At 37.3% G+C, this 144,179-nt stretch overlaps 9 protein-coding genes across 18 annotated transcripts in view; 6 read left to right on the forward strand and 3 right to left on the reverse strand.

The window, feature by feature from the left end:
- Nucleotides 1-4,062, reverse strand: part of LOC109109094 (2-oxoisovalerate dehydrogenase subunit beta, mitochondrial-like) — a 70,227-nt gene extending 66,165 nt beyond the window's left edge. The window contains exons 1-3 of the mRNA XM_042771968.1: nt 3,823-4,062; nt 2,522-2,599; nt 2,375-2,443 (exon numbers count right to left, since the gene is read on the reverse strand). Of these exons, the coding sequence (XP_042627902.1) occupies nt 2,375-2,443; nt 2,522-2,599; nt 3,823-4,015 (340 nt within the window). The 5' untranslated portion in view covers nt 4,016-4,062. The remainder of the gene's footprint in view (nt 1-2,374; nt 2,444-2,521; nt 2,600-3,822) is intronic.
- Nucleotides 4,063-4,985: 923 nt separating this feature from the next.
- LOC109109547 (dual specificity protein kinase Ttk-like) lies at nt 4,986-19,233 on the reverse strand. Of its 5 annotated transcripts, none has more exons than XM_042771972.1 (25): nt 19,084-19,233; nt 18,559-18,655; nt 18,210-18,432; nt 17,785-17,891; nt 17,550-17,693; nt 16,597-16,693; nt 15,779-15,854; nt 15,578-15,687; nt 15,364-15,460; nt 15,158-15,263; nt 14,822-15,041; nt 14,638-14,744; nt 14,243-14,386; nt 12,985-13,124; nt 12,754-12,883; nt 12,541-12,674; nt 11,215-11,307; nt 10,963-11,120; nt 10,725-10,876; nt 9,367-9,491; nt 9,209-9,280; nt 8,951-9,127; nt 8,766-8,862; nt 6,798-6,883; nt 4,986-5,629 (listed from the first exon to the last, which is right to left on the reverse strand). In XM_042771972.1, exons 2-25 carry the CDS (start codon nt 18,644-18,646, stop codon nt 5,546-5,548), a joined length of 2,967 nt encoding a protein of 988 aa, XP_042627906.1. In that variant the 5' UTR covers nt 18,647-18,655; nt 19,084-19,233; the 3' UTR covers nt 4,986-5,545. The 5 variants fall into 5 exon arrangements, with proteins under 5 accessions (XP_042627906.1, XP_042627905.1, XP_042627903.1 ...); XM_042771971.1 differs by having other exon boundaries at nt 6,798-6,880; nt 15,779-15,857; XM_042771969.1 differs by having other exon boundaries at nt 15,779-15,857.
- Nucleotides 19,234-21,144: 1,911 nt separating this feature from the next.
- Nucleotides 21,145-23,633, reverse strand: LOC109109546 (dynactin subunit 3-like; the record flags this gene model as incomplete). Its single annotated transcript, XM_019122647.2, has 5 exons — nt 21,145-21,605; nt 21,747-21,806; nt 21,896-21,954; nt 22,060-22,143; nt 23,582-23,633. Coding segments are annotated over 5 exons (342 nt in total), but the record flags the coding sequence as incomplete, so codon positions are not given.
- Nucleotides 23,634-30,919: 7,286 nt separating this feature from the next.
- On the forward strand, nt 30,920-39,726 carry LOC109098404 (elongation of very long chain fatty acids protein 4-like). The gene is made up of 7 exons (XM_042771974.1): nt 30,920-31,156; nt 31,762-31,852; nt 33,486-33,673; nt 35,266-35,346; nt 36,700-36,871; nt 37,103-37,230; nt 37,976-39,726. Exons 2-7 carry the CDS (start codon nt 31,786-31,788, stop codon nt 38,270-38,272), a joined length of 933 nt encoding a protein of 310 aa, XP_042627908.1. The 5' UTR covers nt 30,920-31,156; nt 31,762-31,785; the 3' UTR covers nt 38,273-39,726.
- A 5,929-nt stretch (nt 39,727-45,655) lies between these two features.
- On the forward strand, nt 45,656-48,884 carry LOC109062537. The gene is made up of 2 exons (XM_042771975.1): nt 45,656-48,498; nt 48,714-48,884. The coding sequence occupies exon 1, from the start codon at nt 45,723-45,725 to the stop codon at nt 47,751-47,753; it is 2,031 nt and encodes a 676-aa protein (XP_042627909.1). The 5' UTR covers nt 45,656-45,722; the 3' UTR covers nt 47,754-48,498; nt 48,714-48,884.
- A 1,579-nt stretch (nt 48,885-50,463) lies between these two features.
- LOC109098403 (protein SOGA3-like) lies at nt 50,464-58,475 on the forward strand. 3 transcript variants are annotated; one of them, XM_042771979.1, is made up of 7 exons: nt 50,464-50,597; nt 51,569-52,260; nt 53,873-54,097; nt 54,288-54,446; nt 54,811-54,879; nt 56,345-57,532; nt 58,337-58,475. In XM_042771979.1, the coding sequence occupies exons 2-7, from the start codon at nt 51,622-51,624 to the stop codon at nt 58,445-58,447; spliced, it is 2,391 nt and encodes a 796-aa protein (XP_042627913.1). In that variant the 5' UTR covers nt 50,464-50,597; nt 51,569-51,621; the 3' UTR covers nt 58,448-58,475. The 3 variants fall into 3 exon arrangements, with proteins under 3 accessions (XP_042627913.1, XP_042627914.1, XP_042627915.1); XM_042771980.1 differs by having other exon boundaries at nt 50,505-50,597; nt 51,210-52,260; XM_042771981.1 differs by lacking the exon at nt 50,464-50,597 and having other exon boundaries at nt 51,150-52,260.
- Nucleotides 58,476-58,531: 56 nt separating this feature from the next.
- LOC109098402 (SOGA family member 3a) lies at nt 58,532-73,641 on the forward strand. 2 transcript variants are annotated; one of them, XM_042771977.1, is made up of 8 exons: nt 58,532-58,671; nt 63,880-64,219; nt 64,322-64,489; nt 67,227-67,481; nt 68,994-69,455; nt 69,750-69,829; nt 69,921-71,412; nt 72,929-73,641. In XM_042771977.1, exons 2-8 carry the CDS (start codon nt 63,893-63,895, stop codon nt 73,118-73,120), a joined length of 2,976 nt encoding a protein of 991 aa, XP_042627911.1. In that variant the 5' UTR covers nt 58,532-58,671; nt 63,880-63,892; the 3' UTR covers nt 73,121-73,641. The 2 variants fall into 2 exon arrangements, with proteins under 2 accessions (XP_042627911.1, XP_042627912.1); XM_042771978.1 differs by lacking the exon at nt 63,880-64,219 and having other exon boundaries at nt 58,533-58,671.
- Nucleotides 73,642-75,389: 1,748 nt separating this feature from the next.
- echdc1 (enoyl CoA hydratase domain containing 1) lies at nt 75,390-80,469 on the forward strand. Of its 3 annotated transcripts, none has more exons than XM_042771983.1 (6): nt 75,390-75,615; nt 75,744-75,970; nt 76,604-76,746; nt 76,992-77,044; nt 78,790-78,870; nt 79,158-80,469. In XM_042771983.1, the coding sequence occupies exons 2-6, from the start codon at nt 75,754-75,756 to the stop codon at nt 79,564-79,566; spliced, it is 903 nt and encodes a 300-aa protein (XP_042627917.1). In that variant the 5' UTR covers nt 75,390-75,615; nt 75,744-75,753; the 3' UTR covers nt 79,567-80,469. The 3 variants fall into 3 exon arrangements, with proteins under 3 accessions (XP_042627917.1, XP_042627918.1, XP_042627916.1); XM_042771984.1 differs by having other exon boundaries at nt 75,747-75,970; XM_042771982.1 differs by having other exon boundaries at nt 75,390-75,614; nt 75,738-75,970.
- A 60,843-nt stretch (nt 80,470-141,312) lies between these two features.
- Nucleotides 141,313-144,179, forward strand: part of LOC109087686 (plectin-like) — a 68,335-nt gene continuing 65,468 nt past the window's right edge. Inside the window, exon 1 of the mRNA XM_042771986.1 lies at nt 141,313-144,179. This exon is cut by the window's right edge and continues 864 nt beyond it. Within this exon, the coding sequence (XP_042627920.1) occupies nt 141,689-144,179 (2,491 nt within the window). The 5' untranslated portion in view covers nt 141,313-141,688.

Raw genomic sequence — 144,179 nt, forward strand, 5'->3', positions numbered from 1 at the left:
GTCAATAACAAACAAAAGGCACCCACGCGGCGGGAGTCATATTGGAGTCGTGGATCTGTGTTTATTTCAAAACATCACCGAGTGTCTCTATACATAGCGCTTCTGTCCCAAACGAGTGGCAAACAGCAGATGTTTTGTTTTTAATCATTACCATAATGTCTGTTTTCCTCCTCCTTCCTGCCGCATGATTTAACTATTTATGGCTTGTGAAAACTGTAGAGGGTGTTCTGTTCAATCCGAATCTACTTCATTTACTCCTGCATAATTGATGAAGTGCAACCAAATGAATGACAAAGAGTTCAGATGCACAAACATTATGATGTTCTACTGAAGGCACATATTAAATCTGGTTTAGTGGAGCTTTAACAGAGCAATTCACGCATGAATATTCAGAGGAAAATGCAAATGATCAAAATGTCAAGTGCATATCACACCAGATTAGAAAACAAGCTGGTTACAACAAAGAAAATAACCTGTTTTTAATGTTGTTTCTATATTAAACAAGCCAGATGTCTTTTTAGATAAAACATTAGAAGATGCAGGACAGCAACCTAATATTTAAACAGTATATATACACAGTAAACACTTTGTATTTACAGATGTGTTATCAGAATCATCTCATTAACCCTTTGGTGAATATAGTGATAAAGGGAATCGAGAATTTAAACATTTACAATTTTATTTTTAACATTTCTGAATGTTTTCCAAAGCTCACCAAAAATACAGAAAAAAATTGTAATATTGTGTTTTTTTACAGTTTTAATAACTTTTCTGATATTTAAAATATTTTTTAAAATAGAAGTTATATCGTAAACTGTAATTTATTTCTGTGTGCAGCTGTATTTTCAGCATCATTACTCCAGTCTTCAGTGTCACATGATCTTCAGAAATCATTCTAATATGATGATTTGCTGCTCAAGAAACATTTCTGATTATTATCAGGATTCTTTGATGACTAGAAAGTTCAAAAGAACCGCATTTATTAGAAATAGAAATCTTTTCTTACAGTATAAATGTCTTTTCTATCACTTTTGATCAATTTAATGCATACATGCTGAATAAAACTATTCATTTGTATAAAAAAAATAAAAAATAAAAAAATGGCCAAAAGCTTTAAGTGGGTCCTGCATCAAGACAAAGACTCTGAACACATGAGCAGGTTCACCAGTGAACGGTTAAAGCAGAAGAAATGTAATGATTAGTAAGAGCTGAGTCACAGTTCCAACCTTAACTAAAGAGAAATGTTGTAGAAACACCTGAAAGCAGGTCCTGCCATCATCACGGAGCTGAATCAGAGTCTAACCAAGACTGGCTCAAACAAAGCCAATGTTCGGGACTGAGCTACAGTTATTTGTGCTTAATAACTCAAGTTTTTACCACATAATGAAGCCAAAGAGTCACATGGCTTTTCCAGCAAATCATTCATTCTTGGATGTTTGCTTAACAAATTAATAATATACAAATTACACAAGAAAATATACAAGCAGCTTAGTGTTATTTGTTTAATGTAGTTCCTTTATTTAGATACAGGACAAGATCTGACCTCAAAGTAGGTTAAGTTCATGCTGATTTATACAGCGTTCAAATTTTAGCAGCAAATGCAAACACACTTAACACCTCTTTATATAACCGATTAACATACCGAATAACTAATTAAGACAGACACTAAATGGTTAAATGTGCAGAACACAACAGACACACTGCATGAATTAATGCATCCCACAATGCAATGCACTCAACCTGACTTCACATTTCCAGTGTGATGAACAGTCATTTTAATATCACTGATGTACTATTATAGCTTTTGATAATATTAGATTTTATTTTTATATTTTCTGTTGTCATTTAAACTCTAATTAAAGGTTTAGTAATTTTATTTGTCATTTTTATTAGTTTAATTAAATGTTGTCTATATAGTTTATAATAAGATTTAGTTTTTTTTTTAGTTTTAGTTATCTTAGCACCTCAAATATAAACTAAATAATGAGAAATGTTGCCTTGGCAACTAGTTTTTTTTTTTAAATTAATGTTTATTTTATTTCAGATAATGCTACATTGTGTATGGTTTGAGTTGTAGTTTTATTTATTAAATAACCCTATTATTTAATCTCTTTTATGACTCGTTATTTGATCAATCTCACAAATATAGAACATTGCTACACAAAACCAGTATTAAATTTCAAAATATTTGACATTTATATTTCCCAGCTGATAACGGACACCACTCACACTTAGCTTGCTTACAATTTGCGTGTACTGCTCATGTTTGAAGTATGCAGCGCACAGTGAACAGTAAGCAGGTATTTCATTCTAAACTGTGCTGCCATCTAGTGTGAGCACTCAAAACACACAGATGTGACCTATGAATAATAACAGTATTTATGTATTTGTCTGTGTGTGCGTCTGAACACCCCACCAAACGCCACATCTTCACCGAAAATCACTGCAGGGGACAGACGTGTTAATATCACACCAGCAGACACACTCAAGTCCTTCAGTTTCAGTCAGATGAGTCTCGTACCTGCGGTGGGGTCACCGGCGAGCGTGTTGTCCAACGCACTGGTCACAGACTGGAATAAATTCATCTTCTGTGTGGGGCCTGCGGAGACCTTCATACAGTGAGTGTCAGCTATAAACACCTGTTCTTCTATTTCAGTGCCAGTGAATGTCAGAGGAGGGTTTGTTGCTCTGCTCTCTGTTTTCAGATGCAGTGGTAATACAGGTATCTTCGGTTTACATGCACATAGTTACTGCACTGAAATATATATAACTAACATTACAAGTGAACCTCAGGAAACATAAACATTAGGCAACACAGGTCAGGACCCGTTTAAACAAATAATCATTCAGCAAAAAGGTCTGAAAATTACCACCACAGAGATGTTGATTGTGCCATTTTGGTCACTATCTGTTTTTAAACAGCATAATATGCAAATGTGTGCATGTATTATTGGCTTAATTTGGACAATTTAGCCTGTTCCACTGTTGCACCTTCCTTTATGAAACTATAATTTAAAAATAAAAAGTAAAACAGCAGCATTAAAATGAATTAATGCTCTACTCATTGTCATTCTGTGTGGAAAATGTGTAATAAAATACAATAATTTATATTATATTGATATGCAGCGATTATGCATGTATGTGTGCAGTTATACATTTACATTTAGTCATTTAGCAGACGCTTTTATCCAAAGCGACTTACAAATGAGGACAATGGAAGCAATCAAAATCAACAAAAGAGCAACTATATATAAGTGCTATAACAAGCTTAACACAGTACACACAGCAAGGGCTTTTAAATAATATAATAAATAAAAAGAAAACAGATAGAATAGAAAAAGAATAGAGCAAGCTAGTGTTAGAGGTCTTTTTTGCTTGTTAATTGCATAATAAATTAAAAGAAAACGGATAGAATACAAAAAGATTATAAAGCTAGTTAGTTTTTTTGTAAGAAAACAAGCAGCAAATGAATAGAGTGCAAGTCTAAAAGTCAGTTATGATACTGTACTCATATAATATGAATATGACATACAGGTATGACTTAAGATATTGTTTTAACTGTGTTAATAAAGGTCAAAAAAGTCAAAACAAATGTCAGTTTTAATCTTTTAACACAACTATTCAGTCTTTTCATAAAATAGTATTTTTCCCATAGAGCCTCTATAAAAATAATGATGTGCTCAGTCCACATACATGTCAAGTATTATTGTGGTTTGTGGCAAAACACCAGAGCAAAGACAGGCTTACGCATTATGACTATTATTTAATAACGAGACCTTCCTGTGCTGCAGCTCTAGTGTGGATGTAAACAAGGGCACTCACCGTACTGAGAGGGCGCAGGCTCGGGGTGAAAGGTGAAGTGCGCTGCGTGTCTCCTCTGCGCCTGCGGCTTGGCTGTGCAGGCAGGGGACAGTTTGAGCAGAGTTGAGCCCAAACTGCTGTGCACGCCACCGGTTAACCCGGTTAACGAACACTTAACGGGGGAAGCTCTCAAGAACAGCCGCGTCGCCGCCATTGCGCTGGAAACCAAGCAGGAAGAGCGCTCTGACGTCTGCGCTCACGTGGACGAGCGCCGCTCTGATTGGCTGGACGAGTGGGAGGAGTTTTGATTGACAGCGTACGTCACAAACGGGCCGTGTTTCAACCGGTTAATGGTTAATAATAACACTAGAAAATATTAATACCAAAAATTTGGGAAACTGTTTAAAGATCTGCTGAACGTTAGGTAATCTTGATTTAACGTTACTACCTCTGTATCTCTTTGTTTTATCTATTTATTCTTATTTATTTTTTCTTTGTCTTCCTATATTATTTCTGTATCCATAATGTCATTCAGTGTTGTATGTAATTGAAGTTAATTGTTTATACTTGCAATAAAACAAATAAAAAATGATAATTTAAAGAAACGAGCGAAGTTTTGGCCACGAGAAGTTATGGAAGAAATGCTGTCTAGGTAGGGCGCTCACTAGGTTTTGAGACAAGGCCATAATGTTCTAATCGTTTGTTCTGGTTTATCGTAAGTTTATTAAACATAATTTGAGCTTGAAATATCACAATTCACGAAATCACTTGACAAGTGAATCCAGAATTTATTTAGGCTTTATTTTAAAAAGTACGTTTATTTGTTGCCTGAGACATTATTTATAACCCCTTAAAGGGATAGTTCGCCTAAAAATGAAAATATGTCATTATTTACCCACCCACCCTCCACTTGTTCCAAACCCATATGAGTTTCTTTCTTCTGTTGAACACAAAAGAATATATTCTGAAGATTGTTGGTAACCAGACAGCTGACGGCAGCCATTGACTTCCATTGTATTTTTTTCCTGCTATGGAAGTCAATCAACATTCTTCGAAGTATCTTCTTTTGTGTTCAACAGAAGAAAGAAACTCTACAGGTTTGGAATAATTGGCAGGTGAGTAAATAAATAGTAAACTAATGTGTATGTGCTAATATATTATAAAATATTACACATGCAAACATATTCGTTAGTTTTCTTTAATCATTATATCACAAACTAAAAGGTTTCAAACAGCACATTTTTGGGAGATCATACTGTTTCAGTCATTATGGTTTTGGTGCCCACAATTTTTTTTTGTTTGTTTTGGTGGAATATTCCAGACGGAGCCTTCAAGAATATTCTATAAAAGCAAAATGTAGCAAGTATTTTAATCCACTGATGAACAGAAAAGTGATCATGAGTTCTGATGAAATGGTATCAAGACAATAAACACTGAATAATGAGGTGGCCGTGAAAACATTAGTCATTTTGCAAAATTAGAGTAGAGTTACAGAAGAGTACCACATTAGGAATATACCTGACAAGGTGTGTTTATTTGTCACGTACACTTTCTTAGATCACATCTTGTAGTCAAATAAAATCAGAGCAACAAACATCTGGAGGGAAGTGTTGAGCAGGTGGCAGCTCGTGAGAGCCGTTCTGACTGACAGCTTGTTTAAGGTGCGAGACATCGGTCTCTGTGGCTCCTGAGAGTTTAGGAAGAGTGGTTCTGAGTCCCGCAGGCGTCATCATCTCCGTCCTCGTCACTTCCACAGCGTCTGACTGGACGTTTTCACACATTCAGACACATCTAACTTCCTCCCGCTGTTGCACATCCTGGCCAGGTTCTGCAGCGGTAATAGAGAAAGACGGTTAAAAAGAACATTTCTTTCTTTCTTTTCTTTTAAACACCATACCAGCTTCTAAGGCTATATTCATGGCGAGAATAAAGTGCAATCAATCAAAGGAAGACTAGAAAAGATGTTTAAAATGTATTTCCTCCAGAAATCTTAACCATGTTCGGATTCACTTGATTAAAAACTTTTTCAAAAGTATCAACGGAATAAAAAAGGTTCCTCACAGGGGCAGATGTAATACAATCTAGAAGGATATGTTTAATGGAGGATGGATTATGATTTTGGAGGATTTTCTCCTGAGAGTAAAAATTGTTGTGTAATTTTTGAATGTCCTATTCTGCATCTGGTATAGATGACTTGATTCCAACGATTCTCAAAACAGAGATTATGTTTTATCCTCACATCAGGATTTATTTCATGCAACTTATTATTCAGACGTTGATCCCATTCTGATTGCCATTTATTTCTGATGTATTCATTTATCATTTGTGTTAAGTCTGTAAAAGGTAGAGAACACTTTACTAATTCTGTGCATAGTGCTTCAAAAAGAACATTTTAATACTGTTTTTGCTTCAACCTTAAAAAGCCTACTGCATTATATGTGTTATGCAAACTCCTAAAGAATCGAAATGATCAAAAATTTGCTGTTAAACCGGTTTCACACACACTATCTACTCCATGCTTTCTGTCGTCTTTTTTATCAAGTCAAAGCTCTTTCAGTGTAATTGTACAGAAGTCCTCCTTTAGCTGGTGTTTCTGGTGTCAGATCTTGAGTGATTTTGATCAAGTAAAGGTCAGAATAACTGCAGTAATATCTCCAGATGTACTCTTACTGGACTGAAGCAGCTTAGCTTTACTTGATTCTCCATCAATCATGTTTTAGAGTCTCAAATCTGATCATCAGGATCTTTTGAGCAGTGTTTATTTCTTCATATCTCAATCATCATTGGATTGCATTGCATTATATGTTTGGATCATTTAAATCTCATCTTACTGAGACACATTATTGGAGATAAAGAATGACGACTGATATTTGTAAGTTTTTTTTGCAAGTAATCCGCTATACTTCCTAAGTGTTTTATTTTGATTGTTTTTATTTGATGATAACTTTGTTTATGAATGGTCCACTGTGGTGTACGATGGACTGATCGTCACTCACACTAGCAGCTCTGGCGATGCTGTTGGGAGACTGAAGAGCCGCCAGCTCATTGAGGATCCTCTTCAGATCACCGGCACACGCTTCTGCTGGAAGTGACGGTGATATAACAATCATCACCATATTAAAACAGACAGAATGTGCTTGATGCATGTTGAGTAATGAGATACAAGAAATTTTGCAAAAGGTTAAATGTATAACATTGCAGGTGCACCAAGTTATATTTAACACTGTCACATATAAAGAAATTAATAGCATTCTTAAGAAATGCATTTAAAATGATTGAAATATTCTCAAAAAAAAAAAAAGAAAAGTCCTGTATGCAACACTTTAAAACAAATTAATTAGGGATGCACCGGTTGACCGGCCATAAACCGGAAACTGGCCGGTTTTTGCTTAAAATACGCGATCGGCAATCGGCCAGTTTTTGGTCTTTTTTCGGCCGATTTTTCCGGAAGTGCGCCTGCGTGCACAGACTACATTGTAATCATTCGCTATCATGTCATTTGTGTGGAAGTATTTGGAAATCTGTGCGCAGGGCACGGGCAGTCGTTCAGCACTGGAAGTGCAGAGCTACATGTCTGAGGCACAGATAGCAGGAAGCGAACAGCCTACTGCACAAAAATAAGAGCCCCTTTCCTGCGCTCACTGAAGCTGCGCGAGCGTACTGGACCTGTCCCGCCCTGCACAAGCGCAGACAGTGAAGGGATGTTCAGCTCAACTTCTCGCGTGTTGGATGAGAAACGAAACTGTCTAAACGGATTTTTTTTTCCTTTTTTTTTGTGAAGTAGAACTTGCATACACGTTTGAAAAGCCAGAAGTAAACGTCATTCAGTATAGATGATTATTTTTAATTTTACCTTAAAATTACATCGACTTAATTTGATTCACCTGCTGTAGCACACTGAAAAAAGTGTTCATTCTCAAACATTTTAGGGTAATGAATCAATATATTTTTTTAACTTGAGACAATAGTTTTATTTTTTCATTGGCTCAATAAAAAAAATATGTGAATCATTACCCTATTTTTTTTTTTTTTAATTGGATAAATGAAACACTTTGCATCTTTGTTTTATTCGCACCAACATTATTTTATTTTAACATTTTGGAATAATTTATTTATATCGCATACTTTTATTTAGTCTCCGGTAAAGACCTTTTTTTTTATTTAAAACCAAATTAAAAACTAAAACAAATACTGAATGCTGATTAAACATCTTCTTGAATGTGTGTTGATTGTGTTGTTTTGGATTGAAGAACTATGCAGTTTTTTAATTTCACATGGCCATGTTTTAAAGGCCAGTTCTATGTAGTTTTAACACATTTCAAAAACAAAAGCTAAATGCTGATGTCTGTAACATCTATGGGTAATGTAGGCTACTTACTGTGCAGTTACTGCCGTTAATTTCAGATGGTTCTTACGGTTATGTTTACAATAAAAAGCCAGTTTGGCCCAAACTTTAAACATCTTGTTTATGCATACTTTCCTTCTTTCTTGTTTGTTGCTTAAAGATTAAAAAAAAGAAAAAAAAATATTCGGAAGCTTCGGATCGGCCAGAAAAATCATGATCTCCTAAAATTAATATTTACTTTTTAATGCAGGTTTTTTTCTGCAGGTTTTTTGGAGGAAAATTTAAGACTTTAAGGCCATGTAAAGATTTGGGGTAATGTGAAGGAGTGGTATATAATTATGGAGTTTTTTTTGAACGGAATATTTAAGACTCTTTAAAACATACAGCTTACAGAAAACTACTTTCCTTGTTTAATATTTTACAGAAAAACAAACACTGCATGTTTCAATTTCACTTTAAAAATACAGCTTCTAACAGTTCTCCATTGTTTTTTGATTTTTTGAAGTAAAGATATTCGTTTAGTTTTGTTAATTTTGTAGGTATTCGTTTAATGTCATGACTCAGATTTTCTGCTCTGCTTTAAGGGCTGGTTTCAGTGAAAGCAGACTGTAGTCTGTACCTGGCTCAGGTGCAGGTTGCGGTTGCAGCTGCAGGTACGGATGATCCAGGAGCTCTGGTATGGAAATCCTCTCTCTAGGATTGCGAACTAAACACCTCTGAAACAGACAACAGAGAGACAGACGGTGAGCACTAACTAGGGGTTTAATTAAAGCACTGGTGAGCACAGCCGAGCATCCGGCGCACCTTCAGCACATCCAGCAGGTCCTTCTCTGGGATATGGGGGAAGTCGATCTCGTGGGACGGGTCTATGATGGCGTGGATCTTGCTGATCTGATTGGTGATGTTCTGGAACGGAGTCTTTCCGTAAGTCATGCAGTACAGGATACATCCCAGAGACCACACGTCTCCTTTAGCACTGATCTGAAGAGCAGAGAATGATGGGATCACATTACTGGAATATATTAAGAATAGATCCATTACTAAAATATGAAGTCTTCTCACCTTTGACCCTGGCTTCCCATTGGAGGACGTGTCTTTGATGGCCTCTGGTGGCATGTAGTTCAGAGTCCCCACCTGACGGACGTCATAAGAACGAGTAAATCAACACAGGACAGGCTAGAAATATAACTTGTGTGACACTAGATCAGTTCTGGTCTAACCTGCGAGTCCTTCATGATGCTGGTCACGTCAGGCTGGATACGGTTAGCGATCCCAAAGTCGATCAGTTTCAGCGACGCATCCACTATCACAAAATTAGCTGGCTTTAAATCACTGTGGACGATACCTTCAAAGGAAAATCGCAAAGAAATACTTCAGTTAAACAGAGATGTGCATGAAGAAACTGGATTACATTTTCAACAGTGTTACTTCACATTTTTGTTATTTTCCAGAAAAAATTCTTAGTTGAGTTGAGAAGCAAAAAAACAAAAAAAAAAGTCTTATTTTCTGAAAAATATCCAAATTAAGTTGAAAAGTAAAAGAAAAAAAATAGCTTGCTTTACATTTTAATTGAAATATTTCAGTTAAATTTGCTGGGTGCCATCTAAAATAGAGACACACATATACAAATATCTAAACATTCTTAAATCAAGAAACATTAATTGGAGAAGGACAATGGCTTAAGATATTAAGTGTTGTTACTATAAACAAAAAATAATCTAAATTAAGTGAGTTGATGCATGGAACAAACATCTGCCAGTGGAGTAAGAAAAATAAATTTAATTCAAAGGAAAAACAAGAAATATATTTTCTTTCCCCACTAGCAGATATTTTCTTCTTGTTTAAAGCATAAACTCACTTAATTTTGATACGTTTCAGAAAACAAGACTAAATACCTTGTTATTTTGCTTCTAAAGTGAATGTGTCTTGATTTAAGAATGTTTAGACATTGTTACTGGTAAACAAGACAAAAATATGCATGTAAGATTTTTTTTTTATTTTTTTATTTTATTTTTTCATTTTTCACACTGCAATAAAATGATTATCTTACTCAGTATTTTTGTCTTGTTTTCCAGTACAATTATTCTTAAAAAATCAAGATTGAGACGCTAAATGACTTAAGATATTAAGTCTTGTTTTCTTAATAGAAACAAAATATCAAAATTAAGTTACTCTTAAAACAAGAAAAAAAAAATCTGTCAGTGTGGTAAGAAAAAAAAACATTTCCCTTTTGAATAAAGCTTTTTTACCCCACTGACAGATTTTATTCATTTTTTTTTTTCTTGTTTTAAGAATTAACTCAAGTTTGATACATAATTTTAAACGGGAAGAATGTTTGGATATTTAAAAACACTGAATGAGAAAATCCTTTTTTTGCAGAGTGAACTTGGCAGACGTCTTTGACCATTCGTGTTTAGATCGTTAAAGAAGCTCATCTTCTCGAGATCCTGTGCTCTTTCCTGTTCCTTAGTGCTGAGTGCTTTTTTGAACGCAAGAACGCATTCTGTGTGAACAACCCCGATTACTTTGTTGAAACGTGTGATCAGGAGCAACAGTGATGGTTCAGAGAGTCCCTCACCGTGTTTGTGGATGGTGTGCACAGCCTCCAGCATGTTCCTCCAGTAGCACTTCCTGTCCAGAGGGTTGACGGACTTGCGGTTGCGCAGCCAGGTGTTGAGATCCAGGTGACCGCACTCCATCAGCATGTAGATGTAGCTGCTGGTGATCTCACTGCGGGCCAACAGGAAGTCATGTGATCAGGAGCACACCAGAACTCAGGTCAAGCACAGCACTGTTTCCGAGCACAACACACTTACTAGTCATAGAGTTTAATGATCTGGTCACTGTACTGCTGAAGATGATTCAAGTGCTCGATCTCATTCTTGTAGCTTTCCACGGCCTGAGCGTCGGCCTCCTCTAGATTCACATACTTCAAAGCATACGCGTGCTTCTTATGGTCAAACACCTGATAGACCTGAAAACAAACAATGATTTCTGTTACACATAACGGATCAGATATAAATGAAAAATCACACGGAAAATACAGTCGTGCAATATTTCATCCGTACCTTACTGGACCCGCCGCGGCCGATCATCTTGAAAATGAAGAACTGTTTGCCCTTGATTGTGATGGATTCGTTTGAGAAAGCGGAGGCGGGGGTCTGAGGGTCAGAGATCGCAGACTGTTAAATCTATTCAATATTTCACACAAAAGGAGGCAGAAATTAAGCCAAGAGCAACATAGTATCCACACAAGCCCTTTATCTAGTAAGCAGCCACATTTCATGACCCAAATCAGTTCTGGAGAGATAAATTCAGGTCTCTAAAGCTCGATAAGCTCACACATCTGTGCCGCCCCGCGTTTAATCCACTCAGCGTGCTTTGCTTATCAGCTCGAGCACATCAGCTATACAGGCGTGACTATTGAATGTACATTGAATGAACATTATATTACATGCACTTCACAGACATCCTTAATCTCTAATACCTCTATTCTGCTCTCTGTTGCTGGTGTTTATTGTCTGGACACAGCACAGTTCACACACTGTGTGGTTTCAGCTTCTTAATGCATGTTAATGAGTACAAGAGTGCAGTTACTAGCCAAAAAAAAAGCCATTTTATCCATCCAAGTAAAAATTGAGTTGATTTAACTAGTGAAAACTGAATTGTTGACAAAAAATATTAAGACAAATAGGTTTGAAAAGTCAAATGGGCTTATAAAGATGAGATCTAGATATCAAGCATAAAAGTGTTTACCAGTTGAAATAGTCTTTTATTGTGAATTGGATTTCTGTGAATGCTAATGACATAAAATGTTTTTACTTGTGAAACCGTAATTGTTTCACTAGTAAACTGTAACTGTAAGGATTTTCATTTTAACTAATAAAAAAAAACTGACTTGTGGATATCTACATCTTCGTATTCTGCAAATTAATAAATGTTTAAATGGCTTGCCATAGGCATCACCCTACATTGTTTTTAACTGAATTATCTGTCTCCTTCCTAATTAAAATCTTGAAAGCCCAGGTTTGGATGCAAAAAAATCCCCAGCAAAAAAGAAAAGAAAAAAAAAAGCCGACTTTATGGAGGTCTCTTAAAGGAACAGCTCATCAAGAAATGTTAGTAGTTTTTTTGTACTTCAAGTTAAATTAACAAATGATGCTTTGTCAACTAGCTGAAATAAATGTTTGTTTTTAATGTTCACATATATTTTTAATGAAAATGTTTTACTAAAAATTATTTTTTTCATGGTTTTAGTTTAATTAACAATAATAACTCTGCTCTGTGGGGGGAAAAATCATCTGAATGGTCACAATTAGGTTCCTCTCTTCTAGTTCTCTCTATTACACATTTCTCTGTCCGTCTCATGTTCATGTTGTACGTGATGTCTTCACCTGTGACAGCTGCGGGACGCAGGACACCTGGCTCTGAGGGGTGCAGGGCAGCGGAGCGTGACCCATCTTCTGAGCCGTCGATGGAACGGACACAACCACTGGCCGCTGCTTCACCACAGGAGTGACAAAACTACGGAAGAACAGAGGGAGAGCATGGCTGAGCTGAAGGCATGATGGTCACGTCTGATCCATGAGCTCTGCTGTGTTTTCACCTGTTTGCATTGGGGTCTTTGTAGTTGGGCGTCTGACAGCTGAGAGAGGGGTGTGTTCTGGGAGGAGCAGGTGTTCTCAAAGCATGAAGTGAGGATGAAGAGGAAACAGGGTCTGCAGGAGGTTTACGATCCTGAACAGAGCCACAAAACATCATGAAGCAATCCCAGCTGAGTCCACTCTAATCATTCTGAGCTCAAATATCAAACACAAAAGTGTGAGCTGTAACCAGACCTCCGGAGACGCGTGTCTGTTGATGAGAGCCGGGATCTTCCATTCGGATGAAGTCTCCTTGGCAAGAGGCTTTTGCTGCTCCTCTGGAGCCTTCGCTGGAGTTTCTTCTTCCTTTCTGTTACTTAGTGCTTCCACATTTTCTGCAAAACCAAAAACATTAGTACCATTCTTTTTTGAACAAGCATTTTTCATGTTAACCTTAGAACTTACTCAAGAAGAAATCAATGTTTTTGTATTGTAAAAATATGAAATGTCTCATAGGTGTAGGGTTAGGGTTGCATTAGTCTGTAATAATTAGCATTAACTTTACATAAAAACAAAAGTCTACTGTATGTAACCCAGGGCTACTGCAGTCAAGTACCTCTAATCACGTTAGTGTAATAAGCACACTGTTAATCACTTAAAGCATCTGAAAAATCACAGCTTGCTGTTTCCTTAATAACTAACTATACACAATATTAAATATGCTCATGTTTAGGTTTACATGTAATAATAAATAGGGCTGCCAATTTAATGTTTTGATTTGGAGTGCTTAACATTAAAATGTAAAAAAAAAAAAAAAAACTTTTGGAGACAAAAGTGTGAAAACAAAGATGCTTCAATGAAAAAATGTTAGTCTGCATGTGTACATACACAGACTATCTATATATATATATATATATATATATATATATATATATATATATATATATATATATATATATATATATATTATTTTTTTTTTTTTTTTTTTTTTTTTTATTATTATTATTTAAATAATCATACTAATGAATTATTAAATGTAGCTGTAAACGGTGATTACCAGGGTACAAGCACCAATGGCTCATGCAGACGATATGGTAACACAATGGCAGTATTATAACACTATAATATGATTTCAGTGAATTATCAAAGTTGTGGAAGTATTATTCTTTGCATTATATTGAAATACACAAATGAGTTAATTTTAACTTGACAGCAATACATTCAGTCTTGCACCTTGACAAAAATGTTTTCAGTGTAAAAATTATCTTTAAGTATTTTGGAGCTTATAGATTTCTATGTAAATCTCTGATGCTTGGACCCCTAATGACAGAACAAATAACAGAGTCTCGTGTGAACAACACTGAAGTCCACCTCAAACAAACTATTATGTTTGGTGGACTGTTGATAGGAGAAGTAAAGGTGTCTGTTGTAAAACATAAATACAGACAAAGCTCTAAAGTGCACCTCAGAGGGGAAAGAAAGGTGTCCTTTAACAGAAAAGCATGAGACTAACCTGCAGCGTTGTCTTCATGCTCCGCAGGAAGCAGATGAGTTTTACCAGAGTTGAGGTTTCTGACGGCGGTCTGCAGAAGTTCAACCGGCCGTGGATTTGAGCTCAGCGCTTTCTGAAGAATCAGATTACTCTTCCTAGAGTTACCTGAGAGATGTCAAGAATACTGGCTTTAAACTTACTGCAACACCATGCAGCTTTACATTTAAAGACCCAAAGAAAGGATCCAGTTTTAGTCCACGCATGTCAAAAGAGCCTACTTCCCAATGTTAAAACACCCATAAATGCAACAGAATAGAAGTAATCAATATATTACTGCAACATACAAAGCTAATGAAAATTAGGCATAGAAGTGTATTTTTAATTGCATGGGTTCTTGACAGTACCATATGTTTTACCTTGTGAGAGCTCAAACTGAGCGTGTGCGATATGCACAAAAGCAAAAGCTTTACAGTGCGATCTGGCAATGCTGAAATGATCTGGAGCGTCTTCTGGATCTTCGATTCTGTAGAGGTGGTGAAGAATAAATTACTCCAGGTATCAGCTGCTGACATGAGACTTAGTGCACTCCACCCGACTCACCCTTTCAGCTCCGCATATCGCACCAGCATCCGGGCATAGCTTTCTGTTTTGCAGTGCTTTGCCAAAGGAAACCTGGCGAACACTTTAGAGTAGCAGTCCAGGAGTTTGGAGAGAAAGGCCGCGTCTGAACCAGGGTCTCCTCTCTTCTCCAGGTTTTTCAGGAAGATCTGACAGCTTTCAGGAGAGTCTGTGCTGATGAGCTGCTGGAGGTCAGTGGTTTCTGTGAAAGAGACGCAAGTAAAGCAACCATCATGTAATAGTCCTGTACGAGAAGCAGACTGAAACTAAAGTATTCTGGGTCCACATATAATTGATATAATGTTAGTTAAGAATGACCTTCCGTTCTAGCGGTTTCTTTTCTCTCTGCTCTTCGCAGGAGCGCTGTGATGGTGTCGCCCTCTTCAGTGTTTCTCCTCAGATGATCCGGACTGATCACAGGAGGCTGCACAGAACAGAACACTATTCAGGATGGTAGAGACGTCTGCTTCCTCTCTAACTACCTCTCAGCACTGGTGAGTCTATTTTAAGGAAGACTCTCATACCTTCAGGTTTAATAGACTGTAGGAGTCCCCATCTGGAGTGCCTTTCTTTGAGGAACACACTGGGAATGTGGAGCGGACATTTGAACCGCTTGTTTGCCTGGAAGAAATCCAACATTAAAGCTTGATAAAGATCATAGAAATGTAAAACAGTGTGAGACCGTTTCACACTTGCACAGTGTTACAGTACACCCCTGCACAGATTCACATCTCTCACCTGGAGAAAGCACCGCCGTGTGCAGCTGGGGCTTCTGGTTTCTGAGCACTGTCAGAGTCACTGCTCTCGTTTTCAGGGATAGAGAGGGGCACCATGGGAACTCTTTCTGCCTGCAGGAAGGAACATATAGACAAAGAAGGAAGGTGGGTGTATGCATGTCCATTTTCAAGTGCTGTTTCCTGACATCTTGTCACACCTTACCATTGCTGTTCTTCTTTGTTGTGACCCTGCTCTCCACACAGGCATGTTCTCATCTTGTGGACTGAACTTCTGATCACTGCTGGAATGCAGAATGTTTGTTAACATCAGTTATTTCATGGTAAAAAATACAGATACCTTCCTTACCAAAAACAGGCCGTAAATTGTGAGTATTGTGGATTACTAGGTACATAAATAAATGAAATGTTTCAAATGTTTGGGGTCAGAAGGTTTTTTTAATGTCTCTTCTGTTCACCAAGCCTGGGTTTATTTAATAAACAGTAATATTGTGAAATATTATTAAAGTTTAAAATAACTGCTTTCTGCGTGAATATATTGTAAAGTGTAATTTATTTCTGTGATGTGCAGCTGTATTTTCAGCATCATTACTCCAGTCTTCAGTGTCACATGATCTTCAGAAATCATTCTAATATGATGATTTGCTGCTCAAAAAACATTTCTGATTATTATCAATGTTGAAAACATTTTTTCTGCACAATTCATTTGGAAACAGAAATACATTTTATTTTTCAGGATTCTTTGATGTACAGAAAGTTTAAAATAGCAGCATTTATTTGAAATAGAAATTGCTAAAACAAAACAAAAAAATTTAATAAATAAATAGACAACTTACTGACCCTAAACTTTTTAACTTTTTTTTTTTTTTTTTTTTACAATATGCTGTATCATTATGTGAAAAGGTTTCTTTTTTTGTTTTGTTTTTTAAGTACATGTGGTTATTCTAAGCCTTTTAATAATATTCAGTGTTGCTTGATTCACCATGGCCTGCAAAATTCTCATGAGAACAGAAGTTTTCCTACCCCTGGTGAAAAGTGCTGCTGGTCTGCAGGTCACGTGTTCCGTCTGATCTTCTGGAGCTGCTTCTCATAGACTCGTGTGCATCCTCATGTGCAGACACTAGAGACGTTTCACAAGGCATTTAAAATGCACGCTTGATTCATAGAAAGCGAAAGTATTCATTACAGGATTTTAATCAAATATAACAAAAAATCGTTTTCGGCGTGGGATTGCACATAATTCTACTGATTCCTACAGTTCAATTCCTGCAAATATTTCAGAGTTTGAAAGACTCTCTTAAAGAGACAGCTGCTGTCAGTCATTAATGTTTATTTATACGCTGAAGACTAACCAGTCTTATTTTAAAGATCAGTTTCTGTGGTATTTCTGTAACTGAATATTACTGTTACACCGACCTGAAAAACTTAAAGCTCAGTACATTTTATTAGTATCTTGTTATTGTATTTGTTTGTGCCATTGCTTGCCATTTATCTATTCTTATTTTATTCCTCACTGTTTACTTGTCTTCTTTAGCTAACATAAATTCAATTCAGAGTTTGAAATCAAAGTACTTTTTAAGTATCTCCCTCACAACATTAATATGAATCAACAACATTAGAAACTGTAAAACACGAACACACTGGGTGACGAAACATTTAGGTTGCATGATTGTGAAAATATGTCTAAAAAAATACCTAAACTCCATCATCAAGTAAAAAAAATCCCCCTAATAACAGTCACCTAAAGGGAAATTTCCCCATAAATTTAACAACTTTTTATCTCAAATTTGCATTTTTTAATCACAGGTGCGAGTTTATATCATGCAATTCTTGTTTTTTTTTCTCAGTATTGCTAATTCTGAGATAAAGTCATAATTTACTTTTTTTATTTAATTATTTATGTTTATTTATTTTTTTATTCTATAGTGGAAATAGGCTTCTGTAAAGAAAAGCCTATTTACATGATGTGAAGTAACCTGTTAAGTTCTCCTTCTCTTCATGCGAGAGCAGCTGGCGTTTGCCTGCGTTTAGATTCCTCACCGCAGCCTCCAGCACGCGCCTGGGTTTAGCATTCATTTCAAAAGCCTTCTGGAGAATCAAAGTGCACTTCTTAAAGTTGCCTGGAGAGAATGAAAGCAACTTAATGGCCATGTTCTCAATTAGCAGTTCATTTCTGACAGAGGCACTGCATGCCTGTTTAAGTCCCCTTACCTTGCGAAAGCTCAAACTGAGCATAAGCAACGTGAACAAAGGCAAAATCCTTACAGTGCGATCTCGCGATGTCAAAACTAGCCTGCGCATCATTTACATCTTGGATGCTGTTGACGAAGAGAGACTAAATTTAAAAAACAATGTACTAAAATTGTTGGCAGTTCAAAGCAGATCTGTTGATTTAAAACAAAATAATAGTTCACACCCGTCTGTATTTTCTCAAGTATATTTCATAATGTGAAAAGTTGCATTAAATATATTTTTTTAAGTGTTCCACATAAAGAAATTCTCACAGAACTGTAACAAAATAAGAGAGTAAGTAATGACAAGTTACATATCTGTGTGAACTATTCCTGAATCATAATGTACAGAACATACATAATAATGAGATTATAATTTCAAGACGAAGACTGGAGATGACTTACGCTTTTAACTCTGCAAATCTGACCAGCATCTTGGCGTAGCTCTCACTCTGACCGTACTTGCCCAGCGGCATGCTGGAGAAGACACGCGTGTAGCCGTCGATGAGTTTAGAGAGCAGGCCGGGGTCCGTCTGAGGATTGCCCTTCCTCTCCAGACTGGTCAGGAGCGTCCGGCAGGTGTCCGGTGAGTTCGAGCTGATGGCCTTGTTGATGTAGTCTGTATCATCTGTGCGGAAGAAAAGCAGACACCGTTCTTGCTTTAGGCCAATGCATTTCCTGGACCTTTGCATTCTTTTATGATCATTGGATCAGAACCATTACTAATGTATGACCCCAATCTGGAGGTTCTCACCATCGGTGTATAACTTCTTCATCTTGGCCAGGCGCTGACACAGCATGGCGATCTGCATCTGTCGCTCTGTGCTCTCTTCTTCATCCATCTCTGCACACTACACAACACAACAACACACTTCAGGCTCATGTCATTCCAAACACGTCTCATCCCATCCCTGATGTTTAACAGATCTTAAAGTATTCAGACTGCACAAACTTATCAATGCTGGGTCTCTTTATGAGCAAAACACCATTCAGAGATGATATAAAGTGCGTCATCCTTGTCTGAGGCTCTTTCAGTATCTGAACTAGCTCTTTATTCTACTAACTAGATCTTAACTCTCATCAAATGCATTATTTGACGGAATTGTGTTTATCTTGTTGTGATTGTTATCCTAGCAGCTCACTAGCTATGCGGCTAATCTCGCTCTATTTCTCGATGACAATCGTGTATTATTGACAATCAACATCTTGACGCATTAAATCGCGCTGTTCGCATTCTGAAGCGATATTAGAGTATTTTAAGGTAGTATACGTTACTTACGTCGAGACGGAGAAAGAAGATAAGTTTGACGGTAGGATCGACCAAATGTTTTGTTCAGCAACCGTTTCAAAATTCGCGACGTCCCCATAAACGCGCGCTCCTATTGGTCCGTTTGTATTCCACGTGACCAGTTCGCACCAGAGGGGCGGGGCTGCTGCGTCACACTTTCACTCTGCGTCGCGCGGATTACATGCTGTAATATACTGTAAAATATGAACAATTTTTAACCCTTTAACTGTCACTCCCCATTTTTTAAAATAGGCACTAAAGTGCACTATCCAAACTTAAATTGTTGTAATTTATGAACACTTTGGAATATATACCTAAGGTCTCTTTTTAAAGAAGAAAATTAGCATATTTTGAAATATCAAAATATTAAAGTATCAAAAAGTTATAGAAGTTTAAATGTACTGTAAATAAAATGCGCTATATTAATTATATTTTATTATAAATATTTTACATAACAGGTTTTACTCTAAAATATGTATAAAATCAAAGCCTTGTGTCTAAATAAGTTATGTTCCAAATTTGAAGTTGATATGAAAAAAATTGAGGTTCTCGTGAGAGTTTATTTAGGGTGTCATACCACAAACAGTCACTGGGTGCCATCAAAATTCCTTTGAATTTTGCTTAATTAATTTCTCTCTACATTTCTCTGTCAATTTGACTTCTATCTCAAAATATAACCATCAAATATGGAATCCTGAGACTCAGAACTTTCCAATGATATGTCTGTTGCCAAGATTATAAAAGGTTTTGATTGTAAAAGACCGTAATGCATTTTATAATATGACACTTGACACCGCCCACTAAGGGGGAGGAGACCGCCATAAGATTTTAAAGTACCATTTCCATGGTAACGCAATGTCCGATTTCAAAATGGTTTTCAAGGATGAATCTTGGGCTTCTAAGCTTATGACATATAATTTATGATGATTACTAAAAGATTTTATAGAGAAAAAGGACAACAACAAAAAAAAAGGGCACCAAGTGTCCATTAAATTTGAATGCATATTCAGCAGTAAAATCAACTAATATTACCAACAACATCATTAAAAAACATTAGTGCTGTCTGTCAGGCGATTAAAAGAAATTAACTAATTTATCACATATTTCTATAATTAGTCATAATTAATTGCATATTAATATATTGTCATAATATCACGTTGAAACTTCAAATTAATGTGGAAACAACCCATATATAAATAAGTTTAATGGCATCTTTTTTTTTATACCAATATTGCTACTTTAAGTGAACTTAAAATACTCTTCACTTTAACTATAAATTGTATTTTATAGTTTGGGCATAATTGTGTGTTAAAAATGATTAAAGTTGAATAGCCCTGATATAAAGCATGTCTTATATTATTAGTATCATCATCATCCACATGCATAAAATGAAATGAGCTTCAGCTTTTTGTATAAATGTACTTTTTAAACACTGACAAAAAACTTTGTTTACCATAAAAACTGGTTTAAAAAAATAAAAGTTGTTCATGATAAAAACATCATTTTTGTAGACTTTAAAAGAAAAACATTTCTGCAACATGATCACAGAAAAGATCGGTTTAGTTCAATGCAAATGATAAATGATGTTGTGAATAAACGCAAGCTGTTTAAAGCATCACCCAGACTTTCTCTAATAAGCAGCACTTAATGCATTGTCATATTTTTGTGCACAAAGTTTGTAATGACGTGGGTTTTCATAGATGTCTTTAATTTGTACTGATTCTTTTACACTTTATATGCAATAACAAGACTCCTCAAAAAAAGCGTAGTGAAAACCTTGCTAAAATCACAAGTGATTATTAGCCGTATTTCATGAATAAATCAGCTGTTGATAGAACGACTAAAGTGTTAAAGTTCAGTACATTACACCATTGTTCACTTACTTGTGTCATTCAGTTAGCAAGAATGAATTAACGTCTCCTGTAAGACTGTCTCGGTTTAAGTTATTAAAGAAAATAAGGTTGTGTTGTTCGTTGTGTTGTTTAAGTGTCAAATAAGAGGTTTATTTTTGGATGTATTTTTGGATTTACAAAAGGACAAATACAACATAAATACTACAGTGGCACTTCCTTTTATTTATGGTGACTGCAGGGAGTGAAACTTTTCTAAAGGAGGTAAAGAAACCACCCTCGGACACATCTTACTTACAACTGCTGGAATAAAGGAATAAATAAATTAAAGAGCAAAACCAGTTTAATTAGAGGATGATGGTATTTTCCAAGTAAAGAAATGTTTCTGTAAACACAAATGTAATGAACATATAATCATTTATAACACTGTAAGATGATCATATTTGTACATAATGACACTTACTTATAACAAGGTATGTGTTTAGGAATGACAGAGCTGTTTTATTAATCATATCGGAGATGAACTGTGAAAAATGCCAGATTTTACAACAAGCCATCAATCTAAGCATTAGCATCCTAGTCTATCTGCTGGCCTTGCTTGGGTCCTTCCAGCTCCCGGAGAGCTTCATCCCACTGAGAAAACTGCTTTGATAAGAGCAACATCTGTGGAGGGAGTTAAGGACAGTAAGGCATTCACGCCAAAGAATTCAGATGTTCAAGAATGAGCTTACTGTGTGCTGCTTTTAGCTGCAGGGAGTTCTGTACGGTAATTAAATACGAGTCTTTCACCGCAAGCAAGGATACCATTTTGTTGTACTCTTCAAACAGCTTCTTCACTTCAGCAGATAACTCTTCATTCTGGTCCTGCAGAAGTCAGTCGAGGAAAGCGAATCAGCATGTTTCATTTAGTGATGGACGCTAACATATACTCTAGTCCACCTGCATGGTGTTACCTGTTGTTTAATGTGGACTTGTGACAACCGCTGCACTTTCGTGGTCAGCTCTGGAACCGCTGTGATACCCACAGAACACACAATGTGGTTAAAAATTATCTGTCATACTGAAAGAAAACAAGTCCTTTCATATTTGAGCAGTATAGCAATAGTCCGTGTGTGACCTTTAATGTGACTGCTGTCCAGAAGAGGCTGCAGATTGTGCACCTGCTCCAGTAACGTGGCCTGAGATCGCAGAAACTCTTCCTCTGTGGATAAAGAGTGAGGAGCTTATGCACTGTTCAGATGCTCCGATCGGTCCATTCAGAAACATGATATGGATTGAGGGTGTTGTGCTTTTTCAATATTCTTTTATCTTTATATTTGTGTAATTGTTCTTTAAACTGTTGTAGTTTTTCCCCCAAAAATGCAAAAAGTTTTCTGTTTTATTTAATTGCAATCTTGTTTTAGTTTTTCTGAGCAAAAAATAAACATCATACATTTTCCCCTGATTTACAGAAGACACCCAGTAAAAAGTCATTCGGTGTAACAATCTCGTTTACAACAAAAATCAATTTATGACACATTAAAAGACTAATTACTTTCACCCCAAATACTAATGAGTTGTAATTTTACATTTTTAACATTTGCCACTATCCTAGGTTTTGCCCATTTGTCAGTAAGAATTTTTTACTCATTTAAAACACAATAAAATTTAGTATGCTCCATTATTCTTTTAGATATTTTAATATGTACACGTCAGAATAAGCATGTTGTTTGAATTTTTGCATAAATATTGTGTTACACTGAATGACAATCTAACATTATTTCAACCAAATTTTGTCATTTTATTCTCCAAAAACTTATTTGAAACCTTAAAAGTAGACATTTTACTTACATTTAATGTGCTTTCTACGGACACAAAATCACTTTTGTACATTTCTTTTGATGCGGACATCTTAACGTCTTTGACCCATATATATATATACACACACATATACATATATAAAGTGAATTGTGTGACGTACTTGTAATTCTGAAAGAAAAATCACAAGTGAGAGATAAAAGGCTGCGTTTGTTGTATTTTTGGTTTAATTTTTTTTTATTGGCTGAACAAGAAAAGATGAAAACTTTTTTAAGCGTTTATTTTCTTTTCTACATTTATGTCTCTCAGTTCTAACTTTTCTTCTCAGAATTGTGTGTACACTTGACAAAACACGTCTCGTATCTTCTGACATGGGCTGTGCACCTACAGCTTTCGGTGCACATTCCTCCGTTATTTGGTAGAAGCGAGTCACATGATCTGTGTGACATGCATTCATCCTTACAAAACAATGAACAGAACCACAGGAGGTAGAGAACACAGATTTCAGACTACATTTAATACAGATTCACCTGCAATCAGGAGAAACACGGTTGGTGACGAAGGCCTCTTGACTCGACATCTGATGTGAAATCAGGTTCCTGAATCATTTACATTTACATTTATGCATTTAGCAGACGCTTTTATCTAAAGCGACTTACAGTGCATTCAGGCTATATATTTTTTACCTAACATGTTTTACATGTGTTTCGTGCCCACAACCTTTTGTGCTGCTAACACAATGCTCTACCACTGAGTCACAGGAGTGTTTTAATTGGTACTATAACCGAAAATAAGGGAGGTAGAGTGCAGTTGTATTCTATAACTTAAATGAGTGTGGTCCCCTGCCAGAATAAACTCTAACTTCACTGCATCTGGCACAGCGATGATGTACTTGTGGAGAAGACACGGAGACAGAAAGTGATGCGACATATTAAAACAGCGCTTTGATTACAGATGTGAACTGAGAGGCTCTCACTCTTCTTGTGAAGGATCTTGACTCGCTCTCTCTTGTTTGCTGTGTTTGTCAGAGCAGTGCTGGTTCTTGTGAGGGATTCAGCACACTGAGGGAACAAACACAGATCAGACATCCAGAGAAACTGCACACTGCTAGCAGAACAAAAACTGCATTACATTTATACATAAAAGGACAATCTATTCATCACTTCTGAGTTCAGCACTTTTGCTGTACCGCTCTTCAGACAGACACTACTAAAGCGAGCTATAACAACAGTTACAGTCCTCAACGAGAATGACTGATGTTACGGTCTAAATATCATCTGTCAGATCAACATCAACAAACACTGTGGCGCTGCTGCAGCTCTCTCTCTCACACACACACACACACACACACACACACACACACACACACACACACACACACACACACACACACACACCTTCACTGGTTTGTTGGTTTTTCCTCCTCGCTCGCCATAAACGCGTTTTTCAAGAACCTGAAGCCGAGAGTCCAGGTCGTCGAGATTGTTTTTCCCTTCCATGTTGTTGTCCGGTATCTTTTCTCTAAACCGGAAATGACGCTTCGGAGAGCGTCTACTTCTGCGCGTCACCGGTTGGCAAACAAAACAAAAAGCGCATTCCCGCCACCTACTGAACTGGAGTGTGATTCTTCTTCTTCTTCTTCGATGAATTTTATTGGTAGTTTGCAATCGTTGTGCATTACCACCATCTACTGGGCTGAGGTGTGATCACATTGGGATGTCATCATTCAAAAAAAAAAAAAACCTTTAATATCCTATAGGACCAAAGCTCAAGGTTAGGGTTTATACAGGGGCGCCCCTCCTCCAGCTTCCATCCTGAGCTCCTCAACCTACAAGAAAAAAAAAAAAAAACTAAATTCTACTTGCTAGTTGGGTTGAGAAGTTCGTAAAAACGATCGTACGACTGATCTTAATATACGGTCTGTTTCCCAATAGCATCGTAACTTAAAGGGATACTCCACCCCAAAAGGAAAATGTTGTTATTAATCACTTACCCCCAGGGGCGATTCCAAGTTTTTTTTTTTCTAGATATATATATATATATATATATATATATATATATATATATATATATATATATATATATACCAATGAAAATGGCAACATCGTTTTATACAGTATGTGTTTATTTGTGCCGCTGAGGTCTGGATTGAAGAACGCACTGAAAGACGGAGAGGAGCCGATCGAAGTCTGCCGCCGTTTTCATATTAAATTTAAAGGGGACCCGGGCGATCACAAATTCGTGTACAGTTTATGTAATCTCAAAATTTTAGGGGGGCTGAGTGGTCAATTTAGGGGTGCTATAGCTCCCCTAAAAATGGCCTACTGACGCCCATGCTTACCCCCATGTCGTTCCAAACCCATAAAAGCATCATTCGTCTTCAGAACACAATTTAAGATATTTTGGATGAAAACAGGGAGGCTTGAGACTGTCCCATAGACTGCCAAATAAATTACTGTGTCAAGGTCCAGGAAAGGTGTGAAAGTCATCGTCAGAATACTCCACTCTCCCATCAGACGTGCAATCTGGGTTATATGAAGCGACGGGAACACTTTGTAAGCGAAGAAAACAGTTTATTCAATAATTCCTTTGTCAACAGTCTCCTCTGTGTCCCTCCATATCACTGTATGCTGCGTATGTTTTATTTCAAATCAAAGCCAAATACACATAGGAACAGCACATCCTTGTGACGCGGATGATACAGAAGAGCATACGCAGCATACAGTGATATGAAGAGAGACAGAGGAGAGGAATTGTTGAATAAAGTAGTTATTTTTGTTTTCTTCTTGTACAAAAAGTATTCTCGTCGCTTCATATGTTCACATGTTACGGTTGAATCTCTAATGGCAGATGGAATATTCTGATGATGCTTTTCATACTTTCCTGGACCTTGACACTGTTATTTATTTGGCAGTCTATGGGACAGTCACAAGCCTCTAGGTTTTCATCCCAAATATCTTAAATTGTGTTCCGAAGATGAACTGAGCTTTTATGGGTTTGGAACGACATGGGGGTAAGTGATTAATGACAAAATAAATTTAGAAATTAAAAAGATACACCAACAATTTATTATTGCTACATAAAAGTTATCAAGCTAATTGTGCTTTTCATTAATTTCTATATGTGATGTCATCATCAATGATACATTTTTGTTGTGGGATTAATCTAATTTTATTTTTGGTTTTGAGTTTGTCTTCCATGGATTATGAAAACAAGATGTCTGAGGTAAAGCGATTTATTTTATAGAAAATTTGATGTGTCAGTATATTGGATCCATGAATTAGTTCTTAAAGTGACAGCAGCCTAATAAAACTGTAGCCACCCATACCATTACTGATAATCAAGCATCAAAAGAAAAAGATAAACTTCAGTCTTTGCTCTTGACTGAATGACTTTAGTGGCTTTAATAAGCATCAATTCATCAGTTTATACAGTGAAGACTACGCAGTGCTGTTTACATTTGATTAATTTATTCAATTTCTTTTGTAGGCTATTATTTACCTGAATACTACTGTTAGACCTTAGTGTTTTCTTTAGTATCAAAATTATATATAAACTTTTTATATATAAATCTTAAACTCTAAAAATGCTTTAATTTGCGTGCATTTATAAATAGATGTTTTATATTAATTTTTATTTATTTTTTTATATTCAATTCAGTTCAAATAATTTTATTAATCCCAGGGATAAGCAGACAAAACCCACTATCCAGCGAGATATCCAGCCACTTTGTTAGCGGCAGCCCTTTAAAGCGGCCTCCGATGCACACAAAGAGCTGCTCTGAGTGTCTAAACCGGCCAGAGCTCTCAACATACACTCTAAGAACCTGAAACGTTCTCACCATCTGAATTTGGGAGCACCAGAAGAGTGATGACTTGTGCTCCAAACGGGGTGGAGAGCACTTTCAGCACATAGCCTTGTCTCGGTTTGAGAATGACTCTAACAGTCGTTAGGCCCAAATTCAAGACATGAAGACATTTGATAATGGGTATTATGTAGTTGGGCCAAGTTTGAAGAGTTTGAGGAAAATGTGGGTTGGTTTTAAGAGATAGGGTCAGAAAGTTGGTTGACTAGTCAATTCTGCCAACTGATTGGACAGCCACGAGAGAATGATTTGCCGCAATGGTTGCCACATACACTTTAATCATGGAAGGTGTGCGTCCTTTATCCAGCAGCTCTTGTAGATAGGTAAGTATGTCGGACACATCACAAGAGGATGGGTCCCTGTTCCGTGCTGCACACCAGTCAGAGAAGACTGACCATTTAAGGGCATAAAGCCATCTTGTAGATGGAGCTCTAGTCTCCAAAATAGTATTAGTTACACTCAGCTCCCGTCAAGGGGCCAAACAGGAAGGTTCCACAGCTCTGGCTGGGGATGCCAAATCATGCCCTTCGCTTGTGAGAGAAGGTCCTCCCTCAGTGGTATCGACCAAGGGGCTGCCGATAACAGCTGAATCAACTTCTGGAATTACATCTGATTCCTCCAGAGTGGGGCCACCAGGAGGACTGAGCTTCTGACTTCCCCGACCCGTCTGATGACCTGAGGAAGCAAGGCAACCTGAGGGGAGGTGTACAGGTGAGTGCTGGGCCAATCGTGGGCCAGGGCATCTCGCTGTCTCGAAAAGTAGATTGGGGAGTGAAAGTTGTCTTCTGAGGCGAAGAGGTCCAGCTCTGCCCGTCCGAAGATGGACCAAATCATCTGAACCATTTGGGGATGTAGTCTCCATTCTCCTGGAGCTACCTTGTCCCTGGACAGCATGTTTCCCCTGGTTCAGTCTGCCCAGCACATGAACTGCTCTCAGTGAGAAGAGTTTGCCTTGTATCCATCAAAGGAGGCACTGAACTGACCTGTGAAGGGAGCGTGACCTGTGTCCGCCCAGGCTAGCACTGTCATGTTATCTGAACAGACCAGGACGTGGTGCCCCTTTAAGCCTGACAGGAAGGTTGTTAGGGCCAGAAAAACCACCATCATCTCGAGGCAGTTGATGTGTAAGTGCTGCTCCAGGTTTGACCAGGAGCCGGACGCCAGTCTGACCTCATACAGAGCTCCCCAACCTGAGTTGGAGTTATAGGGTGGGCAATATGACCAAAATATTATTTCGATATATATATATCTCAACATAGGTTTTTGATATATAATGATATATATGCAGTGAGTGGTTAACATTAATAATGACAGACAGCAGCAGGTAAATTAGACTGCTGTCCCTTTAAGACCAACTGCACGGATCCAATTTACTGATACACATTCGGTTTTCACCCGACTATTTATGTTTATTTAACACATAACTGACTGTGTTCACGCAAATACTCCACACAACAGGCATTTTGACATAATTGTGTGCATATTTGACCATTCAAGCACGAAAGAGATCTGTTTTTGCGATCAAATTCTGTCTGAGAGAGGGGCTTTCAGTGCGCGAGCAGCAGATTGAGTTCTTTTTCACTGCTCATTGTGCTTAATAATGTAACAATTAGTCCACTGAAGGCGAGTGTAGATGAACCCAAGTGCAGTTTATTTACAAAGGTGTAATCCAAAATCCAAACAATATAATCCCAACAAGAAACAAAGACTTGACTTGAACAAACTTGACGTGGCATGAACAGACTAGACTCACCGACAGCAGGTTACAACATTACGTTACGTTAATACACGACAAAGGATAATGGCAAAAACATGACTACTTATACAAACAATGAGGGTCACATGACAAGAACAAACCAATCGGAACAAGACACATGACTAAAGCAACCAATGAGAACAAACAGAACTGATAATCACATGACCAGACAATAACCAACATGACACATACACAAAGTGGACTAATGGTTAGAGAGTTGGACTTGTAACCTGAAGGTCGCAGGTTTGAGTCTCGGTGCTGGCAGGAGTTGTAGGTGGGAGGGGAGTGAATGAACAGAGCTCTCTTCCACTCTCAATACCCATGGCTGAAGTGCCCTTGAGCAAGGCACTGAACCCCCAGTTGCTCCCCGGGCGCTGGATATATAGCTGCCCACTGCTCCGGGTGTGTGTTCACAGTGTTCACTTCTCACTGCTGTGTGTGTGCACATGGATGGGTTAAATGCAGAGCACCAATTCTGAGTATGGGTTACCTTACTTGGCAAATGTCACGACTTTCACTTTCACTTTCACTTTCAAGCAGATATACATGAGGGCAAGGGAAGCATGACACAAACAGCAAAATCAAACAATAACAAAATAAAAGACATGAAAACATGAATCAAAACCCAAAACAGACATTACAAATAACTTTATTAAACATTGTGCAAGTCCCAAATTGGCGATCGCATCCAGTCAGCGTGAGCACCGCATGAATCACCACCATAATGTGAAGCGCTGAGCCAGCCTGGCTAGCTGCTGAATAAGCCCTGTTTGCTAGGGCTGAGGTAGCCCTGCAGGGCTTAGATGGATGCGCTGCATGGGCTTTCAACCCCAGTGTCAATAAAGAACACAGATGCTCTTCCAGAGTGGGGGGCTTGCTATAACCTGTTTCTTCAGCACCATCAACAGTGGTGAGAGCGGTTGAAGAAGAGGATTTAACATGGGCCAAATAGGGGGGACGCTACGTCCTCATGAGTTCCTCATGAACTGCTGGCAGGAATGGAGCGGGCGGTTTGAGAGGAATGTTGGCGGCATCCCTTCAGGTACCACTCATCTAGGAGGCCGCAGACGGGCTCTTCTGGAGCTGACCAAGCCAGGCCAAGGTTCTCCATGTGGATCAGCTAGCTTTTCACACTGGGCCATGTTGTATTAACTGTTTCTTCAGCACCATCAACAGTGGTGAGAGACACACACTCTTCATCATCCGAAGCTGTTAATGACATGGAGTCATCCAGGGCGGCTTCCTTCTCAGATGTGCTGAAGGAAATCAAGCCGCTCGCAGCCGATGACGGGCATTGAACCTCACATGTGAAGCACTCCAGTGAATCAAGGCGTAGGGAGTAGAGTAAAGCACATGGGAGCTGTGCCGGCGTGAGTTCACTCGAGCCCGGTGTTAGAACCCCACTGCTCCGCTGTTTCTTCCTCCTAGAGGAGAGAGGAAGCGGGGAGGACCGCCTTCATTAAAGAAGAAAATCCGGGAGTGTAGAAGGGCGAGACTCATGCACTCACTGTGCCCGTCTGCACCCCTGCATGAGCCACACTAATGGCACGACATTTGCAACAACGTCACAGGAAATTTGCTTATAGTGCTGGATGGCCGCAGGGGAAGGCTTCAGACTTATTCTGCTGTCGGGGGTTCCTTCTGCAGTGATGATTATCAGGCTGAGCTGACCTTCTTTCTTCTTTGGCTTCTTGCTTACAGAGTCAGAGAGGAGATGATCTTTATCACTGAAGGAGAAAAATTCTGCCGAAATGGTGCTCAGAAACGACTTATTTGGTCGGCTCCTCCCCTTTTGGTGGGTTGAATCGCCATTGGTTTGTACAGCTACACGAACATGAACAAATCGGGCTTCAGTATCAGAGTAAACAGCAGTTTAAGTGTGTCAACGCAACGGCAGAGAACGTTCAAATGGGATCGATCTAATACTTATAGTATAAAATTGCCTCTGACTCAACATTACAGAAACCACAAAATCTTTCCTTGAACTTATTAATGATGTCATTGCACATATAATATCTATTTATCCCCATCTTAAATATGTGGTTACAGCCTTGCTACCAATTAATGTTCAACGTAATTAGCAAATGGATGGATAAAGTTGCAAATTAATGAATGAAACAAATGAAAAGCTATTCTATGAACAAGGTTCCTGTTACATTTTGAAAAAAGTGACTTTTTAAAGTACATTTACATATTATTATTATTATTATTATTATTATTATTATTATTATTATTATTGTTATTAAATCCATAACTGAAAGGGTGAAACATTTCAGTCAGATTGGCTTCTGCTCTCTCTGTTATGAAGGTTCATTAGCATTTAAGAATTAATAACTATACTATAAACAGTAAAAATAAATAGTTATTTAAAATGTTATATAAATATTTTAAGATAAATAACTACCAAATAATTTCAGTTTTGTCAGTTTTATGTGGATATGTTATGCTTGACGAATTTTGTTATAAATAAATAATCAAGAAATGATACAATACATTTTTAAAGCTTCACATCCCAAACATTTCAAGGTTTGGGAATGAAGTGAACTGCACCTGTTTTGGCGCATGCGCAGTCCAGCAGCCCTCGTTCATCGCGACCCGAGAGCCGCAGTGATGCCAGTAACCCTCTAGGATGCTCGATACACGGATGGGTTTATCACCGTCTGTTTCAGCCACATGTCTTTAAGCGGATCCGGTTAAATCTGGTGTTTGTAAAAAGGTGTTTTCCGCGGCACGGAATAACGGGATCGCGCGACCTTGCGCTGAATGTCATTAGAAAGGGGCTTTAATCTCGCTACGGTAAGAACGGAAATCATCATTACCGCACGGGCTTACGAGACTAAATGTCAGTTCAAGGCTAAATCTATGATATTGGCTGGATGAGATGTGTTTTAGGGATGTAAGAGGAGAAAGAATGTAACCGCAGGAATATTTGGCGTCTTTTGCCGCATCGGCGCGTTTGCGCGATTGATCCCTGATTGTTGCATCGCATCTCTCATAACCTGGCGTCGTTCAGTTGAACTAATAAAATCCGTCTTGGCTCTTCTAATGGTGGGTTTGGGAGAGGCTGTGATGGGGGTCTGCCAAATAGAGATGGCGTTTGATATTCAACCACATATTTACCCGCATCTTTCATACAGTTACACTTCAGTGATGCGCGCGCGTCTCTCTTTATCAATAATAAGGCGTTTGTCTTTATAATAATTCAGATGGTGTTGGGCAGATATGTGCTGACACGTGCTGTTCTGGTCTTTGTGCTGAAATACACCCCACCTCCTCACCCTCCCCATCATAATGAAATCCTTTCCCAGCCCCACCTCCTCATCTCACCATCATGGTATTAAAGCTTCAGCACATGGCTGTCCACTGTGTTCTTACCACTTATCTTTCTTATGTGTTCTCAGACCATTAGGATTTGAGTCTCAGCGATGGAGATTATAAAGCATATAATCAACGACACAGTCGAATTCTACAGATGGAGTCTCACCATCGCAGGTAACTGGTCTTCACTTCTGTGACCTGAATGTGATTCATGATATCCACGGCAGCGCTCCGATTAAATAAACCCGGGGGCAGAAAAGTCTCCAGCTCTGGCCTGTTATTAGGTTTTCCCATGAGGCAGATACTGCAGGCTTCACTTTTGGTGAACAAAAGCAGATTTTAAGATTCAAATAAATGTAAATCATGGAAACTGTGTAATGCTTGCCATTATTGATCAGACTTAACGATAAAGGTCCTTTATTGGCATCGATGGTTCCATGAAGAACCTTTAATATCCATGGAACCTTTCCATTCCACAAAAGGTTCTCTTCACACTTAGAAAAAAAATGGTTCTTGTAAGAAATGTTCATTGAAGGGTTCTTGAGGGAACCCAAAACGGTTCTTCTATGGCATCAATGCAAAAAAAGAAATCTTGATAACACTTTAGTTTAGGGACCAATTCTCACTATTAACTAGTTACTTATTAGCATGCATATTAGTAGCATATTGGCTGTATATTAGTACTTATAAAGTATATGTTAATGTCTTATTCTGCATGAGCATATTTTAAATCCCTTACTCCTTAAGACCTAAATTTAACAACTACCTTAATAAGTATTAATTATCAGCAAATTAGGGGTTTATTGGGGCAAAAGTCATAGTTAATAGTTAATTAATAGTGAGAATTGGTCCCAAAATTGAAGTGTGACAGATGCCTTGATCCTAGGCACAATTTCCAAGCAATGACCACCACCAAAATTGTGCTTCCTGAATGTATATATATATATATATATATATATATATATATATATATATATATATATATATATATATATATATATATATATATAAAACACATTCTTGGGAAACAATTCACACTAATGAATACTTAGACTACTGAACACTTAAGTTTGTCTTTATTTTATTTTTTATTTTTTTATTATTGTGCACAGCTATCAAGAAAACAATTTTGAGTTTTGGAATTGTACTTTAGTTTATTAGCAGTGTTTTTAAAATGCAAATCTTAAGGCCTGTTCACACTAAGGATGGTAACAGTGACTATATTTAATGTTGGTTTTAGTATAAGAGTGAAGAGACTTAGATGGGTTGTCATAATGGAATTGATTCAATGTTTTGTTTGAGTATGTGCATGATTGTGAAGTTATTTTGTGTGAATTGTTTGTATGTGTACTAGTGTGATGATACATGCCTACAAAACCATCCCTATCAGAATTAATTTCTAAAATTAAGGACCACAATGGATATGAGTTAATGCAACTTTATTATGTTATCCTTGACAAAGAAGTTGTAAAGCAGCTGTATTGCTACTTTAATGTCAAATAAACTCATAACGATAACTATTATAGCATCCACATCAACAGATGATATTGTTCTGTTTATTGTAAGTGTATGCGGCAGTTTTGTTGTCTGCTGCTTTAAATGCACAAGCTGTTTAAAGCACATTTAGTGCTGATTGGCTGTCAGTGTTTTTAGCATTCATCAGGTGCGAATAAAACACTTTCGGAAAGTCACTCCTCTGTGTCATTATCATTAAAGCTCTGATGTGAACTTTGCTGTTCTCATATAGAATGATCATTTAAACTTTATAGTTGAGGTTATCATTATAGTTACTGATGTGTGTTTGTAGACAAGCGTGTGGAGAAATGGCCATTGATGGACTCTCCGCTCCCCACGCTGGCCATCAGCTCCTCGTACCTGCTGTTCCTCTGGCTGGGGCCCAAGTACATGCAGGGCCGAGAGCCCCTCCAGCTGAGGAAGACCCTCATCCTCTACAACTTCAGCATGGTTGTCCTTAACTTCTTCATATTCAAAGAGGTGAGCGCACCCAAACTCCCAGCCTCCCAGAAAATGGCACTATTTACCCGTTTTACTATTTACAACTAAATGTCACTTGTTTGCTTAGTTTTAATATTTCATTTGTTTTATTGTTTTTTATTATTCATAAATTTTATTTAGATTTTTTATTACATTGCAGTACAATGTAAAAAGCGGTGACCTGCAATTAGAACTTTCAAGAGATATTTCTACCTGATTTAACATATTTAAAATAGTTTTGGTGGTATAAATGAGCGTATTTAGGTTGATTCGACAATATTAAATGTAAAGAAAACCAGCTAATCTAGATGTTTCCATTTTGATTTCAGTGTAGCCTTTAAGTTTTAGTTTTCATCTCTTATATTTGCCTATAATGAGAACACCTGAGTTTATAAGAAACTACATATTGATCAACACCAGAACACTGCAGACCAGTGCTGTCCATTAAATGTGCTATAAATGTACCATCACTCCGGGTATTTATGATTCAGCCATATTGACTTCATTTGGACAGAAACACAGAATGTCTCAGACTTGAGAAATGAATGAAATCAGACCAGAAAATCAGAAAAATAATGTTGTTTTCTGGTTTAATCTTATTTTAATATTATTGTAATGCACATTCATAGTTTTGGTTTCTTGCTCATTCTTTTCATAACTCCCATTTCTATTTCTATTTTGAGCCAAAAATGAGTTGCTGAAAATGTGCATGATGTAGATGGATTTGTTTCTTCATGGGAACAGATTTGTAGAGATGTAGCATTGCATCAATGTCTCAGCAATGGATGCTCTGCAAGTGAATGGGTGCCGTCAGAATGAGAGTCCAAACAGCTGATAAAAACATCACAATAATCCACAAGTAATCCACAGCACTCCTGTCCATCAGTTAACATCTGGAGAAGACAAAAGCTGAAACAAATCCAGCATTAAAACGTTTTTAACTTCAAACCATTGCTTTCAGCTAAAATATGAGTCCATAATCCTTAAAATTGCTCTTTCCAGTGAAAAAGTCTGGTTTGAATCAGGAGAGAAATCTGCACAAATCAAGCACCGTCTAAAAGCAAAAAACAGATTAATACAAATCCATGGCTGGATTTTAAAGAGACAGCAGGAGATTTTCACTGGAGGAAGCATTATTATGGATTATGAATAACGGTTTGAAGTTAAAACTGTCTTAATCATAAATTTGTTTCTCGCAGTGATTGGGTGTTTTAATTCTCAAGACATTAACTGCTGGACTGGAGTGCTGTGGATAAATTGTGATGTTTTTATCAGCTGTTTGGACTCTCATTCTGACGGCACCCATTCACTGCAGAGCATCCATTGCTGAGACACTGATGCAGTGCTACATTTCTACAAACCTGATGAAGAAACAAACTCATCTTGATCTCAGATGGCTTGAGGGGGAGCACATTTTCAGCAATTTTTTTTTTTTTGGGTGAACTAGTCCATTAACATACACCTTTTATTTTATTTATTTATTTATTTTTTTTGCCAGTTTTTATTTCTTAAGCATAAAGAGGAGAAACTAACGATGAGGAATTGTCCTTTACATCAATCACATGAAAGAGTCCAAACGTCTTGTATTTCAGCTCTTCCTTGCAGCGCGAGCGGCCAACTACAGCTACATCTGCCAGCCTGTCGACTACTCAGACGATCCCAATGAAGTGAGGGTGAGTCTCTGTCCCAGACTGTGCTCTGAAACCAGACACGCAGTTCTGCTCTCCAGTTACTGGCCCAAACGTGTTACTGGAGCAGGAAAGCCGGGGAGTTGGGTTCCACTCACACACACCATCTGACTTTCACACTCAAATACTAGCGGATTCATTTCAGCATCATTTACAGTTCCTGAGTTAGGATGCAGAATTGTCATTTGAATTTGAAACAGTAGTTTTAAGAATTAAGCATTTTCAGCATAATTTACCCATCATGATGTTAACACACAACATATTAAGTATTTCCAGAAAGATGAGATGATAATATTAATTAATTTGTTATGCTGTATTGCACAGGGAATGATTGATGACTGTTGATACTTTTAACCGTAAAAAACATAGTTTAGAGAAATATGTGTAATCAGCTGAGAAAATATATATCACAGGATAAATAGGCATAATTAGTTGAAAATAATTATGGAATTATTTTTTGTTTAGTTTGATTCCCCAATTGTATAATTTCTTTGAATTCTTGCTGTCATTCCAATTCAACATCATGATTTTTGATGTGATTAAATTTAATCATAATTTTGTGAGTTATATTAGGATTAATGATATCTGATTTTTTTTGTATATGTTTTTAAAAATAGTAAAAAAAGTGCGTTTATTAATTGCTCTAATCAAAAATCGTGTTTTTCAGTTTAAACCTGTTTTGTTCAGTTTGTCTAATAGCAAATAACACTCCCCATAGAAAAATAAAATACTGTGGCTTTTATGAATTAATTATAATTTTTTTGTTTGTATTTAACAGAAAATATGATGCATTTTAAAAAGACATCCCAATAAACTGTTAGGGTGTTTCATATTTGTCTTTGTAAACTAAATCAGAGAATTTGTAATAAAATGTTTTTAGTTTTATCATAAGTGAAAATTCTGCTTCAATATTATAGTTAATTTAGCTTTTGTTTATGGGGAAATTAAATTGCAAAAGGCCAAAAAACATATTATATTGACCTACATTTAGTAACATTATGGCTTTTGTCTAAATAAATGAATGAATGAATAAATTAATTAATACAAAAATAAATTAATTGAATGGTATGAATGGTATATGGCAAATGTGCAATCTACTAAAAATATATATGTATTTTTAATTAATATTAAAAGTTTGAACCAAAGCATAAATATAATTTTAAAAAAAAAAAAAAAACTAATACATTTGGTTGTAGCATTTTTTAAAAAGTTGGTCTAATGTATAATTTCTTTCAGTGTGCTTCACAAAGAATGTAAGAGTTCCTCTATAATGCACTTGAATGAACGCTGCAGCTCCGGAAGTCTTTCTGACGCGCGTCTCTGGTCTTGTGATGGCAGGTGGCAGCAGCTCTGTGGTGGTACTTTATTTCTAAAGGTGTAGAGTACCTCGACACTGTGTTCTTCATCTTACGCAAGAAGTTCAACCAAATCAGCTTCCTGCACGTCTATCACCACTGCACCATGTTCACTCTGTGGTGGATCGGCATCAAATGGGTCGCCGGGGGACAGTGTAAGCATCATAAACACAGAAACACACCCTCAGATCATTACAGAAGCATACTGTGCATTTTATGAAAAACATGGAAGTATCTGTTACCACACAACAACAATTCTGACACAGATCTGTCCAGAACAACATCATCATAAGTAGTCCATACAACAAATGTGTGATTAACAGATCGTATTGTAACGTTTTCCACTCATACTACATGGAGTGAACGTGTATTTCTCTCTTCCGCAGCGTTCTTCGGGGCTCATATGAATGCAGCCATCCATGTCCTGATGTACTTGTATTATGGGCTGGCCGCATTCGGTCCGAAAATACAGAAATATCTGTGGTGGAAAAAGTATCTGACCATCATTCAAATGGTAAATGCTGACATTTTACAAGCATAAAACCGTGGATATTTTGAGAACGATGTGGAATTTAAGGGTGATTCTGCAGTTACGGGAACTTTAGAAAGAAAAAAAAAAACTGAATCAGTGACGGATAGATTATAGTAGCATTATATATCAAAGTGTCTCTTTAATTAATTAATTAATTAATTATTCACATTTTTATACATTTCCAGAATTTCACAATTTTTTTTTTTTTTTGCTTTTGTTTTAACCTGATAACATTTCCTTATGTAATATATTTATTAAAATGGTTCTTCTTTGCACACAATAAAATGCATATTTTCCATTTATTTGGTATTTACAGTATGCATAGAATTTATAAAAAAGAAAAAAAAAATATCAACTGTTGTCAATACTGCTGCCATTACCATCATACTATAAAGCATTTTATACAACAATTCAGTTTTCCCAAAAACATTTAAGCAAAGTGATAGTTTAAACATCAGAAATGTCATTAAGTTTATCTTCAATAGCTTTATTATGTCCAGCATGTGACTAATCACTCATTCCAGGACATGTTCTTAATGCTTTACTATAGATAGGCAGCACAACTGTGTTCAACATTGATAATAATCAGAAATGTTTCTTGAGCAGCAAATCATCATATTAGAATGATTTCTGAAGATCATGTGACACTGAAGACTGGAGTAATAATTGACTGTAATGACTAAACCAGTGATCAGTCTCATCAGTTATGTTGTATGTTCTTCCTCAGATCCAGTTTCACGTCACCATCGGCCACACGGCTCTGTCTCTGTACTCCGACTGTCCGTTCCCTAAGTGGATGCACTGGTGTCTGATCGGATACGCCCTCACCTTCATCATCCTCTTCGGGAATTTCTATTACCAGACGTACCGCCGCCAGCCCCGCCGCGAGACCACGGCCAAACCCGGCAAAGCCCTTCATAACGGAGCCGCCAACGGAGCCCTGAGCTCCAGTAACGGAAAGACGGACGAGAAACCGGCCGAGAGCGGCAGGAGAAAGAGGAAGGGCAGAGCGAAGCGTGATTAAAACGGCTGGCAGGTTAAAGATCAGGAGCTGTTCGCACGCCTGCAGTCAGTCACTAATTGTTATGAACAAACGAGGGAGAAAAATGAGCCTAGATGTAGAGAGACTGAACAATATTCTTCCTTACCGTCCAATTCACCCAAAAATCATTTACTCACCCTCAAGTTGTTCTAAGCCTGTATGAGTTTCTTTCTTACGTTAAACACAAAAGAAGATATTTTGAAAAACGTTAGTAACCAAACAATTGACGGACGCCAGTGACTTACTAAAATACTGTGGAAGTCAATGGCTACCGGCAACTGGTTGAGGAGAGTAAATGATGACAGAACGTTTTTTTTCTTTCTTTTGTTGAACTATCCCATTAAGTGTAGCACATTGTTTTTTATGTATCTGCCTTTTTTACATTGCTGTCCTAATGCCAGAGAAGACCCACGTCTCATCAGTGTTCGATGATTATAAGAAAGACTTTAAGATATCAGTGATTTTCCTTCATTTATTATAGTGAGGTCTAAAAGTCCACTAGTGGCGTTTCTTCACTGATTATATTATCAGCAGGACAGTACGAGTGAAAAGTTGAGTCAGAATTGTAGATGAATGTCTCCAGCATGATTTGAGATCCAAAAAGCATCTTGGATAAAGAAAATGACCATCTGAGTCACATGATCAGTGACACTCGTTTACTTGCAGTACATCTGATTAGTCACGTTGTGCACAGTCTGAAATGTTTCATTTTCATTTTACAGACTTTGGGACCTCACTGTATATCGGTTATTTGTAAAGCATATTTAAGTGTCTGTTTATTTGAAGCGTTCATGTTTCATGTCAGTTGTTTAGCTGCTGGCAGGATATGTTACCATCGGTCCTGTACTTTAAACGGATACCGTGCAGCTTCAGCTTCTCAGAATTAAGCATGCAGCGTACCAAGGCCAATGACTGAGAATATACATGTATACTGTGTTTTTGTTCAGAATCAGTCAAAGCTCCAACATGAATGACAGGAAAGATAAACGTCAGTTCAGTGCTTCTGCAGCCTGGCTTTGAAATAGATCAGATATCAGACCAATACTGATCTTTTAGAAACTGATATGGCTAGGACGGATGCATCATGCATCAGCATCTGAAGTGTCTCATGGGATAAAATAGCTTTTAGTTTTATTGGGAAGTGAACACATCACATCATCTGAACTAAACAGGATTGGGAAATGTTTGTAGCTACAATACTGCATTGTGCATAAATAAAGTCTTAGGCTCCACGTCATTGTTTTTCATTACGAATAGTTCCTGAAGTGTATCATGTGTTTTGTCTTGAATTTTTGTAATGTTGTATATCCGGTGCAATTTTGTACATTGTGCTTTTAAAAACGCAATGATCATCAACTGCTCGTTTTCTTTTCAAATGACAGATAAACATTGCTGTATGTAAAAATAAATTAAATGCCAATGCATAGTCACTGTTATCAGACGCTTCATTTCCCAGAAAGCCTCTCATTCTCCCAGCGAATCATGAGCCAGGGAATGTGTGGTCGGCATGACATTTCAAGCAGCATCTTGCCTCGTAATATGTGACTCTGGAGCACAAAACCAGTCTTAAGTCTCTGGGGTATATTTGTAGCAATAGCCAAAGAATACATTGTATGGGTCAAAATTATAGATTTTTCTTCTATGCCAAAAATCATTAGGATATTAAGTAAAGATCTTGTTCCATGAAGATATTTTGTATATTTCCTACCATAAATATATCAAAACCTAATTTTTGATTAGTAGTATGCATTGCTAAGAACTTCATTTGAACAACTTTAAAGGCAGTTTTCTCAATATTTAGAATTATTTTTTTTTTTATGATCATAACAAACAATACATCAATGGAAAGCTTATTTATTCAGCTGTCAGATGATATATAAATCTCAATTTCAAAAAATTAACCCTTAAGACTGGTTTTGTGGTCCGGGGTCACATATGTGGTACTTAAAAATATTACACTTTTGTGTGTAAATGTTATTATTATGAACACTTATTATTTGAGACACTACATGGAATATGTGTTTTTTATAAAATAATTGGACCCCCATGAGTGTTTTTAACTATTACTAACATCTACATTAATAATTTGACACAATGCACTTTTGTGTACATACATGTTTTTATATTGTACTTACTGTATGTTTTAAAAATGATTAAATATAGGCCAATACATTTAGGCAAAAGTCTTTTCAAAACAAGGTTATTTGTCAACCCACATATGATGCTCATTAAAGGAAGAAAAAAAAGAAACATGTAACCTTTGCAGAAAGATCAGTGCATTTCAATGGTGTCTTTTCTTCTTTGTGGCTGTATTCCGTGGGCTAACATGAATGTTGCTTTTCCTTTCCCAGTGGAGGCCTCTTCTGCTGAGCTCTCTCCTCTCCTGCTCTGTTTCCGGTCTGATTTCCGCTCCAACCCCTCACTCCCTCATTCACAGAGCAGCAGCGTCTCTGGACCAATCAGAGCTCCGCCTCTCCTCCTCCTCGCAAAGACAAAGGTTTCCATGGTAACGGTACACACCTGCTCTCTGACTGATGGGACTCACCATCTGCTCTTCCTAACGAGTGTCTGATGCTTTAATGTGACGCTTTCATTCAGCTGCTATCAGAAGAAAGGGGTTATGACACGTGACGATTCCAGTATTAATGACTCTTCTTTTGATGAAGTGTACAAAACACACGCCATGAATATTTGAATACAGATTTATATATCTACACTGAAAAAAATTATAATATAAAAAAGAATATTATATGTAGTATTATGAGTATAATATATATATATATATATATATATATATATATATATATATATATATATATAATATATATATATATATATATATATATATATAATTTAAAGACTTGCAGATTCTCTGTCTGATAGAATTTTTAAAATCACAGAAATTTACTTTAAAATTCCCCTTTCCATAAACACACCCATTTCATAGACAAACAAAACAGCTCTCTAGAAGGCAAGCCAAACACAGTCTGACCGTCCAAACTCAATAAGAGATCATGTGACTGTGGAAGCAGACGGGCGTCTCTGTTCTCTACAGCTCTCGCTCTGATTCTCCACGGATGCCGCAGTAATGTGATCCTCTTCCTGTCTGTCGGACACTCAAATTATCTTTTTTTTATTATTATTCCTCCCATCAGAAAGGCGTTGTTCAGTTCAGCCACGAATAGCAGCAAAGTCCTGCAGAATGTGGAAAACAAAGAGAGAAGGAGATCACAGAGACAAACATGTATACAGGCATGAAGTACCAATGCTCTGCTGTTGAAAAGTGTGGGGTCAGCTTGATTTTCTTTAAAGAAATTAATACTTTCATTCAACAAGGATTCAATAAATTGATCAAAAGTGACAGTAAAGAATATAAATGAAATGAATCACAGTTTCCACACAAATATTATGCATCACAACTGTGTTCAACATTGATAATAATCAGAAATGTTTCTTGAGCAGCAGATCATCATATTAGACTGATTTCTGAAGATCATGTGACACTGAAGACTGGAGTAATGTTAAAAAGGCCCGCTGTAAATGAGCTTTTATTTTGAAGTTTTCTGGTGATCAGACAGTGTTTGAATGTGATGTCATCGTAGCTACCTAAAGACACTACGCTCCGCCCATTTCCAGCAGGTGGCAGTGATTAGTGTTTGGTAGAAATAGCCTGCACAGAGTAGGTGAAAGCAAATGGACTCAAGGCTTTTCTGAAGTGTTGGTGTTGTGTGCGTATATGTTAGATGAACCAAGTAAGTTTATTTATGTACTTCAGCTTTTGATAGCTGTGACCCTTCTGAATTTTAGTTGATATTCATTGTTTAAGGGTACTTTAAATGCAATTACTGGTTGTCATCACACATTATATGTAGGTTTTCATTTTAAGTGTATTTTGTTCTTTTATGAATTTACCTACTTTATTTGATTTGTTTATACTATATTTGTTATATCTTTTTTGGACCTACTGATTTGATTTGTTATATCTTTTTTAAAGTCCTAGTTGTACTGTCTGCAATGGAGATGCATGTCTGCACATTACGTGCTCAACATTTATGGAATTGTTGTGAAGAAATAAATGCATCAAGGACTCAGGCAACCCCCCAACTGGTTTAGTTGTACCAGTTAGATGTTTTCCACAGGTTAGTCATCAGATGATGTTCCTGTTGAGCGGCCCAGGAGACAATCATCTCTGCCTGCACACTTGCAGGATTATGACTTGACTGGCTACAATATACAAAGATCCTTATCACCACCTAGCTATTCCCATAAATCCCCCTGTGCCGTGTCACCTGAGGAGGATGTCAGGATGGACACCCCACATGTAGCAGCACATCATAGTGATTATCACAGTCCTCAACAGTGGTATATAGCAGATCGATGGGATCAGCAGGTGGAAACCTTGAGAGAAGAAAATGCTGATTTAAGGAGACAACAAAGGGGCCTGATTACTACAGTTCAGCAGCTGAAGGAGGAAAGAGATGATCTTAAGCAGGCCAACGCCAAGTTTACATCTCAGATCTCTCAACTACAAGTGGAGGTGAAACAATTGTTAAGTTGGCAGAATCAGTCACAGCCTCCTCTGGCATTGTCTACCTTTCCTGTACCTTGTCAGTCCAAAGCCCTAGACCGCCCTAAACCAGTTCCAGCCCCAAGAAAGCCAAGAGTAGCTGAACCTGTAGCAAATTCAAACTATGCCCAAGCCTCTCACAATGCATCGCAAGATAGTAGTTCAGCAGAAAGTGTGGAGAGCTATGAGGGTTCAAGCAGTCAAGAAAGTTTGTCCTCTTCTGTTGAGGGCATGAGAAATCTGTCCCTGAGCTCATCCAGGAAGAAGAATGTTAATACCAGTCCAGCAATTGTTAGACAAATTTGTCAGAGAAAGAGTGGAGGAACTCAAGCCAAGAATGTAAGAAGTTATGTTCGCTCTGCATCTCCACAATATTCTTCCAGACGGCACATCTTGTCTTCTAGGAGCAAGAGAGGGCACCACCACTCTCCGAGTCCAACTTCTGACCAGGAAAGAGTATATCGTGGCCCTACTCCTACAATTCCTGACCTGATTTACCCAAACCCCAGAGAGTTTGCACTATTTAAGATTGCTTTAGAAAACATTCTTCCAGCTGATGCTACAGAACGCTTTAAATTTCATATCCTGCTAGAACATCTCAAGGTTGAAGAGGCTCAGTTAATTGCTGAATCTTACAGCAGTTCACGTCATCCTTATACCAACACTATGGATGCCCTCAATAAACAGTATGGCCAGCCACATCAGTTAGCACTACAGCGCATAGTGGAATTGATGGATGGGCCCAGCATCAGCACTGGAGATATTAAAACTTTTCGAATGTATGCTCTGAGGGTGAGATCTTTGGTGGGAATGCTGAGACAACTAGGTAAGCCTGGCATGGTGGAATTAAGATGTGGCTCGCATGTGTCCAAACTTCTGAGTAAGTTGCCACATGATCTGCGTAGCAGTTTCAGAAGATTTATTTATCCATTAGACGTGAAGATTCCAACCCTCCTTAACTTAGCAGACTGGTTAGAATATGAAATCCAAGTGCAAGAAGATTCCACAAGGTATGTAAGCCGTTCGGGCAGAGGATACTCAACCAGTTTGTCCAGGGATATGTCAAGGAGGGTGAAATCATTCAACAAAGGGACAGAAGTTCTGCTTGGCACAGAGAAATTCCCTTCATCACCACCACATTCCTCAGCTGTTACTGCTAAGATCACAAAGGGGAAAGCTTACTGCCCTTATTGTGATAACAATAAACACACTTTGAATAACTGTGTAAATTTCTCTCAACTTTCCAAATCTCAGAGGCAGAATTGGATCAAGGGGCACAACCGATGCTGGTGCTGTGGACGGGGCCATAGATCAGAGTGTAACCTTAAAATGCGCTGCAAAACATGCAATGGTCGTCACTTGCTTGTTCTTCATGATGTTAATATATGGAACAAGGAGAAAGTAGTGGAAAGAGAAGATCCATGTACTAGCCCTGTCTTGGGGGAGGCTGCAAATGAGGTGTTATTCATTGACAAGCCCCCAGGAAGTCGTAAGGTACTGTTGAAGATATGTAAAGTGATTCTAAGAAATGGAGATCGATCGATGAATGCTTATGCCATTCTGGATGATGGCTCCGAAAGAACCATCTTGTTAGATACTGCAGCAACCCAGCTGAAACTGAAAGGTAAGCCAGAGGACTTGCCCCTGCGCACTGTCAGACAAGAATTAAAGGTCCTGCATGGGGCGGCTGTTTCCTTTAACCTTTCACCAGCCTGCCAGCCAAACAAGATGTATCGGATCAATGGAGCATTCACTGCAGCGGAGTTGGGGCTTGGAGTGCACTGTTATCCTGTCAAGGCTTTACGGAAAAGGTACCGTCATCTTAAAGGACTTCCCCTCCAAGAAATTGAAGCTGCTCATCCAGTTTTGCTCATAGGATCTGACTGCCTTCATTTAATTACCCCGGTTGAGCCAGTTCGCTTGGGTCCACCAGGGGGTCCTGCTGCAATTAGGACTCTCCTTGGATGGACTATGCAAGGACCAGTTCAAGCGTTGCAACATCTTCTTAGAGAGCAACAGTGTCTGTTCACAACAAGTTGGTCACCCTCTGCTATGTTGCATGAACAAGTTGAAAGACTCTGGCAACTGGATGTCCTTCCTTGGAGAGATGAGAAAATGAATACTCGATCTGTACAAGACCAGCAGTCAATGAAACTACTGGAACAAAGAACTTCTAGAGTTGATGTTGATGGGATTAAGCGATATGCTACCCCACTGCTAAGAGTCCAAAATATGCCCCCTCTTTGTGCACCTAAAGAAGCAGTGATGCCTCAGTTAAGAAGTCTAGAGCGGCGTCTCAGTAAGTCCCCTGAGCAAGCAGCTATCTACCAGGCTGAGATTAAAAGACTGGAGCAGGCAGGCTATATTGCTGAATTGCAGTCAGGAGCAGAAGACACTCAAATAAGTTGGTATATCCCACATCACATGGTTGAACATAATGGAAAACATCGGGTGGTTTTCAACTGTTCTTTCCAGTTTCAAGGGAACAATCTCAATGAATTGTTACTTCCAGGGCCAACACTGACTTCTTCATTACTGGCTGTGCTACTAAGATTCCGGGAGCACTCAATCGCTATCAGTAGTGACATTAAAGGAATGTTCCACCAGGTTAGACTCCTTCCAGAGGATCGGCCCCTTCTCCGTTTCTTATGGAGAGATCTACGAAGAGAAGTGGAGCCTAGAATCTATGAATGGCAAGTTCTTCCCTTTGGGACCACTAGTAGCCCATGTTGTGCTGTTTTTGCCTTGCAGAAGCACATCCTGGAGAATAGTCAGCCTGGTGAAAAGATACTTGATGCCGTACTGAAGACGTTTTATGTTGACAATTATCTTCAAAGTCTGCCTTCTGTAGATGAAGCAAGGCTCATGGTAGACCAGCTGCAAAGTGTTTTAGCAGGGGGAGGATTCGAACTCAGGCAATGGGCCAGCAATACACCCTCAACCATTAGTCATCTACCAGTGGCATCCAGATCTGACAGTGCTGAGCAATGGATTGCAAAGGGTAATGCCATCAACCATGAATCAGTGCTTGGACTTCAGTGGAACTGTGAAACTGATACCTTGTCCTATAAGCTCCGTGCTGTAGAGTGCAGAGAGGTTACCATGCGCAACATCTATAAAGTGCTTGCTAGCCAATATGATCCTCTCGGCTACATCATCCCATATACCACACGTGCAAAGGTAATAGTACAGCGATTATGGGAAAAGAAGAGGGACTGGGATGATCCTAAACTACCTGAGAATTTAGTCAATGAGTGGAACAGGTGGGCAGGAGAGCTCAGTAATCTACAAAAGATAGTCTTACCCAGATGCTATTGCAGTGCACCAAAGGATGATGTTTCAAGCCAGCGTGAGATCCATATCTTTTGTGACGCATCCGAGAGTGCCTATGGGTCTGTCGCCTATCTTCGAACAGAAGATCAAAAGGGAGAAGTGGAGATCACCTTCATAGTGGCCAGATCAAGAGTGGCTCCTAAGAAACGTCTGTCAATACCTCGTTTAGAACTATGTGCAGCCCTGACAGGGGCCCAGTTAGCAAAGATCCTGCAGAATGAATTGACTTTGCCCATTCATCAAGTTTTTATTTGGTCTGATTCCACCACAGTTTTGACCTGGATTAAATCTGAATCCTGCCGATTCAAGGTTTTCGTTGGTACACGAATAACAGAGATTCAGGACCTTACCAGCTGCTGTGAATGGTGCTATGTGCATTCAGAAAGTAACCCTGCTGATGACATCACTCGAGGTAAAAGGCTGGCAGAACTAGGGCCACAAAGTCGTTGGAATACGGGACCAACATACCTTCAACTCAAATCTGATCAGTGGCCGGTTCCACCGCCATCCTGTTCCATAGCTGGTGATGAATTGAGAAACTCTACATTCTGTGGTCTGACTAATACTGTACTTCGTTTGTCTATCCCTGATCCAAGCCAATTTCTGACCTTCCAAGATTTATTGACTGCAACAGTAGAATCTCTTGGGGAACATGGGATCAATGTATCAGCTGAGGACTTTCGACAGGCTGAAATGGCTATCCTTCAGCAAGCTCAAGGGGAAAGCTTTCCTTCTGAGATGGCACAGCTTACGGCAGGGAAACCACTACAGACCAACAGTCGACTGCTTTGCCTCGCCCCCGAACTTGAAGCTGCAAGTAAACTCTTAAGGATAGGAGGTCGTCTTCGCCGCTGTGAAGAGATTGAGCCTGAGTCAATGCATCTTATTGTCCTTGATCCCCGGCATCCAGTCACTACCCTTCTCATTAAGGACTATGACACGAAGCTATTCCACCCAGGTCCTGAGAGAATACTGGCGGAGATGCGTAGGAAATACTGGATTCTTCGGGGTAGGGAAGCAATCCGACGTTATAAGCGCAAAGGTTGTCCAGTGTGTCAGAAGTTTCGCAAAAACCCACAGATACCCAGGATGGCAGACCTGCCTCCCGCCAGACTACGTCTATTTAAACCTGCCTTCTATTCTACTGGCATTGACTGTTTCGGGCCATATTCCATAAAGATTGGACGTAGAAGTGAGAAGCGCTGGGGTATTCTATTCAAGTGCATGACTACACGTGCTGTGTATATTGATCTTCTCCCAAGACTTGACACCGACTCATTCCTGATGGCCCTCAGACGATTTATAGCCAGACGTGGGAAACCTTTTGAGGTTTTATGTGATCAAGGTACTAATTTTAAAGGAGGGGAAAAGGAGCTGCATCGGACATATGTTGAACTAGTTCCGGAGCTTCAGGAACAACTTGCCAGTCAGCAGATTATATTTCGTTTCAACCCGCCTCATGCCCCACATTTCGGTGGGTGTTGGGAAAGGGAAATTTGTTCCCTGAAACAGGCTCTACAGGTCACTCTGGGAACTCAACCAATAACAGAGGAAACCCTTTAAACTGTGCTCATCGAGATTGAAGGGATTCTAAATTCTAAACCCCTGGGTTATACATCATCCAATGCCTCTGATCCAGATCCTATTACTCCTAATTCACTTCTTATGGGGCGGCCTGATTCGTCTCTTCCTCAAGTGATGTACCCCCAAAGTGAACTGTTGAGTCGACGTCGTTGGCGTCATAGCCAAATTATAGCAGATCACTTTTGGAAGCGGTTTATCAAGTTCTATTTGCCTGGTCTTCAGACTCGCCGAGAGTCACCCGATATCAAGGTGGGAACTACTGTTATGATTGTGGACCCTCAATTTCCCAGGGCCCTATGGCCCATTGGGCAGATCTCTCAAGTATTCCCTGGGTTTGACAATAGAATCAGGACTGTTGAAGTGAAAGTTAAGGACAAGTCTTATGTGCGACCTGTGGCAAAGGTTGTACAGCTACCTGCGATACCAGATTGAAATTGACTTGCCTTTTTATAATGTACAGATTTCCTCATTCTTTAGAAATCTGGGGGCGGCTGTTAAAAAGGCCCGCTGTAAATGAGCTTTTATTTTGAAGTTTTCTGGTGATCAGCCAGTGTTTGAATGTGATGTCATCGTAGCTACCTAAAGACACTACGCTCCGCCCATTTCCAGCAGGTGGCAGTGATTAGTGTTTGGTAGAAATAGCCTGCACAGAGTAGGTGAAAGCAAATGGACTCAAGGCTTTCTGAAGTGTTGGTGTTGTGTGCGTATATGTTAGATGAACCAAGTAAGTTTATTTATGTACTTCAGCTTTTGATAGCTGTGACCCTTCTGAATTTTAGTTGATATTCATTGTTTAAGGGTACTTTAAATGCAATTACTGGTTGTCATCACACATTATTATGTAGGTTGTTCATTTAAGTGTATTTTGCTACCTTCTTTGTATGAATTTACCTACTTTATTGATTTGTTTATACTAATTTGTTATATCTTTTGTTAAAGACCACACACGGATGGAAACACCAATGTAATGTCTGCACTTACGTGCTCAACATTTATGGAATTGTTGTGAAGAAATAAATGCATCAAGGACTTAAACCTGCATCTTTATGTCTCTTACCGGACATCTGTGGTGGACTAGTCCCCCCACTGGCAACCCCAACTGGTTTAGTTGTACCAGTTTCCTATAAGTAATGATGCTGAAAATACAGCTGCGCATCACAGAAATACATTACACTTTAACAGAGATTCACATATTTTAAACTATAATAATATTTCAGAATATTACTATTTTTACTTTATTTTTGGTTGAAAAAATGCAGCCTTAGTGACCCCAAATTTTGAACGTAGTGTGCACACAACAGTGTGTTTCTGTCAATTGGTGTGAATTGCTCAGAAAAGCACTGTTTGAGAAATCATTCATGTCTGTAGCAGACACAATGCAGGAGGAGTTCCTTAAAGGGATAGTTTAAACTGTCATTAATTTACTCACTTACCTCAGTTTGTTCCAAACCTGTATGAATTTCTGTCCTCCAATGAGCACAATAGAAGATATTTTGTAACCAAATAGCTTCTGGTCCCCATTCACTTAGTATTTTTCAATAGTATTTTTTTTTCTCCATACTATAAATCAGTGGGGAACTGTTCGGTTACCGACATTCTTAAAAAATATCTTATTTTGTGTTGAACAGTAGAAAGAAACTCATACAGGTTTGGAACAACATGTGGAGGAGTAAATGATGACAGAGTTTTCATTTTTGGGTGAACTGTCTTTTTTCAGTTCATATAGTTGGTTTATGCGAAAATTAAAAACACCATTCTCTAATTCAGTCTTATGGTTGCACATTTCATCATTATAGACTCCCTGCTGTGAAACACCCATCCATTGCACTGAACAGACTCATCGCTGATGCGTTCTGCTAATGGCAGCAATCAGAAACCTTGCCCTACGTTTCCCAGCTGCTACACGACCTGCATTCAGATACCAGCTGGACAGAGAGGGTCACGTCTGTCCACCCCCACCCTCTACACATATAAAAAAAACACACACACACAAAAAAAAAGAAAAAAAAAAGAGAGGGGGGGGGGAGAGAGAGATGTATTATTTTTTTTATTATGTAATTTAATCTCTGAGATCAATTCAGAGTCTTACATCATGCATAAACAAATGTGCTCATGTTAATGATTTTGACAGTGCATCATTAATGCATGTAAACAATAAGTCAGTGACTGAAAGCAGGTCTTATGATCTGTCCTGTAGGGCGGTGTGACCGAGAGCAGAGCACGACAGAGACTGTGGCAGTGAGTGTTAGTGATGTCGTCCCAGATGGTGTGTGATGATGGAGACTATGGGTGGAGCTCAGCTGTATTGATCTCACCTCAGCTCACCCACAGCGCTGACATCATCTGCCAACTACAAAACCACACCCCAAAACATTCAGATTAATTATGAAAGTTGAAACTGGTTTTACAAAGTCACTGGATGTAAAAATCAAGAACTTACGCATGTTTTGTAAAAGAGCAAAAATGCAGTTGTATGCTTTATCTTTTTATCTTTCTTGAGAATATTCCCAAGAGGCAAGCCTCACCCCCCCCCCCCCCCCACCCCCCTTTTACATTTCCTTTTATAAATAATAACAAGCTGTATTTTTCTGTGTTGAATAAATTGATCTAAATACAGATAGATAGATAGATAGATAGATAGATAGATAGATAGATAGATAGATAGATAGATAGATAGATGTAGCTCGAACGCCTCTGATGCTCGAGACTCCGCCCCTCGGTGACGCGTGAATATTGATCAGGTTTGATGGTGTTTTTTGGACGGTCTACACTGCCATTATTGTTTGCCCGCACTATGAAGATGAGAAGATGAGCTGTGAAAAGGTAAGGATTGTGTTCGTCTGTTATTATGGGGTGTTTAAGTGTGTTGTCTGTGCGTCTGTTGCTCGGATGGGCCAAAAGAAGGGCTTGCACGATTCGTTCACCTTGGAAAGGTTAGAAGAAAATACCTCGCCGCGACGACAACATTAAACCCCGATGACAGAAATAAAGTCTGGGTTTACATGTAACTGTAGAATCTAAGATGGACATTTTAACAGTAGCCTTAGGCTAACATGAATGTAACAGTATTGAACGAGTCTGTTGCTTTAGCAGTGTCTCTGCATATAGCTGGTAATAATTCATGATGCTTCTATATTTGAGTCCCAGCTGCTGCTATGATCGATGTCTTTGTTATTTTATATTTGTTTTCCCGTCCAAATGACTCGTCATTGAATATCACTCGGGCCTATACACTGAAGAAAAAAAATGTTTCATTCATTGCCATAAGGGCAAGTTTTTTATTTTTATTTGGCTCAAGTTAAAAAATATAGAAGTGAATCATTACCCTACATTTTTTTTTTAATTGGTATGGAAAATAATCGGTAGAGTGAAAGAAAGTGCAAATTAAAAAGACGCGGGCCTGAGAAAATAGTCTGTCTGTCTTGATTTTATCAGTGGCTTACTGTAAATGTGTACGTGGAAAAGAGGCCTGTCTGAGCAGCTGACAACATCTGATGATGATCTGCCATTATACCATCCTCTGACTTCAGACGAATCAATCAGGTCGACACCCTTACGAATGCACTGACATCTTCAAACCTGTTACACGAACAAAATAATACGAGACAAAGATATTTCCCCATTGATGTCGACATTAAAGTGGATTATTTGGTGATGGGTTGGGCCCACTGCTGGGAAATCCGTTTTTTTAACATGCTGGTCATTGTTCCTGCTAGACCAGCTGCCAGATGGTTTTTAAGCTATTTTTATGAGGGTATGGTCCACTACAGATGACTAATATTGAAACGTTTCAGCTGCATGCAGGATAAAATGGATTACGCACACGTGAACTCGCACAGATGACAGAATGGACATGAAGCAGCAGCGCGCATCCTCGCCGGCCAGATTCAAAGACTCGCCGTCAAAAGCGGCGTCCAAAAGCGCGTCTGGCAAAGCCGGCGCGTCAAAGAGCGGCGGTAAGAGCAGCCGCAGTAACTCCCCGGTCACCGTCCACACCGGCAAAGAGCGACACGCGGCCAAAGGCGCGGCAGCTGTCCACGCCAGTGGTGCTGAAAGCCCGACTCTGAGGAGGGCGGAGAAGAGCAAGAGCATCGAGGAGCGCAGCAGCTCCTCTGAGGAACCCCACGCCGCCGACGAGTTGGGCCTGGGGTCCGATGCTGCTCGGGTGGTGTCCGATCAGCCGAGCTCCTCGAAGTCCTCTCAGGGCAAAAGAGAGACCGCGAGAGCCGACGGAGGGAAGCAGGCGGCTAAGAGCGCTGTGGGATGCGGGCCGGGTTTCTGGAGGGAGGGGTGCTTGCAGTCTGAACTCATACAGTTTCACATGAACAAAAGCTTGAAGAAAGAAAGCGGCATGCCAGCGAAGACGGCCACGGAGCCGCAGCTGCCCCCCGCGGACGCGCACCGGCCCTCGGAAGCCTTACCTCCGCCGAACCAGGAGCTGGAGGAAGAGATCGAGAAACTGGAGGACGAGAACGAATACCTGAAGGTACACTGTTAAAGAATTAGTGTGAAATTACAGTATATTCCAGGCTAATAATTGCATGACTTTCAGAGTGTGTCTTCTCTCGTATCTAACTGCACTCTCAGAAATGTCTTGTGAACAAAGAGCATCATACTGTTTTGAAGGCATCCATGATACAATGCAGCATGAGTAGATCATGCTATAGTTTTTTTATTTATTTTTAAATTCTTGCTGGTTTTATTTATGCTATTTAAAGTTTTGGTTCACTTTTAGCAGTTTGTGTTGTTGGTTTATGTTGTAAGTGTTGTTTTTATTTGTTGAGTATTGTTGTGTTTTTTTTGAATTTTTTCTGGTTTCTTCACTATTGTGAAAGATCCGTCCTCAAATAGTTATGTATATGAAATAAGTTATTGATTAATCTCCATTCTTAAATAATGCTAAAATAAAATCTTCATGTTCATGCTAAGAATAGTTTGACTATCTTAAATTCAGACAATTAGCTTATTTCATATTCTAGCTTGTCATCAGATGCTTTAATTGTCACACTTATGACATGATCAGAAATTTGCATCATTCTGCATTTGTAAGAAAATGACCAGCATGCATTGATTTCACAGTACATTTCTAACAACAGTAATATATTGTAAAAGAATACTCTTTAATCCTGTAAATTCCTGGTAATTTCTTACAGTGTAGGATGAGAAATGTGGCTGGAGATAATGGGTTCTATTAAATATTTTTAAATGAAATAATGAAATTGTAATGAACATGCTTTCAGTTCTGAATTAAATTGATTTAGGTATTTTTAAGGCCATCCTGAGAAGAAAGAAGAACTATTTAAAAGTAGTTTGGCATAAATACTTTTTTATTTTTTAAAGGATAATTAATACGAATTATCGAAAGAAAATATAATTAATGCTTGAAGCGTTGTTGTTTTATCATGTGACAAGAAAAAAAATTAATGACTGTGATTCAACACTACAAAAAAGTGTATAATTTACTTTGAAACCATTTTCACTCAGATATTGCTAGTAAATTTCACAATTACAAAAAACAGACAAATAAGACATTGAATTAAATGTGAAATTAAAAGTGAAATTTTTAAGTATAAAGACTAAAATGCTATTTGTCTTATTAACAACTTAAAAATCATTTTTAGAGTGAAATGCAGTAAGTCTCAGATAATTTGGCCTTTTTTATATTTACATAACAGATTAGTTCATGTATGACTGCAAAGAACAAAACAAAAACAAAAAACCTCCGATATATCTATATAACAATATCTGTGTTAAAAATACTTTGATGACATGTACAAATACTGTCAGACTGCATGATTAGAAAATATTTTTACTTTAAAAATATGTTAATATCATATGTATTCAAGGTCTAAGATGAATACTATTCTCTTAATGATAACAGTAACACCACAGTTAATATATCCAAACTATTGCTGAACATGCAATAAAGGTTTTTTTTTTTTTTTTTTTTTTAAACAGAATAAATACGTTTGCATTTCTGACAATTGGCTCCAACATTTTAACAAGATTTTTTGATGACCAACATTAAATTATACATATTAAATATAGTTACATATTGTAAGCAAACACGACTGACATGTGAACTTGTGATTTATTAGCATGAAATTGAAGAAATGCGAGCAGAGATGGATGAAATGAGGGACACGTTCTACGAGGAAGACGCCTGTCAGTTGCAGGACATGCGGCGTGAGCTGGAGAGAGCCAATAAGAACTGCAGGATCCTTCAGTATCGCCTGCGAAAGGCAGAGAGGAAGAGAATGCGATACGCAGAAACAGGTGAATTTGACGGGGAACTGCTGAGGAGCCTGGAGCAGGACCTAAAGGTAGAGTCAAATCCTCAAGGCAAACTATAATAATGCATGTAAACAAATAATGCACAGGTCAGATATGACGTTCTTCACTTTGCTGCCAGACTGTACAAAAGTCTAAAAACCACAATCACAAAACAAGAATGAATAAAACAGTGACAGTAAAAAGAGAACAACATCTCTAAAATGTTCATTCCTCTGCCAGGTGGCCAAGGATGTGTCTGTGCGTCTGCACAACGAACTGGAGAATGAGGAGGAGAAACGAACGAAAACAGAAGAAGAGAATGAAAGACTGAGGCAACAGCTGATTGAAGTGGAGGTGACCAAACAGGCTTTACAAAATGAGCTGGAAAAGACCAAAGAGGTGAGAGTGTCTGGAAGTATACAGATGCCAAACTAAGCCACTTTCAGTGCAATGAAAAAAAAAGGTATATAATTAACCTTTTTAAACCATTTTCACTCTGAAATTGCTAGTAAATGTCACAAATTACAAAAAAGGCATATGAAATTTTAAGTAGAAAGACACACACACACACACACACACACACACACACACACACACACACACACACACACACACACACACACACATATATATATATATATGCAGATACATCAAGCATCATTTGTTTTGAGAATACAGATACTTTTTGTATAGATAATGAAGTTCCATCATATTTATTTCCAATTTATTGCAAATTATGAACACACAATGATATTTCTGTCAGCTCTCTCTGAAACGAAGAGGAAAAGATGTACAGAAATCAGAGAAGAGGACTCCACAAACCCTAACAGTGGTAAGAACAATGTTGTTTTCATCCAGAGCCTTCCCTTAGCTCCAGCAGAAGAGCAAGGTGTGCATGTGTACCTTGAACAGCGTTGCCAGACCAGGTTGATGATTTCCAGCCCAAAACATTCACTGCCAAAATAATGTGATAGAATTCTATTGCCATGTCAGCCAAGATTGATAAGGAATGTATAACCCATAAATGAAATAGTGACAAAAGTAAAATTAGAAAAATGAATCAATTTCAAACAGATCAAAACATGGCAAATACAGTAAAAGAAAAAAATAACAAAAATGTTTCTGCCCAAACATTTAGAAACTATTACAGTATGTAAAATGAACGGACCTTAACCCTTGGAAACACACACACACACACACACACACACACACACACACACACACACACACACACACACACACACACACACAAACATCTCTTTCAATGTCAACAGCAAAAACAAGCCAATTCAAGTGAAGACAAAAAAGCAGCTCGCGTTTTGGGTCATGCACACACTAAAACATTTGTGTTCAAAAAATTTACAACAACTACAATAATGTGCTTATACCTTCATATTGTTCTTTAACTTCAAACAGAGCAAAAGTTGGGTTCACTCTCCCACTGTATACAACTTATATTTATGCCACTTTGGCATAGCCATCACTTGACTATACGGCTACAAGCTTTATTAATTGCATGATGACTGATTGGATGGTGTACATGAACACCAAGGGTTCGTTTGTTAACCAGTTTGCCAGTAAAATCTAAATCATAAAACCAGTGTTGGGGAAAGTTACTTTTAAAAGTAAAGCATTACAATACTGCGTTACTCCATAAAAAAAGTAACAGATTGTGTTATTTTTTTTATGGAAAGTATTTCATTATGTTACTTTTACGTTACTTTTTTTACTTTGCATAACTTTTTTGGCCTGGGCTTGCTTAGTTGTTTTTAAAAAAAAAAAAAAAAACTTTTTCAGTATCTTTGCCAACTGTAAAGGTCCTTTTACACCCTAAGTGAAATGAATAAGCCTCGGGCTAAAGGAAGTCCCAATCCCACTCCCAATTTCTCTCAACACATGGACAGGAGAGCTGTCAGTGAATAAACTGGAAAACACAGTAACTTGCATTACTTATTTGAAAAAGAAACTGTAATAGTAATGCGTTACTTTACTTGTAAAAGTAATCTGATTACGTAACTTGCATTACTTGTAATGTGTTACCTTCAAACCCCACCAAACTGATCCCAAACAAGCCCAAATTTTGTCCACCCGTCTAAAGCAATTTTGAACAGCACAATAGAATATAAAAACGGCAATCTGGCAACGCTGACTTTGAATGTAGTGTGTGTAGCTTTGGATAAATGTGGCTGCCAAATGCATGAACGTAAATGAGCATAACACTCTTTCATTCACATTAATGCATGAACAATCTGAAAGCATATTAAACACCCATTTCAAAAGCATGTTTTCTTCTACAGGAGGAAAATGAAGATCTGAAATGCCAGTTGGCCTTCATCAAAGAGGAGGCTATCTTAATGCGAAAGAAGATGGCTAAGATAGACAAAGAGAAGGACCGTTTAGAGCAGGAGCTGCAGAAGTACCGCTCCTTTTACGGTGATGTAGACAGTCCTCTCCCTAAAGGTGAGGCTGGAGGTCCTCCAACCACCAGAGAGTCCGAGCTGAAGCTGCGTCTGCGGCTGGTGGAAGAAGAAGCCAATATATTAGGCCGCAAAATCGTGGAGCTAGAAGTGGAAAACCGCGGGCTGAAGGCAGAGCTGGATGACATGCGCGGGGATGAGCTGTCTGGAGGGACAATGGACCCCTCATCCAGAGAGCAGAGCGAGGCACTGTCCGAACTCCGGCAGCAGCTGCAGTTAGTGGAGGACGAGGCTGAGCTTCTGCGCCGCAATTTGTCTGATGTGGAAGAGCAGAATAAGAAGATGACCAACGAGCTCAACAAGCTCAAATACAAGGCCGGGTCACACGAGGGATCGCGCTTTAGCAGCGGAGCGGTCGATGGAGCGAAAGTTGAAGCTCTGCAGGAAGAGCTGAAAGCCGCTAGGCTGCAGATCAACGAACTGAGCGGGAAAGTGATGCAGCTGCAGTATGAAAACCGTGTGCTGCTGTCCAACATGCAGCGCTACGATCTGGCCTCTCATCTCGGCATCCGCAGCAGCCCGAGAGACAGCGACGCAGAGAGCGACTGCAGCCGCAGGGAAGGCGACGACGACTGCTCTCGGCTTACGCCGCATCGCAAACGTGAAGGTCCCGTCGGCGGAGAAAGCGACTCCGATGAAGTCCGCAACATCCGGTGCCTGACTCCCACTCGCTCTCTTTACACCCCAGAGGGACGGTTTTTATCCAGAGGTTTCAAAGACCGCCAGCAGATGATCGATATCCGCATGGAGGCAGAGAGATTGAGCAGGACCATCGACAGACTCATCGCTGATACCAGCACCATCATCGCAGAGGCTCGTGTCTACGCCACCAACGGAGAGCTGTTCGGAAGAATGGATGACGATGACGAGGGCGGTCGGATACGAGAGCACGAGCTGCTTTACCGCATCAATGCTCAGATGAAAGCCTTCAGGAAGGAGCTGCAGAACTTCATCGACCGCCTGGAAGTCCCGAAACCAGAAGACCGAGAAACTGAAGAGCCTCTGTCAGTAAGTGCAAGTAAACACAAGACTTACCCAAGAAATAGCTGACATGAAATGAACATTCTATCATTATTTAATAAGTCTCATAATGTCATTCTGGCCCTGTATGGCATTTTTGTGTGTTTTTTTTTTTTTTTTTTCACCAAAGAAGATATATTAAAAAATAATACTACAGGTTTATTATAATCACATTACAATCACACTTAATGACTAACTTAAGTATTCATATTCATTAATTGTCAAGTATTTTTGTGTGAAGAACAGACTGAATTTTAATTTGTTTATATTCACCAAAAATCTTTGCATTATGACATCAAATAAAATATAGCATCAGGTTTGACCTCGATATTGTTTGCATGATGTTTGCAGATCAAATCTGGCATTTTGATATGACAGTTGTGGTGGAGAACGGGATTTTTAGAAAATAATGACTTCAGTTTTGGTCTGTTTGTTTGTCTTGGTATAAAATGCATGATTAAAAAACAAAACTGCACAAGCATTTGTTAACATTTAAAAATAAATAAATAAATAAATAATTCAAAACAGCAGTCAAACTTTAGTTTGGGGACCAATTATCACTATTAACCAACTATTAACTATGATTTTGCCTCAATAAACTCCTTTAGGTATGGGGTTTAAGGATTAAAGCATCTAAAATCTGGTTATGCAGATGAGTTACTTTCCTCCAAAAATTATGGTTTGTTGCATGAATGAATTTAAAATGTACTTTTTTTCTCAATAATCTTGAACATATGTAATAAATATTTCACTCTCTCTCATATTTCCTCCTCCATTTTGATATCAACCCAGATGTTTCAACCGATTATTTTGCTTATTCTCATCCTTGTCTTATTTTCATCTTTATCGTACGCCACTATTTTCAAGCTAGTCTTTCTTTTCACTCTTTTCTTTGTTCTGTAAACTTCATTTTTCATTTATTTATTCTATAGTTTTGCTACTTTCATTCATTTCTTTTTGTCTGTTTTCTTAAGTTATCATATTGATTTGGACATGTCATTAAGGTTACGCACGGTACAGGAAGTGATCATCGTTTCAGGCACAGACTACAGTCATTCAACCAAACACAAGCTTCCACTCAAAAACAGCGATGACAGCTGCGCTTCACTGATTGCATAGTATATTTGGTGAGTATTTTTGGGGTGTCTAATTAACATATTACAATTAATAGAGTTTAAATTATGTTTTGGCATTATGTCCTGATTATCTGAAAGCTTCTTTGAAAGCTTCTTTGCTTCAGCATTTTGTTGATGGTAAAACATGTTAATACAATTTGAGCATTGGACATTAGTAAAAATAAAAATGTCTCATTGATTTATGCAGCATATTTTCCTATGTATATTCTCACCATGAACCATTTTCTCTTTTCCCCCAAGAAGCCCCAGTTGGCCAAAAAAAATTTTTTTTTTTTGGAGATTAAAAAAAGTTTTTGATGTTACATTTTAGGTGATAATTGTATAATCTGTTAACAGAGGACAAAGTGAAGCCCTTCTCTGATGCTCCACTGCTTAGATGATTTTCTAAAAAAAAAACCATATAGGTTGAATTGCCCTGATGTGGGACATTTTTGCATTTCAGATTTCTGTAAACTGTAAACAGTGTGTAACCAAAACATTAAATCCACACCTAATACCATTTAAATCCCAGGATGTGTCCTAAATAAATCAAAAAGAAAAGAAAATGCAGATAACACATTCATAAAAGAAATTATAGACATATTAGTGCTCTTAGTGCTCTGAGAAAATCTGCAGCTTCCTAATGTGGGACACTGATAATAAAAGGCCAAAATCACCTTTCTTGTAGTATAGTAAAATCTTAAAAGTTAGTATTTATCTTAGTTATGGATGGATAAAATATGGATAATCAAACATCATCAGACAAATAATACAATATGATAATTTTGATGCATTTATTATAAAGACGTTAAGCAACTATTATCATAGACCTGTGTTGTGTTTTGTAGATAGAATTCCTGACTGTTCTCTAGTTCAACAAACACATACAGCCACAGCAGGCATAACCTAGGCCTATTTTAAGGCAAAATATAAAACCACAGTTGAGGCTTTAGGTTAAGTTAAGTTGAGTTTAACTTTAGGCTAGATCAACCTTGTTTCAGAATTCATTAACATGCAGTGAACTGCTGTTAAAAACATTTAAGACCAATTTGCCTAATGCTTTCTCTTTTACTAAACAAACACATGCAATCATAGTGTCTTTTTGAAAACCTCTAGCAGCTAGCCTGCACAAACCTTGAGAACTACCTGAATAAAAACAACCTACAGAGGTTAACTCATTACATCTCTGAAGACAAGCAATCCTTTTTTATGTCAAGACACCATCATCATCATCTATAATCCCATCTGCAGTGACAGCATTCTAATATTGCATAATAACACTAAAACCCTGTAAATAATCATTTTTGCCCCACAAACCATGCCCCGCACACATTTTTGACTGACTGAAGTACTGTCCCACATTAGGCTAATCATACTCTCCTCACTTTTCGAAACCATATTTCCTAAAGAGGGACAGTAGGAAATGTGATTAAAATATAAAATACATAGTTTATGCATACAAAGTTATACAATTTTTTTGATGGACAAACATTTAATAAGCACATTAGGCCAAAAAGTAGCAGGATTGTTTTGTTTAGTGTTTATTTTTTATCCTTAATATCAAGTTTGTCAAAACTCTATGTCACTGACCTTTGGGTGGTCTTCACACAATGTGCTTCCAGTTTGATGATTCCTCCACCCTCATTTATGAATATACATTTGAGAGGTGATGTGATTTTGATCACATGACACCACAGCTTTGGTAAGCCAGAGTTTCACTGGCATTCATGTTTTTATGGGGGAGCTACAAACACGAAACCTTAAGTGTCCCACATTAGGCAGTGTCCCACTTTAGGGCAATTCACCTAACCATTTGACATCAAGAACCCATTAGAAACCTTCATTATGAACTTTCAGAATGTAGAATGTGTGATATAATTTAGTTTTAAAGGTTGATGATCTGCTTTACATTGTAAATAATGAATATGGGCAGCTGTTTCAGTGTCTTAATTTGAACTCATTACGACCCTTAAAATACTTTAAGAGGTAGGCTAGCTACTTCAAGAAGTACTTTAGACAAGTGGTAAAATACACTCTAAAAGTGGATATGCAGGGACGTGGGAACTATATTGTGAGAGGGGGGGCGTGGGGGGGGTAGTGTAGGCCTATAGTAGGCTGTGTTATGTATCCTGATTGACTTTATGATTAGTTAAATCTGTTTTGCACATGCATCGCCACAGAGTTAACCATTTCAGACAGTACAGGACAGCGTCTCGTTCACTTCACGTCTGTGGGCGTTACGCACAGCTCAGTGTGGCCCAGGCACGGCGCCAGGATTCCAGTTTTGGATGGGCCAGACCAATTGTGGGTGGGCCTTAAATTAAAAATGGTAAATAAAAAAAAAAACGTTATCCAATCACTGCTTAACCTAGTAAAAAATATTTAAAAATTAAGCCTACTGTTATATTATCTGTGCGTATACATAATATAGATTTTAATAGCTTGATGCTCTTTGAATATTTTGTTGCATTGTTAAAAGTTTCGATGCATAGGACAGACCTATCCGCGATCGCTCTCCATGGTTCTGACCAAAGAAGAGCGCTTTGGAATCTCCATTACGCATGAAACGCATCATGCGTTTCCCGATAACATTGTCTCTTAGCGCGCTACGAAGACTCTTAATGTATAACTTAACTAAAGGTATACTACCACTAAAGGTATATCATTGCTAGGCGTCTTCAGGGCTATCATCCACTCGCGAGGCATAGGCGCTGAAAGGCAGAGGCGCTGGCGCCCTCCTAGCAACGGCGCTGTTTTTGGTAAAACATGATTTTGACGACTTCATTAAGTTTTGTTTTATAGAAAACTATTTTTATATATAAATTGTATCTTAATTTTGATCAATGTTTTATCAATCAATTGCCCGTATTTAATAAATAAGAAGCAAATATATAGCAGACAATGTAATAACCTTAGTGTAATTGACAGAATTACTAAAAAATATTTTGCTACCTAAAAGTTAAAGATTTTTTGTGTCACGCATGCATGCATGTCAATTTCCCTCATATTAAATATAAAACGCATGTGGACTGATATTTTTCCAATGTCTGGACTCCTTTATTAATGGAGTATATAAACAGACGTTTCAATATATTGGTATTAAATGCATTTTCTGAGAATTTATATTTCAAGTTTTTACTGCAAATGTCGAAATGCGCGCTCTTTGGTTCATCAGTGCTTGAGTCACTGATCACATTAGAATAAAATATCTCATAATAAAATACAAAATTGACTGATTTATGAATGTATATGCATAGTTCTCATCAGTCGGAAATACAGATAAATGCTTTCATTTGTTGTATTTTTGATCCTGAAAGAAAACAGAACAACAAAAGGGCGAATCATAGGCCTACATGGAGTCTGTATGTGTTATGCTTCTTACGCGGACTTTTGGGACTCAGTTTTGAACTGGTGTCAAGGCGCAATGAATGAAATGCACAAATGGTAATTAAATAGAACCCTTGAAATGAACTAGGGCGAGCTGTTTTATTTTCACAACATTTTGGAACATGAAAATTCATACCGGTAATATCAAGCCACTGAACGAACATATAGAGGCCTATATTGAAATAGCATCGACAGTCAAAACATTTAAAGCTATGAACATGCTAGTAGACACATACGCTACTCAAAAAGTGCATTAAACCAAAAAAATTAATTCATGCATTTCCAAAGGTGGATCCTCTTTCAGTTGTTCGACTTACAATTTTTTTTTATCAGAGTTGAGACATCGATTTCAAGTGCGTTAGTCTCTCCTGTGACATGGTGTTACGCAGCCAGGTTTTATATATAATATAAAAATATTATAAAATAAAAATAAAATAAAATATTCACAAATGTGTTAGCTATGGCATGAAATATCTGATATTCCGATTGTCAAATACATGCAAGTGGAAGTGTATTGTTGTTTAAACACCTTTTTAACGATCGCGTTAGTTGAGCTGTATGCGCGATATAATTTTATGACACAACATTTTGAAATGTAGGCTTAAATCAAACATATTTTAATTCAGATTCCGTGTATATATATAAACGGAAAACAAAAACAACGAAAAAAAAAACAGCTGGCTGACCCCTAGAGGGGTGGGGTAGGAGGGGGGGCGGCCGCCCCCCCAGCCCCCCCTGTTCCAACGTCTATGTGGATATTACACTCTTAAAGTGGTGCAGTTTTTATTTTTAGGATCTTTTCTACCTGACCTAACCTTTGAAATTGAACTTTGTTAGTGTGACTGAACCAGGAGTGCGTTTCCCAAAACCAACTATGGTCGCAAGTTCCGTCGTTTCCAGAATAGTTCAGCGCGGGCGCTTGCGACCATAGTTGGTTTTGAGAAACGCACCCTTGGTTGATGTAAACATACTTAAATATTTTCTGACTTGTTGATAAAGCTGTTTGGTGTCAAATATTTTCTCCTATGCAGCTTTAAAAAACAATGAGTAAGCCTTTCATAGTCTAATTTTCTGAAGAGTTATTATATTTGCATGTAGCGCTATTTGTTTTGAGCGACCCGTCTAATCCGATTCGACCATTGATGTGAATTGGGGGCGGAGCTTATTCATTAAGCTGTTTTGGAAAAAAATAATTAATTATAAATATTTTTTCAATCCCGTTATATATATATATATTATAAAAGTCCATGCGTTATGGTCATTTTAAAGGGTTTTTGTTTTTAACGATGCGTTAGGTCTATACTTTAAACCCTAAAATCACTGTAAGGTATTACTGCATAACTTAAAGTTTAAGTTTGTGTGCATAAGGACGCGGAATGACTCGAGTCCGACAGATAGGCCTACAACGTAGTGACAGAGGTAAAAATCCATGTGGACTCTTATATCAGTGCGCTCAGAGTATTTTGGGCTCTTGACTCGGAGTCTCTCGGTGTCCTTTTCAGTCTGAAGCGGAGTAAGCTAATGGATAACTTCCTTCTGCAGTTCACTAGCTATTTTTATTAAGGATAAAATAATGTAGACTGAGAATTTAAAACCAAAAGGATGTAGTTGAGAGGATAGCGTGAATTCTGTTTTCACTGTAAAGTGAAGTGCCAGAGAATGACAGATTGACCTTGTCGTCCTCTATTGACATGGAAGCAGCAAATGCGCGCGGCGCAGAGAGCGCAGCGGAGGAGAGGGCAGAGATGGCTGGGTTCGGATAATAAGTAGCCTAGTGTGTCATATGGGGACTGTAAATGCAAATAATTAAAGGAGGCTCTGGTTTGTGTTTAGTTGTGACTGAAAGATGTGGAATGCGTTTGGAAATGGATCAAGCGGGTATGTGAGCAAGGCGCAAGGCTGGGAGTTCGTCCCGTGCTCGCGTCTGGAGAGGCCCGGTAAGAAGCTCCAGAGCCCCGCCAGTGTTCGGTCTTTCCCGAGCCACCTTCTGGAGCTTCCACCTGGACCTTCTGCTGCTCCTGCATCCGATGCAACTGGAGCACAAACTCCGAATCAGCAGCCACACACGCGCATAAAAAAGAAACTCGAGGAATTAAAGAAGCGCTTCGACCAGGAGAAGGAGGAGTGGAGAATGGAGAAGGAAATGCTTTTGAGACAAGTGGCTGATATACAAGTACAAACAGAAGCATGTGACTTGAGGGGATTTGATTTGCCCAAACAACGGTGTGCAATGAAATGCCGACATCTTTTCTGTTATTCTGCGCTGTATTTGCAGGGTGGAGAGAACAGGAGGATGTTGTTGGATCTGAAGTGTGTTCTAGAGGAGGTGCAGTCGGGGGTGAAGCGTGAAGAGAGTAAACGGGGTGAGCTGCAGCTGCAGTACACGAAGCATCGATGCGCGTGGAAACTGGAGCGATCAGAGCTGAAACGTCGCGTTAGTCAGGTATGAAAAATACACATCTCTTTATACTCCAGTGAGTGTTTCTCATGGTGGGTTTATTTTTGAAAGTCCGTCACTGTATAGAAACAAACCTTACAGTGTTGACTAAAAAGAGCTATTCAGTTTGCATGGTATTTTTCTCAGGGTAAAAGATACAGTCACACTATTTGGGGTAAGTTGTCACAGTGATGTGAATGGAATTGAGAAGAATAACTTACGGCTTATGAAATAGAGATAAAAGGTCAAATAAATAAATAATAAAAAAAATCCTGCATGTATTACACAATATTTAATGTCTTTTCAGAAAAAAGTACAATTATGAAGCACAAACCAATTCAGAAAAAAGTAAAATGCAAAGATATCAAACATTCTTTCTTTCTTTCTTTCTTTCTTTCTTTCTTTCTTTCTTTCTTTCAGCGTTGAGGGTTGGCATAATAGATAATGCACACAGATAACGCACTTTTTAATCATTTGTTGGTTTTCTAATGGTTATCATTGAGCATAGCTCAGAGATTGTATAGGCTTAGTGTAACACAAACACTATCAAGCGCAAATATATCCTGAGCTTTGTGGGTAAGCTGCCACAGAAGACGAGCGCTTTTGCGGTATTAGATCATATCTACAAAGAATAAAAAAAATAAATTTGACATTTCACAGTAATATGAGTAAAAATAGCATCCACTAATTAATTTTCAGCTTATTGAATTGTCCCTCTGTTTATGACATCCTTATAAAGACACAGTCCAGATCATCGTGGTGAGAGAGGTTTTCAGTCTTCTCTAGGGTTTTAAACATTATTGTGAGTGTGAATGAGTGGCTCAGACACTCCTAATACGTTATCACTGACAGCACTGTACATGAGACGAAGAGAAGAGGAGCTTTGAATGGCTGTGTGATGCTGTATCTTGTGACTGACTGCACCTCAGGACATTTACTCCATTACGCTGTGGTCCAAGTTGAACACACTTCAAAAACATACAAAAGAATAGCCTTATAACAGTGACTCTGTGGACTCATGTGTTGCTTCGCCGCAACTGCAATTGTTTGAATTCAGAAAACGATTCAGGTTGATCCGCACAAATCCACCCAAAGTATTAGTTGGTACAGAGAACAGGGAGGGGTCAAGCTGAACTGTAAAAAGTTGTTTTCTTTGCCGTCCACATCCTACCACAGCGCATACTTTTGACCCAGTTTTTACCGCTAGGCATTCACAGCAGGGTATTTGCCAGCATATTTCTGAGCATATTTGTGATCTTTAAAACAGAGATGAGTTCCTCCAGGGCCCCACCCTCAGGAATGTGAGATGCTAAAGGATTGGCCTTGCTGTCTATTAATAGAGAGCTTTTTCTGTGACATTGTTACCCAGACACAGAGCGCACAGCAACCGCGGTCATTATATTTTAGTCTTAAAACTACAGCAGCAACCTACCACCATCCACTCTGGTTACATGGCACATCAGTGTTTCACATGCCCTCTGCTTGTAAACACAGACTGCTAGTGCACCCAGGAGAACACATAGGTTTAATGACTGCGCCAGCACATTTTAGTGCTACAGGAGCGCACTGTTTATGCAAACACTGCTTCACTCTGGTTTGTTGCTATGAGAAGCATAAACAAGATTCACCTATTTTTGTCTTGCCAGTTGCACAGATAGTGGAGCATGCAGGTTTAGTCCAAAGCAAGATTTAAAAGCAGTTTTCAACTATTTTAAGATGTTGATTTCACTTGCTAGACTTTGTAAGGCTTAGCAGAATAGTGGCATCTTCATATGTTCAAAAGAGATTTTTCATAAACACTTCCATTTAAAAGTTTGGGGTGGGTATGATTTTTTTTAATGTTCTTGAAATATTTCTTGTGCTCACCAAGGCTGCATTTATTTGATTAAAAATAGTGAAAACATTTATATTGTGAAATATTATTACTATTTCAAATAACTGTTTTCTGTGTGAATATATTTGTAAAATGTAATTTATTTCTGTGATCAAAACTGAATTTTCAGCATCATTACTGCAGTCTTCAGTGTCACATGATCTTCAGAAATCATTCTAATATGCTGATCTGCCGCTCAAGAAACATTTCTGATTATTATCAATGTTGAAAACAGTTGTGCTGCTGAATATTTTTGTGGAAACGTTGATACATTTTATTTTTCAGGATTCACAGATGAATAGAATGATCAAAACAACAGCATTAATTTGTAAAAAAAACAAAACAAAAAAAAAACCTTTTTTAACATAAATGTCTTAACTGTCACTTTTGATCAATTAAATGCATTCTTGCTAAAAAGCATTCTTAAAAAAACATCTGAGCTGTAGTTTATAACATTAAGAAATCTGTAAAAAAACAACAACAACAACAAGCACAATTACATGTAATGATTCATGAAGACTATAAGTCTCATTGACATCAACAGCATCTGTCAGCTGCAGAGTTCAATCAAGCAGTGATAAATATGGTTTTAGTGTTTGCTGTCTAGTGAGCTCTCTCTCCAAGATCATCAGGGGGTCAGCATACCGATGTGGCCTCTCCATTACATGCAAAACTCTCAGCACTAGTCTGAGCTGTTTGTGTGAGTAGGCTTAGGCTGGGCATCCGATGAGACCTTGGCGAGGACTCAAGGTCCATTTCTTCCTGTTGGCAATAGGTTCACCTAAATGCTTTCTGTTTTCTGTTCTACTGTCCTATACACCCATTTCCTCTTTAGTGGTCAGCAAATCCTTGTCTCTTTTCCCCCAACAGCTAGAAGCCAGAGCATGTAGTCTGGTGGTGGAGACTGTGAGGAGTCCAGATCGAGGGGACACTCTGAAACGGGAGAGAGCAGAGCAAAAGAAGCTGCTGGCAGACACTCACAGTGCAGCCATGGACCTCCGCTGCAGGCTGGAGAACAGTGAGAAGGGCTGGGTGAAGGAGAAATCTGAGCTGCTGGAAAGCTTTGAGGCTGAGAGGAAGGAGTGGGAGAACCAGCTCATGGACATGCAGCAGAGGATTGAGGAGGTGAGTCTGCAGATGTGCACCACTCCCCACAGCTCAGCTGAGAGAACGGTATCTTGTTTCAGACTGATTCCCTAAGTACTCCTGTTTACTTCCATGCTAAATGAAAGCTCTGCAAGTAAGCTTTGATGGATAATGGTAACACCTATAACTGGAAGCGGTGAAGTCACATTATATAAACCTTGGAATTGCAAGTGACTGCCAAAAGAAGGTTTATCTCGGTTGTGATTGGCAATCATCAGACAGAAGCTTAGAGCTCCAAGCTAGTGGTAGTGCAAATATGCATGCATTTGGTAGATGTTTCTTCAAAAGTGCATTCAAGATATGCATCTTAACAGAATGGGCGATCTGTCAAAATCAAACCAACAACCTAGGTGTTGCTAGTGCTTTACCATTTGAGCTGCATGTCTTAGGTCCAATAACAAACCTTTCCATCCAATATTTCCATAAACTAACCTTTTCCATCCATTCCTTTCCATCCAAGTTTGTCGAAGTGTAATCCCATACAGCTTGACCCCAAATGCTTAGCTCTGGACCAGGATTCCTCAAATTCAGCTCTGGGGGGCCACTGAAACCCTTGAAACCCTGTTCAAACTACCTACCTGTTATTTTTGTAACTATTGTAGTAACTCTGAAGACCTTGATTAGCTTGCTCATGTGTCTTTGATTAGGCCTGGTGCTAAACTCTGCAAGGCAATGGCCTTCTAGGGTTGCATTTGAGGGACAATAGACTGAACCATGACTTAGACTTTTGGTATGTCGTTAAATATACATTTTGGCAAACACTTTTATCCAAAGTGACTTATGCCATTTTCAAGGTATACATTTTATCAGTTCATGCATTACCTGTAGGGATGCACTGATACCATTTTTGATACTAGCACAGTTTTTTTTTTTTAATCAATGTAGAATTTCTATACCTCTGTGTGTTGACCTGATCACCACTGTTTTGTCTGTTAAAATATAGGCAATTTCATTATACAGAAAAATAACTAATGAAAAAATAAATCATATTCTATGACAAAAATACTATTATAAACTAGGTTAGTGTATAATTCAGCAGCAAAGGTTACTCTAGAAAAATTATGAGTGCACAATAATTGAATTAAATCTAAACATTAAGTAAAAAACATTATTTAATGGGAAACAAATAAAACTGAATAAGTGTAATAAATGAATTGGTAGAAAATGGCAGTATCAGAGCCAAAAACAATACTGAGTATTAGATCGGTGCATCCCTAATTACCTGGGAATCAAACCCACAATATTGTCATTGTGAGGCCATGCTGTACTGCAGGGGTGTCCCAACCTGCTCCCGCAGGGCCACCGTACTGTAGAGTTTAGCTCCAACCTCAATTAAACACATCTAAAACAGCTAATCAAGGTCTTCAGACTCACTAGAAACTTTTAGGCAAGTGTGCTGGAGCTAAACTCCGCAGGACGTTGACCCTCCAGGAGCAGGATTGAGTTTTGGAAGATGTACCAAGGACTACATAATTGCTTTGTCTTTTGCAGTTGTACAATGAAGTGATGGTCCACCATACGGGAAGTTCTCTGAGACCAGTTACTGATGGACAAAATGCACTAAAGCTCAGCTCGTGTTCTGCCAGCACTTTATCCGGTGTAGTAACGTTTCCATCAGACGCCCAGAGCAATGAATATTCTGAGTCTTTAACCCAGCGAAGCAATGCCAGCATCGACTCCCAACCAAGTCATCTCAGTCACAACACCAGTGAATCCAGTGACCAGTGCAACAGCGATCAAAGTGAACTATTAAATCAACAAGGTGCTGCTGAACAACAGGCTATAGACACTGCAGAGCTGGAAGAAATCCTGGAAAGCTGTTTGGAAAAGAAAATGGGGAACAAGTCCAGCTTCACTGGACAAGATGACCTCTTTAACCCTTTCAAACAATTTCAGAGCATGAAAATAACCTGTGGAAGTGACAAAAAGAAGAACAATATTGCCCTTAATGCGGTGAGACTTTGTTGTTCATACCACTCTAATGGTGGAACAAATGTTTGATAATTTCTCAGAATTTACCATTACTCTCTTGCTTTACATTCATGCTAAACCACTTGAACTATTCCTTAATGGAAACACAAAACCCAGGGAGCTGTAGCCTAAATTGTAATTTACTGTACATTTACTAATAATCCATTATATTCAAGGTTAGGCTGCTATGTGGGGCTAGAGATGTGCTTTATTATATTGTTTGATCTGAGGTCTAAGGTTTGCATCTAAGTCCTCTTATTCATCAACATCTTGTAGGCACTTAAGGAAATTGCCCGTGTGAGTGAAGAACTCTGTAGCTACCAGGATGAAACAAGGAAGTGGCCTGATATTAAGAGGTAAACGTTGCTGCACACAGGTGCTGCATGCATAACAAAGAAATCAGATCAGCGATATAATGACCTCACTTTGTTTGGTTTTGCTTCGTAGAAGCCGCAGTGAGTCTACATTTTTTCCAAGAGAGGTTGAGTTGGTGGAGAAGGTAAAGGACAATTTGGAAATGGAGGACACAGTTTTGTACTTGAAAAACTTGAGTGAACACCTTAAGTCCCTGGATGAGCAATACTGGACAAATTGGGAAGGTTGTAACATGGAATCGCTGCAAAGTGAGGCTAAGCCACAATACAACATAAGCCAACAAGCCCCACCCATACCGGCCCGTAGCACATCTTGGTACCTAAGCAGTCCTTCAGCTTCAGAAACAGAGTCCACTTGTACAGAGCAAGGGTGTCATTGGCCAGGAACCCACCCAGACAAAAAGTACACCAGCCCCGCAATCGTACGAAAATTTGAAGCAATGCTTCAAGAAAATGAGGGGAAAATTCTGACAGACTCTGGGAATGTAGCCTGCACCGTGTCTGTTGATTCCAAGTGCAATATCAGCTGCTGCCAGAGCCGCTGGTCCTGCGAAGGAAGAAGATTTGGCAGCAACAAGTCATCCAGATATGTACCTGTTAAGCAATGTCTCTCCAATGTGGACATTGCAGCTGCATCCTCAGTTCGCAGTCTAAACCAAATAGATGAGCAAAACAATTTCAAGGGTGCATCTCATCCCATGAGCATGCCTACAGATTCTGTTGCATCACTAGACTTTATTTCGCCATATCCCAGTACTACAGCTACTCCCACAAATGAGAGACTTGAAAAGAAAACTGCAGAGTTCAACCGTGCGCTCTTCCAGGCAGGGATGGGCGTTCAGTGTGATGAGGACATTTCCATGACTGTATCCACTAATTCTTCTGACAGTCTTCCAGAGGTCACCTCAAAGGACACACTTATAGACAGTCCTTCGAGGCACGTTGAAGACAATCCAAAGGGTTTCCTATTGGATCTTGTGGCACAGTGCCCAAAAGAGGAGGGAAGAAGGAAGGAAACAAAGGACCTTGTCACTAACTCTTCATCTCTGCAGCAGGAACTTAGTCTAAAGCAAGACAGTGAAGGTAAGCCTTTACAGACTGCATCAACTTCAGCTGACCAGCTTGTCCCAAGTGTTGGAGAAAAACGCTTTGAACTAGGTGTAAGTCCACCACAATTACAAACCCAAATGGAAAGGTCCAGCAAAGTTCTGAATGTTGGTACAGACCAACAACAAGCAGACAAAAGACCCAAACATGCAAAAAAGGACACCAGGTCTCGGATTCTAGATGAAAATCCATGGAAGCCTTCTACGCTAGCGGCCTATCCTCGTCCGATGGAGTCTAGGTCCAACTATGGAGCTGTTGAGAGGATTCTCAAAAATTATGAAGATTTGGAGAGATCTCAGGAGCAGCAGCAGCCACAGCCGGGTCCAGGGAAGAAGGAAGACCTTGTGGACCTCTTGGAAATGTTAGATATGCAACATGAGCCCAGATCGAGTCAGAGACTAACACACAGACTGCACCACCAGGCCATAGCCCACAAAGAGACACATGTAACAGTGCAGGTCAGTACTGCACACACTCCCACACATAGACCCACGCCATTCAAGCCACAAAAGCACACACTTTCACCCGAGCTGCAAACATTCAAATACCTGCTAAATAACTCAGCCGGAGAAGTGTATGAGGTCCAAGTGTAGATGACTACAGTATTGGTCTAAACATATATGATTTTTTTTTCAGCTGTTGAACACAATAGAAGATATTTTGAAGAATTCTGGTAACCAAACAGTTGACGGTAGCCACTGACTTCCATAGTATTTTTTTTTTTTCATTTTATGGAAGTCAGTGGCTACCGTCAAGTGGAGGGTGAGTAAATGATAACAGGATTTTCATTTTTGGGTGAACTATCCCTAGTAGTATTTTATTGTTCTCAATACAAGAGGACACTTTGCACCCAATGCATTTACTAAATTGTCTGTTGTATTGTGAATATACACGTGGTTAAACAGTGCCGGAGCACCTGCAAACTCTTTTTAGCTGTGAAATACAGGTAAAAATCATTATTGTATAATAAAAATATTAAGAACACTAATTTTCATTAAAAAAAATGTATTTCAGAAATATTAGGTGGTTTTATAGGTTTGGTCTCTATGAGTGCTGTACAGTCCTACACACAGTAACTGGTGAATGTATGTGATCAGAGTTTGTTCTCTACAACTAAAAGTCTTTTCTGAAGTCTGGAAATATTTAGAATTTATTGTTAAAATACCTCGTTCCCACAAAACCATCTAAGCAGCACAATTAAAATTCCTTAAGTTGAATTTCTGTCAGAAAATACTGGCAGATTGCTCAAAGCAAGGAACCCAGAAGCTTTTTATTGTTGAAATTGGGGCATTTCCTTCAAGGCTTGAAATAAAAAGAATTAGTGGCACCAAGTTTAATTTACATCTTTCATGTCTAGCTCTTTAGAAAACCTCAATTAACTGTTTTTATATAGGAGGCCAAGGTATGTGGTGTAATTACAGAAACATGTAGCGTGGCCAGGAGTCTAGTGAAACTAGTCCTCTGCACAGACTGCCTGCTTTTGTAAATTACACAACAAAATGGCTCAAAATGATTGTCAGATGAGTCAGAAAAGCATTAGAGAGATTGAATCAGTTCTTTTATTTCCACTCAGTTCTAAAATGGAGAACATGTGCAGGAGACAAAAGTTCAGCCACTGCCTTTAAATGCAATGGCATCGAAAGAAAAACACAAGAAACTGTATTGCAGTTGTAGAATCATCTTGTTGTATGAAAATAAGATTTATCAGCTTACTTATATATTTTTTTTTTGTTTTATTTGTTTTATGTTTTATTTGTGTACATTAATGAGAATAATTAAAATAAGGTTCCTCTTTTTTTAATGCAAAGCATAATTGATTTGATGGACACATCCTGACAGTTCTTGTTAGATTCATTCACACATGTTCTGCGATAGATCTGTACATGAAAGCACACTGAGCTAATGTAGGTTATTGTGTTTTTGACAGGAATATTTAAATCCAGTGAGATTTCATTAAAATATTTGTCTCGACAGCAATGCAAAGAGTCCTCTGTAGCGATCAAGAAGAGCTTTTCACGACCTGCGTGTCCGGCAAAGAGACGTTTGCCCTCTCGTTGGGCTAGCCGCTCGTCCGTATCATCGCCACCAACTAGAACACCACCCACAGTCTTCACCCAGAGACAAACACTCACCTACTCCACCTTTCACACAGAGACCGTCATCTAAACGGCCGTTAGATCACGCACAATGCCTTGCCTGATTACCTGTGCAACACCAACAATGACTGTTCAAGTGATGATCTTGTTGTTTACATTTCTATAACCAATGCCTTTTTCATTATTTTTTCTCAAAGACTGGTTTACATGTACATTTCTTTTCTACCAATGTGATTTACAAGTGCATATTACGTTTTCTGTTTACATAAACCAGTTTCAATCTGTCATGGTTATATTTTATCGCTGCTGATGTAGACCTGTTTTCTGTCTGTGTCCTCGTGTGCGTGTGTGATGTCTGATTGAGAATATAAAAGGCTGTTTCACATCAAACTCTTTGTTATATTTTCACCAACTTTAACCAAAACGATTGACTCGTGTAATTGCAGAAAGTAATGGATTCTGCTCTCAGTTTACGTGCTTATCTGATGCAAGACATATCATTAGACAATGCCTTCGCAGTCCCTTTTCTTGATAATTAATATCACAAATGAAACTGTATTCAGCATTTATAAAATAAAATAATGACACTTATTTCTAGACGTAGATGTGTTTTATTCATAATCTGTTTTTGGGCTTGTCTGGAGCTACTGTAGATGGTAATAATCAAAGTAAAAAAAACTGGTGTTCAAAGAACTTTTTTGCATTTAATTCATTTACTTAATTATTTTAAGTAAATGCCTTGCTTTGAGAATGAATGAAGTCATTTCACCTTATTTCTATGTGATACCATGAAATAACACAGCAAGACAAGCTCTAGAACATCTATGATTTTGTAATAAAAGCAGAAGAATATTTTGGATTAAAGGCAAAATGCCATGCACAAGAAATACACTATTAAATGAGGACTAAACCCGCTTTTCTGCTAAACCTTTTCCCAATATGCCATAAAACACCACTTTGAATACAATGTCCAAAGTACAGTTAATTTTGCATACTGAATTTACTTTGTTCCTTGCTTCCCTTGATCTAAAACTCTATTTTAGTCAGCTAGGGTAGACATTTAGACTCCAACCTTGCTCTCTTTAGTGGCAGGCAGAATTTTAATGTTTTCGCAGCTGCAGCATCCTGTCAGAAAACCTTAGCTGACATGCCAGGACAAAGATCACCTTCCCCAGGCTCAAATCAGCTCATCCTTGTCCACATTTATCCCGCTTCACTCAAACATCTTTCCCAACAGGAAGCCAGAGGCCCCACACAGGCGTCTGTGACAGAAAGATGAAGCATCTGTCACTGAGCAATCTGAAATTTGACGACACTTGACGGTCAGCTAAAGGCTGCACGTGTTTGTTCCTGCACTCTTTTGGGTTTAGTACTTTGACTAGACATTGTTTTATATTGTAGCATTGTTTTTGGTAATCATATGTACATAAGTATTACCTTCATGCTTAAGGTTCCTTATAATACATAGCCTTGCCTTGAATTACATTTTAAGTGTAACCTATGAACTGCCGACTATCTGTGGAGATACTACAATTAGTCATTGAAAACACGCAATTTTTATAACCAAAACGCCAGCTTTTTTAAAGATGTGTAACGATGAAATGAAGTGATTAATAATAAATCACTTCATAGATAAAAATACTGTGTTCTGACGGTGTAACCTAAAACCTTAAGGGTCTATATTACTTATAAATATTGACTAATAAATAATGAAAACTATATTTTCTGTAATGCCAACCATGCTGAGATGTAGAACTGTAAAGAATACAGAATGAGAGATCATAACTGCGATCATAAATTACCATCATACACTATTATAAAAACCGTATAGTTTTCCAATGAAAATGTCTTACATTTTTTAAGTGATGTTGTGGAGAAATGCATTTGTAGGCTGTTAAATTGGGTGATCAGGTAGAAGGTCAGATAAGGTTAGGTCAGTGTCCAGTCACAGCAGCACTTGAGCCATAAATCTGATTGGTCTGATGTTGTTAAGGTGAGTAAAGCTATTTCTTTCCAGACTAATTAAGTTTCTGTGGTCTGGAGGAGGAAAAAACAACATGGTGCAACGTGGATATATACCCTAGCAGCCCTATAGCAACACCCTAGCAACCATCCTGAAAACCTTAACAACCACCCGAGTACCCTAGCAACCACATGGCAACACCCTAGCAACCACCCTAAGTACCCTAGCAACCACATAACAACATCCTAGCAACCACATAGAAACACCATAGAATCTATCTATCTATCTATCTATCTATTTTTTGCAATCTGCCTTTTTAATTAAATGTAACAGCGCTCTCTTGCGGGCATTCGAAGCATCGCCTAGAAAACTAATTTGAGCAAACCTATCGGTAAATCTGGTGGTAATTCCGTCTGCTTTTATATATATTTGTGATTTTCTTCCACACGCCGAGTGCAAATAGCAGTAGTTCTATTCAGGAGTGGGGAGGCGGGATCTGTATGTCAATACTTTGTTTCTTTCAGGACGGTTTTTAAAGTTACTCCGACGGCTCGAGACAGGTCAAGTGCATGCATTAAAAACAGAACCATATAAAAGACAAAGTACTGTGCATTCTCATTTATTTCAATCATTTGAAGTCTTATATTGCAATTTGATTATAGTGAGTGCGTGTTTACTTTAAACACTGTCCTGTGCTGCACACGTGTGTGTGTCTCTGTACTCTACACAGCAGCAGCAGCATGAGTGTGTGTGGAGCTGCTCGGTGCCGCGGTGCCGTGAGGAGGATCCTTCAGCAGAACCGAGCCGTCTGCAGCCACACGAGCGGATCTGCTGCCGAGGGAATCAGGGAAAAGCTGCAGGCTTTCCCGGGAGGATCCGTAGAGCTCCAGAAGCAGCGGGACTCGGGCGTTGCGCTGCTCACCGTCAACAATCCAGCGCGCATGAACGCCTTCTCAGGTGCTCTGCTTACTGCACAATGTGGACCATTATCTGCATTAGTTATTATTTTGCAATTTAGTGATGAAAAAAATAAACATTTGGAATAAAATGGCAGAGTGCTGTCTTGCTACGGGGCTTCATACTCAAGTAATATCGGTCAAATATTATTTATTAAATGGCCTAATAGAAATTTAGACAAATAATATTTGTACACTTTATTTTTTTGCATAATTTTACAAAATTACAGTTTAATTGGAAATGTTGCACAATAAAAATACTTTGTCCACTTATAAAATGTACCTTAATTTTCTTCACGCATGACATATCTCATATTTCATCTCAAATCTTTCATCAGAAAAAAAAAAAAAAAAAAAAAAAAAAAATGTTGCTGAGCCAAAACTGATGGGTCACGGGTGTGGTGTAAATTATGCCAAATTATAATGTTGATTTTATTCTTGTTGTGAGAATATCCTAGTTTTTAAAACGTAGCAATTCATGTTTTTCTGGACTTTCTTGTTTTAAGATTAATAGTCTGGGTCTGGAGTTAAAAGTTAAAGTACATCTGAAAAAGTAAATGCAGTTATAAAAAGCATGGTGAATGATGACTTGTCATCATAATTTAATTCTGTTGGTTTACGTGTGTTTTTCCAGGCAGCATGATGCTTGAACTGGAGCAGCGGGTGCGTGAGCTGGAGACCTGGACCGAAGGGAAAGCTGTGATTGTGCAGGGAGCTGCTGGAACCTTCTGCTCTGGATCGGATCTCAATGCAGTCAGAGCCATAGCAAACCCACACGTGAGAGTCTCTGTTAGACCCTTACTCAAATAAAGGTCGTATTGTCATTTTCATTACACTATCGGTTAAGATAAAAAGTGAACTGTACTCAGAGAACATATTGTAGTTTTCAGAACTACTCTTTGCACAAAAATAAAACCTTGTCTAACATTACTATCATTATAAGTGGACTTCCAAGAACATCACACTGAACGACAATACATTCACTGCTTCCAGCTGATATAACGGTTGTTGTGTTTTGTCAGGATGGCATGAAGATGTGTGAGTTCATGCAGAACACTCTCACAAGACTCCTCAGGTTGGTCTTTCTGAAGAAACGAGCAGATCAGAGCAATCGATCAAGGGGTCAATATCATAAAATATTTTTGAACAAAATTAGAAGAAAGTAGAGAATCTTTGCCACATCATGAAATTCAGCTCCTGTCCCTGCTTTTGGGAATTGGCAAAAGTGGCTGTATTTACTTCCATTACTTTATTCATTACACAAGTGAAGCTTACCTTTAACATTTTACTATTCTACTATTATTACATATACATACATACATATATATATATATATACACATACAGTACAGGTCAAAAGTTTGGAAACATTACTATTTTTAATGTTTTTGAAAGAAGTCTCTTCTGCTCATCAAGCCTGCATTTATTTGATCAAAAATACAGAAAAAAATGTAATATTGTGATATATTATTACAACTTAAAATAATTGTTTTTAAATTTATTATACTTTAAATTATCATTTATTTCTGTGATGCAAAGCTGAATTTTTAGGATCATTATCACATGATCCTTTAGAAATCATTCTAATATGATGATTCATTATCAAAGTTAGAAACATTCTGTTGCTTAATATTTTTTTAGAAAATGTGATACTTTTTTAGGATACTTTGATGAATAAAAAGTAAAAAAAAAAAAGAAGCTATGTTTTTAAAATATAAATATTTTGTAATAACAATATACACTACTGGTCAGTAATTTGGGGTCAGTCATTTTTCTTTCTTTTTTTTAAATAAAATCAATACTTTTATTCAGCAAGGATGTGTTAAATTGATAAAAAGTGATAGTAAAGAAAATATATTATTAGAATATATATTATTAGAATTTTTTTTTTTTGAATAAATGCAGTTCTTTTTAACCTTTTATTCATCAAATATATTAGACAGCAGAACTGTTTCCAACACTCATAATAAATCAGAATATTAGAATGATTTCTAAATGATCATGTGATAGACTGGACGTTACATGTGACACTGAAGGCTGGAGTAATGATGCTGAAAATTCAGCTTTGCATCACAGGAATAAATTATTTTTTTTTAAAGTATATTCAAATAGAAAACTATTATTTTAAGTTGTAATAATATTTCAGAATATTACTGTTTTTTCTGTATTTTTTGATCAAATAAATGCCAGGCTTGATGAGCAGAAGAGACTTCTTTCAAAAACATTAAAAATAGTAATGTTTCCAAACTTTTGACCTGTATTGTATATAAGTAGAAAACAAAAACATCATCACAGTGTATTCAGGATTTTGCACATTGGTCATACAGTCATTTTTGAGTGCATTGTGGAATTGAATAATTGCATTCAGTAATTTCCACTATGATTTCGGTAGCCCACACTCTTAAAAATATAGGATCTGAAAAGCAGGTGCTTGCAGTGATGCCACAGAAGAACCATTTTTGGTTTCCCAAAAAACCTTTCAGGGAATAGTTCTTTAAAGACCCCCCCCCCTTTTGTTGTTGTTGAGTATTTGTTTTTCCACTGTAATGAACCAGTGTGCAGTGGAACGCTTCCACTGATGTTAAAGGTTCTTCACAGAACCATATATTCCAGTAAATACCTTTAATTTTAAAAGTGCATTACAAATTGATGTACATAATGTACATAAGGGTGATATTGGACACAGTTACAGTCTGTGGTGTGTAGAATATGACGATGCACAAAGAAAACATGAAAATCTAATTTGACGCCTGTGCAGATCCGCTTGATTTCTCCAGTGTCCTGTGGTGATGAATCCGAGCTAAACTGTTCTTTCCGGCAGGCTGCCGCTCATCTCAGTGGCACTGGTGGAGGGACGAGCGCTGGGTGGAGGAGCAGAACTCACCACTGCCTGCGACTTCAGGTACTAACACACGAGTGTTGACATACAGAACTGTTTAAATGAGTCTTATTATTATTATTATTTCCATGCAGAACACATATAATGTTACAAAATATATTTTGTACCACAAAAACAGTTTTGAAAAGTTTGGAGGTTGAGGAGGGAGATTTGTATTCTGAAAGTTACAGTTCGTTTCAGCAAGCCATTTTATCTCAAAAGATGAAGGGAATATTTAATTCCTCCTGATATGATCCCTTTGAGTTCTGCTTTAATACCCTGTTGGAACAGAACGTTATTTCCATTTCCAGGTTGATGACGTCTGACGGTGTTATCCAGTTTGTCCATAAGCACATGGGTTTGGTTCCTGGATGGGGAGGAGCTGCGAGACTAGTTCGTATTGTTGGCAGCCAGAATGCCCTGAAACTGCTGAGCCGCGCTAAAAAGGTTGATCCAGACACTGGAAAACAGATGGGACTGGTTGATGAGGTGCTCCATTGCTCTTCTGGCGAGGGAAATGCTCTGTCTCACGCCGAGCGGTGGCTGGGTCAGTTCATTCAGGGCCCGGCTCCGGTGATCCAGGCGGTGAAGAGGGTTGTCGTCTCAGGAAGAGAGCTTGCCCTGGACGAAGCCCTTCAAACTGAGAGAAGTGTGTTTGGGACAGTATGGGGCGGTCCGGCCAATCTCGAGGCTCTGGCTTTAAAACCTAAACATAAGTGACTGCAATCATCATCGCTGCATACCATTGAAACTGTTTCAAATGTGCTTGAAGAACTTTATCTTTTCAGATCAATAGAAGTAACAGAAAACTTCCTGGATTGTTTTGCAGAGTTCATGTCAACTTGCTCATGCACACATTAGTATATTAATATCTGAATGCTGTATCTGCTTTATAGTAGTGTACACTTTTGTCTTTTTTCTGCATAAAGATAAACATGAGACGAAAATAAAGCAGTATCGGCTAATTAAAATCCATGAATCCAGGGTGAACCAAACACAATGTTCACATTTTGAATTGTCCTGCATCGCCATGTCTCATTGTGGACCTATAAAGAAATCACTTGCATTGGTACTTTTTTCTCTCCTTTCCAGCAGTCCATCAAGCTTGTGTTATTGCTTTTAAATTCTTTATATTTGTCACAATGATCTTCATCCTATTGAGTGCTCAAAAACTTGGCACAGTCACTGTGGTAACGAGGTAATTTGCCTAAATATCTAGCCACTGTACTTAAATATCTTTGGCTGCTTTGTAGGTTTACTGAGTATCAAATATATTAGCAACTCTCTACTTGACAAAATGTTTGAATAAGCATACAGTATGTACACTTTACTCAACAACATTTGTGGTGAGTAATGCAATTAATCATTACATTTTGCATGGTACATAACTTTTTCTGCAGCAGTTTATTTCTGCTACAAAAGAAGTGATATCGCCAAACCCAGGGCATTGAAGATACTAGATCTTGTGCGTGTTTACTCGCCCGAACTTGTCAACAAGTCTACTTTACACAAATGTGAGCGCATTAGCAGGTAGTTGTGAATCTGTTAATGGGGCATTAAATGTAACAAATCATGTAAGAATGTGTCATCTTTTATTGGAAAATGAAACAACATTTTATCAAACCTTGCCTCATAATTGCTTTAATTTACAGATTTTTACTCGTATGGGATGATGATTGGTTGAGACCTTCTTGAAGGAGACTGGTTTACTTGTGCCCTTTTTCAGTACTTGTGCTTAACTGAGATGTCAGTGTTTAAGATGCTGTTTTGTTGACCTTGTTTGTCGAAATCAACTGTTTCTTGTTTTTCACTGGCATTTCTTTTGGGTGTTGAGGACTTGTGTATCTTTAAGCCTACATTCAGTATGAGTTAAATACTCAAGTACTGTTAAAATCAGATACTTTAAGACTTTTACTCTCTAAGTCGTTTTGGACTGGGTGGTTTTAATGGAGTCATTTTAACTGTGAGGTATCTCTCCTCAAGAATGGTTTTCAGGTTCTCTTTACACCTCTGCTGCAGTGTGTGATTTTCTGTCATGAATGATTATTTCTTCTCTATTAACAGCAACAATGTCTTGAAACCTGGGACCAGTTGCATAAACATAGCCACTATATTAAGACGTCTTGACCAATTGCAATTAGCCAAAAGATAATTAGTGTAACTTTTCTGACTCAAATTGGGCCAATCTACCTTTTTGTAACCAAGTTTAAACAGTTATGACCACTCTTTAAGAAAACAAATTAGATGACTGACTTTTTAAGACAGTAAGCAGTTTATGCAACCGGCCTCTGTAGGCAAAGAGATTCTGCAAAATAAAACAATGGCACAGAAATCAAATCGAGGTATTCAGCATGTGGCATCCTAATATCCAACACACAAACCACTGACAGTGACACTCCCTATCTATCTATCTATCTATCTATCTATCTATCTATCTATCTATCTATCTATCTATCTATCTATCTATCTATCTATCTATCTATCTATCTATCTATCTATCTATCTATCTATCTATCTATCTGTCTGTCTGTCTGTCTGTCTGTCTGTCTGTCTATCTGTCTAACTGTCTGTCTATCTATTTATCTATCTATCTGTCTGTCTGTCTGTCTCTCTATCTATCTATCTGTCTATCTATCTGTCTGTCCGTCCGTCCGTCTGTCTCTATCTATCTATCTATCTATCTATCTATCTATCTATCTATCTATCTATCTATCTATCTATCTATCTATCTATCTATCTATCTATCTATCTATCTATCTATCTATCTATCTATCTATCTATCTATCTGTCTGTCTTCTGTCTCTATCTATCTGTCTATCTATCTATCTATCTATCTGTCTGTCTGTCTGTCTGTCTGTCTGTCTATATCTATCTACCTATTTGTCTATCTATCTGTCTGTCTGTCTATATCTATCTATCTATCTATCTACCTATTTGTCTATCTATCTATCTGTCTGTCTGTCCTATCTGTGTGTGTGTGTGTGTGTGTGTGTGTGTGTGTGTGTGTGTCTGTCTGTCTATCTAACTATCTGTCTGTCTGTCTGTCTGTCTAACTGTCTGGCTATATCTATCTATCTGTCTGTTTATCTATCTGTCTGTCTGTCTGTCTGTCTGTCTGTCCATCTAACTGTCTGTCTATATCTATCTATCTATCTGTCTGTCTGTCTGTCTATATCTATCTATCTATCTATCTATCTATCTATCTATCTATCTATCTATCTGTCTATCTATCTATCATCTGTCTGTCTGTCTGTCTGTCTGTCTGTCTGTCTGTCTCTGTCTGTCTATCTATCTATTAATCTATCTATCTGTCTGTCTGTCTGTCTGTCTGTCTATCAATCATCTGTCTTATCTATCTGTCTGTCTGTCTAACTAACTGTCTGTCCTATCTACAATCTATCTATCTATCTATCTATCTATCTATCTATCTATCTATCTATCTATCTATCTATCTATCTGTCTGTCTGTCTGTCTGTCTGTCTGTCTTACTATCTATCTGTCTGTCTGTCTGTCTGTCTGTCTGTCTGTCTGTCTGTCCGTCTGTCCATCTAGATCTATCTGTCTATCTATCTATCTATCTATCTATCTATCTATCTGCCTGTCTAACTGTCTGTCTATATCTATCTATCTGTCTGTCCATCCGTCCGTCCGTCCGTCTGTCTGTCTATGTATCTATCTATCTGTCTGTCTGTCTGTCTATCTATCTATCTATCTATCTATCTATCTATCTATCTATCTATCTATCTATCTATCTATCTATCTATCTATCTATCTATCTATCTATCTGTCTATCTGTCTGTCTGTCTGTCTGTCTGTATGTCTATATTCAGTTTATAACAGTTGTTACAGTACGGTGACCTATAGCCTTGCTTGAGCAGATGAACATGAACAAAGGCATGTTGTAAAACAGAAAGCATAAGACATTACTGATAATTCACTCAGAGAACACCTCATTTACTGGTAATTCATGTTTAAATTACATTATTTGGTTAACTCAAACTTGTAGTTCCCACACCTGCACATCCACCTCGCCGCGTGTCTCTTTAATTTAACCATTGTCGTGTTAACCCCGTAAGATCTGGATTCTACAGTGCTTCAGTGGATGATATTCATAAGAAGGTGCGAGTCCACTCCGCTGCAGCGGGAACAAGCCATCTTTATGGTCATCTTTATGGCAGCGCATTTGGCGCAACGGGTCGCTGTTTCACACGAGTTAATCATTGATCGCTGACGTTATAGCGAGTGCTGTGTGTGCTGTGGGATGGTGTGTGTATGTGGACGCCGCACAGCACTGCAGCTTCTTCATTTCAGCTCTTCTGACCGCACCGCGAGCCTTCAGTGCTTCCGCGCAGGAGCGCGTCCCTCCGCACCGGTGCGTGAATGCTGCTCTGACGGGACCCCGAGAGCTGCCAGCCGCACACACGGTAACAATACCAGAAACATTACATATCTCCATTAAGAATCAGTTTATGTGATGTTTAAGATTTATTTCATATCTTATTTTGAGGATGAACGAGGAAAGAGTGGCGCGTGCATGTAAGATGTGTTCTGTGGCTCTGTCTGGTCTGTTGTGCAGTGGTTTATCCAGGTGATGGATATCGTCTCCAACGCTACTGCATGTCCTTTATAATCATAGCTATTTGAAAAGTTATTATGGAATTATAACTGGCTTAAATGTAGCGAAGTCAATATAAAAAACAAAAATCTTTTCTTAATTGTCTGTGTACAAATAGTGCAGATGAAGTTCTTCAGTTCATACCAGTCATGTGCATAATTATGATTCTCAACTGTTTTGTTGTATTTCAGATGTGATACTCCAGTGTTGCCTTCATGCATCAGCACATCTGCATTATAAACGGGTGTTTCTCCAGCTATGGGCACTTTTGGCCCCGTGGAGCTTTAGAAACACTAAACATTAAAATACACTTTTCATACTCTCACTAGTTTATTTCTCCACTAACAGAGGGAATCAGTGCATACATGTCATAAACACACCACTGAATCATTCAGAAGAAGTCTTTGTGCCAACATGCCTTTCAGTGTAATTTCCACCATTCATTCTGGAGTGGAAATAATGGTAGTGGAAATAACATTTTGATCATTTAAGGCTCACTTTATGTATACTAAATAAACACAAGTAATATATGACAATATTGAAAATCACACTTTTGCATGGCTTCACTAAATTAGAGTTACAGTGGCAAACAAAAGGCTGTATTCTCTCTTTAAGTCATATTAACCTTCATTTTCTCAGTTTTCTTCGTGCATAACGTCATATTTCATCTCAAACTCTCGCTAAACAAGTATGTTATACCAATAAGATGTTAAAAAGAGCAACATTTTTGGCCATTGTAGAAATGACAATTAATATTAAAATAGTTTTATTTCAATCTTTGTTCAGCTTGAATCTCATAATTTAAAAGGTAATTTTTTATTTTTTATTTTTTTTTTACAGTGTACTGTCAACCCTATGGATTTACTTTGCATTGCAATATAATAGAAACAATTTCAAAATCTGAGGAAAGAATACACTAACCTCTTAAAATAATATTATTCTATATGCAATTCTGTATACGCGGTAGTAGAAGTAGGTACATCTCACTCCTCAAAACCATAAAGTGTGAGTCTGAATTCATCTCTCGTTGACTCAGAGGTGTTTCAGTCCTTCTGTCAGTCTATCAGATCTGCAACACATGCATCACTCTATCTGCTGAGTACAGATGATGGCACTGTCATAATCGACATTAGGAGACACTCCATGACTCAGTTAACATCCATCCAATGGGTAGCTAGCAGGTAAAGCGTTCCGGCTCAGTGTCAGATATACATCTGTGCACCCTGGACTGCTACGTAAGCCTACCTTAACTATAATTAGTAGGAACTATCTTTAAAGCAGCTATCGTTTTCATGTTGACTGAGGTCCAGTAAGTCAATTCTTGAAGTGTTAAGTGTTCACTGGAGGAGAGAAATGTGTGCATTATAATCTATGAGAAGACTAATCAAGAACTTATGATGATTTCATAGCTGTTGTGTGAACTGGGGCTTTAGCAGAGTTTTGATTCATGTACATTTCTGACTGTAGTATTATTCATGTAAACAAAAATGAATAGTTTTATGCTTCTCTGCAGGACCACTTTCTGCAACTCCTACAGTTGTATGTTGTTATAGCAACATACTGTATTAAGGCTTGTTCATATTAAAAACAAGCTGTTATGAGTTAATTGAAGTGAATAGTCATTGCAGGAGTTTTGGTATGAATGGTTTCAGGGAAATAGTTCATTAACATCTCATTTCCTCAGCTTTTTCAGTCATTTGTTGTCTTCAAACAGAGACAGGTCTTTATATGACACACCTGCATGCTCACACAAGCATCGTGTCTTACTGTGTGTTTGTTTGCATATGGATTTGCCCTAAATTGCCGCTTTCACAATATCTAGAGTGAGTGTTAGTGGTTATATCCAGTGTTTTTTGCCCTGTCCAATTAAACATTGAGGTCAGTGTTAACTGTGTGTCTTGTTGAACTAGCACTTTACAGTAAGTACATGACAGGGATAAAGTTTGATATCTCACACTGGTTTTACATAGTTCTACTTTATAATGCAGGTGATATGAAAATGTGTTAGATACTGCTGACAGGCCTGGCCAGCGCTTTGGTTAATCATTTACTCTTGCGTTCATCTTCTTTTAAATGTCAGAAACATTGTGAATGTTACAGGATTTTATACAGATGCGTTACTGTGCTTTCAATATGTTTTCTGCAGTTTGATTTTCCTCCATGATATTCAGTGGTTGTTGATGCATTATTTGTGTCTTGATTGACCTTCAGTAGCAGTAGCTGAATGTCATGTGGTTCTTTGTAGGAATAAGGTCAAACTATTGGATTTTTTTTAGAGATTTACTGACAATGACACAATCTTCAGAGGTCATCTCTCTGATATCATTTAATAATTAATGTCTTTTTTTTATTTTTCCTGTATGTTTTTACAGGACAAACCGTTGTCTGATTGATCAGATTTTTGTTAAACATTTTTTTTATAATATACATACATGCATATATATATCAACCCTAATTTGTGACTACAAATTTGAAATTTACTTCATTATACAATGTGTGTTTTTAAGTATTTATTTGTATTGCTTTTTAGAACAAATAAATAATAAATTATTAGCTAATGAAAAAATCCTGTTAATTCGCATTTACACCCATTTATTTTAAACATTTTAAATCAAAATGGTTTTAATTCGCATTTACACCCATTTATTTTAAACATTTTAAGTTTATTTTAAACATTTTAAATCAAAATGGTTTTAATTCAAATTGGAAACATAAATGTTCCAAATGGTGTTGTGTATACACTCACATAATATTTATTTATTTATTATATATTTTTTTAATGTGGACGTTAGGTCATCAGAGAACCAGCTGATTCAGATGATAGACTCTTTTGTCCTCTATTTCCCATGATTGCAAATAAACCAGATATGTAATTTTAGATTCATTCCTCAAAATTGTTTTTGTCCTTTAAAGGGATAGTTCACCCAAAAATTAAAATCCAGTCATCATTTGCAGCCTCATGTACTATATGAGTTTCTTTCTTTCACTGAGCAATAAAAAAGACATTCTGAATTGTTGGTAACCAAACGGTTGACGATAGCCATTGACTTCCAAAGTATTTTTTCCCCATACTATGTAAGTCAGTGGCTGTTTGGTTACCTGGACTCTTCAAAATATCTTCTTTTGTGTTCAGTGGAAGAACGGAATTCATACAGGTTTGGAATGACTAATTTCATCCTTGTAACAACTGCAACTGTGTTACAGCACTCGCCTACATGTAGCCTACTTATAATTCTTTATATTACATAAGGAACATCTCAGCAGTAATAACCACAAAATTCAGACTGCAAGAGGACGTTTTCACCTGATGGCAAATAGATGCTCACAAACAGATGTTGTGTTCTCCTGAGTGACTGCTTGAGTACTGTACTGTGAATATATCACAGCTGGAGGCACATCACACAGGCATTTCAACAGTGTTTTTGTTTACGATCTGCATGCTGTATTTCATGCAGAATTAAGTCGTGTATTGATTCTATGCATGCATATGTCTGTTTATCGACTGCATTGTGTCTGCTGTGAATCTGTCAGGGGATGGAGAAGCTGATGGATGTTCCTCCGGCGGAGCAGAGCTCCAGTGAGTGCAGCAGCTCGCCGAGTCCCGGAGACACGCTCCCCTGGAACCTCCCCAAACACCAGCGGGTCAAGCGCTCCAGATCCGCCTCCGGAGAGGTGCTGGACCCGGCCGAGAGGGCCGTCATCCGCATCGCAGGTCTGTTGTCATATCTGCAGATCTAATCATGACGTGTTCATTCTGTGGTCCAGCTGATGGCTGGATGAGGAAATGTAATATTGATTTTGCTAAAGAGCAAATGTACACAGGCAGATATGCTCAATGTCTCTTTCTGATAGAGGCACGAACCACTCAAGTATGAATCATTTAGGCAAATTTCATCCTCAGTCATGTGGGACATCTTTAGCTTGTTGGAGGAGTGTAATTAGAATAGATTTAATGCATTAGACATTAGTACAGCTTTAGATAAGATATAAACTCTTCAGCAATGCATCTTAAAACAAAGACACAAAGTAACACAAAAGAATGGAAGAATACAGTATACAATACATTATGCTATGTACAGTAGTGGAAACATGATACAAAAGTTGATCAAAAATTATTATATTTAAAATTTTAAAATATATTTTTTTAGGGCTATCAAATCGATTAATTGTGATTAATCACATCCAAAATAAAAGTTTGTGTTTACATGATATATGTGCGTATGTGTATATATAAATACACACACATACATGTATATATTTCAGAAATATATGTTATATATATTTATATATAATATAAATCATGCATAAATATTAATATATATACATATAAATATTTCTTAAATAAATACATTATTTGTGTGTGTGTATTTATTCATACATATATACATTTATACAGGATACACACATATATTATATAAACACTATAAACTTATATAAACTTTTATTTTGGATGTGATTAATCATAATTAATTGATCTGACAGCCCTACATTTAAAATATATATATATTTATAATAATTTAAAATTGTATTTGTGTTAAAAATTACATTTAACGGTTTATTATATTTTTTATTTTTATGGTATATTATTATATTTGACATTTTAAAGAACTGAAAAAAAAAGATTAAATTTAGAGTTACTGGTTTAATATATTTTTATTTTATTTGAATGATACAATATTATATTTAAAATGTTTAAATACAATTGATACAGATTTCTATTAAATATATTAAACTATTAAATACACAATTTTTTTATTTCTATATTACATTATTATATTTTATTTTAAAATACTTTAAAATTGACTAATTTAGTAATTTACTATTTAATATTGTATTATTTTAATTTACATTTTAAAATACTATATATTTGAAATAATTTCGTCATATTTAGTATTACTGATTTATTATATTTTATATGTTCCATGTCTTGTATTACATAATTATATTTTAGATTTTTAAATACTTTATAAAATGTAGGATTACTATTTTGATGAGCCTCCTAGCTTTAGTATACTAACACTGGAGTATGAACGTTCATTATGTGCTCATTTTAAAGACTCTTCACACAGTAACAGACCGTAACACAAGCTACCTAGAAACCATCGAGAACATCTGCTCAGAATAATTTAGCGTCTTCACAGAAACAGTCTGGCAAACACCCACAGCAGCACTGCGACAGGCAGCACTTTTCATATGTTCTTCAGAAAATGTACAAATCTTGGTTTATGTTCTGAATAGCTCAGTTTGGTGGCTCATTTGTACAATACAGACACTCTTGCGTCATGTATTCGGTGCCAAGCGTCTGCAGTCAGAGCAGAAGACAAGCAGAGCTAACAGAGGCTCAGGGCAGAGAAACATTGCTTAAGTGATGGACAGAAAATGTGTCTGATGTGACGCGAGTGTCCTCTTAAAGAATCTGTGACAATTCAGCATCTAGCAGGGACTTAGTAAGCACACAGAAAAGAACACACACACACACACACACACACACACACACACACACACACACACACACACACACACACTGTTCCTGCTGACAGGCTCTTGAATTCAGTGCGTTTTGCCTTGGTTTGTACAAAACAGATTATAGCAATTCCTTTTTCACGACACTGACTGGATTTGAACCTGGATTTCTGAGAAAAACAGAGTACTTCATGTAGTATTTCGTAAAAGCAGCATTAAATGTGCACGTTTAGACTGCAGCGTGGTCTTGTGACATGATGGATTAGCAAACGCTGAGTCAGAGCGGCTGTTTCTGTTGACGTCCACAGTGTTTCATGAATCCTGCGTAAGTGAACATTGACCCACAGGACGGTTTTACACCTGCCCTCTTCCCTGGATGGGAGAGAGCTGCATTAATATGAAGGTCTGTATGATCAGACAACAGATGATTCAAATCATACGCATCCAGTCCATCTTTTTTGATGCCGGGTTGCAAGATTTTTATGGTGTTCTGGTTAAATGCGTGTGACAGATTCATTAATGAAAGTACAAATATCCAATGTAATCACTCAAATAATATAAATAATATGAGCTTATAATGATGAAAACATGGTTTAGATAGAGCTGAATATTGCATATAATTTTATAATGTACCTGCAGAACCATTTATATCCACCAGATGTCAGTAGGCAGGTATTTCACTGTGGAAGTTGATTCATTTGATACACTGGAAAGGTGCATTAAAACTCATGCTAAATTATTTCAGATAAATGGAAGTGTTTCTTCAAATGAAGATACTAAAATTATATTATTATTATTATTATTATTATTATTGCCATTTTCACTCTTTGTTTAGATTATCTTTATTTTAAAATGTTATGATATTTTTATGATGGATATAAACTTATTTATATAAAACAAAGTCTAAAAAAGCAAACACTGTATGCTCACTTAAAAATAAAATAATATATATATATTATATAATTTATATTTTTTCTTCATTTCACTCTTTTAGATGATCATGGTTTTAAAAATGCAATCATTTTTAAAGATGGTTTTGAACTTATTTTTTTTTTTAAATAACAATAAAGTCTAAAACAATAAAATGTATACATAATAGACATTTGAAAAGTAGCAAGACAGTTTTAATGTGCTCTTCATACAAGAAAACAAAGAAAAAAAAAAGGAAATGTACATGATTATTTTGGTGAAAAGCAAAATGAATATAATAAATAACCGAGATGGAGTTATGACTAAACTAAACTGAACTTAATGATGCACTAAAATATCTCAATAAGTTATATAAAGGTGTTTCTCTAAATATTGGTACTTAAAAATCAGAAATTGTTTATATTTTGGGCATTTTTCACTCTTTGTTTCCATTACCATTGTTTGAAAATGTTATAATATTTTTATGATGGATTTAAACTTACTTTAAGATTTTAAAACTATAATAAAAGTCTAAAACAATAACAAAAAGAAAAACAGAAAAAAATTGAAATGCTATAATTATTTTGATGAACTGAGACTTTATAATGGTTAAAACTAGGCTGTCTGTATCCTTTATCCTCTGGTAAATTTGATTTATTCCTACATCTGTGTTTACTTGAAATTCTCCATCTGTCACCATTCATCAGTAATGTCACTGTTATTTCAGTAGTGTCTATATATTGCAGGACATGATGAAAGAGATGCATTCAGGTTTAATTTTTAGATAATGCATGAATCTTTATACTGCATATGTTCAGAGTTGCTTTAGCGTTCGTTGTGTTACTACCTGAGGTCATGAGTGAGGGGGTCAAAGGTCATGGCAGCTGTGTGCTATTATAGGTAGGTGTGAACGGTGCTAACGTGCTCATGTAAGGTCAAACCGTTCCTTGAGCAAGACGGACATATTTAATTTCACGCTCACGTCGGGTTTCTTTATGATCGCAAAAATCCTCAGATGTTTGCCAGCGTGCCGTCACACACTGCAGAGACCACACACGCACACACACACACACACCCACGCACGCACGCACACACACACGCGCACGCGCACACGCACACGCTGTGTAACTCGAGCCCACAGTAACGTCATCAAACCTGTTTTTGGCTTCAGGACTGAAGGAATGTCTCAGGTTGTTGGAGACGTGCAAGTGCCCCTCAGACACACTTGAATACTGTATATTCACACCCTAATGTAAATGTGTTCCTTGAAGGAAATGTAAGTCACCTTGGATGAAACCGTCTGCCAAATGCATTTAAATATAAATGGAGAATGTCTCTGTGTTATATATATTAATTTCGTTTTGGCTGAATTTACATGATGGCCTTGGCTTCAACACGTAATTACTTGCTAAAAACAGAGCAATTTAGAAGAGGTGTAGCTTTACACTTCACTGTTTACAGTAATCTATTCTTTAATTGAGGGGTAACATGAATCAATCACCAGTGTGTGTGTGTGTTTGTGTGTGTGTTTGTGTGTGTGTGTGTGCGCGTGTGTGTGTGCGTGTGCGTGTGTATGTGCGTGTGTGTGCGTGTGTGTGCGTGTGCGTGTGTGTGCGTGTGCGTGTCTGTGTGTGCGTGTGTGTGTGTGTGTGTGTGTGTGTGTGTGTGTGTGTGTGTGAGATTTTAATCCACATTGCATCAGAGCTGTAACTTATTTTTACACGGCTCCTTCAGAAAAAAAAATTCTGTTCTGTTTCATTTAATTAAAAATAAAAGGGGAAGAAAAAGTATTTTTCCTGTTATGTCAGTATTATTCCCCTGACATAACTGGATTATTTTAGTGACAGTGAATTGTGTCTTTCGGTCTGAAATTTCCAAACATGTGCAGCGATCATAGAATAAGACTGACACCTCAGGTCCTTGTCTTCACATTATAATAGTAAAGTAAAGTGTGCATATTATCTCTGTGTTATCTGTGTTTTATTTTATTTCAGTAACTCTCTCTGCAGCTTCCATCATTACACCACTAGGTGACGACAAGTGTCTTTTTGAGTGAGTCATTGAATCATCCCTTCAACCAATTTGTTCAAAAATGCTGATTCATTGAGGATTGAAACAAGTGACTAGTCCTACTCAAGAACCGGATCTCTCATTCACTACATTACTCCACTCATGTAGTACACTGAATAAGTGAATGAAAACAAGTGAGTGAACTCAGACCTGAGTGTGACCAATGTTCCCTCTAATTTTTTTTTCTTGCCGAGCAAAACTTTTCTCTATTGGGCGGACATTTCGGCCACCTGTGCAAAAACATCGTTTATACCAGACCTGTACAGCGCGCACACACAAAAAAAAGTGTGTAACTTTTAACTTTAATGTGCTATTTGTATTTGATTTGACCCGTGACTAAATGATGTACTTTTAACTTTAATGTGCTATTTGTATTTGATTTGACCCGTGACTAATTGTTGTGTGGTATATTATTGCAATTTAAAATAAAAGTTTTCTATTTTAATATACTTTAAAATATAATTTATTCCTATGAAGCAAAGCAATTTTCAGCATCATTACTCCAGTCTTCAGTGTCACATGATCTTCTGAAATCATTCTAATATGATGATTTGTTATCAGTGCTGGAAACTGTTTTGCTGCTTAATATTTTTTGGGTACTTGTGATTTTTTTTGGGGATTCTTTGATAAATAAATATTTAAAAAGGACAGTGTTTATTCAAAATAGAAATTTTGTGTTACAATATACACTACTAAAAAGTTTGTGGTCAGTAATTTTTTTCTTTTTTTAAAAAATTAATACTTTTATTCAGTAAGAATGTGTTAAATGGATAAAAAGATAATAAAGACATATTTTTAGAAAAGAGTTCTATTTTGAATAAATGCTGTTCTTTTTAACTTTTTATTAATCTAAGAATCAAAGAAAAAAGTATCACATGTTCCAAAAATAAAAATAAAAAATAAGTAAAAATATTAAGCATTACAACAGATTCAACACTGATAGTAAATCATCATATTATAATGATTTCTGAAGGATAATATGACACTGAAGGCTGGAGTAATGATGCTGAAAATTCAGCTTTGCTCCATGGGAATAAATAATATTTTAAAGTATATTAAAACAGGAAACCAATATTAGAAATTGCAATAATGTTTCACAATATTACTGTTTTTTTTCTTCTGTATTTTCGATAAAATAAATACATCCTTGATGAGCAGAGACTCCATTAAAAACAAGGTCAATTATTTATTAGGTTTATAATATAGGCCTAACATAATATAATATCAAAACAAACTGAAGCATTTTAAACTGATAGAATAGAATAGAATAGAATAGAATAGAATAGAAACTGAAGCATTTAAACTGATAGAATAGAATAGAAACTGAAGCATTTAAACTGAGATCTGTAAGTTAAATATTAAAAAAAAAAAAAAAAAACGGTAACGTCAATTCTTCTATAGCTATGTAAACTACACCTGTGTGTGACTGTAAATGTCTCTGAGTTTTGTTACCGTTCTGTGCCCATCATCCGCTATTTCCAGCACTTAATCAAGCCGCTCTTCTTTAATACAAAGCCTCTTTCCTTAGAGCACTTTTGAAAGTTTCAGTCAGGTTAGTGAGGGAGGAGCTGTGCAAGAGTGAACAAAGACTGAAAGAAAGCGAACATCTGTGTGAAAGAAACATGGGCTGTGTTTGGAATGGAAGAGATGTGAATAACGTGGTTTTTATTGCTTTGTGAGAGTGGAGATGGAAGGTGAAGTCAAACACATTGGGCTACAGTATTTCATGCAGTGCACTGTGGGTAAACTGGCCTGTTGCTCACTATATACTGCATACTTCCTACCATTGTTTAAAATAGTATCATGCTGAAAATTGTGTCTGGTGTCATTTTGATTGGTTTGTCACACAGGAACTGGAAGGTTGAGCACACTGCATTATGTGAAGTCACCTTTATTAATATAGTGTGAAATACTTTTTCAGTTGTGCACTGCCGTTTTAGTACATGCATCTCACTTTACCATTTATAGTATGATGAATAAACTACACTTTTTGTAATCATGCTTTAATGTCAACTGATGATGTTCTACAAGCCTAATATTTTTAAACTTTTAATATTTTTGTATTTAATTGTTCTGCTTCATATTTTTGTGGAATCTGTACTACCATTCAAACGTTTTAGGTAATAATTTTCTTTTTGAAAGAAATTAATACTTTTATTCTGCAAAGATGCATTAAATTGATTTAATGAATGATATTCAGCAAGGAAACATTAAATCAATATTTCTATTTCAAATAAATGCTGTTCTTTTGCACTTTCCATTCATCTGTGAATACTGAAAAATAAAATGTATCACAGTTTACGCAAAGATATTGTGCAGCACAACTGTGTTCAACATTGATAATAATCAGAAATGTTTCTTGAGCAGCAAATCATCATATTAGAATGATTTCTGAAGATCATGTGACACTGAAGACTGCAGTAATGATGCTGAAAATACAGCTGCACATCACAGAAATAAACTACATTTTAACAGATATTCACATAGAAATCTCTAATTTTAAATTGTAATAATATTTCAGAATTTTGCCTTTTTTTCTGTATTTTTGATTAAATAAACGCAGCCTTAGTGACCAGAAGAGACCTCTTTCAAAAACATTTCAAAAACGTATTTGTTCCAAACTTTTGTACCACTAGTGTACACTGCATTTACAACTTTCAGAAATAGTTGGTGGTTTGCCAGCCGATGAGAGAGGCGTGTCAGACACGTTCAGGTGTTTTGTGTGGACAATCAGACTGATGTCTTGTGTGGTTTTAAGAGGCGGAGCTTCTCAGGGTCTGCTGGTGTTTCCCAGTCAGGAAAGAGGGGGTGTGGCTGGCGATAGAGAGAGAGAGAGAGAGAGAGAGAGAGAGAGAGAAACCACGGCACTGCTGCACACACTCATCCACACAAACACAGAGGTGCACATCATCTTCTACAGGCTGAGAGAGAACCGGACAGAGGAGAGGACCTGTGAGTGACCCGCCAATGGCCATGTACGAGCCCCTCTGCCTGCCGCCCAACGCAGATGAACAGGACTTTGTTCAAGCTTACGAGAACGTCCGAGAGAAATACAAAGGTACCACACAATGGGGAAAGGGTGGAAGTGATGCCATGAATCTGTGTGTGTGTGTGTGTTTGCCAGAGCCACGTGCAGCCGGTCTTCAGCTGCTGGGTGCTCAGTGTGTATTGATCCGCACACATGCTGTCTGTCAGTCTGTCTCTAGAGTTTGACAAAGTTCAGAGTGGATTTGCAGGAGGCTTTTGAACGCTCTCATACTGACCTCAATAGCACTGCAGCAACTCTGACAGACAGAGAGCTGATTTTTTCACTTAAGGGCTCCTGGTTTTTAAACTGGGCTTAATTTAAATGCTCATGTTTAATTCATCAGGCTGTGAGCCCACGCTTGTTCTGCTGCAGGATGCTGTCTTTCAGTTCGGGTCACTTGAGTTCAGCTGGACAAGGCTGTGCGGTTCTCTTTATGCATTTCACACACACAGTGTATTTGTGTGTGGGTTTTATTTATTGACTTATGGTGGAGAAAATGTAAAATTGCCTTGTTTTTGTATTTCTCATGTCAAAGCTTGATGTTTGCTGTCATCATCTCAGATTTTTAAATGTTTTTGAAAGAGTCTCTTCTGCTCACCAAGGCTGCATTTATTTGATTAAAAATTACAGTAAAAACAGGAATACTGTGAAATATTATTGCAATTTAAATATAAATCTTTTCTAGTTGAGTATGTAATAAAATGTAATTTATTTCTGTGATCAAAGCTGAATTTTCAGCATCTTTAGTGTCACAAGATCTTCAGAAATCATTCTAATATGATGATTTACTGCTCAAGAAACATTTCTGATTATTATCAATGTTGAAAACAGTTGTGCTGCTTTAGATTTTTGTGGAAACTGATATATTTTATTTTTGAGGATTCTTTGACAAATAGAAAGTTTGAAAGAACAGCATTTATTTGTAATAGAAATCGTTGTTACATTATGTCAATGTCTTTACTGTCAATTTTAAACAATTTGATGCATCCTTGTTGAATAAAAGCGTTAATTTCTAAAAAATAAATAAATAAATAAATCTTATGGACCTCAAAATTTTTAATAGTATTAAATCACAGTTTCCACAAAAGTGCAAATATGAATAGTAGTGTAAGTTTTCTTCAATGTTTTATAAAAACAGTGAGTGTTTGTGGATGTGAATGATTCCTCGAACCATGTGTCTTGTTGAAGAAAGATGTGATGTTCTTTTACTAAGTGATCTTTGGTCAAGTGAAATCAGACAATAAGCTGATTTCTTCAGAAAACGTGTCTGTTTGAAGCGTCTCTGGGCCGTTCTGTGCTCCACCTGCTTGCGTTTCTTCCTCAGTTCTTTCAGGGAACAGAGTGTTGATGCTTCCTCTATAAATATCGCCCCACTTATGTCCCTGTGTTGCGAGTGGGACGGAGGTGTGTGCTGAATCACTGTCTCGTGCGTGTGCGTGTGTGTGTGTGTGTGTGTGTGTGTGTGTTTGGGACATGTAAATTGGGAGTTTACAGAAGCAGCATTCTTGTCCTGCTCTCTTTTCTCTTTTCCTCTTCCAGAGACTCTTTGGGATCTCCTTATTAAGGCACATCAGACGGGATGTTATTCACATGCCATCTCTGCCTGTCACTCTCTCTCTCTGCTGCTCGATTGCTCATCCTCATTATACATATTTTGCCTTATTGTTGCAGATATCATTGTTTATGATCTATCATCTGGTTTTTTAGTAAAAATATTAAACTCTTTAGGACAAGATGCATTTGAGAGAAATGAGAGACATGATGAGAGCAATGTTGTGAATCGGGCCTCAGTAATGCTGTTTGGATCTGTAAGTGTTGGCGTGGGTCAGTGCGCTGCTGTTCTGCTGATGTCTGACAGTGGAAAGTATTTGTTCTGTAAACCGCCTGTAACTTATCTGTGACCTTGTGGAAAGTCAGCAGTCTTTCTCATGAGCTTCATGCCGGTTTGATGGAAACGTCCGTATCAGCCCAGTGTTTCATTACGGCTCGAGCACTTCCTGCGTTTAGGAAGAACGGTTGCCATGGAAGCATACCATAATGTTTGAGAGCGTTTCTTATGAAAGATAATCTATGATGTCTATCATCTAAAGAAAAATGCTAACCATGTTTGCTTCCTGGATCGACTGAAACTGATGGCGAAGCAAATTTTTTTAAATAAATAAATGTGTGTATATATATAGTTACCTGAAGTTAAATAAAATGTAAAGAAAATTTTAATTTATTTTATTTCAGCTAGTTGCCAACATAACTAACTAAATAAACTAAATCTTATACATAAAAATTCATAAATACTACATTTATTATTTTTGTTAAATATTCTGAGTTGCAAAATTACTAAAACTTTTACTCATATTAAAGTGAAAACGGAAAATATAAAAATAAAATCCAATAAAAAAATGAACAAAAGCTACAATAGTATGTCAGTGATAATAAAATAACACTGCCTGAAGGTAACGTAAGTTATTGAGTTCATCTGTATGTGCAAAAGTGGCTGACTATCAAAACATCAGTTCATTATAAACAACAGGAGATTTTCTCAGGTTTTGTTGTCAGAGAGAAAACAGACAGGTTCAGACTGACTGAAGCACAATAAGTGTTTAAATGCTGAAATCTGAGTAACGGACAACAATCTCCATGTGCTAATCAGCTCTGACTTCGACCTTTCTCTGAAAAAAAAAAAAAAATTCAGTTTATTAAGAGCAATCAGTGTAAGGATGTGCATGTACATGTGCTGACGTGTTCGTGTATGTGAATGGATCTTGCATTGCATGTTTTGAGAGCAGTGTCTTGGTTCTAAGTTCATGGTTGAGATCGGCCTGTTTTATAGACCGCGTTTGTCTGTATTTGATTGAGTTTGCATCCTCTAATGTAATATGCAGCAGCAGGTGGTGGGGCGTCAGTGAGCCGCCATAGACCAGGGTCATTACACACACACACACACACACACACACACACACACACACACACACACACACACACACACACACACACACACACACACACACACCCTCTCTATATATATATCTAACAGCTCGCCCCATGCAGTCCTTTTGAAAACCCCAAAGGGCTTTAAATAACGGTGTATGTTGCCCCCGCTTCCGTGGCCTCCAATTAAACAACTATTTGTGGCCTTTGGCAGTCTTGATTGTTTAGCAAGGGCCAATTTAAATACCACTGTATTTTTGGCACTAAGAAATAAATGCATGCATGTTCTAAAATGCAAGGTTTCTTTATGTTTTGAGTCTGTGCATATGATTTATCTGTGTGAGTGATTTATTGTTCATCAAACTATGTAAGTAATGTAAAGAAAAAGGAGAGAGAAAATTATGAAATAATTTTTTTTTTTTTTTTTTAAATAGCATGCATATGATATACTGGTTGACCTACTTCTTTGTTTTTCCACACTGTCATGATGTCAACCTTCCACTCATATAGTAGCAGTACTGGATGTGTATGTAAAGGTAAATGGTTCTCCTTCAGAGGACATAATGGATGAGAAATGTGTGTGTTATTGCTTGTGTTTGCAGGTCAAAGCTCAGTCCCGCAGAAACTCACACAGACTGCAGCTTCCTTATTAGGAGTTTCTGCTGAAAGATTTCCACATAGTTGAGCTCTGAATTTATCAGATCGGAAGAATGCATTCGTTGTGAAGATACGCCGCTACTGTCAGTCGAGAGCGAGAGAATGCATGTGTGTGTTTTCGACGGAAGTGGTTGTGTGAGTTTATCGGTGTGTGTGTGTGTTGTATGTTTGTTTAATCATTCAAGCTCAGCGTGTTGAGGAGTGCATGGAGCCTAGAATGCATTTCTCAGCCCGCATATAAAAAATCCTTAAAAATCTGGTTCTTTGGTCTTGCAGTTATTAATCTTCACCCATTAAAGTTTGTTACATTCCATATCATCCTTCCTTTAAGTGACAGACACGGTTGTAACTGTACTTTTGTCTGTCACCGATACGCTCTGCATCTCATGTAAATGCTTTTTGTTTCAAGGAAATCTCAAAATCTGCTGTCAGTCCTGATATAAATCTACTAACATGCAGATGAACTGTAGAACTAACTTGTTTAAAAATGATAAATTTATGATGCCACAACTTTAAGCTTATTCTAGTTTTGTTAGTTTACTGCTTTTATTTTATATAGCAAAAACGCATTTTAATTGACTTTTATTGTCTATTGAACATCAATGCCATGAGTCTTTTAAACTTCAGCCAATCCAGCTGTTAGATCTTCTAGTGTGCATAGCCTGCCTGAAAATGTGTGTACTGTTACTGGAAATGCATAAACAAACAACTTTAAACTATGCTGTGCTATATTTGTAAGCACTGTGTACAGATTTGGTCATTTGGTTTATTTAGTCGTGCAAAATACTATAGGATTGCAGAATCAACAACTATTGATTTATAAATTGTAAATCTGTTTATTTTAAAGATGTATTTTTTATTTTATTTTTTTGTTATGAAGTTGCTGGAAAAAGGTCAGAATTGTGAGAATTGTATACTATGCATCAGAGCATCACTGAATTGAAGAGAGGCCACAGCCACTAAATGATTTAGTTTAATTTATCGACTTTTGGTTTTTACATTCATTTCTTTTGATAAGACATCATGTATAATAAAGAATATAGTATTTTCCGAGAGTAGTCACTCTGTTGGCAGCATGAGATGTGTCTCAGTATTACTCCATTTTTCCACAGTTAGTGCTGAGTGTATTGTAAGACGGATCTGAGTTTGACATTGAGTGGGATTTCCCTTGATGTCAGTGGCTGTTTCTTGGCTTTTCATCACACTGCTCTCTTTGTAGCAGATGGAAATCACAGTAGCGGTTTCCACTGAAGTATCGAGGGGTCAGTCTATAAATGTCTGTGCTGCTCAAAGGTAATATCTGACCACACTGAAGGCCGTTCTGCAGGCTGAAACCTGTCCCTGGCCTTGTGTGCTCCACATGTATGTGCACACAAACAAAGATCAGGTAGTAATTATACTTAATCAGCAGAGTTAACACTGATTCTGAGTGATCATCCTGATTTGAATGAGGATGAGACGTCACAGGAGTGCAGAGGAAACCGCAAACAAACTCTGATGCAGCATCTGTTAAACAATGAGAAATTCATCTTCTTCCACTTCATTAAAACAGTCTCATTCATCATGTGCACACACATCCATCTCAGTACACTCTCCTGTTCAGGTCAGACAGCACCTGGGTAAACTCGTGTGTGGCTAGTGAATAACAGCACACAACATTTAGGCAGGAATTGTAGTTGCACATATGCATGCACAGAAATGTCCTCTCACTGTCTTTGTCTACACACACACACACACACACACACACTCACACACACCGGGTGTCGGGACGTGGATGGCATGGACTGTTCTAGTTGTGAAGGATGTCATCACCTCTGTCACTCCGAGAACATTCTCTCCCTATCATTTCCCAGATCTGTGTGTGTGTGGGTGTGTGTGTGTGTGTGTGGTGATTCAGAAAGTGTGATTCATGCTTTGTGTGTAAAGGAGAGATATAGAGATAAAATTAATCTGAGGGTCTGAGTGAAAAGTTTATTTATTTTAGATAATAAGTGAAAGTGAACGTAAATTTAATTAAATATATATTTCCAGGATTCAGTTAGTTTTACCAGAAATTGAAATCTCAGCTTTTCACTCTGATCTCAGACTCATGGACCCGGCTGTAAATCCCTGTGCATCTCTGAGTCTGATAGAGTCACAGACGTTAAGGGTATTTCATCTGGACGTGTCACAGTTTTAACAGTCCAAGAATAAGCTTGACAGAGTGTCCGTGTCCTTTTGAGGCTTCAGCACACAAGTCACACACATTAAAGTTTGCCCTTACTTTATTTGGAATATAATCATCCGGCTACAAGATCATGAGTCAGAGTCATGCTCCGATGGAGATGAGCTCACATTCCAGACAATCATTTCTCTCCAGAAGTTTCTCTTTCAAATTAAGAGAGCGGAAACCAATAGATGGCGATTTTATTTTTAAGCACCCTGAGGAGTGTCCGAGTGAGTGAGACGAGCTGCAGTCACTCCTCTGAGATCACAAACGGCCTTCCTCTTCCTCACAGCACCCTCATCCTCTCCGTTTACTACTGCTGTGATTGAACATCAGAGATTTTAATCAGTTGCTTGTATCAGATGACACGTTTGTAACATTTACAGAAAGCAGCAGCTTACCCCAGTACAGTGGCATGTGAGAAGCTCAAACTTGCATGACTGGGTCAGCATGAGGATCAGGAATGTCATGGTTGGTCACCCGACACACAGCTGCTCATGCATCCCTCACATACTCCACCAAGAGCACTTCTGATTCCACTCATCAAATGAATTCTAATTCAACAGCTCATTAGATGTTTGGTCGTTAGAGCTTTGAGATATCGTACACTCTCAGAAAAAAAGGTCAAAACTGTCACTGGAGCGGGACCATTTCAAAAGATATTAATACGTACTAACATACTAATCTGTACCATTTAGGGGTAAGTGATGTGCAAAGATGTAGCTTTTAGATTTTGTACCTTAGGATACCACCCCAGTGAAATTCTTGAAATTCTCATTAAATTCTGGAATTTTAATTGAATTAGAATGAATAAGTTAAATTAAAAGAAACTGAAATTTTAAAGAAACTTCTATAACTGCAATGTGTCATTTTTAATTTAAAACATTGTTTTAAATTAATTATTTCTAATTCTATATATATATATATATATGTCTTCTATAACTGCAATTGTGTCATTTTTAATTTAAAACATTGTTTTAAATTAATTATTTTATATATATATATATATATATATATATATATATATATATATATATATATATATATATGTTGAATTATGAAATAAGTTGATTATACATTGATTAACATTAATAAGTTGATTGATAATTTGATTGATAATCACACACACACACATATGTATATATTATAGCTACTATATTTTGGTATGTGTGTGTGTATATATATATATGTGTGTGTGTGTGTGTGTGTGTGTGTGTGTGTGTGTGTGTGTGTGTGTGTGTGTGTGTGTGTGTGTGTGTGTGTGTGTGAAATATTATCATAATTTAAAATGGCTGTCACATGATCCTTCAGAAATCATTCTAATATGATGATTTGCTGCTCAAGAAACATTTCTGATTATTATCAATGTTGAAAACAGTTGTGCTGCACAATATTTTTGTGGAAACTGTGATACATTTTATTTTTCAGGATTCACAGATGAATAGAAAGTTCAGAAGAACAGCATTTCTTTTATATAAAAAATATAACTTTTATAAAATTATTAATGTCTTTCCTCTCACTTTTAGATCAGTTTAACACATCATTACTGAACAAAAGTATTAATTTCTGTAAAATAAATCTTAATGACTCCAAACTTCTGAATGTGAAATTTAGCTGGTGTTGAAACGTCTCTGAAATGTTGGTTTTGTAACAGCACTATAGTTTCAGCAAATAGTCTGTATGCACTTGAGATTGAGTTTTGTGTTACGATCCTTTCAAAAGAGCAGGGAAAATCCTGCTTCCCATGATATATGACCTATAATAGACCTGAGTATATTTAATGATCTCAGATGTGGACCCTGAATGCTGTTCTCCACTGTGTTTAACTGGGGTTTAATGGGTTCCCCTTCTCTATGACTGGCAGAATGGCGCTCTCCTCTTCATTTAAGAGCTGGTTTTAGTTTGGGAAGCCTAATGTTTGTTTCTTTAACGTGATGCTAAAAGAGTGAACAGTTTTGTGCTTCCTGTAGTAGTTTATTTGAGGGCCGGTTTGGCAGTGCTTCAGAGGCAAAGCATTGTGGGTGAGGTCAGCATGAAAAGTGCCCGCTCTCTTTTGAACTCTGTAATTAGCGCATGTAAGCCTGATTACAGTGATGATTATTATTATTATTATTATTTCCAGAGCAGAAAGACATCTATGTGTTAGCAATGCAATCAGCAGGTTTTCAGCATCATAACAGGAATTGGAAAATAAAATTGCTTTGCTGCTCTCCTGTTTCATGTGTTATTAATGTCAAGTCTGCTCGTGCAGTATATCAGCATATCGTACAGTGCAGTGTGAATGCAGGATTCTGGAGTGTGAATCATAAACGCTTATAGAAATGAATTTCTAGGAAATAATGTTTGACATGCACAAATGAACTTTGTCACCAGCCATGAATAGCAGCTGATTAGTCATCAGAGCTTCAAAACTATGTATGGTTATGTCTGCTATTGCTAGGATTTAGAAACCGCCATTTAAAATTCTGATTAAATTCCTGTTTGCTTTTTATTTGTACAGGTCAATTTGAAGATTTTAGGCTATTTTGCTCCCGTAATGTGTTCTTCCAGACCAGTTTTATTCTTCTCAATATTCTGAAGGGATTTGTTCATATGTCATTCGCACTGATTTATGTAGCACTTTATTCCTAAAAAATGTGGTGAAAAAGTATTTTATTCTGGCTGTTGACAGTATTTTCTGATTAATGGAGTGATAAAAATCCAAAATCCCCTCAGTAAAACCTCTAATATGTCAACAAAAATGGAACACAAATTTTGAACCCGGCTTTATTCTATGTTCAGATTTCTGTTCTGGAAATTTAGGCAAATTTGTGCATATTTATTTAGATAAGACCTCATTACATACAGGTGCTGTATGTAAGTTTTTGACTATACTAAAGCATAAAAACACCATAATACGTTTGCAGATATTCAGGAAACATGCAAATATTCTCCGAAACACAATGCTACTGTACATCCAGTTATTCTACTCTTAAAAAAATGTGCATTCCGTGTTAGAATGTCTGGTTTTGTTTTGGTCTGTTTGATTCTGCCTACTTAAAGTTTACCCAATAACATGGGCCCCGGAAGCAACGAAAATGTGCATGGGTCCAACATAGTGTAAGTTTAAATCTTATTCAATGCTGCAACAAGTATGGTGCCTTTAAAAGCAACAGGCGAACAAATGGTGAACATTCAGTTAAATAGCAGTTTGTTTAGTGACAGTAGCCTATGTGAACACATAGCTAGACTCACTTGAGCGAAATATGCTATGATGCTTTGTTTATCTTGCTACAGTATGTAGCGGGAGTGTAACTGGCACTAGTACTGAAAACTGAGTTTAAATATGGGCTCTGAATGAGCCAAGCGGAATGGATTTGAGGAAGCAGCAGCTAAAATGTGGAATGGAGTTTAATTTATTAGGGCTTTCCTCAAGTGGAATAGATTTGAGTGACGTTCCTCTGAAAAGTGAACAGGCTTATGCATTGAATTAGATACGGTAAAAGTGAGTGGGTCCAATATCATTGGTCTTAAAAGGTGGGTGGGTCTTGTCCCACCCAGATACAATGCTTCCGACGCCCATGCCCCATAATGTTTTAACAGTCAATTTGCACAAAACACAGCATACTGCAGCCAACAAACTGGGTCAAAGGTCGCAGATTCTACCAGACCTAAAGAGCTTCAGCATGACAGGCTTATTAAAATTAGTTTACAGTCTAAGGTTCGTCGCCTTCCATTGTCAGTTGCGCTCATTCGTGTTGTGTATCCTCAATCTGACAACCTGTGGGGGCGGGAGAAACAAAAATGTTAATTTAGACCACTGTACCCATTTCAGCAACTGATTGAATTACATACTGCACCTTTAAACATAACATTTTAGAAAACTTGTAATACAAACATCTTAATTTCCTGTGACTAATAAACTGGGTAAATAGGGTGAGATCTCTTAAACATTTTACCCTGTTCAACTATGGTCTCTTTCCTTAACTGAAGTAAAATTAAAAGGAACTGAAATAACTCATAGAAACTCGCACAACTGCAATAAGTGCAATAACTGTGTGGGAAGTCGTGGCCTAGTGGTTAGAGAGTTTGACTCCTAACCCTAAGGTTGTGGGTTCAAGTCTCGGGCCAGCAATACCACGACTGAGGTGCCCTTGAGCAAGGCAGCGAAACCCCAACTGCTCCCCGGGCGCCACAGCATAAATGATACCCACTGCTCCGGGTGTGTGTTCACGGTGTGTGTGTGCACTTTGGATGGGTTAAATGCAGAACACGAATTCTGAGTATGGGTCACCATACTTGGCTGTATGTCACGTCACTTCTTTTAACTTTCACTTTCTTTTCACTTTCAACTGCATTTTTAAGAATAGGAAGGAAACTTTGAACAATGACTTGAGAAAACCTTGTCTTAAAGATTAAAGGGGTCATATGATATTGTTAAAAAGAACATTATGTTGTGTATTTGGTGTAATGCAATGTGTTTATGCAGTTTAAGGTTATTAAGGTTATTTTCCACATACTGTACATTATTGTTTCTCCTCTATGCCTCGCCTTTCTGAAATGCATCGATTTTTACAAAGCTCATCGTTTTGAAAAGCAAGGTGTGCTCTAATTGGCCAGCAATCCAGTGCTTTGTGATTGGCCGAATACCTCAAGTGTGTGACGGAAATGTTACGCCCCTTAACAGACAGTGATGCCGTCTCCCGGCATGACGAGAGAAAACCAATAAAACCCATTACAAACGAGGCATTTGTTGCACCCTGTGGGGACATAATTACTGATTATAATGACTTATACTGTCTTTTCATGTTGCGTTGCATATTGCGCTGCGTAAACATAAAACCATGTCTGCATTTGTGATCGGAGAAATGACAAACAACAAGTGCTACTCTACACTGCTTAAGAGTCGCATTTTAAATCATCAGTGGCAAATTCTTTAAATATGAAAACGTATTTACAGGCTGTTAGTGAGAAGCGCCAGACTGTCCTTGCAAAGTTGGAACTGCCCCACTTTATATAAACAGCCTTTGTACACAGAATCATTGGTGTGTACTACTGGTTCAGGAAACAGTCCTCATCCTCCGTAAAATGCGCAGCGCACATCTGAATATTTGGGTTGTATATTGGATATATAACTGTTCTGGAACAGTGTGATAAATACAACCACAACCAGACCAAAACACACAGCGTCTCCAAAACATGGCGGCGGCAGCAACTACGAGAATAACAGTTACGCCTTCTTTCTTTGCGTGAACATTTGGATGGCATTATGCAAATCTTCCCACACTGTGACGTAGAGATGTGGAGGCGTATTAGAATGAGCCTTTTAGTAGGACGTGGTTGACTCTTAACTTTCATAAAGAATATCTCTTTGGATCTGAGACTTTAGTCCTTGCAACTTTACAGATCTTCTTTATGCACCAAAAGCTTGTAACACTCCAAAGAGAAAGGAAAATTTGAAATCGCATCATATGACCCCTTTAAAGTTTTCATAGGCCTAACAAAGAAAGAGATCTGTTTGAAATGTCACCTTTAGAAGTTTGTACTTAATTTATGTAGGCTTTAAGTTTGTGTGGAAGTATAAGAGCACTTTATTTCCCAGAATGCCATTACCTGCTAGATTTCCCTGCATTGTGGTCACTTCCTGTTGGGTGTGGCCAATGCAACAGGTAAGCAACTACCTGGAGAGCCAACAACCACATAGCAACACGCTGCCATAATGACTGTGACACAACCAAGCTCCTCACAGTTCCTTCAGATGTGAAAATCTACTTTTGTTTATTGTTGGTTTGCAGCGTTATTGATTTGAGCATGCTTTAGTAGAGTATAGCTGTTAACCATTGGCTTTTGCACTAAAGTGCACTTGAGACATGTTTTTTCTTTTCTTTAGTCTGGTCATTGCTCTTGTCTCAGCCTACAGTTTGTGTCAGTTCTGCAGTGCTTTTGCATCGCCGAATACAACAAGGATCAGTCTGCAGAAAGACGTCACTCGGCAAGGCTTGAGCTTTCTGCCATATATATTTTGTCTTGTTTGTTTGTTTTTGGAATTAAATTTTACAAGTTTATAGTTCAGTTTAGGGTCAGTAAGATTTTTAAATGAGTCTCTTTTGCTCACCAAGGCTGCATTTATTTTGATCAAAAATACAGTACAATCTGTAATATTGTGAAATATTATTTCAATGTAAAACAGCTGTTTTCTATGTGAATATCTGTTAAAATGTAATTTATTTCTGTGATGCGCAGCTGTATTTTCAGCATCATTACTCCAGTCTTCAGTGTCACATGATCTTCAGTGCTTGTGTGCATCAAATCATGAATCCTCCGAGAGGGAGATCTTGAGCGCTGTGCTGGTAGTTGGTTTCATTGTGTCTGGACTGGAGCAGCGCCAAAAGAACTGTTGTAAACGTGAGATAAGCAGCCGTTTCTGTTGTCTTATGTTTGGCAGGATTACATGAACTTTTACTCAGAGCTTTATTTAGATATCCGCAGTCAGTCGTCCAAAGACAGATTGATGATACCAATCATCACCAATCAAAGTGGTTTGGATTTGACATGTTCAGACTGAAAGTGTTGATGACTAACGCATTGTCATTTGACTGTATGAGCACAGCCTCTAGTGGACTGTTTCCTACATAACAGCAGGGGAATCTTTTCATCTTTCCTCACAGAAATATTCTTGTAAACCATAGTACATCATACAGGGTTTCCAGATGTCTATGTGCGTCACTGTCTGAACTAATGAAGCCCTTGCCCTCAGTGTGTGGCACTTGGCCTTGACCTCATCTCTGACTCTGTGTTTATGTGCTGAGGTGCTGACATGAGACGCAAAACAAAGGAAACCTGTGAGTGTCTAACAGCTTCCTCTTTCCTCCATTCTCAGCATTCCTCAACAGGAAGGAATGGTCTGCCAGGGCCTGGGTTCCCCCAGCAGTGTCAGTCTGAGTGTGTGGATTGGCACATGCTGAAGAACGCAGAGAACAAGTCACTTTTGCAGCTTGTTTGCAGTGAAGAGGAAGCTCTGAGTTTTCAAACTAACAGGATGTTTTTATAGTACAACGAACTATCAAAAAGAGATTTGATGGTAGCATGATCCGTTTAAAATGTGAAACAAGTCATATTGACAGAGAAGTAGTGAAAGAGCTTTTCTTCCATGACGTACATTCAAGTAAAGCGGATTATCGGAAAAGAAAAAGTGTAGGGGCTTGGTTCGGTGCTTTGGTTGTTGATTGGATGTTGAGATGTGGGCGTGGCACTCAAGTAGGGTTGTCAGCTTAACATCGTGATGTCTGTCAGCCATCGGCGATTGACGATGGCATTGTCTATCGGCCCAACCGTACACTCAAGTGTATGCAGATGAACGTGAGCTTATGGGGGCAGAGTTTAAGAGCTTTAAAGATTGATGAAGTCCTGCATAATCACCAGAGAGAAGTCTGTCATTTTCACTGGAAGATCCAGTAGATCATTAAATGTTTTGGTAACCCTTTAAAATAAAGTATCTTTTGTTAACATTAGTTTATGCATTTACTAACATGAACTAACAAAGAACAATATATTCTTTTACAGCATTTATTATTCTTTGTTAATGTTGATTAATAAAATGCTCAGGTTAGTTTACAGTGCATTAACTAATGTTAACAGTTGCAACTTTAAATTTTAATAATGTATTAGTACATTTTGTACTTAATATAAACTAAGATTAATAAAAGTTATAAAAAAGTTGTTCATGTTAACTTATTTAGTTAATGTTAAAAAATGAAAACTTTTATAGTTAAGTGTTTCCAAATATTATATATTGATGCTATGATTTACTTATGGTTTGTGATGCAGCTGCAGTCAGATTCAATACAGTTGACTGCTTCATAATTTTTAAGCAAAAGGTTGTTTTTTTTGCAAACTCTCCATTATACTGCACCTCGTTTACAAAGTAAAATGCTCTGAACAAACATATAATCCCCCGACATGATCCGGGCCGCCATTAAAAATAAACCATCCACTTGTTCTGTTGCTGGGATCCTTCTGAAGTCTGTTTAGAGGTTTAATCTGGACACATCAAAGCGAAGTTTCCTTTACTGTTCCATTTGTCCTGTTGTCAGCACACTCAAGCACGTTACGCACATTAAGCGACTGAACACAAGTGGGCGGGGCCTATGTTGGAATGATGTTTAACTATTGGTCGATGTCTTAATGCAAATGCATTTGCCCCTATGATGTCACAAATGCCCCAATATCCAAACAAGCCATTTTTGGAGCTTGATTAAATAAATGCAAATTTGATTTCTCATGTCATGACCCCTTTAAACATTATGAGATAAAAATGTGCAGATGAATCATTCACAATAAGATCCATAACATGCATTTAGAAAATCGATGCTGACTTTAAAGAAAAATGCTGATGTAAATTTTAAATGGAAACAAAAACAAAAATTTAGCATTCGAAGAGAAAACACATGGATATCCTGTCAGGTGTTTGTGAGCGAATTTGGAGCAGTAACAATGGGCCAAACCAATGACAAGTGATAAGAGGAGATCCTGAGTCCCAGTGCTTTCACACACACACACACACACACACACACACACACACACACACACACACACACACACACACACACGCGCACATTGATGCCAGAAAGGATCTCACACTTGCACTCTTCCAGAGTCTCATCTGCTCAGATATGAGTGTGTGTTTGCTTCCAGTGTTGGGTAAGTTACTTTCAAAAAGTAATTAATTACTATTACTAATTACATCATCAATACTGTATTTAAATAACTTATTACTCTGTCTGAAAAGTAACTTAGTTACCCAATAAGTAACTTAATTATTTAAATCGCTAATTAGGCTACATCTTAAAATCCCTATAAACCTTAATAGAAATTAAACTCTTTATTCTTTCAGTTTGAGTCAAACAGAGAATAGTTTAGCCTTTTAGCTTTAGAACAACTGTAATACTTAAATATTTTTTATATAAAAAAAGAACCCTCTTTGGTTAACAAATAGAAATACTCTGAATAATAATTATCTGAATAACAAAAAAGCTTAAGAAAAGTTAAACAATACATTTCAGTTTGGCAAGATGTTCAGGAAAAGCCCAACTAGTAAAATCCGTACAGGTTAGGGCTGTGCAATTAATCGCATTCGATTGTCATGCACTTCTCGTCAGTAAAGCCGGCCCCATGATTAAACCTAAATCACCATCACCTGCTTTCAGATTGGTCAGTAAAGCCGGCCCCATGATTAAACCTAAATCACTAACTGTATTGGTCTGGGATCCCTGCCGATTATTATTATTATTATTATTTGCTTAACCACTTTTTGGTTGCTTTTAGTCAGAAAACATAAAGAAAACGATACACATACAACAAGATAATATAATATCACTTACCTGTTCTATCACCTGAAGCAAACATCCATTCAGTGGTGTAGTCCTAAAGAAAAAAGTGGTTTGCTATTACCCTGTCGCCCCCCAACCCCCCGTCCCACCACCACCACCACCAATTTAAATAGTAATTTAGTAATATCAATACAGTGCACTCTAAATTTGATCAACAGATTATTTTTCAAGTAGTCTACAGCATGACTTCCAGATTGTTCCAGCCCATCTGTCGACACATTATTACAATTCTTTATAATTTCAACATGTTTCTTTGGAATTATATTCATGTGAAAAGTGCTTCAGAGATACATCTGAACTTAATGTTTTTTTGTTTTTGTTTCTTTGTGTGTATGTGTGTTTTTTTTTTCATTTTCATCTTAATTTAATGTTTTATTTTATGCTTTTATTCACTGATTGTATTATTTAGGAAGGGAATTATACTTCCTGCAAAGGGATTTTTCAGCAAGTAGGCAGGGTTGGACTGGGGTTCAAATTCGGCCCTGGACATATCCAGCCCATGAGTTCCCCCATGAATGGGTTTCTGCTGGGTTATAGGGCCTTCAGTTGGAGTAAATAAATGAATAAATAAAACAGGACAGAAACAAATAATGATAGATATTACTGAATTCGAAGCAAATGCATTTTTGTCAGCTAGAAATGCACTTGACACTAAAGCAATGATTTTGAGCTAGAATGCCAAAACATTTAGACCTACTTCTAATAGATTCTGTCATCCTTTCCTCACCCTCAAGTGATTGCAAACCTGTATGCCTTACTTTCTTCTGTGGAACACAAAAGAATATATTTTGTAGAATGTTACCAAACCATTTTGCTTATACCTTTGATTTCTACTGTATGGACAAAAATCTTCGATTTCTCAAATTATCTTCTTTTTTATGTTCCACAGTAGAAATAAATTCATACAGGTTTGGAATGACATGATGTTGAGTTTATATTTATTTTGGTTCTTTTCTGATTAATTATTTATTTACGTTTAAATTGATTAGTTCTTGATTTTTATGTAGTGAGTTTGTTTGTTAGTAAGATGGTGGTCACAAGAAGTAAAACCATGGTAAATTACTATGGTGCTGAATTGACAAGCCTATGTAGGCCTATTGGCGTTTTCCAGTTTACCTCTTCATGAAGTTTACAGTATCGTGGCTGTTTTCAGCCAGCATCACTACAGAACCTTTAATGTTCTCATATATCACACGACACGACTGTAACAATAATTATGTGTCACATCTGAATGGATGAAGCGACTTGTGCTGTTTATCACTTTACATTGTGGCGCAAACGCAGCACTGTGTGGGAGACTGCTGGTGGATGCATTGCGTAGCGCCACTTAACACTTTTTGCAGTATTTGCTTTTTGTAGTTTGGTGTAATTTAAAGACCGTGCCTAATGTGGGTGAGGTCTCCCTCGCTTCGGCGATCGGCCCTCAACTCGACCGGTCCAGAAATGTCCCGGTGCTCCTGATGGCATTTGAGTTCTCTCATCAGCAGCAGAGCAGTCTTACTGAAGGAGATTCTGTTCCTGGGAGTTTGTAGACAACAGACAACAAAGTCTGTGTTAAAAGAGAGCTGCCTGTTGTGCCATTTAATTAAGCCGACTGCTGTATTCTGTATCCAGCTTTGATGTGTTTTCCCTTTTTTTAAATTTGTATATATACTGTTGAATGACAGCTTGGTAAATCTGTTGTCAATCAAATATTCAATGTCGCTACTCATCATAAGTAATTAGTGCCTTATCAGTGCAGCGCAAGACGTTCAAACTAATAGCACGTAATTTACGTCTCTATGATGATTGGTTGATATCAGAAGGGAGGCTTGCCTCCTCTTCTTTTCTCAACACTCATCAGCGCTAAAAGTGAACATTTGATGCTGATTGGCTATTTTTTTTTACCAACTGAGGCACGAGAGCTCAACTCTCCCCCGGCCTCCCCTTTCTGTTGTCTGTCACCTTGTGTTTGTAATTGCGTTTGTAGTTTTGTCAGATTATTTGTAGAATTGAAGATACTTTCCAACTTCATTAACATTTTATGGTATTACAACTGTGAAATTACAAACAAGAAATACACATTCTGAGATATGAACTGTAATTAATTGTGAATTTTATTAACATTAAATAGTCCTCCTTCCATTTTCACCTCAAAATTTTGCCTCCCCTGATGAGCCGCCACTGCTACACAGAGCCGTAGTTCACTGACAATTAGGCAAAATCACCCTCATAATCGCAGATGAATCGCATTTGATTTCGAACGCGATATTGCCTAGCTTGTCAGTTAACTATGGCTCTGTGTAGTGAAAGCCGCTCGATCTGAAAGCAGATGATGGTGATTTACTACTAATCATGAGACCAGCTTTACTGATGAGATGCGCATGACAATCGAATGCTATTAATTGCACAGCCCTAGTACAGGTTTATGTAAAAATAACACGTTAACTGGTAAGTATAAATTACCTAAATGATCTTCCCTGCTGAATAAAGCCGTGTCAGATCGCACTGTTCTTCTGAAGTAAATTCCTCATTTTTTTGTATCTAGATGAGGGTGTTTGCATGCAGGTGACTGCAAATAATGAGCTCAGATATGGGAAAGACAGTGCCTCATTTTAGTTTATGGATTACATAATCAGATAATATTCATTTTCAATTTGAATTTGTACATTTAAAAGTAGACACAAGCTTTCTATAGACATATTTCTCTATGGAAGCAGATTAGTCTCAAATATAATTCACGCAAGAAACACGATTCACACATGCGTAAACAATTTTACATGCATGAAACCTAATTCACGTACACACAAAAAAAATTCACGTGCGTGAAAAAAAATATATATTCACAAAAAGCAATTCACATGCGCAAAATAAAATTATATATTCATAAAATACATTTCACAAATGCAAAACACAATTCGTAGATATACAACTGTGCACAAAAACCTTTCAATGTTTAAAATGTACGAGTGTCTGAATGTACAAATCGTCATTTACTACGAATCCACTCGGATTTGTGTGTGTGTGTTTTTGAGACTTTCCTGGCAGAGCTCTCTTCCCAATTGGGTCTGTCGTACTCTTTAGCCAATCAGATGTGAGCTTACCATTCAACCAATCATATCATAAGCCAGCGAGAGTGCATTCAGAAGCTCGCAGGCAATCAGGGAGACGTCAAGAGAGAAGCCCATAGAAGCCCTGGCGTTACATTTTAAAATACTATACAAAATAATTAATCAGAATACTTACTCCTGCTCACTCACGCCAAAGAACTCCCCGCTCAAGCTCGCCGTCTCTGCAAGATTAACGATGGCAGTTTGCACGCATAGCTACTAGAAGATTTACATCTGTCAGACAGGTTGCTGACGTCATCAAGCTTAGTTTGAGTCTGCGCGTCAGGAACGGAAGTGCTAAAAATCGCTAAAAATGGGCTTCGCTTGTCTCAATTGAGTTCCAATTGGGTCGCTGTGTCCATTTCTTTTACTGTCTATGGTGTTACTGATGTAAAGGCTTAATTTCCGTTCTAATTAATCCATATTGCGCAAAAGGTGCGCAGAATCGTGCTCCTTGAATGCACTCTCAGTGGCTTATGATATGATTGGTTGAATGGTAAGCTTGCATCTGATTGGCTAAAGAGTACGACAGACCCACGTGGGAAGAGAGCTCTGCCAGGAAAGTCTCAAAAAACACACACACACAAATCCGAGTGGATTCGTAGTAAATGACGATTTGTACATTCAGACACTCGAACATTTTAAACATTCAAAGGTTTTTGTGCACAGTTGTATATCTACGAATTGTGTTTTGCATTTGTGAAATGTATTTTATTAATATATATTTTTATTTTGCGCATGTGAATTGCTTTTTGTGAATATATATTTTTTTTCACGCACGTGAATTTTTTTTGTGTGTACGTGAATTAGGTTTCATGCATGTGAAATTGTCTACGCATGTGTGAATTGTGTTTTTTGCGTGAATTATATTTGAGACTAATCTGCTTCCATATTTCTCATGTCTCTGTGCCAAATATTCACTGAGTTTGTGACATGTAGAAAGTTGCTCACAGAGACATAGACGGCAGAAATTGCACCAGGTTTGTTTTGTTTAATTTGCAAAAGCACAATGTTTTGTTATTGTCAGTGTACACAAATAAAAGTAGGCCCTTTTTAGATTCGATTTATTTTAGTTTTATCTGTATCTGAGTATTTAAGGTTTCTCTGTGAATCAGGAAAAACTGAAAGTGAACGCGCTGGCATGCAGAGGGTTAAAGACGCTGCATTAAATTTTATCTTTAGACGGTAAATTTAGATTTAAAATTCAGTATTGATTTTAGAACTGTTGAAATTATTTACTGTATGTAACGCAAATACTTTATAAGTAACTGTAATTAAATTACTTAAAAATGAGCAGCGATCCCTTACTTTACTTTTTGAGTGGATAAGTAATTTAATTACAGTAACGTGTTACACTGTTTGCTTCGCATTACTTCTGTCCATTCATGGGCTGTAGATAGACGTAGTCTCTCAATGGAGTCAAGTGCACAAATAACCATGATCAGCAGAATGTTTAGATGTGATTGTTGGATCGCATGACCTCAGAGGACTGGAATGTTTTCAGGACATCCGTAAAGCAGCTTTGGGTGCCACTGATGGGTGCCTCTCTGTGAAATAACCTCTGTTGGCGGTGCATACAGCTCCTGTCATTCACAGAGGATTTTTACATCCATTCATTGCATGTTATTCGTAAAACACAGAATGAATGAATTTCCACGTGAATCATATTCAAAACAATTCTTACATCAATTAATTGCATTCAGTTCAGTAGGACAATTTGCACATAGATGTTGGATGGATTCTCTAATTTACACATTCAATCTGCTAGTTAGGGCTGCATGATTTGGGAGAAACTTCTTATTATTCAGAGACCCTGAAAACACTGGCAGATCATGAGCTGCTCACGTATAAATGAATAGTGCAACGCTTCACTCTGAAATATGCAGTGCATATCATATATTTATTTAAATCATGTACTTCTTAGGTCATGTGTTTATTTAAATTCAATCATGCTACTGTTTAAGAGTGTGGTTTGAAATCCACAGTGCATATATTAATTTTCCATCAAAATATATGTATTATTTTGTTAAATATTTTTATTTAGTAATGCTCAAGAATAATTCTTAATTATTTTAATTATTATTTTATAATCCCATTGAAGGATCAAAAATAGTGTGCATGTGGCCTATGGAAACGTAAGTGTAAAAAGATAATATAAAAAAGAAAGAAAATAAGTTCACTTTATGGTTAATGAAACAGGTTGGTTTTTCTATTTTTTCGTAAATTGTTTAGCCTGAAAAGGATGGTTTGCACACACACACACACACACACACACACACACACACACACACACAAAAAAGGTTTTAAGAGTTTTAGTAATTTTTCAACTTTTTTTTAAATATTATTTGTTTTATGCTTTATGCATATACAGTGCCCAACAAAATTGCCATGATAATTCTGGAATAATTAATTATTTCCAAATACAGTTATTCAAGTCATCTAGTGAAATTTTTTTTTTTTTTTCATGTCACAAACTATACTACAGAAAAAACTAAATATTGCAGTTTTTGTCATTAAATGATGTCACTTTGAGGGAACAAAGGCTTATTTGAAATGCAAAAAAAAATCTTTCTCTTAAAAGAATCTCTCTTCTTTACTGAAATAATATTACTAAATAAGCAGTAAGTATTATTACTAATAAGTTAAAGTGTGCAGTAGTGTTAGCTCTGAGCCTTTGTTTCGCAGGTATGTGAAGGTAAATCCTGTGTAATTGTTCTCTGTGTGTCAGTAATCTGCAGGAGGAGCAGCAGTGAATGGTCTGGGAGTGCTGCTATTGTTCGCAGAGCTTGTGTTTCCTGTAATCAGTTGGACTGCTGTCTCTTTAGGGTCGTGTTTAGTTCTGAGTGAGAGTGCTTGTGTGCATGTAATATCGTTGAACAGATTTCTTCATGCTAATAGTGTCTAAACCACTCCAGAACGATCACTCAGAGTTCATGTATGTACAGTGGATTGTGAACTCCTGTTTGGTCATCCCTGCCATAGACTATATAAACCAAAATACATCTAAAATGGCATAAAGTATGAAGAATGTAGATTTTCAGGAGACAATGTAGTGACTTGTTTTCCTAATCAGTCAGTGTTTCTCTAATATGTGTTTTTGGACCTTTGCATAATTCATTGTCATTCATCAGTTCAGCTCTGCTCACTCTAGACTTTCATCAAAGAACCCTATGATCAAAATCCTCAAATAACCGTTCTAGACAGAAGACAGAAAGTTAAAACACAAACACACACACACACACACACACACACACACACACACACACACACACACACACAGCTAACAGTCTGTCACTATGAATTTTCTATCTGTATTATGTGAATAGATATGGACATCTAGAGTCGGACCTCATCAGTAGAGGATGCATTTTATCCAAAGAGAGGGAGAACAGTGTTTGAAAATAATGCTGTCATGTGACACTGCTGTAGTTTAATTACATTTAAACTGATATGTGGTTAACTGACATGAAATAAGTCAAACTTTATGTGTGCATTCTGAAACACAAACATCATAAATATTTTTTTATTGGCCGGTAACTGTGCTTTATTGGGTTTGAAGTGAACTATGCTGAGAATGTGTTTGTTCCTGTGGGTTGTTTATTTCTGTAATGTCCAGGGGAGAAACTCTTCAGAGATGAGGACTCTTCTGTCTAGGAAAAATACTTTCACTTCATCTGCTTTTGTTCTCTAGTCAGTTGGAAAAAATAGTTTGTGAAACAGGTCAGAGGAAAACAAAAGACTGCATGAGGATAGTGCAAAATATTACTAGTAATCGTTTTAGAAATGTATTTAATATTAAAAATGATTTTAAATGAATGTTTCAAATAATAAAAAAATTGATGAAATTTATTTTCTTTTAAGATTTTTTTCTTTTTTATTTTTTTCTGCAAGGCTCCATAAGAATTTATTGAATACAAAGAAGTTTGTTAGTTTTATTGAATGGACCTTTTGTCTTTTTTCAAATTAAAAATAATACTAATAAAAGTTAATATAAAAACCCAAATGTATTTAATAATTTTAATAAATTAATCAAATTTTTTTTTAAAAGAAAATTATTTACATGCACAAACTTTAAAGATTAAAAAAAGAAGATCTACACTACTGTTCAGAAGTTTGGAGTCTGTAATATTTTTTTCATGTTTTTGAAAGAAGTCTCTTCTGCTCAAAACAGAAATATTGTGAAATATTATTACAGTTTAAAATAACTGTTTTCTATGTGAATATCTGTTAAAATGTAATTTATTCCTGAATTTTCAGCATCATTACTGCAGTCTTCAGTGTCACATGATCTTCAGAAATCATTCTAATATGATGATTTGCTGCTCAAGAAACATTTCTGATTATTAGCAATGTTGAAAACAGTTGTGCTGCTGAGTAAGTTGTAAGGAAACTGTCATGCATTTTTTTTTTCAGGATTCATGTATGAATAGAAAGTTCAAAAGAACAGCATTTATTTGAAATATAATTTATTTGCTACATTATAAATATCTTTACTGACACTTTTGAACAATATAATGCATTTTTGCCAGACAAAAGTATAATATATTTATATATATGTTAATACGGTATAAGGGAAGTTTAAATTTCTTTTAAAATCTTTCAAAATTTGAGACTTGGTTCATTTTTTGAGGTCATGCACATTTATTAAGTGTTCCTTTTTTTTATCATCATAGTGTTGTGATATTTTATTTAAATTGCTTACTTAGGTTGTGTAATGATTTTGGAGATCCTTCTCTCTCTGTGGAGCCTGTTGCTCATGGCTTTGATCACTAATGTATGCATGGAGCAGAGCAAGGATTGGCCAGGCCTTCATGAATATGAATGAGGGACCGGCTCAGGCAGGATGCTCACGGTTCAGGGTGAGTTTAGTGGAAGGGATGGGTGGTACACGGACAGATTCCAGCACAGGGAGGCCGTATGTGAGTGAGGAAGAGAAGCAATAAGACCACAGGGCGGCCGCTTGACTACAAGCCAAAAGACTGAAGAAAAAGACACAGAGAGCTGTTACCTAACAGACTTGAGAGACAGAGCTACCTGAAGATATTAACCAATCATTCATGACTTCCAGATCCATTCAGCAAGAGATCACGATTCTGAAAGGTACTGCTCTAGTCTGATCAGATCTAGTGAGCTTTGCTCTGTTCTAACTGAAACTCTTCAGTCTCAAGTGTTTGGGATTCCCTTTCTAGGAGAATAATGAAAGTTTGGGAGGTCAAGTGAATGATTAATTCATGTTACACTACATTTAGTGTCAGATGCATTACTAAATATTTCCATGTTAGTGCTGTTAAACATGAGCAAGAGAAATGTTGTCATTGTTTTGGGCGTCTGGCTGTGGCATTGTTTCAAAACGACCGTATATGTGTGTGTGGTGCTAAACATAGCTACTTTTTGGGGGGATACAATTGTACCCAGAGATCAACTAAATATGACAAAACTACTGAGCCTTGAAAAGGACGTGGTGATGGCTAAAAAAATGAGAGATGGGAGGACAAATTATATTTCAGTACTTTTATGTTGGTTCGCAAAACATTTGTTTTGAAAGAGAAAAATTGCAGAGTTTCTTGTGAATGCAATAGTTTAGCAGGAGAATCCGAGGTTTCTCAAAAATGCAATAGATTTGTGAGAGAATGTAGCTTCAGAATGCAACAGAATAGATTTACAGGGGAATGCAAAGTTTCTTGTGGGAACGCAATAGTTTTATGGGAGAATGCAAAAGTTTTGTGAGAGAACAAAGTTTCTCAGGATTGCCATAGTTTTGCGAGAGAACTTATTTTAATTTCGCTGTATTTTGAAATAACCTTTTTACATTGCAAAGGCAGCATGAATAAATTACAAAAAAAATGAGGGAGGTGGGGTCATAAAAATTCAAAGTTTCTTTGGTCAAAATGTTATCCTTTCAGTAAAGTCACATTCAATTTCAATGATGGTTACACTTAACTTTCCATTAAACTAAGTAGCGAGAGGCTCATCTGATTTATTTAGTTTTTTTTATTAATATGTTGTAACATTTTGTTTATCTATTCCCCAACATGATCATTTTCAAACTAATGCAGTGGGGCAACAGGGAGGGACGTCCTTGTGTCCGGTGCATCCGTGATGAACATGGCTTTATCATTCATACGGATGCTTAAAGAGCTGAGATGACATATTCCATGAAAATGTGTATTTATGTGCAGTAGAAGCTCTAATAGTGTTCTAATGCAGCATTATAATGGTTTATTTCACACGCTCAGGATGAGCTGGTTTGATCGATAGCATCACTTATGCTGGCGTTCATCTCTCTCTGGAGCATGTGAGGATTTTCACGCTGATTTCTTCATCCCACAAGTTTACGTGAAAAAGATTTATCATCCGTTTGGTCTATTTTCATCCTTTTAGCTCACATGAGAGCGTCTCAGAGCGCGGCCTTGAATCGGCCGCCGTGTTACAGAGGAAAGTTCAGTTTTTCTCTCAGCAGACATTCATTATCGAGCGTCTGTGAATCTTTACTCTCACTGTGAATGTCTTCTTGCATATGAAGTCACGTCATAGTGCTAAGATTAACCATGACAGCACATTCCTCATTCCTATGGGCCTTTTCTTGAGCAGTAAATCATCATAGTAGAATGATTTCTGAAGATCATGTGACACTGAAGACTGGAGTAATGATGCTGAAAATTCAGCTTTGATCACAGGAATAAATTACATTTTTAAATAATAATATTTCACAATATTACTGTTTTTACAGTATTTTTGGTCAAATAAATGCAGCCTTTGTGAGCAGAAGAGACTTCTGCACTATGCAAAGGTGATTAGATGCTAGAGGAAGTTGCAGTGATTACAAGAAAATCTTAAGGGTCCCTATGGATATTGAGCTGAAGATATTTATAGATCAACAACTTCTGTGGTTTCTGAACTCTACAGTGATGTCTATAATGTTTTCACAGGGTGTTGTTATTTCTTGCCCCTCACACACACACACACACACACTGCTTGCTCACGTCTCTTGTCATTGGCACTGACGCACACTGCCAGACATAGCAGGTCTCTCAGAGCGGGAGGGAATCCCTGGGCTTTCCTGTAATTTTGCATTGGGAAGTCCACATTCTTTGACTTCCTGTTGGCTGCTCCCCTAAACTGCTCACGTTGCCCAGCCCTGTCTTCAACAGACATCATGCGCTCCAATGAAGCCTACAGATGACTGCATGGATGCATATACTGCACCAAAAGATGCATTGCAATCCACCTTATTCTTCAGCAGTGCAGCAGTGCTTTCCAACTGATGATGACTATGTTTTGAAATCCTAAGTACTTTCCTCTTTCTATAATCCTGGAAAATGTCATCTGTTTATGGTAATATTCATCTCAGAGGCTCGACTTTGTGAATGCTGCATTTGGGTTCTGCCATCTTTGCTCATTGGTGCTCAGTTTCACATACAGGGTTTTCTGAGCAAATTGCATGTGACAAATCACTCTGAAAACACAGGAAACTGCCAATGATTGGTTAATGACGTCACAAGAACATCTTTGTTGTTTTAGACCCATGTAGTGTTTTTGATTATTAAATTTTTTTTTTATTTTATTGATCTTTTTAAAGTCACTATTATAGTGATTAATGTTCTCTTCAATACATTAAGAAAGTTCTACATCACTTTTAATGTTAATGTAAATGTTCAGCTTAACTAAAACCAAGTTCGATCCAAAAGTAAAAACATTTTTTTTTTTTTTTTTTTTTTTATTGAACATAATATATTGTCATAACTTTAATTAAATTGATACAAACTGTTTAGTCTTGAAACTGGTTTAATTGATCAAATAATGTGTAGGCTTTCTAGGTTTAATCAACCTAAATAATTATTACTACCTGTTTTACTGAAATAGTGTGTAAAGTATAACATTTTTGTGGATAAATATTGGTAATTCTCAATTTCGACCTAATATTAATGTGGTTTAATTCTTCTTTTAAGACACTCTCAATGGAAAAAGATGTTTTTTGTGTGTCTGAATGATAGTTGTTTATATAATTAGAGGCTCACAGGTCCTGCTAACCGAACCCTGATTTCTTATAACAGTCTCTCTGGTGGTCTTAGAGCTGAAGCACAGAATGTTATTGAATCGCTGTTCTTGGTAAACAAGTAGTGATGTTGTGCAGCTCTCTGACGCTGCATGTGTGGTTAGTATTCAGCGGGTTGAGTTGCAGGCCATTAGAGTCGTGCCAGCATTAAACCCACATCAGTCTAGTTTCTCTTCATTTGTTCTCTTGTCCAGTGGCCTGTAGTTGAGTCTGAGTTTCCTCATTTGTTGTTACTCTGCTGTAGATCCGTACAGTTATGACTACTCCACAAGAAAGCACTTTATTCTCACCTAAATACCATGAACTAATAAATAAACTAATCATGAAAACTGTAACTGAAGTAAAAATAAATTAAACCTAAATAGTAATATGAAATATAAAAAGTAATAAAAATTTAAAACCACATAACAAAATTACGGAAAAAAAGAAAACTGAAAATATAAAATGAAAGCTAATTAAAAATATGAATAAGACCTTTAATAGTATCCATAACTGATTTTATGTACTACCTAAATGTTATTATAATTAACAAAAATTAAAACAATTTTGTTAATAAAACTAAATATTGGATGAAAAATTAAACTAAACAAAAAAAGGGAAATGTTGAAGCACTACAATTACTAACTAAAACTAAAACTGAACAAAATCTGAAAGTGAAATAAAACAGTAATATATATATATAATATATTACCATAAATGTTAAAAAAATAAATGAAAAGTAAAAATGTAAAAACAAAAGCTACTAAAAGTGCTGAATAGCTTAATAAAAACCTTTCTTTCTTTCTTTCTTTCTTTCTTTCTTTCTTTCTTTCTTTCTTTCTTTCTTTCGTGTGCTAACCAGCTGCTGCACACATTAATGAACATCCAGATGTTTTGTTAGTTGTTCAGGTTTTTTTCACATCGCTCTGGGTATCTCCTACCACACTTTTTGAGTTTTAAGTTTGTAATGACGCAGTTTAATCTGTCAGTAATAAAGAGTCAGAAGCCATTCGGTTTTGTTCTGCTGTATTGAGAAAACATTGCCCTCTTCTGCTCAGACAGCTCACCTCCCGTCACATTCACAGCAGAGATCAGAGCTAAACACAGAACAGAATACCATGGTAAAAGCTCAGTTCGGTTCACATGTATGCGTCTGTGTGTTTATTCTGTTGACTCAGAGCTCAGAGGGGTTCATTACAAAGGCAGGAAGACAGCGTGGAGCTCATGTGAAGATTTACAGATGTGTTTATTTGTGTGGAATCTGTTCTTTTGAAATGAAAGGTGACTGCTGTGTTTGCAGTGTCAGAGTCTCTCATACCTTTGTGAGTTTAGTGGCTGTTTGTGGGGTCCAGCTATGAAGGATCTCGACGCAGGTGTAGCATAAACTACTGCTCAAAAGTTTGGGTCAGTTAGATTTATGTATTTATTTTAAAGACTAACACTTTCATTCAGTAAGGATACATTAAACGGATCAAAAGTGAGAGTAAAGACATATTTCAACATTGATAATTATCAGAAATATTTATTGAGCAGCAAATCAGAATGATTTCTGAAGATCATGTGACACTGAAGACTGGAGTAATGATGCTGAAAATACAGCTGCGCATCACAGAAATAAATTACAGTTTAACAGAGATTCACATAGAAAACACAAATTCAGCCGTGGTAATCAGAAGATACTTTTTTCAAAAACATTATGTTTTAGGTTCAGATTAGGTTCAGAGTTCACTTACCAATGATAATGAGACTCCAAACCCTTTAAATATGTGTTGGAAATGTACTGTTATGAACTTACTGAATATGTCAATTTTGAATATAAGCAATGTGACCTCTGTAAATCACACTGTATACAGACACAAAAAACATTTATTGTGATCAGTAATGCTCTGGAGTCATTCATTACTGAGATTGTAATCCATAGTAAATTATTTAATGCTTAATTATAACTCTACAGTAGGAGAAAGTAATAATTACAGCAGCATCACTGAGTGCTTTGTGAAGAGAGCCTCTCTCATTTCTAATTGTGTGTAATATCTGCTCGATGGGAAACGGTGCAGTAATTAAACTAGTGAGTTTGAGCTGCTTTAGCAGGACGGGGCCCTGTTTCCACCCCGTTCTCATTGTTTGGGGGTGTTTAACGATGTTCACTGGATGGGACGGGAATCTCTGGCCCATTAAAAGTGTCTGGCGCTGGCTGGGAATGAATGATGAAGCAGAGACAGGCCTTGAACTATGACGTTTGATGCATGAATCTGCCAGCAGCTAATGATGAGAGACTCTCATTCACTCAGCCATGACTGTGTGTTATTCATTTGTTGAGATTTCTGAGGCCACACAGGTTGTTTCTGACGGTAAGCAGTGTTTACTGCTGTTGTTCACTGTTACTGCATTAGTCACTCTGTAGCTGATGCGACTCTGTCTGGATTCTCAGCAGCAGACAGACCAGATTAATCACCAGCACAGATCGTTTTATAACAATTTACCCTCCCAACGATGACAATGTGTAGGTGGAAGATACATATTTATCAGTATTTTTACTCAATCATGGCATTTATATATATATATATATATATATGATGACAATGTGTAGGTGGAAGATACATGTTTATCAGTGTTTTGTGGATGGGATTTTTTTATATATCTTTTTGAAAGAAGTCTCTTTTTTTGTCATCAAGGCTGCATTTGTTTCATCATAAATACAGCAAAAGCAGCAATATTGTGAAATATTGTTATAATTTAAAATAGCCTTTTTCTAAGTGAATATGTGTTAAACTGTAATTTATTTCTGTGATGTGCAGCTGTATTTTCAGCATCATTACTCCAGTCTTCAGTGCCACATGATCTTCAGAAATCATTCTGATTTGATGATTTGCTGCTCAAGAAACATTTCTGATTATTATCAATGTTGATAACAGTTGTGCTGCACAATATTTTTGTGAAAACTTTTTACATTTATTTTTTCAGGATTTTTTAATAAATAGAAGGATCAAAATAACGGCATTTTTTTAAATCTTTGTAACATTATAAATGTCTTAAATGTCACTTTTGAATAATTTAATGCATCTTTGCTGAATAGAAGTACACATTTATGAAAAAAAAAAATCTTCAGTTTAGCAATTTGAATTATCGAAATGATGATATATTTGGTTATTTTAAAGCTGTATGGACAGCATCTGTGAAATGTTGCTGATAACACTGGAAATGATTTAGTCTTGTCAACAGCTCTTAATAGATGAATAATAACCATGTTTACATTAATGCACTCACTCTGTGAGGCAAGGTTTGCACCATTATAATGTTAAAATATGTTGTATTTCTCTCTGTTGTTTTGTAATTGATTTCCCAGTGTGCTGTCTGGTGGTGATTATGATGATAGTAAAGTATTTATTGATTTATCAAATGATTATGAGTCTCTAAAGATATCAGCAGTAAATCCTTACATTCAGTCCTCTGTTAATGTTAATGAATCACAGAGGTAATGATCAGTTTTATGGTTTTACAGTCTCTTTGAGCCTCACATCACCTGCTCTGTGTCTTAAAGCAGCAACATTAAAATAGGAGACCTCGTAAAGCACTCATTATGTTGTGATTATGTATGGCGATGCAGAAATGACACGTCTGACGCTTCGAGCTATTACTTGTGTGTGTGTGTGAGATGGGATACACACACCACTTTAAACCAGAGTTGCATTTCAACAAAGGCCGCAGAGCTGGAGTGGAGGTTTATTGCTGTTTTACTGATACACCCTCTTTTCTACAAAGAGGCTCTCAGCCAGTGGTAGTGTGGGAATATCTGCACTCACCCGGTGGGAGGAGAAACGCTTTCACCTGGAGCTCTGGAAAACAACACGCGATACACCGTGAGACAGAGAAGGGACTGAGAAAACAGCATTCAGTGAATATAAACACTGAACTCGACTGGCACTACGTGATGGATCTGTACTGCTCCAGTAAAGGTAGGAGACGGCTGTGTTCGGTAACAGGGTGGAAGTGTAGACAGCAGGTGTAAAGCGCTGACTGGCTAGTGAAGCACAGATAACACACTCGGGGTGTCATATGAGAGTCAAGGTGAGGTGGAGTGGCTTCGGTTTCTAACAAATGCCTTGTTAGAGAGATTCATTGTTAGACTAGTTTCAGTACAATAACTTAATCCAGTGTTATTCATCAATTCATTATTAATCTGTAATATATGAAGTTTATACAAATGTATTTGTTCTGTTTAAACAGTAGCATCTATAAAATTACTGGGAATTTGGGATCAATAACTATTGGGGTCAGTTTTTATTTTATTTGAGCCCTAATGGTTTTCTAACCGGCAGAGCATGATGGGAAGTGCAGGGCTGTGATTGGATGGATGCTGAGGCTACTTTTTATAGATGAAGTAAATTTCTGCTCAACCCTGTTTCTCAACAATATCAACATGTTTTTAGGTCAGCTGACACAAACTCACTCTTGTTTAATGTTTAGGACATTTAGTCTTCAAATGATTTATTTTAAATGGATTTTTGACTTATCTATTATTATTATTATTATTATTATTATTATTATTATTATTATTATTATTATTATTATTATTATTATTATTATTATTATTATTTATGCAGGCCATGTTTGTGCACATAATAGAGGCAGTTATAAGTACCCCAAAAATACATAAATAAATGAATGAATAAATAATATTTATATATATATTTCTGTATTTGAATTGCAAATATTTCCATCTGTTTGGATTACACAATTTTAGTATAAGCAAACTAAAAAAACTTAATGTGATGCATATTTGTCAGTCAGATTTCTGTGGTAGTACTGATAGACTGAATGTTTTAAATACACAAAACATATTTATCATCAATAAATCCAATTTGTTTCGATCTTATATTTTAACTAATTGAATATTGATTGTTTCTGAAAAATAGCTTGCTGTATTTGAACCATTTTCATACTATTTAACTTAGAGTTTAATTTTCAAAATAAACAGATTTATGCTGATCAATGCATATTAATGCATTTTGGAAATATGGTTATTCAAATAAAATCAAATAGATGCAAACAGTTAATAATAATGTATGCTTTTTTTGGAGTGCAGAAATCTTTCCTGTTTGATTAATGTATGGCTGACAAATATGCATCACATTAAGCTTATTAGTTTGTTTGGACATTTTATATGCCATTCAGATTTTAAATTTAAGCCTAAATATTTTTGGAGTGCATACACTACCAATCAGATGTTTCAAACATTATGATTTCATGTATATCATGATTTTAATCTAAACACTTCTGCTTAACAAAATGAAATATTACCTACTTACCGTAACATTTTCTTAAAAAAAAAATAATTAGCCTAAATTAGCACCAGTTTTAATCAGTGATTTGGAGTGAATTACTGTATGTAGTGAAATCATCAGCTCCTGCTCGTCATACACGTTCCTCCTTCAATTGTGTTAATATTTACATTCATCCAAAGTTATTTACATTGCATTCAAGGTACACATTTCATCAGTTCTTGCATTCTCTGCGAGCTGAACCCATGACCTTGGCGTTGCTAGCACCATGCTGTTCTGTTTGAGCTACATCTCTGGTGATGCATTTAAACAGGTGCACATGTGCAGAGATGAATGAAGAAGTATGCGAAACCCACACATACATGCTGTATGAACCCACACCACAACGTCTGTAATGGATGCAGTTTATGAGAAGATGACCAGAATCATTTCAGCTGAACTCTCTGTTCTGTGGTTGTGTGGCATTTCAGACATGAATGGTCCATATCTGACAGCATGAGTGTCTGTTACTGACTGAAGCTCTCTCTTCTAGTCTGACATCTCACTCTGAGCCCAGAGCTCTCTGACGTTCACTCGCTGTCGTCATGTAGAGCTCAATGAGCTTATGGAAATATTCAGAGGAAAGGTCTCGGTGTTCAATGCCAAAGCCGGCTCACCATTCTGATTTATCTCTGTGACATTCCATGTCTGTTAGTTTCCCCTCTGTGGTCCTAAAGATTGTCCTCTGTCAGTGGGGACTGAAGGACTTTCAGTATTTAAGGGTGTTTCTGTACATAAAGAAAGATTAAAATATGTAGAGGATAATATACAGTCAGTCAGATGCTATCATAAAATAAGCCTCAACTACATGGCTTACAAAAATAAGTAAATAAATAGACATTAAATATTAATTTTATGATTATCTTATGTTAGAATGAAGCATTAAATGGAGACATAACTAGCACAGCTACATATGAATTAGCTTTAAATCATACAGATTATCTGTATTACGTGCAGTAATAATACTTAAGCTTTTATGCAGCATTTATTGTATAGATATACTAAATAAGTAGCTATATTGGTTAGGATATTTTTGTAATATGTACACATATACCATTCAGCAGTTTGGGGATTTTTATTAATACTTTAAATTTTATTCAACAAAGATGCATTAAATTGATCAAAAGTGACAGTAATGGTGTACAATGTGACAAAATAATTATATTTCTTTTTGAACTTTTTAATTCATCTGTGAATCCTGAAAAAAAAAGTATAACGGTTTCCACAAAAATATTGTGCAGCACAATTGTTTTCAACATTGATAGTAATCAGAAATGTTTCTTGAGCAGCAAATCATCATATTAGAATGATTTCTGAAGATCATGTGACACTGAAGACTGGAGTAATGATGCTGAAAATACAGCTGCACATCACAGAAATAAATTACACTTTAACAGAGATTCACACAGAAAACAGCTGTTTTAAATTGTAATAATATTGCACAATTTTACAGTTTTTACTGTATTTTTAATCAAATAAATGCAGCCTTGGTGAGCAGAAGAGACTCATTTACTGAGGCAAAACATTTGAAATGTAAGTCTACATGCAGTAGGCTCCTATGGGTAGTGACACAATCATACATATTTGATCAAATGTAACTGATATGTGAGTGTGTCAAACAATCTGTCATCTGTAAACATGTCCTGTTGTCTGTCTCTGCGCTCAGAAACACTCAATACTCAGCAGGTGGCAGCGTTTGAAAACGCATTTGTTCTGCACTGAAAGTCATGTGTGTTGTTTCATACTGTTGCAATACATCTAAATCTCTCTGTGTCAGTGACATCGATATCAGTTTTCTCTGAGGTCTGTGTTCTTAGAGTGCAGTGCTGGCACAAAATTGTGTTTACAATATTGTAATTAGACACAGTATATCCACAGGCTGTGATCTAATGTCATTTTTCTTTCTGTGTTTGTTTCTTCCAGGTGAGTTGCAGCACTTTTCCCTTCGTTTTATTGTCCTGATGAGCTGGAACAACACGCAGCAGAGCTGTAGATGTCTCTCCTACAAGTATAACACACCACGACTCTCATAAGTCCTAGAAAACAAACCATTTTACATTGCACTGAGCTCAGAAAACACTCAAAGGTGGCAGCTTTCAAAGACTATTCTCCATAACAGCTGGGTTACTGTACAGATGGATGTAATGCGCTGTAGTTCTGGGTGTAAGCGAGTGTTGACTGCTGAGTGAGGGTGTGGTAGGGCTCTTTTGTAGCGATGGACATTGTTCTCTTTGGTCTTTGAAAACCGTGTTATAAACTTCTCATCCATTGGGTGTACTGTAAGCCTACGGTGTGTAAGGTGAGTGTGTGTGTATTTTTTTTTTAGAGTTGTGGGTCTGCCTTTCATTTTTTCGTTTGGTTTTTTTTTTTTCACTTCTTTGGGTGGATTTTATTTTCTTTGTTCTCTCTGTACTGTATCCTGAGAAGGTGGCACACACACACACACACACACACACACACACACACACACACACACACACACACACAGCAGAGGCTATCATGTTTTCTTACTAGTTTTAGCTCTTAAGCTGTGTTTGTTCACAGATTTGTTTCACTTTTTGTTTCAAAAAATGTATTTTGCTTTTAATCACAAAGGCTTGATAGTATAATCTAATGTATGGAAGCTTGTTTCCACCACATGATAAAAATAAATAAATAAATAAAAATAAAAAAATCTAATAAATGAATGAATGAATCAGTGAATCAATCATTCAAGAAAGAAAGAAAGAAAGAAAGAAAGGAAGGAAGGGGTAATTGGTAATTTTTAATTTTTAATTAATTTTTTTTTTTTTTTTTTTGAGAAAAAAGTCACAATTGCAAGGTATCGTGTCATAATTGCGAGATATAAACTCCAAATTTAGAGGAAAAATTCAGAATTCTGAGTTTATATCTTACAAATCTTAGGAAAAATTCAGAATTCTGAGTTTATATCTTATTTTTATTAATACTTTTCTTTTTTTTTTTATGTGATTATGACATCCACACAGACAGGTGTCACTATAATGCCCCAAACCTCTGTCATACTGGCCAGAAGCAGATAAGTAAAAATAGTGCATTAGCACCCCCCCCCCCCCCCCCCACCTTTTTTTCCATTAATTTCTCTCAAAGGGATTTAAAAAGAAGTCTTTGTTAATACATTATAAGCCATGAACCAAACTAACCACATTTGAGGAGGATTACAGCATTACAAACTTTGATTTGAAGCAAAACATTTTTTGAAAATTTAACAAAAAGACTTGATGGCAAAGAACTACAATTCCAAAAAGAATTGTGGATGACAATCACATTTGAAATGGTGGAGAAATAGAACACTATTTATTTAAAATTGTTGATTATAAAAATATATTTTTGTTTATTGCTAAATATGCATATACTATATATAGTTTGGAGTAGCATACAACTATACTGCTCTGTTTCTTCACTACCATTATATTACAGAAATAGAAAGCAGTGTGTTCATACAGAAGATGTCGCCATTTTTTATCGGATGAAAAGCCAAAATGTCAGTAGAAATGAATGTCCCGTGGAAAATATGCCCTATGAGACGTGCACCAAAGCACATTTAGGCAGCTTTCTGAAGTTTCTCGTAGCGTTAGTGAAGGCTTTTAACATGTGACAATGGGCTGAGGGAGAAATGATCACAGAGCTCCTGAAATGAGATATCAGCTTTTGTGCTTTTGCTTGTTTATGATTAGATGAGGTCTGTTGTGAGGGAATCAAAGGCTTTGGCATCCCGTCCCGCTGCTCAGATCCGGACATTCAGCTGCTCCGCTCTGTAAAACAAAGCTAAAATAAAGCAAAAACAAAAACAAAACTGACTATAATGAAAGTAACACTTTATGAGTTACAGAGAGATCATAAAGTACTCCACCTTTAATGAAAGTTTATCGAGTTTTAGATAGATGATGACTTAATCTACTCTGTCTTCTTAGTTTTGCCTATATCTATTTATTGTTTTCTGTTATGTGATATGATTTTGAGCGCCTCATTGGGATGATTGACACGCTGATCTGGTCTGATAACTGGAAGTAACTCTGATATCTGAAGGTGTTTACTTTCATCAGTGTTGCACGATAAAAGCACATTTCCTGTTTTATATAAATAAAATCAGTTAAATAGTTAGTTTTGGAGCAACATTGTTATTGCTAGTGTTATTGTAATTATATTCACATACACTACTATTCAGAAGTGTTGCCTCAGTGATCATTGCAATTTTTTTTTTCCACAGCTCATAACTTTCTGACCAGTTAAACCAGTTAAATACTAGTTTGGCCAGTCTGAGAGTAGTTTAAACCAGTTAAGCAGCTGGTTCAGAGCTTTAGCAGATATTTTTTACCCGAGTCATAAACGGATGTGATGTCTTTCATTTCCTGTGGGCACACACACAGAGCTAAAACTGTACTGTGAATTTACAGTAATAGTGCAGCCGGTGGGTCTGACCAAACAGGGCTGTCCTGCGCTTCAGTGTGTACTACTGGACAGCAGAGAGATCGAAGTCAAGATGCCGATAATGTCTGACAGTTAAATCATATGTTCATCATATTCCCACATGAGTCTTTCTCAGATAATTAAAACATTATTTTCTTCTGGAAAGAACTGCGCTGGTTTTCTAGTGCAACTGAACTTTTAATGAGCAGAGGATGTTTCGTAAATCACTTTAATGCATGCTGGCGTGTGTACAGATATGCACGTGCGGTCTCCATGCTTAGTGTTTATATACGTGTCCCTGTTTAAGTTGGTAAGGGATATGTTGTCGGTTTATAACGTTCAGCCTCAGATGCAAATGCACAGAAGTCTCTGTCTGTTCCAGCATGGCATCCGGTGTGAGTTTTGCTTTGCTGTTGCTAAGTAACACTGACCTAAGTCCAGGACAGACGGTGTTTTTACCAGCCGACGGCCCGTCTGTGACTCATGTTTCCATGGTGACCGCAGGGCCAGGCTGACCACACCCTGATGTGGTATAAAACCATACTGCTGACTCACAGGACAAACATGCCGTTTGCTTTGCACTTTCTGCTGGGATATTTCAGAGTGCTGCGTTCACAAAGCACTATTATTTTATATTACTTACCCAAGTGTTCCTTTTATAGCTTGCATAGAATTCAACCAACAACTGTAGCTGGTGCATAGAAAGTGTTTATTTGTAAGACTATGGCAACCAAAGGTAAAAACCTGGATGACTCCTCAATATCAGATTTTGTATGTGAGAACAGATTTTACTAAAACCATAGTAAATTTTTCTACTTTCTACTTTTTCAGAATCTGAAGCATTTCAGTTGTGTTGTGGTGAATGACTTCCAGATGTGTTTTTACTAGTGAAGATGAACTGCAGTGCACCTCATAATATTGCAATAAAATCTTTTCATGAAACGTTGTGATATCATACACACACAAAAAAAGTGGTTTTCAACTGGCAGGTAGTGGCTTAAAATAATTCTTGTAATGCTCTGCAATTAACCAAATTTTATTTTTATTTATAATACATTTTTGACTTCTAATCGTTATGAAAACAGTATAATCAAATTGAAACAATTATTTTGCCACATTCATTTATACAATGATGCTCCCACTTTGTCTTGTGTCCATTGAATTTTTCTTTATTTGCCCCAAAAAAAAAAAAAAAAAAAAAAAAAAAAAAAAATATATATATATATATATATATATATATATATATATATATATACTCTCTAAGTATTTTGTTCAATATAGTAATTTATTTATTTTTTTTTCATAATTGAACAGGCCTAATTTCCAGGTCAGTTCTGATATGAGAAAAACATAAATAACAGTTTTGGTGCAAATTCATCTGTTATTGAGTAAACATGGACAATATTAATACAGTATTTATCACTGTGTATCACTTGTTATATGCTGGTAAATCACACTTTTGCCTTTTTTATGCTTTTTGTTGTACATGATAAATAATTTGGGTACTGTGTTGGGGTCCAGTATAAAATCTGGTCTTGAAGTGAAAACCATTTGAGAATCAATAGCCATGAACAGCCTTTAAAATCTAAAGCTTTGCAAAGTTAGCACTGTAAACCCCTTAAGAACACCAAAGTGCAAAGAAGTGCAAAGATGATGCTTTGCTTCTCAAGATTCGGTTGAACAGGAATATCTACCAATTAATCCTCTCACTGAAGACATTGAAAGCACTTAAACTGACAAATAAGATTCAGACGTCTGGGAATGAGGTTGCTATGGGAAAGACACTCAAGCTGCAATGCCTGCTTTCTAATAATGCATATCACCCACCCTATTGTCCCAAACACTGCAGAAGCTGATCCAGCCAGTAACGGGTTATTAGTTTTATCCTCCAAAATGCCTTGGTTAATGGTGGATATCAATCCCGCCTATTAAAAAAAAAGCTTTCTTTGGTTGTGCTGCCAGTTCAGGCTCTGAAACCCCAAATCAAGAGTCTGCTCTCTCTTTCACAACACATCAGTAAACCTGGTCCCATTGATTGCAGGCTGAATTTGTTGGTGTGGCAGAACAGGCCAGTGTTTGTGTGGAAGTAAGTGTTGCTGGAGCGGGGCAGATGTATGGGACTCTGGGAGAATAGAGGGGGCAGGACGGGACAGATTTATGGACTTTGTGTGTTTGTGGGCAGAACATGAAAAGAAGCTCTTGTTTCTGCTCTGCTCGCCCCGTCCTGTGTGTGACGGGGGAATGGGTTTCAGATGGGGTGGTGTTGTCCACATGGGGAAGACGTGGTGGTCAGACTGCTAGACATGCACCATCAGATGAGTCAGGATGTGGGCGATATTCTGGGAGATCGCTTCTGGCGCAGCAGCAAGAAAGGTAGGTGATGACCACGGTGTAGTGTATGGATGGACAATCACATCTTCACAATTAAGGCATTTAAGCTTCATTTTCTCTAATTCAGTTTGCTTTACTGTTCTTCGGATAAACACATGATTGCATCACGTGACTGTGTATTAATAGTGTTTACAAAAAAGTGTTAGGAAGCTGATTTAATTCCAGAGGCTGAAATATCATAGAGGCTTGACGTTTGGCTCTTTTGACTTGGGCCAGCATGAAACCACCTAGCAACCGCACAGACACTGTGGCAACCACCCAAAACACCCCTGCACCTAGGGCTGGGCAATATGGCTAAAATATTATTAGAATATATATTTTTTCCTATACATTTTAATTCAGTTACCATTAATGCGGAAGGAAATGCATTTCACATGTTTGTTACAATTTGAGAAGGAATATATCTTGTTTGTTCACTATTAAACTTCACAGAGTAAGCTACATTTAATTTAGGGCCCCATGAAATCAGCTTTATTTTACTTAAATTCTGTTTTGTGTTTTTTTTTTCTGAATTCTGTGTTTTATGATTTAATTCAAATTAATCATCAAAAGTTGTCAAATAAGACAAATAAAACTTTAACAACTTAATCATTTGTTTAAAGTGTATGAAAATATAACAATTAATTTACAACAAAAAATTGCATTATTTATTTATTCATTTGGTCAAATAAGATGCTGCACAACAGAACTGTATACATTAAAAATGGGTGAAAAATATCTTGGTTGAATGAAATTCCTTAAATATGAAAATGATTGTTACTTTGAGAAGTACATGAATAAAATAGTAATATATTTCTGTCAAACCAAACTTTTATTTTGGCGGTTTGTCACAAAGATCTTTGAGTTTCAGTGTGTATTTAATACTATTTTTCTTTAAATGAAACGGTGACTTTTAAATCACATGACATCATTGTCTTCTGTCAGGCAGCTTTATAGAAGATTCGGAATCGTTTCATAATCGATGAATTTCGCTACATCAATTGAGTTATCGAGCTGAATTAAACTTGAGCAGAATAGTGACACTATAGTCTTTTTAGAAGCTGAATATGAATTGGTCCCATATTTGAAGTTTGCATTGATTCGGTTATTTTTCTGTTTGATACTGTGAAGCTGCTTTGAAACAATCTGTATTGTATGAAGCGCTATCGAAACTATGACATTTGCACAGGCAGACATTCTTAAAGACCCTCTTAGACTACTGTGAAATCCCACGCTGGTTTATGATGGAGCTGCTCAACCAACATGATCTTTCTCATGATGCTGTTGACTAAGTCTTGTTAGTTTGTTGGAGTCATGTGTGCTGGTAACCAACCACCTTGGGCTTTACTTTGCTGTCATATATTCATATTAATGACTATTAATCCTACTGAACAAGTTGGTCCATCCGGTCTTTTTCTAATGGATCTGGATCTTTTCCTCTCCCACACGGATCTGACTCTCCTGCTGTGGTCTCACAGGGGCAGCTGGGAAATCAGGCCTGTGTCAAATTCCCAACAACCTCAATCTGGAGTTTTTCCTCTGGAGCTGTTTACTGCTCACAAAGCACTCTTGCCATTTACTTCCACGCTATCATGTTCCAACTCCAAACCTGGGATTCATTAGTAGAAATGTACTGTAACAGAGGATTAGATTAGATTGTTGAAAATGGACTATAATAAGAGTGAATAAATAGTTTTGGATATTAGTATTGTTTCCCATAATGTGAGCTGAAGGTCCTGCTGAAGCTCTGGGTGTTGGCCAGACGGTTGACGGTGCTCAGAGAGGGATAATCGGAGACTTTGTGTTTCTTTCCATTTAGGAAATGGACAAGCTGGAGTGATGCATGACTCATGCTGTGGAGAACACAAGGGAGACTTGTCATTTTTGCCATGTTACATAATTTTACTACTTTTCCATAAACACATGTAGCCAATGAGAGAAGGAGCTTGTGCTGCTTCAGAAGTCAGAGCTGTTCTAAACGTGCGCCTCACTTAAACATGAAGACTTGCCCAAAAAACTTTATTGTTCTAACATTTCATGAGTCTTTCCTAAAACAACGTGGCTCTGTTTAAGCATGTGAGGAAAATGTTTTGAAGAAAATGACCAAAATTAAACCTGTATGGTTAAAGTACAAAATGGTGGTTTCTACTTTTGCACCTCTTATGTACTTTAGGTCTCAACTCAAGTTGCTTGTTGCTGCCAAAACTACTCACTCAGCTACCTATGAATGCATTTATCATGAACATCAGAATTTCTCCCGCGCCCCTACAAAGTGCAAGCTGGTTGGAAAATAAATGGATGGATGGGTCAAAATCTTTTTTTGGGGGGAGAGGAAAGCTAATTTGCAGCTGAAAAAATTATATTATTAAATTTGCCAGCTTTTCACAAATATTTATGAGCTTCATTTTGGAAACAACTCTTTGGCCTGGATCAGGTATGGCAGGAAAAACTCCTCATCAACATTTACTGGTTCTTATTCCTGCTCACAGTCCTGTAAGATCGTGTTATCTGGATCATAGAGCACACAAAGAATTTAGAATATTTTTGTTTCAGAGAAAATGTCAGAAATGTATTGAGCTCTTGTGTAGTTTCACTTTTACATGCTGGTTAAAATAAGTTCTCTTTGTTTTTTAGAAAGAAATGTGCCCACCTTCTACTATCTCTATTAGTTTGCTGCTCATGCCTAGAGAAACCTTGCCCATCATGATTGAATTTTTTTCTGCATCTTAGTTTTACGTTGATCTTATTGAAATTAACATTTCAAAGTGTACCCTTGAGTGTTGATTTGCCATGCTTGTTCGCATTGAGATGCTTCGAGCTGATGAGCATGGCCTATTTAGTGACGCTTTGTAAGCAAAGAATCACTATCACTATTACTGTATGCCTCGTTTAGCACCAGATGACTCTGAAATTGGTTGTTGCAAATAGGAGTAAAGTACAACAGGAAATTAAAAGAGCATGATAACAAATGCTTGACCTCAGCTGGTTGGAGATGGTTCAACATAAACATATTCAGGGCAATGTTTGCTTCCTTAAGATTATATGATAAGCTAAAAACAGATTTGGGCAGTTACTGAAATTCAGATCATATTTGAGCTCTGCAGGTGTATCAGAACTCTTTGTTTCAATCCATAGAAGGTTCCTGATCAGCTGAGAACAGAGTGAGATTGGGTTTCCTCTGGTCGTGAACAGGTGCTGGAGGTTAGAGGTGACACTATGGACACTGTTGGTGTTGTAAGGGACAGCTGAAGCCCCGTCCCCAACCTTTACAGCACTAGCCACAGGCTAAGAGCCTGAGCTTTTATAAGTCTGAATGTTAAAATGTTCTACTTCCTGATTATAGTGTGCGTAAATTCATTTATTTGAGTAAAGGCTGATCTAAGGATCATGCAACAGTTTTTCCTTTTTTAGACTAAATGAAGAAGAAAAAGCTATTTGTTGACTTTCCAGTGTTATAGATATGGGCTATGAAGGCTAAATATAATATTATATAATATATAGTGTGTACTTTAGAGAGGCTGTTAATTTTAGGGGTGTGTTCTGTGCACTCTGATTTGCATTCTACATTAATATTGCAAATTATATTCAGCCCAACAGATCTGAAGAGTATTCAGTTCAGATTCTTCAGAAGATGAGCTGTATACAAATCAAACACAAACTCCACCACACTTTGTTCTCATTTACATATGGAGCTCTGAAGTGACAGATTCTCACGTGGCACTCGTGTTTCAAGCGTCTGCCAGTCATATCTGATTACGTTGAGTTTTTTTAGGAATGAAAGTGAGTGGAAAAAGTCATGTGAAAGCTAAAATGAAGGATGTTAAAAAAAGGAAGAATTTCTTTAATTATACTCCAGCTGGCTTGTCTATCTGTTGCCTCGGACACATGCAAATCTGACCTCTGGGGCATGTCGACCTTTGTCAGCAGGATGGAGGAGGAAGGCATGTGTTTCTGAGCTCTAGTGAACACTTTACAGTGGGAAGAGAGCCAGATCATGTCTATTCTAGGCAACACACACAAAGAGCTGAAATGATTGTTCACTAAATTATATTAGGTGACCTCAAATTAATTCTCCATCCTCTTTATGGCTTGTCTTTTAAGTAATGTTAAATAAAGAGGTTTTCTACACTGAATACATCCATTACAGTATGAATGTAAATATCTCTAATGACTCACATAGGAATAATAGAGGAACAAATAACGATCAGTGAATCACCACTGTTTAGTCATTATGAAGAAATTTAACTTCTGGAGAATCTTTTTTTTTTGGGGGGGGGGGGGGGGGGGGTTGGAGATTATGTTTATTATGATTATGTGTAGTTGCTAACTCTTACTGATTACCTGAAGATGGATTTGAAACAGCCTTCAGCTAGTGAAACCTTTCAAACAAATGCTGGGACTTTTTTTTTTTAATTTGTGCACCTAGAAACAAGTCTTGAAATGTATACTGTTATATAATGGAGAACATCTTTTGTTTTACAGCCTCAGCTAATTATAAAACCATTAAAGTCATTCTGGCTGAGACCGGTCAGAACCTGACAATGCCAAGAAAGAAAAAGAGAGAGCGCGATTCCTTATTGCTCTTTCTAGGTCTGCTTTTTTTTAGGTCAAGAATATGTTTTTAAAATGATCATTCTAGACATACATTTAGACATTTTAAATGATGCAAGTTCAAAAGTTTGGGGTCAGTAAAGTTTTTTTTTTAAATGTTTTTGGAAGAAGTCTCACCAAGGATGCATTTATTTGATCAAAATTACAGTAAAAACAGTAATATTGTCAAATATGATTACAGTTTAACATCACACTAACTATGAATAATTATAATTCTACTGAAAAAGCAGTTTAATAATGAGTCAAATAAATGATTTTTTCTATGGTGCCATACACACTGCCAACATCTATCAGGACTGATTATGACAGATAGGTTAAGATGGTAACACTTCAGAATACTGTTTCTGACTTACTGCATAACTAATAAGGAATTATTGAAGAACTAACAGGTGATTATTCATTAAGACTTAACTGACTACTGTTAACTCCTAAGGAAGACATGTTAACTAATTAGTATGTAATATAATTTTATGATTGTGTTAAGTAACAGTTAGCTAAACAGTGACTAATATATTCTGTCATACCTCCTGAAGAACTACTATTAATTATCTACTAGTTAAGGTTCAAGAAAAAGAACTATGAAATAAATACTACTGAACAGTTATACGCAAATAATCACTATAATAATCAGGCTGTGGCCCACAAATCAGGTACTTCAGTAAAAGTACAGATACCCCAATAAAATAATACTCCAGTAAAATTATAAGTAGGCCAATTCATTTTCAAAATTACTTGAGTAAAAGGACAAGTACAAAGTACTACTACAGCAGCAACTTTGTTACAGTCCACTTATTAGCTTATAATGGAAATGAAATATGCATTTTGTTTGCTTCTAACTTTTGATTATAAAATGTTTGTTAAATTAGTTTAAATATGGGCAGTATACATGTTAAAATGGAATAAAATATGCTGTATTAAGAAATGTTCTAATCTGAAATAAAGATCGTAAACAAGTTGTGTTGGTTATTTTACATAGTTTATAATTACTTTTATAGTTTTTTTTTAGAATGTAAGTTTGATTTGAGTCAAAATGATGTAGTAATTATTATTTACTAATAGGGTCACTTTAGAATACTGTTTCAGGTTTTAAGTAATTCTAGCAGAATTATCTAATAATTATTTATTAATTACTAATGGGTTCCCAATATTTTCACTTTAGAATAGGCCTAATGTTTCAGGTTCAAAATAAGTCCTGCAGAATTATTTGATAATTGTTAATTAATTACTAATGGGTTCCCTATGTCTTCACTTCAGAATACTGTTTCAGGTTCTAAGTAATTCTTGAGGAATTATCTAATAATTCTTTATTAATTACTAATGGGTTCCCAATATTTTCACTTTAGAATAGGCCTAATGTTTCAGGTTCGAAATAAGTCCTGCAGAATTATTTGATAATTCTTTATTACTTACTAATTGGTTACCCGTATTTTCACTTTTCCTCAGGCTTTGCCTTACAAACAGAAATTGAATTAATGGTAATGTGGTATATGCTGATGAGGCACACATACAGTACTGTATATAAAAAATAAAAAATTAGAGTCGTGGTGGGGTTCCTATTGGAAGCTGATTTCTTACAAAACAATTAACTACACAGGCAAAACCTCTATAAAATTTATTTCATTTATTAATATTGCATTTTCATACTACTACTACTACTGCTGCTGCTGCTAATAACATTTATATAAAAGGGTCACAATTCAATGTAATTTTGTATAACTGTTCATTAGTAGTTACTTTATAGTTATTTATCTTGAACCTTAACTAGTAGATAATTAATAGTAGTTCTTCAAGAGGTATGACAGAATACATTAGTTATTGATTAACTAACTGTTACTTAACACAATCGTGGAATTGTATTACATACTGATTAATTAACATATCTTCCTTAGTAGTTAACAGTAGTGAGTTAAGTGTTAATGACAAATTACCTGTTAGTTCTTCAATAATTCCTTATTAGTTATGTAGTAAGTAAGAAACAGTATTCTAAAGTGTTACCGTTAAGATTGCTGTGATGTTTGGCACAGCTGCCCAGAAGTTATTTTCATGGTGCTAGAGCGACGTGAAAGAGGATATTTGAGTTTCCCGGAACTGACACACAGTCTGTCTGTTTCCATGGTGATTAAAACAAAAACATTTGTCCGTCTGAGGTATGAAGTGCTGCGTATGACATATCCTTACCATTTATTCCTACCAGATACACTCAGAAAATTGGTAATTGCAGCAGTCATTAAGAAGTATCTATGCCGTTTTTCCAGAAGGCATTAGAGACAATCAGTGCAACTCTATCCCTTTCCCTTTCTGCTCTCCGTGTCTGCATCTGTCTGTGTCTATCCCTGCCTTACTCTCACTCTCAAATCACACACCACGTTCTTGGTTCCTTCGAAAGGTTAGCAGTAAAGCAGTTCTTTATTTAGTAGACTCTCTCATAGGAAACTTAAATTCAGCAGCTATATTGAGATTGAGATATATAGAGCTCTAGATGAATTCTTCAATTGTTCTTTCAGTCTGTTGCATCATGTCACTTTACTGCCAACCGTGTTTGTAAAAACGTGCTTAATGTAAGACTGTGTGTGTGTGTGTGTGTGTGTGTGTGTGTGTGCAGTCTTTTAACATCTTTAGACATCACAATTAACCATGGATTTTATACAAATGTATCATTGTGCAAAACAATAACCAGCTGCTCATTTGAAATTAGCCTTAGTTTAAAACTAAACCGTAACACATGTTTTGTGTTTGCACTTATAATAACATTAACAATGGACATGATGTGCTTTTTTCTCCACGAGTCCTTGCTGTCTCATGCTTTCTTCCTGTGCCGTATCCGCACTGATTCATCAGTTAAGTCAGTTATGCATCTTCAAATGTTCTACCTATTTATCTCCAATCCAAAGAACTTGCTGTAAGGAACGTTTTGAGGAATTCAAGTGCCTGTAGGGCAAAAGGAGTGTCCCATCACATGATATGAAGTGTGTAAACCTTGCTTGTCTGAGGTGGGTGTTAATAACTGTATCTTTCACCTATTGTATGACATACATGAAAAGTGCCTCATTTTTTCTAACTTAGCTTCTCATTGACCAATCCACTTCATGTGAGTTGGTCCAACACACCCGGGGGTGTGTAATGTGTGCCGTGCACCACAGTGGGTGGCTCCTCCTAGACTTTGCTGTCCATATGCCTCAGTGAGGCATAGGTGTGCTGAACGGGCACTTCTTTTTTTCTATTTTTAGAGTTCTATTTTTGCTCCCTGTACTTTTGGTGAATGTCTTTGCAAGTGCTAAATTCTAGCCAGTCACAACTGTTAAGAGTCTGCCGACAAGGCAGTTTGATTCTAACAGTTTCTTCCTTGCTTGACTGAGGTGGGAGGGGCCGATGGGATCATAGTACTCTCCCCCTTTCTCTCTTTTACACACACCCCCTCTCATTGCAGCTCTGCCAGTCCGGACTATGCTCACTTCCAAGGAAGGCTGAGTAAAGGAGAGAACAGTTTTCCTTTTCTACATTTTTCCTTTGCCTCTGAGAAAGTTTGAGAAGAAAGAAGAAATTCTTTTGATTAAGAGGGAAGTTCTGCAGACAAACACAGAATAGCAGGTTGTATTTACTTTTAGCAATTTTTTTTTTGATTGAATTGGTAGCACGTGGCTGCAGGCTCTGCCACAGGACTCTGGAGAGTGAGGTCATTCAGTGACTTGTTCTTCTTTGGCATAGCTGTTCCTGTTTATTCAGACACTGCACGACTAAGGAAGCACAATGGTTGCGGGAATGGTAATGCCCCTGGACAACCTGAAGGCCATCTATGAGCATCTGTTTCGGGATGGTGTCATGGTGGCCAAGAAAGACAAGCGGCCTCAGACCAAGCACCCTGAGATTCCTAGTGTGGATAACCTGCATGTGATAAGAGCCATGGGCTCACTGAAGTCCAGGGGGTATGTGAGGGAGACCTTTGCATGGAGGCATTACTACTGGTACCTTACTAATGAAGGGATTGTCTACTTGCGTGATTACCTGCATTTGCCTCCAGAGATCGTTCCCACGCCTCTTCAAAGAGTACGACGGCCAGCTGCCACTCTGGCCATCACCCGCAGGGCAGAACACGTTCAAGCTGTCCAGGGTCCAACTTCTTATGTTCCCAAACCCGGCAAGATGGGTGCAGAAAAGCAGGAGGCTTTGCTTGATCGACAGGAGTACCGTCGCAAAATGGTGAGCATGGATGAGGCTGAAATGATGGAATCCAGGGAGAGAACACCAAGATTTAGAGGTCGTCCAATGGCTAGCACTCAGATCAAACCCAAAGGATCATGGGAATCCAAAGAGCAGCCCATGCTTTCTGATACTCCTGATTACACCAAAGAGATGGAACCAAGTGTGAGGAGGAAGGTCGCTGTGCATTCCGTCTGCCTTCAGAAAACACAAACCGTGAATGTGAGCCCAGATGTGGCTACCATTTCTTCAAAAGTGGGTGCAATAGCAGCGGAATCAACATCCACAGCAACAGGCGAGAACAAAATGGTTAAGGATGCTCATCTTCCTACTCCCTCAAAACCGAAGGTGGAGAAAAAACAGAAAGCTTTTGTGGCGAAAAATGTGCAGGATGTGCCAGCTGTTTCATCAGTGGAGAGAACAATCGCAGTGGAATCCTCTCTATATTCTGTTCATACTAAAGCAGTCAAAGAAAAGCCCAAGGAAGAGGTAGTCTTCCAGCAAACCTCATCAACTGTAACAGCTAAAGATGCTCCTCGACCTACTCCCTCAAAACCAGAGGTGGAGGAAACACAGCAAGCCCCTGCGACCAAAAATGTGCAGGATGTTTCATCAACATCAGGTGCAACATCAGGCAAATCCTCTGTGTCATCTGCTTCTGCTGAAGCAGCAAAAGAAAAGCCCAAAGAAGAGGTGTTTTTTAAGGTCTCTAAGAAAACCACATCCACAGTAGCAGATGAAAGTGCTTTTCATCCATCAGAACTGAAGGTGGAGAAAACACAGCAATCCTTGATGTCAAAAAATGTGCAGGATGTGTCAGCTGTTTCATCAGCAGTGGAATCCTCTGTCTCTACTGAAGCAGTCAAAGAAAAGCCCAAGCAAGAAGTGTATAACAAAGTCTCTCAAACCACATCCACAGGTGATAGCAAAAGAGATAAGGATGCTCCTCATCCTACTCCATCAAAACCGAAGGTGGAGAAAACACAGAAAACTAGAAATGTGCAGGGTATGCCAGCTGTTTCATCAGCAGAAGAGACAGGTGCAGTGAAATCCTTCGTCTCTACTGAAGCAGGCAAAGAAAAGCCCAAGGAAGAAATTCATGTCAGTGTCTCTCAAGAAGTAACATCCAAAGGTGATAGCAAAAAGGATAAGAATGCTCCTCGTCCTACACAATCAAAACAAAAAGTGGAGAAAATGCAGAAAACCACAAAGACCAAAAAAGTGCAGGATATGCAAACAGTTTTGTCAACAGTGGAATCCTCTGTATTGTCTGTCTCTACTGAAGCAGTAAAAGAAAAGCCGAAGGAAGAATTGCGTATTAATGTCTCTGTAGAAACCACATCCACAAGTGATAGCAAAACACCTAAGGATGATCCTCATTCTCCTCCATCAAGACCAAAAGTGGAGAAAACGCAGAAAACCATGCTGACCAAAAATGTGCAAGAACAAGCAATCAAGAATAAAAAAGCAGTCATTACAGATGAGACCTACATTGCTGTTCATGCTGATGAGACGAAGACATCTACCTCCATAACCACCCAGGTGTCTGTCAAGTCTGTAGAATCACCAATGCCACTTCTGCCTAAGAAGGACGAAGATTTGGCAATACACATTGCTGAAAAGAAATCCGAGATTATTCTGCCACTGCACACTTCTGAGCTTTCTGTAGAGGAGACAGCAGTGCCGCCCATAGCATCTAGCACTGTTCAAATGATAGACAAACAGCAGAGAGCACTTGGTTCCCAAAAAACAAAGGAAGTCCAAGAAGCATCTAAAAATGACAACACTGGTCCGTTGAAAATCCATGAAAAGGTGGAGATTCCTTGTGCCATTTCTACTGCTGAGGTCAAGGCAGAGGTTAAAGGTCTCAGGCCTGATCTTAGCCCTGAATCTCAGTCCCCATCTACAGGTGCTGAAGTAAAGATATCCACAACTCACTCGAGCAAGACTTCACAAGTAGTTGTACAAACGCCTAAGAAACTGGATCCTGATACAGATTCTGATTCTGTTAAACAAAAGCCATCACCAGCAAACCTAACTG

This window comes from Cyprinus carpio, chromosome A16 (assembly GCF_018340385.1).
Source record: "Cyprinus carpio isolate SPL01 chromosome A16, ASM1834038v1, whole genome shotgun sequence".
In the NCBI taxonomy this organism is placed as follows: domain Eukaryota; kingdom Metazoa; phylum Chordata; class Actinopteri; order Cypriniformes; family Cyprinidae; genus Cyprinus; species Cyprinus carpio.

What these genes read in the sequence shown, in the direction of transcription:
- LOC109098402 (XM_042771977.1), top strand. Translation starts at nt 63,893, where the DNA reads ATGTGGAATGCGTTTGGAAATGGATCAAGCGGGTATGTGAGCAAGGCG. An exon ending in TGAAACGTCGCGTTAGTCAG is followed by an intron (nt 64,490 to 67,226) that starts GTATGAAAAATA and finishes TTCCCCCAACAG; the next exon opens with CTAGAAGCCAGAGCATGTAG. An exon ending in AAGTGGCCTGATATTAAGAG is followed by an intron (nt 69,830 to 69,920) that starts GTAAACGTTGCT and finishes TTTGCTTCGTAG; the next exon opens with AAGCCGCAGTGAGTCTACAT.
- echdc1 (XM_042771983.1), top strand. Translation starts at nt 75,754, where the DNA reads ATGAGTGTGTGTGGAGCTGCTCGGTGCCGCGGTGCCGTGAGGAGGATC. An exon ending in GCGCATGAACGCCTTCTCAG is followed by an intron (nt 75,971 to 76,603) that starts GTGCTCTGCTTA and finishes GTGTTTTTCCAG; the next exon opens with GCAGCATGATGCTTGAACTG. An exon ending in GAGCCATAGCAAACCCACAC is followed by an intron (nt 76,747 to 76,991) that starts GTGAGAGTCTCT and finishes GTGTTTTGTCAG; the next exon opens with GATGGCATGAAGATGTGTGA.
- LOC109109547 (XM_042771969.1), bottom strand. Translation starts at nt 18,646, where the DNA reads ATGGATGAAGAAGAGAGCACAGAGCGACAGATGCAGATCGCCATGCTG. An exon ending in GCGTCCCGCAGCTGTCACAG is followed by an intron (nt 11,308 to 12,540) that starts GTGAAGACATCA and finishes TCTGACCCTCAG; the next exon opens with ACCCCCGCCTCCGCTTTCTC. An exon ending in ACCTGCTGGATGTGCTGAAG is followed by an intron (nt 8,863 to 8,950) that starts GTGCGCCGGATG and finishes TGTCTGTTTCAG; the next exon opens with AGGTGTTTAGTTCGCAATCC.
- LOC109062537 (XM_042771975.1), top strand. Translation starts at nt 45,723, where the DNA reads ATGGTAGACCAGCTGCAAAGTGTTTTAGCAGGGGGAGGATTCGAACTC.
- LOC109098403 (XM_042771979.1), top strand. Translation starts at nt 51,622, where the DNA reads ATGGACATGAAGCAGCAGCGCGCATCCTCGCCGGCCAGATTCAAAGAC. An exon ending in GCCTGGAGCAGGACCTAAAG is followed by an intron (nt 54,098 to 54,287) that starts GTAGAGTCAAAT and finishes TTCCTCTGCCAG; the next exon opens with GTGGCCAAGGATGTGTCTGT. An exon ending in AAACTGAAGAGCCTCTGTCA is followed by an intron (nt 57,533 to 58,336) that starts GTAAGTGCAAGT and finishes ATATCAACCCAG; the next exon opens with ATGTTTCAACCGATTATTTT.
- LOC109098404 (XM_042771974.1), top strand. Translation starts at nt 31,786, where the DNA reads ATGGAGATTATAAAGCATATAATCAACGACACAGTCGAATTCTACAGA. An exon ending in ACTTCTTCATATTCAAAGAG is followed by an intron (nt 33,674 to 35,265) that starts GTGAGCGCACCC and finishes CTTGTATTTCAG; the next exon opens with CTCTTCCTTGCAGCGCGAGC. An exon ending in ACGATCCCAATGAAGTGAGG is followed by an intron (nt 35,347 to 36,699) that starts GTGAGTCTCTGT and finishes TTGTGATGGCAG; the next exon opens with GTGGCAGCAGCTCTGTGGTG.